Source organism: Eleutherodactylus coqui, chromosome 8, assembly GCF_035609145.1.
Source record: "Eleutherodactylus coqui strain aEleCoq1 chromosome 8, aEleCoq1.hap1, whole genome shotgun sequence".
NCBI lineage: Eukaryota > Metazoa > Chordata > Amphibia > Anura > Eleutherodactylidae > Eleutherodactylus > Eleutherodactylus coqui.
This window is the reverse complement of record NC_089844.1, coordinates 28,113,690-28,257,868: the sequence shown is the minus strand read 5'-3', so window position 1 is coordinate 28,257,868 and position 144,179 is coordinate 28,113,690. Positions and strand designations below refer to the sequence as shown.

Sequence of the window (144,179 nt, the reverse complement as noted above, 5' to 3'; positions counted from 1 at the left end):
GTACAAGAAGAGACGCATCAGAGTCTTGACCTTGTGCATACCTGACGAGCATGGGAGTTGAGAGAAATGTGTTCCACCAGCAGTTAGAGGAAGATGCAGAAACATTTGTCCCCATCGGGGGACAAAAACGGGGGCCTTAGGTATGTAATTTCATCTCCCCTCATGGATGTGATCCATAGGGGGTGATGAAACTAACTTTTTTCTACTTTACATGATCTCCATTATCCATTGGATAACAGTGATCACATGACCAGAAGCCACATACCGCAGCCGCCTGTGAAACTTCCAGGCCTTCGGCTATGTTTGGTACTCAGAACCAGGGAGATTTTAGATTTCCCCGGCAACGCTCAGCTTTTGCAAATGTGTCCACCCTTTTGCAAATGGAAGCATGTGCAGAAGTTGGGGTAAGGTCCGTGGATAAGTCCGGGGGCCTTAGGTGTGTACTTTAATTTCCCCTCATGGATACGATCTGTGAGTGGAGATAAAAACTTTTACTTTAATAACTTTTTTTACACTTAATTTTTACATTACATGATCGCCGTTATGCATCAGATAATGGAGATCACATGACCAGGGACCATAACTGTGGCCCCGATGATATCTCCCTGCTCTCGGCAATGTTTGACAACTGGGAGCAGGGAGATCTTAAATTTCCTGGGCTTCCTCTCCTTCTGCGCATACGCCCGACATTTGATGTCTGACGTGCATATGCAGAAGATGGTGTCAAGTTCTGGCATGACCAGAATATCGTGGACCTCACGGAGAATGGAGGTTAGTACTTTCAGTTCCCCTCATGGATCCGATCCTTGAGGGGAGCTGAAACTTTTACTTTATTTCCCTTTTTTATTTGCTTTTATGCCACTGACATTTTCCATTGGATAACAGCGATCACGTGACGGGGTCACACACCGCAGCCTCCCATGACAGCTTCAGGCTCTCGGCTACCTCCGGCAGCTGTTAGCAGGGAGCTGTCACATGCAGAGACCCTGGGGCTTTACTCTACAGGGCAAGTATGTTTTTATGGCCCTGAAGAATAAAGCACAACCACTGAGGATGTAAAAACCCGCATGGGGGGGTCACTAAGGGGTTAACCTATGAGAAGCCTCCAGCGAAGAACACAATCTCTCTACACATTCTGGTATTTAAATATTGTCATGCATATATTGATTTTACTAAGTCATAGTTATGCCCTCAGGTAGGATATGAATTTGGTTTTGTCACACTGCTAAAATGTGACAGCAGTAAATAACTATTAACTATTACATTTACTCTAGCCTTAATTCTCAGTAAAACACAAGTGTATGTAAAAACACTACTTTTTTTTTTTGTTAAATCACTTTTTATTGTAAAAATTTGCATTTACAAACATCTTTTACATATTCTTGGATATTCTTTTACATGTTAACATCATATCATTTATCATATCTAATTCCAGTGAGATAGCAAGATAGCCAACTTTTGCTTAACTATAAATCTTAACAGTCCAACTTATGTTGATCTCTGTCTTGGCTCTCAGGCCGTTCAGGCTCGCTAGTATTTCAATCTCAATAAACTTTCTTGGTTAATCAAGAACCGAGATGAAGATCCCTGTCTATATCTAAAGCAGAAAACAAAAAAAAGGAAGGAATATAATAGTAGTTGAGCAATATGAAATTGATAATGGGGAGAAAAAAAAAAGATATATAAGTGAGGGGAAGGGGTAGGTGGGGGCTCCCAAAAAAGAACCTAATCTTTTGTTTGATTCGAAAGTGTTTGTATGGTGTAATGACAATGAACTTTCTGTTTTAACCCTTTCCAATCCATTTATTTTTTCTCACCCATTCTCCCCAGCTCCAAATAAATGGGTGAGAAAGAATACATTTCCCTGAACCCTCCTGAACTGACAGAGTTCAGGAGGGTGCAGGTGCTCACTGCACCGTGGAGGGACCTGCTTACCTGTCAGGCGTCTTCCGCATTCTCCTTCTGCCTCCTCGGCGATCATGTGACCGCTGGGGTCAGTTGGCACATGGTGGTCACATGATCGCCGGGCCGGGAGACAGAAGGAGAACGCGCAAGACGCCGGACAGGTAAGCAGGTCCCACAGTGCAGGCTCCCGGCTCGGAGTTCATGTGACCGCTGAGGTCAGGTAACACCGGCTGTCACATGATCGCCAGCCGGCTGGAATCTCTATGCATTACATAGCGCTAATTGAGCGCTATGTAATGTGTAAAGGAGAAGGCAGAAAGGGTTTAAAACCCTTTCTGCCTTCTCCTAGGGGGTCCTTGATGGGGACCAGTGCACAAGTGTATCTGCACCCGATGTGTCTGCCGATCGGGTGCAGATGCACTCTTGCACTGCAGTGTCGGGCCTGCCCCGACATTGGAGCTGTGGAGGAAAATGAGGATGTCGGGGCAGGACCGACATTGGATTGGAAAGGGTTAAATAATGCACATTTTCATTAAATGAGGCACCTCCCTTCCATCTTGTACCTCGTGGGAAATGGAATACAAAAGTTTACTTGTTCAATATAACTCTTATTGATGGAAAAAACTATAGATCTCTTGAAATATGGGACTGATAGTTTATATGGTGACCATATTTTGAGGAATGAAGCGTGAGAGAAATTAGACCGGCTAAGAAATTCTTCAAATTGGTGAATTTGATTTAACTTATCCCTCCACATCTCTATGGACGGTGAATTTGTTTTCCCCCAACAAAGAGGGATTAATACTTTCGCTGCCACGATCATAAAAGACACTAGCTTATGTTTTAGTGGATTATATACCTCCTGTGGCCTACTTAGATTAATTGTGTCAGGGGATAGCTGTATTTTTTTCTTGAGTATCGCTCAAATTTCTCTCTCCACTTCTGCCCAAAAATGTCTAATCTTGTTACAATTCCACCAAATGTGAAGATACAATCCTGTTTGTTCTTGGGATCTCCAGCATCTATCCGACTCAGTGAGTTTATAGGCAAATAGCCACTCAGGGGTTTTGTACCATCTACATAGCAGATTATATTGATTCTTCTGGAGTCGGACACAAGGGGAGACCCCATATGTGGTTTTAAACATTGTCCTACTTTCAGCATCTGTTATTCTCATGTTCAACTCCTTTTCCCAAGCAGATATAAAAAGGTCGGTCTAATTGAAATACATTGCGCAGTAAAAGTTGTGGTCAGGCGTGATATCCTTCTAGTATCTTTATTCTAGTTCTTCATTAATTTTTCAAATTCTGTCATCGGTCTCAATGACAGATGGTGGATTTTAAAGTTTGATATTATGGCCGAGAGATGTGCTAGGTGTAAATCCTGAATCTTTGCGGAACCAAAATTTGTATTATGGTGATAGGGTCTTTGTGTGTGATCCCTTGTATGTCCTGGACTGACAGGCTTTCAAAAATGTTCCATAAATTTTCCCGTGTCACGACTTCTAGACCGATAGGTTCTAGGACTGGGGAAGCACATGTCTCTCAAAAAGTTGTCCCATGTGATATCTGTACTATTCTTCTCAATTTATGGCTTTTTATCGGGAACATTAGATCCAGCCATCTGTTTAGATTGATTGCCTTGTGGTATTCTGAGATGTCTGGTAATCCCACTCCCCCATACTGCTTTCTCCTTGTCATTAGTGAACATGTCAGCCTAGGTCGTTTGTATTTCCAAAAGAAACACGAAAATAATGAACTTTGTTTTTTAAAAAATTATTTTGGTATGTGAATCGGTAACATTTGCAGTTTATAGAGAATCTTGGGTGATAAGTATGTTTTGATAAGGTTCTTCCTCAAGAACCAAGATATAATAGGTAGATTGTATGTACATAGCAGATATGTTATTTCTGACAGTATTTGCAATAAGTTGATTTCAAACAGTTTCGAGAGGTTGTTTGTTATTTTGATACCTAAGTAGTCGATAGAATGCTCTGCCCAGGCATACAGAGTATTGTCCTTAATTTCTGCTGCTCTAAGTAAGGGTAGAAATATTTAGTATCACTGATTTATTTTTGTTAAGTTTCAAATGAGAGAAACTGACCTATAGATCCAATAACCGACTTAGACTAGCTAGGCCTTCCTGAGAGACACTACGTTTTTTGACGCAGCATTTTACTGAATGCACAGCTGCATTTATGAGCGCTTGCCTGTGTTTTTACTGCATATTTTTATGCAGTAACAACGCAGGTAGGCAAGCTCATGAAGTAACAACTTTTTTTGTCCCCTCCCAGTGTCATAGTAACCTGTGTAAAAATTGTATGATTGCGTATTTACTGCATTTTTTACACACCCCATGCATTTCAATAGGCGATGTAGTGCATGGAATATGCTCTACACTGCCGAAAAGGAAATCAGTGATATTGCACGCATTAAATACAATACACAAAAATGATAGTGTTAAAGGTTCCACTGAAATAAATTGAGGTTTAGTGCTGTGCATTTCACATGTGTAATATGCAGCAAAACTACACTTAAGTAGTAGAAAGTTCCCTTAAATACAGATGTCATGGTCATCATAATAGACTTTATGGTTACCACAGATATGCAAGATATTATATTGCAATCCAACCTCATGAGGCAGAACGGAGACTGCATTTCACTAGAGATGAGCGAACGTACTCGTCCGAGCTTGATGCTAGCTCGAGTATTAGGGTACTCGAGATGTTCGTTACTCGAGACGAACACCATGTGGTACTCAAGTCAATTCCATTTCCTTCCCTGCATGTTTTGCGACATTTTCTGGCCAATAGACATGCAGGGAAGGCATTACAACTTCTTCCTGTGATGTTCCAGCCCTATCCCACCCCCGTGTAGTGAGTGGCTGGCGAGCTCAAGTGACCGCCGAGTATTTAAATCAGTCCAGCCCGCTGCTCGCCTCAGACACACGCTGGCAGAGATTAGGGAGGGTGCTGCTGGTGCTATAGTTAGTGTGTTGGCGTGTTCAAGAACACCAACGGTCCTTCTTAGGACCACATCTTACCGTGTGCATTACTGTTGTGGCTGCTGGGAGCAGTTTTGCACCATTTTTTTTTCATCTTGCGCTCTGCAGACTATTGCGTTCCCAGTCTGCAGCCATTTATACAGAGTATAGGGGCAGTACTGGTGAGGCAGGGAAAGTGCTAGTGTAGAATCCTGTCAACAAGTACCCCCAAAAAAGCTCCAGCTTAGGGCTATCTGTGACCATGTGCATTACTGTTGTGGCTGCTGGGAGTAGTTTTGCACCATTTTTTTTTTCATCTTGTGTTCTGCAGACTATTGCGTTCTCAGTCTGCAGCCAATTATACAGAGTATAGGGGCAGTACTGGTGAGGCAGGGACAGTGCTAGTGTAGAATCCTGTCAACAAGTACCCCCAAAAAGCTCCTGCTTAGGGATACCTGTTACCGTGTGCAGTTTTCTGCGTGGCTGCTGGGGGTTGTAGTTGCACACTATTAGCCAGCTACGCCTTTCTGCAGCTACAGTGTGCGTAACATAACCACTGTCAGCCTCCAAGTGGAGGCAAATAATTGCTTAATTTTTTACACCGCTCTGTGCGTCACGTCAACTTCACGCACAGCGTACGGCCACAGCCGCTGATACAGGAAAGACATATACACGCTATCTAGGCTGTTGGCTTTTTCAAAAAGAAAAGCTGAAAAAAAATCCTCCTTAGGGCTACCTGTGACCGTGTGCAGTTTTCTGCGTGGCTGCTGGGGGTTATAGTTGCTGACTATTAACCAGCTCGGCCTTACTGCAGCCTACTATATAATTTTTTAGGGCTACAGTGTGCGTAACATAACCGCTGTCAGCCTCCAAGTGCAGGCAAATAATTGCCTGATTTTTTTACACCGCTGTCTGTGTCCCGTCAACTTCACGCACAGCGTACGGCCACAGCCGCTGATACAGGGAAAGACATATACACGCTATCTGGGCTGTTGGCTTTTTCAAAAAGAAAAGCTGAAAAAATTCCTCCTTAGGGCTACCTGTGACCGTGTGCAGTTTTCTGTGTGGCTGCTGGGTGTTGTAGTTGCTTACTATTAGCCAGCTAGGCCTTTCTGCAGCCTACCAAATAATTTTTTTTGGGCTACAGTGTGCGTAACATAACTGCTGTCAGCCTCCAAATGGAGGCAAATAATTGTCTAACTTTTTACACAGCTCTGTGCGTCCCGTCAACTTCACGCACAACGTACGGCCACAGCCGCTGATACAGGGAAAGACATATACACGCTATCTAGGCTGTTGGCTTTTTCAAATAGAAAAGCTGAAAAAATTCCCCCTTAGGGCCCACTGTGACCGTGTGCAGTTTTCTGCGTGGCTGCTAGGGGTTGTAGTTGCTTACTATTAGCCAGCTAGGCCTTTCTGCAGCCTACCGTATAATTTTGGGGGGCTACAGTGTATGTAACATAACTGCTGTCAGCCTCCAAGTGAAGGCCAATAATTCCATAATTTTTTACACCGCTCTGTGTCTGCTGTATTTGAAAAACACCATGCTTAGGGGTAGGGGTAGGCCTAGAGGACGTGGCGGTGGACGCGGGCGAGGACGCGGAGGTCCAAATGAGGGTGTGGGCACAGGCCGAATTCCTGGCCCAGGTGAATCGCAGCCGGCTGCTGCAGGATTAGGAGAGAGGCAAGTTTCTGGGGTCTCCAGCTTCATATCACAATTTTGGGGTCCACGTGGTAGACCTTTATTACAAAATAAGCAGTGTGAGCAGGTCCTGTCGTGGATAGCAGAAAATACATCCAGCGATGTATCGACCATCCAGTCTTCTACTCCGTCCACTGCTGCAACTCTGAATCCTCTCGCTGCTGCTCCACCTTCCTCTCGGCCTCCTCATTCCATGAAAATGACACATTCTGCTGACCAGGCAGACTCCCAGGAACTGTTCTCGGCCCCCTGCCTTGATTGGGAAAAAATGGTTCCTCTCCCACCTGAGGAGTTTGTTGTGACCGATGCCCAACCTTTGGAAAGCTCCCGGGGTCCGGGTGATGAGGCTGGGGACTTCCGGCAACTGTCTGAAGAGCTTTCAGTGGGTGAGGAGGTCGATGATGATGAGACACAGTTGTCTATCTGTGAGGTAGTAATAAGGGCAGTAAGTCCAAGTGAGGAGCGCACAGAGGATTCGGAGGAAGAACCACTGGACAATGAGGTGTCTGATCCTACCTGGTTCGCTAAGCCAATTGAGGAGAGGTCTTCAGAGGGGGAGGCAAGTGCAGCAGCAGGACAGGTTGGAAGAGGCAGTGGGGTGGGCAGGGGTAGAGGCAGGGCCAGAGCGAAGACTCCCCCAACTGTTTCCCAAAGCACCCCCTCGCGCCAAGCCACCCTGCAGAGGCCTAGGTCTTCAAAGGTGTGGATGTTTTTCAGTGAGAGCGTGGACGACCGACGAACAGCGGTGTGCAACCTGTGTTGCACAAAGATCAGCCGGGGAGCCACCAGTACCAGCCTCATCACCACCAGCATGCGCAGGCATATGATGGCCAAGCACGCCACAAGATGGGACGAAGGCCGTTCACCGCCTCCGGGTTGCATCACTGCCTCTTCCCCTGTGCCCCAACCTGCCACTCAGATCCAACCCCCCTCTCAGGACACAGGCACGAGCGCCTCGTTGCCTGCACCCACACCCTCACCTCCGCTGTCCTCGGCCCCATCCAGCAATGTCTCTCAGCGCAGCCTCCAGCTGTCTCTAGCGCAAGCGTTGGAGCGCAAGCGCAAATACGCTGCCACGCACCCGCACGCTCAAGCTTTAAACGTGCACATTGCCAAATTGATCAGCCTGGAGATGCTGCCGTACAGGCTCGTGGAAACGGAGGCTTTCAAAAACATGATGGCGGCGGTGGTCCCACGCTACTCGGTCCCCAGTCGCCACTATTTTTCCCGGTGTGCCGTCCCAGCCCCACACCAGCACGTCTCCCACTACATCAATCATGCCCTCACAAACGCGGTTACTGGGAAGGTCCACTTAACCACGGACACGTGGACAAGTTTTGGCGGGCAGGGCCACTATATCTCCCTGACGACACATTGGGTGAATTTGGTGGAGGCTGGGACCGAGTCAGAGCCTGGGACAGCACACATCCTACCCACACCCAGAATTGCGGGTCCTACCTCCCTCGGTTCTGGTATTTGCAGCGGTCTATGCCACCTCCTCTAGACCCTCCCCCTCCTCCTCCCCCTCCTCCTCCTCCAACGCAAGCTCTACCTTTCAATTAAGAAATGTGAGCAGCGCATCGCCAGCAGTCGGTGTGGTGCGGCGTGGCAGCACAGCGGTGGGCAAGCGTCAGCAGGCCATGCTGAAACTAATCAGGCTAGGTGACAAGAGGCACATGGCCCCCGAGCTGTTGCAGGGTCTGACAGAGCAGAATAACCTCTGGCTTTCGCCACTGAGCCTGCATGGAACCGGGCATGGTCGTGTGTGACAACGGCCGTAACCTGGTGGCGGCTCTGCAGCTTGGCAGCCTCACACACGTGCCATGCCTGGCCCACGTCTTCAATCTGGTGGTTCAGCGGTTTCTGAAAAACTACCCGCACTTGTCTGACCTGCTCGGCAAGGTGCGCCGCGTCTGCGCACATTTCCGAAAGTCCACCACGGACGCTGCCACCCTGCGGACCCTGCAACATCGGTTCAATCTGCCAGAGCACCGGCTGCTGTGCGACGTGCCGACACGGTGAAATTCTACGCTGCACATGTTGGCCAGGCTGTATGAGCAGCGTAGAGCAATAGTGGAATACCAACTCCAACATGGGCGGTGTAGTGGTAGTCAGCCTCCCCAATTCTTTACCGAGGAGTCGGCCTGGATGGCAGACATCGGCCACGTCCTCGGAAACTTTAGGGAGTCTACCCAGATGGTGAGCGGCGATGCTGCAATTATTAGCGTCACCATTCCTCTGCTGTGCCTGCTGAGAAGTTTGCTGCAAAGCATAAAGGCCAACGCTTTGCATTTGGAACAGGAGACGGGGGAAGAGAGCATGTCGCTTCATAGTCAGCGCACCCTCATGTCTATATCTCAGCGCGTTTTGGAGGAGGAGGAGGAGGAGGGGAAGGAGGAGGAGGATGAGGGGGAAGAGACAGCTGCGCCCACTGCATTGGGTACCTATGCTGCTTGCCTCCCATCTGTTCAGGGAGTACGTAGCCGATAGTACCACCGTCCTCCGTGATGCCTCTGCTCCATACAACTATTGGGTGTTAAAGCTGGACACGTGGCACAAGCTTGCGCTGTATGCCCTGGAGGTGCTGGCTTGCCCTGCCGCTAGCGTCTTGTCAGAGAGGGTGTGTAGTGCAGCTGGGGGAATCATCACGGACAAGAGTACCCGCCTGTCAACTGCCAGTGCTGACATGCTTACACTCATAAAGATGAACAAAGCCTGGATTTCCCAGGCGGAGAGCAGCGGAACCTAAAGATTCCTTTCGCTGCAACCGCAGATAAAAACACTCTTCTCTATCATTGGGAAAACGAGGCATTTAGCTTTGTCAATCTGTCTCAGACATTAGTCCTCCTCCTGCTACTCCTCCTCCAGAAACAACATGTCATTGCGCTGAACGGCCAATTTTTCTGCGGCCCAAAAGGCTCATCTACCAATGTTTTTACAATTTTTCAAAGTTTCAAAAATATTGAGACTGTAACATGAACCAATTTTTTCAACAGGGCTGCCTACAGGCTCTGTTACAAATTAAGCAACAGTGAGCTGCATTTAAAAAAAAATGTTTATGGGTTTCACCTGCCCTCTTGGTTGATAAATTTTTCAGAGGTACACTTGTACTCTTGGTACACTAATTTTTGGGGCCCACGCCTACACTCTTATCCAACTAATTTTTCCGGCTTTCGCCTACGCTCATGGTATCCCAATGTTTTCAGAGGTTGGCCTATACTATTACTACAGAAATTTTACTGGGGTCTGCCTGCCTGCCTATACTTCTGTTACAAGAAAGTTACAGGGGTCTGCCTATACTGCTGCCACTTACATGTTACTGGGGTCTGCCTATACTGCTGCCACTTGAATGTTACAGGGCTCTACCTATACTTCTGCTACGTAAATCTTACAGGGGTCTATACTGCTGCGACAAGGATGTTCCTGGGGTCTGCCTATACTGCTGCCCCGTTAATCTTACTGGGGTTTGCCTTTACTGCTGCCACAACTATGTTACTGGGGTCTGCAAATACTGCTGCCACGTAAATGTTACAGGGGTCTGCCTATACTTCTGCTACAGAAATGTCACTGGGATCTGTCTATAGTGTTACTACAGAAATGTTATAAGGGTCTGCGTATACTTCTGCTTTAAAAATGTTACTGGGGTCTGCCTGTACTGCTGCCACGTAAATTTTACAGGGGTCTGCCTATACTTCTACTACAGAAATAGTGCTGTGGTCTGCCTATACTGCTGCTACAGAACTGTTACAGGGGTCTGCCTATACTGCTGCCACATAAATGTTACACAGGTCTGCCTATACTGCTGCCACTTAAATGTTACAGGAATCTGCCTATACTTCTGCTACAAGAATCTTACTGGGGTCTGCTTATACTTCTGCCACGTAAATGTTACAGGGGGGCTGCATATACTGCTGCTACACAAATGTTACAGGGGTCTGCCAATACTGCAGCTACATAACTGTTACAAGGGTCTGCCTATACTTCTGCTAATGAAGTGTTACTGGTTTCTGTCTATACTGTTACTACAGAACTGTTAATGGGTAGAGATGAGCGAACGTACTCGGATAGGCACTACTCGTCCGAGTAATGTGCCTTATCCGAGTACCTCCCCGCTCGTGCTGAAAGGTTCGGGAGCTGCCGCTGCTGACAGGTGAGTCGCAGCGGGGAGCGGGGCAGAGCGGGCGGGAGAGAAGGAGAGAAAGATCTCCCCTCCGTTCCTCCCCGCTCTCCCCTGCAGCTCCCCGCTCCGTGCCGGCACCCGAACCTTTCAGCACGAGCGGGGAGGTACTCGGATAAGGCACATTACTCGGACGAGTAGTGCCTATCCGAGTACGTTCGCTCATCTCTATTAATGGGGTCTCCCTAGACTTCTGCAAATTAAATGTTACTGGGGTCAGCTTATACCTTTGCTACAGGAATATTACAGGGGTCTGTGTGTACTATGGGTGCACTAAGTCATCTCATCGCGGTGTTCTACCTATCTGGCCCCCTAAAAAACCTAGACTGACTAGGGCATGGGTTGTGGGCCGAGGCCAACATGTATTTCCTCTCACGTAACCTCAGCTATCCGGGGCACTGCAATGGGATTTCTTTACCGTCTGTGTGTTCCTGCTAGCCATTCATTTATTATATCAACAGATAAAGGGATGAGCTGTGGCGACACATTTCGTTCTTTCGTATGCAAAATTATATGTGGGTTGCCTGAAACATAATTTGATGCACTCCCCACATTCCTTCTCTAAAATTCTGGTATTTAACATTTATTAATGACTTATTTTTCTTTGGAGGGGTGATCCACTAAAAGTTAAGAATTTTATTAAGTGGTTGAATGCAAACCTCTTTGGTCTCTCTTTTATCCATCACTGTTCTTCTCAGCAAATTATATTTTTAGATCTGCGTTTTTATTTTGACAAGGATGGATTCCTCCAAACCAGGACACATTTTAAAAAGATGGCCATAAATAGTTATTTGCACATTAATCACTGTGGTTTTGGATTATTCCCTCTATCCAATTCAAGGTGTTACATAAATACTGCTTGAACAGTATGATTTTTTTAGCAAACAAAATGTACTACTCCAAAAGAATTTTAACCCCTTAGTGTCTCCCCAGTAGTGTTTTTACGTCCTGCCTAAGTGGGCTTTAACCCCCAGGGCTGTAAAAACACGCTTGCTCTGGGAATAAAAGCCAGGATGTGACAGGTCACAGCCACTGGAGGTAGCTGACAACCTGGAACTGTCAAGGGGGGCTGAGAAATCTGACCCCTGGTCATTCGATCGACGTTATGGATAACAGCGATCACATGGAAGTTAAAAAAAAGTCAAAAATTTCAGATCAATGAGGGGAGCTGGGAGTAGTCACCTCTGTCCTCCTATGTCCCATGGCATTCTGGCCCTTAGAGTACCTGACGCCATTTTCTGCGCATGCACGCCAGACATAAAACATCATGTGCACATGCAGAAGGCCGGGAGGAAATTTGAAATCTCGGCAGGAAATGTCACCGGCAACCGCAGTGACCGATCCCTGGGCCAGCGACCAGTCCCTGTGGGCCTGTGATCACAAAAAAGTTTTTAAAAAGTTAGAAAAAGCTAAAGTTTCAGCTCCCCTCATGAATTGGATTCTGAAAATACTCATCCAATCCTCTGTGATGTCCTGCAGCGATCTGGACCTGCCAAGGTCTTCTGCGCATGTGCCAATGTGGCACGCATGCGCAGAAGGCCAGACAGCCCAGAAAATTTCAAATCTCCCTGCACCCAGCTGTTAAAGATAGGCGAGTGCAGGAAAATGTCACCAGGGATCGCTGTATGATCCAATTGATAATGACGATCATGCGAAGTTAAGAAAAGTTTAAAAGGTTAAAGTTTCATCTACCCTTACGGATCATATCTGTGAGGGCAGATGAAATTACATACCTAAGGTCCCCGGACTTGTCTCCCGATGGGATGTTTATCCGTGGACTTTTCCCAGCTACGGCGCATGCGTCCATCAGCAAAATAGTGGACACATGCGCAAAAGTCAAGGATTGCCCTGGAAAATTTAAAATATTCCTGCTGCTGGCTACCAAAGGTAGCCAAGAGCCTGGAGATGTCAAGGGGGCTGCAGTATACGATTTCTGGTCATGTAACCGCTGTTATCCAATGGATAACGGCGAACACATTAAAGTAAATAAAAACAGTTTACGTTTCATCTCCCCTTCACAGATGCGATTGGTGAGAGGAAATTAAACTTCTTACAGGAGGCCTCTGCATTTGAATCCCAAAACGATCCTACTTTGTGGACCTTCCCCCGACCTCTGCTCATGCTTCCAACGGAAAGTGCCGGACACATGCACAGAAACCGGGGACGGCCCAGGAAATTTAAAATCTCCTTGCTCCTAGCTACCTAAGGTAGCCAAGAGCCTGGAGCAGTGACCGGGGGCCTCGTTGAGCGGTCCCTCGTCATGTGATAAAAAGTTAGCGATCTACCTTAGGCCGCTCTCACACAGCTGGATCGGAATTGCAGATTCCACAATCAAATGCATTGGATTACACAATTCCAGTCACATTATCAGGTCATAATGATGTAATTCACTTGCAGAAAACAGAATGAAGTGTATTCTATCTAAGCGCGGATATTCGCAACATAGAGGCCATTGCACTCTATGGTGGCGGATATACTCGCAGCCCATACGCAGCTACATTGTGTACAGGCTGCGGGTACCAGCATATTCGCTAAGCGACGGCGCAGGTAATATAAACTAAAAAAGCTGTACTGTGCATGACCACCTGTGTGAATACACAGTTATGCGCAATATATTATGCAGCCGTACACATGGCCATGGTCTGGCTCATAGCTGGGATCCACTGTGGGCCTCTGCGAGTGGATTCCACATACGGCCGTGTGAGCCCGGCATTATTCAAAATGCTATCTGTAATACGTAATTTACAAGAAGCCCCCGGGAACACTCGCCTTCCTGCAGTTCCAGGAGAAGCTTGTTGACCGCCTTCTGTTTTAGACCGATGCATCTCAGTAAGCTTACAAAGCCTCACGGAGCGCCACTTTTTACACCCCATCCCTGCCACTGAGGTCAAGAAATACCACCCAAAAAGTGCCACTCAGGAGGAGGGATATCCAGTTTCATTGCCTCATGTGCCCATCCCAACGAGACCTCCGTAATAACCCCTGTCTTCGGACATACCACACAGTTTACATTATTACTTTTATCTTAGATTTAGAGAATGCCAAAAAGGAGGGAGGCGGGGGATTATTTTTAGGGAGTCAATTTTTTTTGCACAAGGGAGTGATCGGGCCTGGAATTTATTCAGTTGTGCCCTGAAATCCAACGGGTGTTCCCTCAATTATAGGCCTGGTCATTGTCCTGTAAACAGATTGAGGCTCCAATGGGTATGTTTCTGAACACGGGACGAACAGGGCTATTCGTTTTGGGGTAAAGGTCTTCAACCATATGTGTGCTATACAAAAAAAGTATTTTTAAGTTGCCAAATAAAGGAACACGGAGCACAAAAAATAGGCGACAGCTGTTTTGCGTCACGTGGCACTTTATCAAGCCTTCACAAATCCTAGGGAACTGGGGATGTATTTAAATGCAATGCCCCATTTGTTGCCTAGTAACCAGTAAATAATTAAAACAGTTAAAATCATTAAAAAATGTGCAATTCATTTCAGTCATGTAAGCTCAGTCCTCCCAAAGCACTTGTTCTACTGATCCATTTTGCTTCTCGTTGCAGCAATAACTGATGCCTATCTCCTCCATTTTCTGGACAGTCCAATTGTGCAAGAGCTGCAAACCTCAAAACTTTCCCATTACTTCCATGCTCCTCTCTCACATGTTGGATCAACCTTGTAGCTCCCACTCCAGTTGCAATTGATCTTATGTGTTCAGCAATACGTTTGTATGAACATCTTATAGTTTTCCCTATATAAAGATAGACTGCAGGGACAGAAGATGACATATACTACAAAGGCCGAATGCACAGGGGCGTAGTTGCACAGCAGGATCCGGAGCAGGTGCTCACCTCCAGATCCTGCAGTAAATACTGCCCATAGACATGCCATGTAAAATCGCTTTTCCCTACCCACGAGCGGAAATTAACGGCGATTTTCTACTCGCGATGGGAAAATCGCAGCATGCTCTATTTTGGTGCAGGCCCCGCAGTCAATGGAAGCAGTCCGTCCCGCGGCCTGTCCACAGTGAGCAGTGCACACGGGCCTGTGGGATCCGCGTCATCATCTAGAAACGGCGCGTCACGCTCTGTACTGGACATGTGCGCCAGAGCGCTGTCCGGCCCATCCACAGTACAGAAGCTGCCTGCACACGGCCACAGCGACACATGTACGCAGGGGTTACCGCCGGGGCACAGGGTTGGATTCCGCTGTGAGATCTTGCAGCCGGAATCTGACTTGTTTGTGTGCAGGTGGCCAAAAGAGGACTTTCAGTTTAAGAACTGCTTCACACAGCATATCACTACACCCATTCTAATGATCTTCAACTGAGCGTTCTGTTCAAACTGCATACAGGAACCACATTGAAAGTTTCCCCTGGGGGCAATCTGTTCTATCCCAGCATTGTGATTGTTCTTTCAAATTTTTACCAATTTGTTTTTTATTGTAGTACTATGTCTAAACAAAATGATTGGTTTCCTGCCGGCAAACAGCGGATCCTGCTCTATTAAAAGCCGATTTCTGTGAATGTTGACTTTTTTTTTTGCACACTAGAGGACTGAATTTTAAAGAAAAAAATAGGGAGCCACCCTTCTTTATTCCTCTCTTCTTCACCTCAGTAATTCAGTACGGTCTTTTATGGACGTTCTACCCATAGCTTTGTCTATAACATTTTTAGGCTGTCTTCACACGAGCATTTTATCGCGACAAGAAACGTTGGCCAAAAATTGCGACCATCTGAAGCATTGGGTTCCAATACATTTGTTCAGATGGGTGATTTTTTTGTATGTAAAATCGGCTGGCCAGAAAAGATGGATATGGAGAGTATTCTGGCCAGCCACTTTTACGCCCGCCAGAAAAGAAAGGTCTTGACCAGCCGGTCCTATAGACTCCTATGGGAGCCTATGAGAGCTGCTCGAAAAGGGAGGTGGGAGGGAGTTTAGCAGCAGCTCGCATTGCTAAAGTCCCCCCCCCCCCCTCCCCTCCACTTGCCGGCAGCTCCCATAGGCTGGGGATGGAATTTAGCACACTAGCTCTTGCCCCCTCCCTTAGCTGGCAAGAGGCGGAAAGGCAGAGGGAGTTTAGCAGAGCTGAACTCTCTCCCCCTGGCCAATGGTATTCTGGGCTGTGGTGTATGTATGCCACTGCTAGACTGTCTGGGTGTGAAAATGGGAGATGCAGCTGCAACTTGGTTTTCAGTTTTTTTTTCAATTTCTCTCCATTTAGAAAATATTTTTTTTTTCTAGGGGTGTGGCTTATCTCTTGATTGGAGCAGAGGTGTGGTAGAGGGGTCTGTTCACCTGTGTACCCAACTCAGAGAGCATTCCTCTCCTCAAACCTCCTGTTATTTACCGAGGTGAGCTTTCCCCACATGTGGAATTGGGACCTCTTCACACCACTTCTGGTGGTATCACTCTGGAGTGCTGGCGCTGAAGACACGCTGCAGCACTGGGTGAACTGTTGTGTGGGATGTCTGTGCTCTTCACCATAGGTGTGAAACCCACTAAAGCTCAGCTGGTGTAATGCTGATACAGTGCTTTAGTGCCTTGGCAGCACCGTGCCCACACTTGCGATTCTTATATACGGATGGCACTGACTTCACTGCAGTAGGTTGCAACTCATTCACCCTGGTAATGCAAGGTATAAAGCAAAGGATTTTGGCCCTCCCTGATCTCCCACAGCCTGTTGGTGCCTTAGGGTGGCTTCACACAAGCGTGTTTTTGCGCGTACATAGGTGCGCACCTATGTACGCGCAAAAACACGCGTGTATGCAGCTACGTACATTGTTTTCGATGTGGCAGATGTAGCAGCTGAAGCGCTCAGCAAATCACAATCAGAGCTACTAGCAGGTGATAGCTCAGAACTACAGAGCCGGGGGCAGTGCCAGAAGTCGCTGCTGAGCCCCAGCAGCTGAAGGAAGGTGAGTATGTTTTTTTTAATTTTTTTACACTACTTTTATTGGATTTTCAGGGAAGGGCTTATGTTTAAAGCCCTTCCCTGAAATTCAATGACGGGGATGCCGGCAGCAGGATTCTCTACCGCAGCTGCGCTGTGTTCTATAGACTGTACACAGAGAACTGCAGATTCTCTATAAAACACTCATAGAATCATGTTGTATTACAGAGTACAGGAAAACTGAGCACTGGAGTTATGATTTCTGTAGCTAAATCACAGTAAAAGTGGCTTACAATTAGCTTGCATGCAGCATCTGTGTGAGACCGCTGCTCGCCTCAGACACACACTGGCAGAGATTAGGGTGGGTGCTGCTGGTGCTATCGTTAGAGTGTTGGCGTCTTCAAGAACCCCAACTGTCCGTCTTAGGGCCACATCTTACCGTGTGCATTACTGTTGTGTCTGCTAGGAGCAGTTTTGCACCATTTTTTTTTTTCATCTTGGGCTCTGCAGACTATTGCGTTCTCAGTCTGCAGCCAATTATACAGAGTATAGGGGAAGGGACAGTGGTAGTATAGAATCCTGTCAACAAGTACCCCAAAAAAGCTCCTGCTTAGGGCTATCTGTGACCGTGTGCATTACTGTTGTGGCTGCGGGGAGCAGTTTGGCACCAATTTTTTTTTCCATCTTGGGCTCTGCAGACTATTGCGTTCTCACTCTGCAGCCAATTATACAGAGTATTGGGGAAGTATTGGTGAGGAAGGGACAGTGCTAGTGTAGAATCCTGTCAACAAATACCCCAAAAAAGCTCCTGCTTAGGGCTACCTGTGCACTTGTGCATTACTGTTGTGGCGGCTGGGAGTTGTAGTAGCTCGCTATTAGCCAGCTTGGCCTTTCTGCACGCAAGCGTATAATTTTTTCGGCCTACAGTGTGCGTTACAGTAGCGCTGTCAGCCTCCAAGTGCAGGCCAATAATCGCCTAATTTTTTACACCGCTCTATGCCTCTCGTCAACTTCCCGCACAGCGTACGCCCACCGCCGCTTATAGAGGGAAAGACATATACACGCTATCTAGGCTGCTGTTTTTTTTTCAAAAACATCTGGGGAAAAAAATCCTCCTACCGCTGTCAGCCTCCAAGTGCAGGCCAATAATTGCCTAATTTTTTACAACGCTCTGTGTCTGCTGTATTCGAAATACACCATGCTGAGGGGTAGAGGTAGGCCTAGAGGATGTGGCCATGGACGCGGGCGAGGACGCGGAGGTCCAAGTGAGGGTGTGGGCACAGGCCAAATTCCTGGTCCAGGATTAGGAGAGAGGCAAGTTTCTGGGGTCTCCAGCTTCATATCACAATTTATGGGTCCACGTGGTAGACCTTTATTACAAAATAAGCAGTGTGATTAGGTCCTGTCGTGGATGGCAGAAAATGCATGCAGCAATGTATCGACCACCCAGTCTTCTACAACGTCCACTGCTGCAACTCTGAATCCTCTCGCTGCTGCTCCTCCTTCCTCCCAGCCTCCTCACTCCATGAAAATGAAACATTCTGCTGAGCAGGCAGACTCCCAGGAACTGTTCTTGGGCCCCCTGCCTTAACTGGGAAAAAATGGTTCCTCTCCCACCTGAGGAGTTTGTCATGATCAATGCCCAACCTTTGGAAAGCTCCCGGGGTCCGGGTGATGAGGCTGGGGACTTCCGGCAACTGTCTCAAGAGCTTTCAGTGGGTGAGGAGGTCGATGATGATGAGATACAGTTGTCTATCTTTGAGATAGTAGTAAGGGCAGAAAGTTCGAGGGAGGAGTGCACAGAGGATTCGGAGGAAGAGGCGCTGGACGATGAGGTGACTGACCCCACCTGGTTCGCTAAGCCAACTGAGGAGAGGTCTTCAGAGGGGGAGGCAAATGCAGCAGCAGGACAGCTTGAAAGAGGCAGTGGGGTGGCCAGGGGTAGAGGCAGGGCCAGAGCAAAGACTCCCCCAACTGTTTCCCAAAGCACCCCCTCGCGCCAAGCCACCCTGCAGAGGCCTAGGTGTTCAAAGGTGTGGATGTTTTTCAGTCAGAGCACGGACGACCGACGAACAGTGTTGTGCAACCTGTGTCGTGCAAAGATCAGCCGGGGAGCCACTAGTACCAGCCTCACCACCACCAGCATGCGCAGGCCATATGATGGCCAAGCACCCCACAAGGTGGGACGAAGGCCGTTCACCGCCTGCGGGTCGCACCACTGCCTCTCCCCCTGTGCCCCAACCTGCAACTCAGATCCAACCCCCCTCTCAGGACACAGGCATGAGTGCCTCGCGGTCTGCACCCACACCCTCACCTCCACGGTCCTCGGCCCCATCCAGCAATGTCTCTCAGCGCAGCGTCCAGCTGACGCTAGCACAAGCGTTGGAGCGCAAGCGCAAATATGCCGCCACGCACCCGCACGCTCAAGCATTAAACGTGCACATTGCCAAATTAATCAGCCTGGAGATGCTGCCGTACAGGCTTGTGGAAACGGAGGCTTTCAAAAACATGATGGCGGCGGCAGTCCTACGCTACTCAGTCCCCAGTCGCCACTATTTTTCCCTGTGTGCCGTCCCAGCCCTACACCATCAGATCTCCCGCAACATCAATTGTGCCCTCACCAACGCAGTTACTGGAAAGGTCCACTTAACCAACGGACACGTGGACAAGTACCGGCAGGCAGGGCCACTATATCTCCCTGACGGCACATTTGGTGAATTTGGGTCCTCCCTCGATTCTGGTATTTGCAGCGGTCTATGCCACCTGCTCTAAATCCTCCCCCTCTTCCTCCTATGCAACCTTTACCTCTCAATTAAGAAATGTGAGCAGCGCGTCGCCAGCAGTCAGTGTGGCGCAGCGCGGCAGCACAGTGGTGAGCAAGGGTCAGCAGGCCGTGCTGAAACTACTCAGACTAGGTGACAAGAGGCACACGGCCCCCGAGCTGTTGCAGGCTCTGACTGAGCAGACCGACCTCTGGCTTTCGCCACTGAGCCTGCAACCGGGCATGGCCGTGTGTGACAACTGCCGTAACCTGGTGGCGGCTCTGCAGCTCGGCAGCCTCACACACGTGCCATGCCTGGCCCACGTCTTCAATCTGGTGGTTCAGCGGTTTCTGAAAAACTACCCGCACTTGTCAGACCTACTCGGCAAGGTGCGCCGCGTCTGCGCACATTTCCGCAAGTCCACCATGGACGCTGTCACCCTGCGGACCCTGCAACATCGGTTTAATCTGCCAGAGCACTGGCTGCTGTGCGATGTGCCCACATGGTGGAATTCTATGCTCCACATGTTGGCCAGGCTGTATGAGCAGCGTAGAGCAATAGTGGAATACCAACTCCAACATGGGCGGTGTAGTGGGAGTCAGCCTCCCCAATTCTTTACTAAGAAGTGGGCCGGGATGACAGACATCTGCCAGGTCCTCGGAAACTTTGAGGAGTCTAACTAGATGGTGAGTGGCGATGCTGCAATCGTTAGGATCACCATTCCTCTGCTATGCCTGCTGAGAAGTTCGCTGCAAAGCATAAAGACTGGCGCTTTGCAGTCGGAACAGGAGACGGGGGAAGAGAGTATGTCGCTTGATAGTCAGAGCACCCTCAAGTCTACATCTCAGCGCGTTTTGGAGGAGGAGGAGACAGCTGGGCCCACTGCAGAGGGTACCCATGCTGCTTAATATGAAGCAAAAAAAGTAGAATATCCCACCTTGTCTTCTTGTGCTGCAGTTTTAGTCCCGTAAGCAGGTATACTCACACGTCTTCACATTGCCATCCGGCTAACTTTGGAGTTAGTTTAAACACTTATATTCAGATGCAGGAGTCCGGCTTGTCGTGAAAAACCTTGCTTTTATTTCAGTGATTTAGTGCTCTTAACAGACAGAGTACGCGTTTCGGTTACAAAACCTTGCTCACCTCTAACTAACAGACATTCACATAAACCTTTAAAAAGCTTAACATATAATTAGTGAATTAAAAACACATGTAGTTAACCCTTACAGCAATTTTTCTTAAATCAAATCACATGGTCAGTTCCTCCTGCAAGAACTGACCCATGTTCATTTGCATATAGAGTATATAGTAAATATAGTAGGACAATATGAAATTGAATAAGTTAATATGTATGGTAGAAAAAGTAATGGAATGAATGCAGACTTAGAAGAACTAAAAGGAACTAGAGCAGCTTATTTGTTAATGCATATATCTATGCTTGTGAAACATTATATTAAACAAAGGTTTGTTGTGGCAGAGAAAAAATAAATAAATAAAAAATTTTTAAAAAAAACCTTTTTCAAAAAAATGTTTTTAAAAATTTTTTTTTCAAAAAAAAAAAAAAAAGGTTTTTTTGGGGAGGAAAAAGCAATGAATTATTGTTTATTTCGTTAGAACTAGTAAATATACATAAGGTCTGTTCTATAATTCATCCCTTTTGGGTATCTGGTGTTTAAATTCAGGATCCAAAAAGCTTCCCTTTTGAACACTTTTTCTGGACTGACAGCACCTTTCTTTTTGTTCATTACCTTTTCTATCCCAAAAAACGAAAAATTATTTATATTGTTTCCATGCTTTTCACAAAAATGTTTAGCTACACCTGAGCTGCTCATATTGCCTTTCTTAATATTGCGGATATGTTCATTAATTCGTGTTTTTAATTTGCGTGTGGTGCAACCTATGTAGTTTATATTACATTCATTACAACGAATTATGTACACTACATTGGTAGTATCACAATTAAAGGGGTTGTCCCGCGCCGAAACGGGTTTTTTTTTTTTCAACCCCCCCCCCCCGTTCGGCGCGAGACAACCCCGATGCAGGGGTTAAAAAAGAACACCCGACAGCGCTTACCTTAATCCCCGCGCTCCGGTGACTTCTTACTTACCCGGTGAAGATGGCCGCCGGCATCTTCTCCCTCGGTGGACCGCAGGGCTTCTGTGCGGTCCATTGCCGATTCCAGCCTCCTGATTGGCTGGAATCGGCACGTGACGGGGCGGAGCTACATGGAGCTACACGGAGCCCCATTGAGAAAAGCAGAAGACCCGGACTGCGCAAGCGCGTCTAATTTGGCCATTAGACGGCGAAAATTAGACGGCAACCATGGAGACGAGGACGCTAGCAACGGAACAGGTAAGTGAAAAACTTTTGATAACTTCTGTATGGCTCATAATTAATGCACAATGTACATTACAAAGTGCATTAATATGGCCATACAGAAGTGTATAGACCCACTTGCTGCCGCGGGACAACCCCTTTAATATAGCTCCATATTTTATATTCTTTCGCACCTCCACTGTCAAAAAAGCTTTCCTTTCTATCAGCCACATGACAGACGGTACATCTTGAGTTACCGCAGCGGTAGAAACCTTTAAATTTTAGCCAATGCGGTTTTTCTATATTGGAGGAAAAATTACTCGGAGCTAGTAAATCTCCCAGATTTTTATTCTTTTTTGCGACAAATTTTATTCCTTCATTTAGTATCTCATCAACTACATCATCTTGTCTGAGAACTGGTAAAAATTTAAAGAAAATTTTTCTGATGTTATAAAAATCTCTACTGTATGCCGTGGAAAAAACTAGTCCTTTATTCTTTCTTTCCCTTTTGTCCTTACGTCTGTCTATAAGTAGCTCTTCTCTCTTTAATGTTTCCATTCTAGAGCATGTTCTGTCTAACAAAGCCTGTTTATAGCCCCTTTGATGCAATCTATTTTTGATATCCATTTTTACTGTATTAAATGTGGAACTGTCAGAACACGATCTTTTTGCACGGATGAATTCTCCTATACCCATGCTGCTTGCTTCCCATCTGTTCAGCGTGTATGGCCTGTGGAGGAGGAGGAACTGGAGGATCCTGAAAGTGATCTTCCTAGTGAGGACAGCGATGTGTTGCGTACTGGTACCCTGGCACACACGGCTAACTTCATGTTAGGCTGCCTTTCTCGTGACCCTCGCATTAGACACATTCTGGCCAATATGGATTACTGGGTGTACACCCTTCTCGACCCCCGCTACAAGGAGAACCTTTCCACTCTCATTCCTGAAGAGGAAAGGGGTTCGAGAGTGATGCAATACCACAGGGCCCTAAAGGACAAACTGATGATAAACTTCCCATCTGACAGCGCTAGCGAAAGGAGGCGCAGTTCCGAGGGCCAAGTAGCAGGGGAGGCGCAGAGATCAGGCAGCATGTTCAGCGCAGGTAGGGGAACACTCTCCAAGGCCTTTGACAGCTTTATGGCTCCCCAGCAAGACTGCGTCACCACTCCCCAGTCAAGGCTGAGTCGGAGGGAGCACTGTAAAAAGATGGTGAGGGAGTACGTAGCCGACCGTACCACCGTCCTCCGTGATGCCTCTGCTCCATACAACTATTGGGTGTCAAAGCTGGACACGTGGCACAAACTTGCGCTGTATGCCCTGGAGGTGCTTGCTTGCCCTGCCGCTAGCGTCTTGTCAGAGAGGGTGTTTAGTGCAGTTGGGGGAATCATCACGGACAAGCGTGCCTGCCTGTCAACTGCCAGTTCCGACATGCTTTCCCTTATAAAGATGAACAAAGCCTGGATTTTCCCAGACTTCTCTTCTCCACTGGTGGAGAGCAGCGGAACCTAAAGAACCTTTTCGCTGCAGCCGCAGATAAAAGCACTCTTCTCTATCACCGTGAAAACGGGCCATTTATCTTTGTCAATCTGTCTCTGACATCAGTCCTCCTCCTGCAACTCCTCCTCCAGAAACAGCATGTCATCGCGCTGAACGGCCCAAAAGGCTCATCTACATCTACCAATTTTTTTTACAATTTTTCAAAGTTTCAAAAATATTGAGACTGTAACATGAACCAATTTTTTCAACACGGCTGCCTCCAGGCTGTATTACAAATTAAGCAACAGTGAGCTGTATCTTTAAAAAAATGTTTATGGGTTTCACCTGCCCTCTCGGTGCATACATTTTTCAGAGGTACACTTGCACTCTTGGTACACTAATTTTTGGGGCCCACGCCTACACTCTTATCCAACTAATTTTTCCGGCCTTCGCCTACGCTCATGGTATCCCAATGTTTCAGAGGTTGACCTATACTATTACTAAAGAAATTTTATTGGGGTCTGCCTGCCTGCCTATACTTCTGCTACAAGAAAGTTACAGGGGTCTGCCCATACTGCTGCCACTTACATGTTACAGGGGTCTGCCTATACTGCTGCCACTTGAATGTTACAGGAGTCTGCCTATACTTCTGCTACAAGAATGTTACTGGGGTCTGCCTATACTTCTGCCACGTAAATGTTACAGGGGCTCTGCCTATACTGCCGCTACACAAATGTTACAGGAGTCTGCCAATACTGCAGCTACATAAATGTTACTAGGGTCTGCCTATACTGCTGCTAATGAGATGTTACTGGGGTCTGTCTATACTGTTAGTACAGAAATGTTAATACGGTCTCCCTAGACTTCTGCAACATAAATGTTAGTTGGGTCAGCTTATACCTTTGCTACAGGAATATTACAGCGGTCTGTGTATACTATGGGTGCACTGTCTTCCCATCGCGGTGTTCTACCTATCTGGCCCGAAAAACAACCCAGACTGACAAGGGCATGGCGTGTGGGCCGCAGCCAACAGGTATTTCCTCTCACGTAACCGCAGCTATCCGGGGCACTGCAATGGGATTTCTTTCTGTACCGTCTGTGTGTTCCTGCTAGCCACCCATGCTGCAGGTGCACACAGACTTGCCATAGCGGAGTTGTACCTGCCTGGCACTTTTAAAGAAACCACGAATGTCTAGGGCATGGCGTGTGAGCCGCAGCCAACATGTATTTCCTCTCACGTATCTGCAGCTATCCAGGGCACTGCAATGGGATTTATTTATGTACCGTTGGTGGGTTCCAGGGAGCCACCCATGCTGTGGGTGCACACAGACTTCCCATAGCGGAGTTGTACCTGCCTGTGACTATGAAAAAAGGCCAGACTGACTAGGGCATGCAGTGTGGGCTGAAGCCAACCTGTATTTGATCTCACGTTAGCTCAGCTATCCGGGGCACTGCAATGGGATTTATTTATGTGCTGTAGGTGGCTTCCTGGGACCCGCCCATGCTGTGGGTGCACACAGACTTCCCATAGCGGAGTTGTACCTGCCTGTGACTATGAAAAAAAGGCCCGACTGACAAGGGCATGCAGTGTGGGCCGAAGCCAACCTGTATTTGATCTCACGTTAGCTCAGCTATCCGGGGCACTGCATTGGGATTTATTTATGTACCGTCGGTGGGTTCCAGGGAGCCACCCATGCTGTGGGTGCACACAGACTTCCCATAGCGGATTTGTACCTGCCTATGACTATGAAAAAATGCCAGACTGACTAGGGCATGCAGTGTGGGCTGAAGCCAACCTGTATTTGATCTCACGTTAGCTCAGCTATCCGGGGCACTGCAATCGGATTTATTTATGTACCGTCGGTGGCTTCCTAGGACCCACCCATGCTGTGGGTGCACACAGACTTCCCATAGCGGAGTTGTAACTGCACGTGACTATGAAAAAAGGCCAGACTGACTAGGGCATGCAGTGTGGGCCGAAGCCAACCTGTATTTGATCTCACGTTAGCTCAGCTATCCGGGACACTGCAATAGGATTTATTTAGGTACCATCGGTGGGTTGCAGGGAGCCACCCATGCTGTGGGTGCACACAGACTTCCCATAGAGGAGTTGTACCTGCACGTGACTATGAAAAAAGGCCAGACTGACTAGGGAATGCAGTGTGGGCCGAAGCCAACCTGTATTTTATGTCCCGTTAGCTCAGCTATCCGGGACACTGCAATAGGATTTATTTAGGTACCGTCGGTGGGTTGCACGGAGCCACCCATGCTGTGGGTGCACACAGACTTCCCATAGCGGAGTTGTACCTGCCTGTGACTATGAAAAAAGGCCAGACTGACTAGGGCATGCAGTGTGGGCCAAAGCCAACCTATATTTGATCTCACATTACTTCAGCTATCCGGGGCACTGCAATGGGATTTATTTATGTACCGTCGGTGGGTTCCAGGGAGCCACCCATGCTGTGGATGCACACAGACCTCCCATAGCGGAGTTGTACCTGCCTGTGACTATGAAAAAAGGCCAGACTGACTAGGACAGGCAGTGTGGGCCGAAGCCAACCTGTATTTGATCTCACGTTAGCTCAGCTATCCGGGGCACTGCAATGGGATTTATTAATGTACCGTTGGTGGCTTCCTGGGACCCACCCATGCTCTGGGTGCACACAGACTTCCCATAGCGGAGTTGTACCTGCCAGGCACTTTGAAAAAAACCCAGACTGACTAGGGCATGCAGTGTGGCCCGAATCCAACCTGTACTTTATCTCATGTTAGCTCAGCTATCCGGGGCACTGCAATGGGATTTATTTATGTACCGTCGGTGGGTTCCAGGGACCCAGCCATGCTGTGGGTGCACACAGACTTCCCATAATGGAGTTGTACCTGCTTGTGACTATGAAAAAAGGCCAGACTGACTAGGGCATGGCGTGTGGGCCAAAGCCAACCTGTATCTGATCTCACGTTAGCTCAGCTATCCGGGGCACTGCAATGGGATTTATTAATGTACCGTTGGTGGCATCCTGGGACCCACCCATGCTGTGGGTGCACACAGACTTCCCATAGCGCAGTTGTACCTGCCTGGCACTATGAAAAAACCCCAGACTGACTAGGGCATGCAGTGTGGCCCGAAGCCAACCTGTACTTTATCTCATGGTAGCTCAGCTATCCGGGGCACTGCAATGGGATTTATTTATGTACCGTCGGTGGGTTCCAGGGACCCAGCCATGCTGTGGGTGCACACAGACTTCCCATAACGGAGTTGTACCTGCTTGTGACTATGAAAAAAGGCTAGACTGACTATGGCATGCAGTGTGGGCCGAAGCCAACCTGTATTTTATCTCACGTTAGCTCAGCTATCCGGGGCACTGCATTGGGACAAACAAGAGGAGCGATACAGTGCTAATGAGACGTTCACAGCTACGCTAGCATTGGAGTCCGCTCTAGGCCCGCGATTGCTGAGGGTTTGTGCAGAGGCCTATGTCCTGGGTGCAGTGAAAGTCCGCTTCCTGCCTACGACTGCTGAAGCTTTTGGCGAGGCCTATGTCCGGGGGGTACTGCAACTGCGCCAGGTTGGGGCTGTGCAACTTTTTCCTTGCTAATTCAGTCATTGGTGCGGTGACACCTAGACAGAATGAATACTGTGTGGGTACATGGATTCCCCATAGCTATGTAACCCATGCCCACATTTGCAGCTCCCAACGGAGGTGGCACAGGATTGGAATGAAGATCGAACGCCAATTTCTCATCGATTCTCTACAGCATTGTGGGCTATCGCCCCACCCCTTTTAAAGAGGGTCACTACCTGGCCCTGCCAACCCTCTGCAGTGTGTGCCTCCGATTCCTCCTCATCACAGATGCACTTATAAATAGACATGAGGGTGGTGTGGCTATGCAGGCAGCGTGTGGCATGATGGCAGATGAAGGCTGCACAGGGACACTTTTGTGTGCGCTGCGAACGCATGGTCGTGCGGGGGGGGTTGGGCAGCATGTAACCCAGGAGAAGAGGCAGCGGTGTGTCCCGCAGGCAGTGCTTGTACTTGGTTGGTGGTAGTGTGGTGCATAGCTAAGGTGTGCCTTACTAATGAGGGTTTGTCCGAAGTAAAAATTGTTAGAGGGGGGGCTCACTCTTGCCGCTATTGTGGCTTAATAGTGGGACCTGGGAGCCTGAGATGCAACCCAGCATGTTGCCCCTAGCCTGCCCTATCCGTATCTGTGTCGTTCAGGTTCCCAGGTACCACTATTAAGCCACAATAGCGGCAAGAGTGGGCCCCCGCCCCCCTAACAATTTTTACTTCGGACAAACCCTCATTAGTAAGCCACACCTTAGGTAAGCACCACACTACCTCCAACTAAGCACTGCCTGCGGGACACACCCCTGCCTCTTCTCCTGGGTTACATGCTGCCCAACTCCCCGCACGATCCAGTGTTCACAGCGCACACCAAAGTGTCCCTGCGCAGCCTTCAGCTGCCCTCATGCCACACGCTGGCCTCATAGCCACACCACCCTCATGCGTCTGCCATGAGGATGAACCGGGGGCACACACTGCAGAGGGTTGGCAGGGCCAGGCAGCGACCCTCTTTAAAAGGGGCGGGGCGATAACCCACAATGCTGTACAGAAGCAATGAGAAATCCAATCCTGTGCCACCTTTGTCAGGAGCTGCAAACGTGGGCATAGCAATGGAAAATCCATGTGCCACACAGTATTCATTCTGTCAAGGTGTTGCATAGCTCAATCCACACTGCAAGGGGAAAGCCATCTGCGCTCTGCCCCCATACGCAAGTCAGTCAGTGCCTTTGTGCCAGACAGGTCAAACACCGCAATGGGAACTAAGTTTGCACCAACAGCATAGGTGGGTCCTAGGAAACCCAAGACATGAACAAAAATTGATCTGAGCGGCCAAACATGGCAGACTTGCACCGCGCCCACGGCATAGGCCTCGGATCACAGATTCAGCAATCCTAGGCAGGAAGCTGACTTTCACTGCACCCAGGACATAGGCCTCTGCACAAACCCTCAGCAATCGCATGCCTACAGCGGACTCCAATGCTAGCGTAGCTGTGCACGTCTCATTAGCGCTGTATTGCTCCTGTATTTTGTCCCAATGTAGTGCCCCGGATCGTAGAGCTAACGTCATATTAAATACAGGTGGGCTTCGGCCCACACTGCATGCCCCAGTCAGACCGGGGTTCTTTATAAGTAGACACAGGCAGGTACAACTCCGTGTGGATCGACAGCATGGGTGGGTTCCAGGAAGCCACCGGCGTTACATAAATAAATCCCATTGCATTGCCCAGCACAGCTGAGGTAACGTCAGATTTAATGCAGGTGGGCTTCGGCCCACACTGCATGCCCCAGTCTGACCGGGGTTTTTAATACATAGACACAGGCAGGTACAAATCCCTAATGTGAAGTCCGTGTGGACCCAAAGCATGGGTGGCTCCCTGGAACCCACCGGCAGTACATAAACAAATCCCATTGCAGTGCCCTGGACAGCAGAGCTAACGTCAGATTAAATACAGGTGGGCTTCGGCCCACACTGCATGCCCCAGTCAGACTGGGGTTCTTTATAAGTAGACACAGGCAGGTATAACTCTGTGTGGACCGACAGCATGGCTGGGTCCCAGGAAGCCACTGGCGTTACATAAATAAATCCCATTGCATTGCCCAGCAGAGCTGAGGTAACGTCAGATTAAATGCAGGTGGTCTGCGGCCCACATTGTATGCCCCAGTCTGACCGGGGTTTTTAATACATAGACACAGGCAGGTACAAATCCCTAATGTGAAGTCCGTGTGGACCCAAAGCATGGGTGGCTCCCTGGAACCCACCGGCGGTACATAAACAAATCCCATTGCAGTGCCCTGCTCAGCAGAGCTAATGTCAGATACAATACAAATGGGCTTCGGCCCACACTGCATGCCCCAGTCAGACTGGTAATATGTACCTTAACAGTAACCTCGTTGGTGGGAAAGTGGTCGCGACTGCGGACCTAGTAGCGCGGTTTTATTTAGTTGGTTTTCGGAATGTGGCCAGGATTAAGTGAGCCGTGGCAGGGGAATGGTGGTGGGGCTCTCTTATTGTGTCGTTAAAGGTGAAATTCTTGGACTGCCACCAGACGGATCAATGCAAAGGCATTTGCCAAGAATGTTTTCATTGTTGGAGGAGGAGGAGGGCAATGTTTTTGAGGCAGTACGTGTCCTCTCCACGTGTCCGTGGTTATATGGACCTTAACAGTAACCGCGTTGGTGGGAAATGGCCTCGCTGCCATCATGTCTTTGGGAAGCCTCCGTTTCCACACCCCAGTGACATAGCATTAGCAGCGGTATAGGCAGAGCCCAGAATTAGTAACATTTCAGCGGTAGCAATAGGGACAGGCCCCAGTAACATTTCAGTTTCAACAGTATAGTCAGACCCCAGTAACATTTCAGTTCCAGAAGTGCAGACAGACCCCAGTCACATTTCATTGGCAGCAGTGCAGACAGACCCCAGTAACATTTCATTGGCAGCAGTGCAGACAGACCCCAGTAACATTTCATTGGCAGCAGTGCAGACAGACCACAGTAACATTTCATTGGCAGCCGTGCAGACAGACCCCAGTAACATTTCGTTGGCAGCAGTGCAGACAGACCCCAGTAACATTTCATTGGCAGCAGTGCAGACAGACCGCAGTGACATTTCATTGGCAGCAGTGCAGACTGACCCAGTAACATTTCATTGGCAGCATTAGGGACAGGCCCCAGTAATATTTCAGTAGCAACAGTATAGACAGACCCCTGTAACATTTCAGTTCCAGCAGTGCAGACAGACCCCAGTAACATTTCAGTTGCAACAGTATAGACAGACCCCAGTAAAACTTCAGTTCCAGAAGTGCAGACAGACCCCAGTGACATTTCATTGGCAGCAGTGCAGATAGACCCCAGTAACATTAACGTAGAAGCAGTATGGGCAAAAAAAGCAGCAGATTCACATTTCCCTGGCAGCAGTGTAGGGAGAGCACAGCATTTGTGACATTTCAGTAGTAGCAGTATAGACAGGCCCCAGTAACATTTACGTAGAAGCAGTATGGGCAGAGCCCACTATTTGTTACATTTCTGTTATAGCAGTATAGACCTGCCCCAGTAACATTTCCATTGAAGCATTATGGGCAGAGCCCAGTATTAGTTGAATTACAGTAGTAACAGTATACACCAACCAAGGTAAAATTTCAGGAGCAGAAGTATCGGCAGACCGAAGCAACATTTCTGTTGCAGAAGTCTAATCAGACCCCTCAAGCGTTACAGTGGCAGAAGTATAGGTAGGCAGAACAGAGTTACATTTCTGTAGCACAAGTGTAGGCCAACCCCAGACACAGTGGTGTACCATGAGTGCAGGGGAAGCCCATAAAAATTACTTGGATTACATTGTAGGCGAGGGCTCGAACAATTGGTGTACCAACAGTACAAATGTACCCCAGAAAAATTGTCCATGCCCAACCCAGAGGGCAGGTGAAACCCATTAATCGCTTAGCATACTGTGACTTAATTTTTAACTAGGCCTGGAGGCAGCCCAGTCTAAAAAACTATTGGTTCAGGTAGAAGTTTCAATGCTTTAATGAGAATTGAAACAGATAATTATTATTTAGAAAAGTTATATGAGCCTTTTGGCCCACAGAAAAATTGCCCATTTGCGGTGATTACGAGAGGTTTCAGGAGGAGGAGGACGAACATGATACACAGATTGACAAAGTTCTTTAGGTAGCTCTGCTGTCCGCTGGTGGAGAAGAGAAGTCTGGGGAAATCCAGGCTTTGTTCATCTTTATGAGTGTAAGCCTGTCGGCGCTGTCAGTTGACAGGCGGGTACGCTTGTCCGTGATGATTCCCCCAGCTGCACTAAACACCCTCTCGTTAGACGCTAGACGCAGGGCACGCCAACACCTCCAGGGCATACAGCGCGAGTTCGCGCCACGTGTCCAGCTTTGACACCCAGTAGTTGTACGGAGCAGAGGCGTCACGGAGGATGGTGAAACGATCGGCTGCGTACTCCCTCACCATCTTCTTACAGTGCTCCCTCCGACTCAGCCTTGACTGGGGAGGTGTGAGACAGTCTTGTTGGGGAGCCATAAAGCTGGAAAAGGCCTTGGAGAGTGTTCCCCTGCCTGCGCTGAACATGCTGCCTGATCTCCGCGCCTCCCCTTCTAGGTGGCCCTCGGAACTGCGCCTTCTGCCACTAGCGCTGTCAGATTGGAAGTTTACCATCAGTTTGTCTACCAGGGCCCTGTGGTATTGCATCACTTTCAAACCCCTTTCCTCTTCGGGAATGAGAGTGGAAAGGTTCTCCTTATACCGTGGGTCAAGCAGTGTGTACATCCAGTAATCCGTAGTGGCCAGAATGCGTCTAACATGAGGGTCATGAGAAAGGCAGCCTAACATAAAGTCAGCCATGTGTGCCAGGGTACCTGTACGCAACATAGGCTGTCCTCACTAGGAAGATCACTTTGAGTTTCCTCCTCCTCCTTCTCCTCCTCCTCCTCCTCCTCCTCAGGCCATACACGCTGAATGGATGAGATGCAAGCTGCATGGGCACCCTCTGCAGTGGGCCCAGCTGTCTCTTCCTCCTCAGGCTCCTCCCCCTCCTCCTCCTCCTCCTCCACGCACTGAGATATAGACATGAGGGTGCTCTGACTATCCAGCGACATACTGTCTTCCCCTGCCTCCATTTCCGCCTGCAAAGCATCAGCCTTCATGCTTTGCAGGGAACTTCTCAACAGGCATAGCAGGGGAATGGTGACACTAATGATTGCAGCATTGCCGCTCACCATCAGGGTGGACTCCTCAAAGTTTCCAAGGACCTGGAAGATATCTGCCATCCAGGCCCACTTCTCTGTAAAGAATTGAGGAGGCTGACTCCCACTTCGCCGCCCATGTTGGAGTTGGTATTCCACTATAGCTCTACGCTGCTCATACAGCCGGGACGTCTTGTGAAGCATAGAGTTCCACCGTGTGGGCACATCGCAAAGCAGTCGGTGCACTGGCAGATTAAACCGATGTTGAAGGGTGCGCAGGGTGGCAGCGTCCCTGTTGGACTTGCGGAAATGTGCGCTGACCCTGCGCACTTTGCCGAGGAGGTCTGACAAGTGTCTGTAGCCTTTCAGAAACCGTTGAACCACCAAATTAAAGACGTGGGCCAGGCATGGCACGTGCGTGAGGCTGCCGAGCTGCAGAGCCACCACCAGGTTACGGCCGTTGTCACACATGACTATGCCCAGTTGGAGGCTCAGTGGCGAAAGCTAGCGGTCGCTCTGCTCTGTCAGACCGTGCAACAGTTCGTGGGCCGTGTGCCTCTTCTCTCCTAAGCTGAGTAGTTTCAGCACGGCCTGCTGACGCTTGCCCACCGCTGTGCTGCCGCGCGACACCGACTGCTAGCGACGTGCTGCTGGTGACAAGTCTTGATTGCGAGGTAGAGGTTGCGTTGGAGGAGGAGGAGCAGGAGGAGGAAGGTTTAGTGGAGGTGGCATACTCCGCTTCAGATACCAGCACTGATCTGGGGCCCGCAATTCTGGGGGTGGGTAGTACATGAGCCGTCCCAGGCTCTGACTCGGTCCCAGTCTCCACTAAATTCACCCAATGTGCCATCAGGGAGATATAGTGGCCCTGCCCGCCTGTGCTTGTCCACGTGTCCATTGTTAAGTGGACCTTGGCAGTAACCGAGTTGGTGAGGGCGCAAACGATGTTTCGTGAGACGTGGTCGTGCAGGGCTGGGATGGCACACCGTGAAAAATAGTGGCAACTGTAGACAGAGTAGCGCGGGGCTGCCGCCGCTATAATGTTTTTGAACGCCTCAGTTTCCTCCAGCCTGTAGGGGAGCATCTGCAGGCTGATCAATTTGGCTATGTGGTCATTTAAAGCTTGACCGTGCGGGTGCGTGGTGGCGTATTTACGCTTTCGCTCCAACGATTCTCTTAGCGACAGCTGCACGCTGCGTTGAGAGACATTGCTGGATGGGGCCGAGGACAGCGAAGGTGAGGGTGTGGGTCCAGGCCAGGAGATGGTTGTGCCTGTATCCTGAGAGGGGGGTTGGATCTCAGTGGCAGGTTGGGGCACAGGGGGAGAGGCAGTGGCGCAAGCTGGAGGCGGTGAATGGCCTTTGTCTCACCCTGTGGGGTGCTTGGCCATCATATGCCTGCACATGCTGGTGGTGGTGAGGCTGGTGGTGGTGGCTGCCCAGCTGATCTTGGCGTGACAAAGGTTGCACACCACTGTTCATCGGTCGTCCGCCGTCTCAGTGAAAAACATCCACACCTTAGAGCACCTTGGCCTCTGCTTGGTGGCTTGGCGCGAGGGGGTGCTTTGGGAAACAGCTGGTGGATTATTCGCTCATGCCCTGCCTCTACCCCTGGCCACCCCACTGCCTCTTCCAACCTGTCCTGCGGCTGCAATTGCCTCCCCCTCTGAAGACCTGTCCTCAGTTGGCTTATCACACCAGGTGGGGTCAGTCACCTCATCGTCCAGCAGCCCTTCCTCTGAATCCTCTGTGCGCTCCTCCCTCGGACTTACTGCCCTCACTACTACCTCACTGATAGATAACTGTGTCTCATCGTCATTGTCCTCCTCACCCACTGAAAGCTCTTGAGACAGTTGCTGGAAGTCCCCAGCCTCATCCCCCAGACCCCGGGAACTTTCCAAAGGTTGGGCATCAGTCACGACAAACTCCTCAGGTGGAAGAGGAACCATTGCTGCCCAATCTGGGCAGGGGCCCTAGAACAGTTCCTGGGAGTCTGCCTGGTCCTCAGAATGTGTCATTTTCATGGAGTGGCAGTAGACAATAAATTAGAAAAAAAGCCCTGTGCTCCAGTAACCGGATAGGTGGAATGAGAAGGCAGAAGGAACTTACTTAGCAGGGGTGTCAGTGCAATTGACACCCCTGAACATCCAGGTCAGCTCGTAGAAATAAATCTTGTCCAAGTTATGACGATAAAAGGTTCTTTATTCACAGGGTGCAACGCGCTTCGGCTGAAACATCAGCCTTTATCAAGCATCATTCCTTGATGACACCATAGCTCCAACCGTGGATATTATTGCCTTCCAGGATCATTAGACGCACCGTGACCTTACACAGGGTCTGGTATGTCTGGGGTGAGTCCAATTGGATTTCCCTTTCCTTCTCTTTCTACTTCTCTTTACTCTGCCATTTTCTCCACCTCACATTGGAGCGCTAATCTCATTCTTTTATTTATCATTTTCATGGAGTGAGGAGGCTGGGAGGAAGGAGGAGCAGCAGCCAGAGGATTCAGAGTTGCAGCAGTGGACGGCGTAGAAGACTGGGTGGTCGATAGATTGCTGGATGCACTGTCTGCCATCCGCGATAGGACCTGCTCACACTGCTCATTTTTTAATAAAGATCTATGACGTGGACCCAAAAATTGCAATATGAAGCTGGGGACCCAAGAAACTGTCCTCTCTCCTACTCCCGCAGCAGCCGGCTGCGATTCACCTGGACCAGGAACTCGTCCTATGCCCACACCCTCACTTGGGACTCCGTGTCCTCGACCGCGACCGCGTCCACGTCCTCTGCCTCTACCCCTACCCCTCAGCATGCTGGATTAAGAATCGAGCAGAGACAGAGCGTTGTATAAATGTTTGTGAATTATTGCTGCACAGTTGGTGGCTGCCAGCGGTAATATAACGCTAAATGTAGCCAGAGATAAATTATAAGGAAGGCTGCACGCAGGCTAGGCTGTGAACTATGCAGTTTGGTTGGGCGTGAAGTCCCACAGGCCACGCAGGCAAATGCACTGGGTAAGTGTTAGCCGTAAAAAGGAATTTTTTTTTTAATCTCCTTATTTTACTCTGCAATGCAGGCTGAGGCTAGGCAGTGTGTATTGCACTTTCAATCTATGGGCGTCGGGCAGACCGTGAACTTCTGAGACAGCACATGTATAACAGAGCGTTGTAGAAAATGTGTGGTTTCTTGGCGTACACTTAGAGGCAGACTGCAGTGAGGCTACGCGAAGTGCGGACAGAAAAATGTTTAAATGAAGGCTGCACGCAGGCTAGGCTGTGCAATACAGAGGTACTACAACTCCCAGCAACTACGGAGTTAAATGCACACGGTCGCAGGTTGCCCTAAGAAGACCCGTTGGGGTACTTGTAGACAGAATTCTACACTACCACTGTCCCTGCCTGACCAATACTGCCCCGATACTCAAGTACAGACTGCAGCCTGAGAACGCTACAGCCTGCACGCCCGATATACATAAAAAAAAATTGCGCAAAACTGCTCACAGCAGCCACAACAGTAATGCACTAGGTGAGCTGTGGCCCTAAGAAGGGCCGTTGTGGTTCTTGAAGACGCTAACACTGTCCCTATAGCAGCAAAAGCATGAGCAGCACTTTCCCTGATCTCTCTTAGCGTGTGTCTGTGGCGAGCCGCGGGCGGGGCAGATTTAAATACTCGGGGGTCACTTGATCTCGTCAGCCACTCACTGCAGGGGGGTGGGATAGGGCTGGAATGTCACAGGAGGAAGTTGTAATGCCTTCCCTGTGTTTCTATTCGCCAGAAAAGGGCGCAAATTTCTCAGGGAAGGAAATGTAAGGGAGTCGAGTGCCGCGTGGTGCTCGCCTCGAGTAACGAGCATCTCGAACACCCTAATACTCGAACGAGTATCAAGCTCGGACGACTGTGCTTGCTCATGTCTAGTGCTCGGTCATCTCTAATAATAATTCATCTCCCTCCCCTTCCCCTGTCACAAGGTCTGCATGTCTCCTGTCAATCAACTGAAAGCAGGCAGTGGATAGCAAGCTAGAAGGAAGGAGACAGCCCTTCAGGGTGATTTATTTATTTTTTTTCAGCACAAAAAAATCATTTTAGATTAAAAAAAGTTAAAGCAGTTCTACTAATTATCACACTGGCTATCATGTATCAAGTACAGCTTGTTTGAAAAGTGAGTTTCCACTTAATCTTTGCAAGCAAGGACACAGTAGTGTTTCGCATGCATGGTGAGCTTGGCAGAATCAGCGTTCTCTCCAAGTATGTCTTGAAATCTGTAACAAAAAAGGATATTTTACAATATATAAAGCTTCATTTTTCAAGACTGTTAAAACCTTTATTAAACTCCCTACTGTAATACAAGTCTTCCATTAAAAAACCTCTTTCTTTACACAGTTTTTGACACTGTTTTTAAGTGGACGTTTTTCCGCAACATACGGCAATATTCTCCTCATTCTACTATACCACAAATGGGAAGATTTGCATATGGTGTTTTAGGAGATAGTTATATCTATACAGTAGGTCCCTGGTGGTCTAAAGGGATTTAGCGGTTAACCTACTATCTGTGGTAATTTAGGGTGATTAATACTGATCTCCATTATCATGGTGGTCTAGGATGGTTATAGGTTACTTGTATATCTGATGTTACAAAACCAATAAGAAAAAGGATGCATATGCCAACCCTGAAGGCTCTATAGGCTGCTATTATTGAAGCAGAAACCCATGCTGCAAGCTCAGATATCCATTTAGTAGGTCTCTATTCCAATTTCAGACAGAATTGCATAGTTAACTGTGTTGTTCTGTTCGGCCAAAATACTAAAATAGCAGCCTGTGGAACCATCCATATGTCATGCCAGCTGCCAACATTTGGTAACTGTATTTCGGAAATAAGCGCACGGAAAATGTTAACACCACAGATCCTGGAAAACAAATAGTTAATGGTAAAGAGCAAATAAAGTAAACTGGTACTATTCCCATAGGACTCTAAAATGTACCGTATATACCGGCGTATAAGGCGACGGGGCGTATAAGACGACCCCCCAACTGTCACCTTATACGCCGGTATTCAGTGGAGAAAAAAAAAAAAATTTTATTACTCACCTCCCCCGGCGTCCTGTCGCGCTCCGGCAGGATGTCGCTCGCTCCGGCGCTGTCGCTCGCTCCTCGTCCCCGCCGCAGCATAGCTTTCTGAATGTGGGGCTTGAAATCCCCGCTTCCAGAAAGCTAATACACACGCCGGCAGCCATGACATCATTGAATGGCTGTGATTGGCTAAAGCACACGTGGCTTCAGCCAATCACACTATTCAATGACATCATTGAATGGGTGTGATTGCTAACACGTGCGTCTTCAGCCAATCACAGCCATTCAATGATGTCATTGAATAGTGTGATTGGCTGAAGCCACGTGTGCTTTAGCCAATCACAGCCATTCAATGCTGTCATAGCTGCCGGCGTGTGTATTAGCTTTCTGGAAGCGGGGATTTCAAGCCCCGCATTCAGAAAGCTATGCTGCGGCGGGGACGAGGAGCGAGCGACAGCGCCGGAGCGAGCGACATCCTGCCGGAGCGCGACAGGACGCCGGGGGAGGTGAGTAATAAAATTTTTTTTTTTTACACTTTTTTTTTTTTGTATTACCGGCGCATAAGACGACCCCCGACTGCAGAGCAGATTTTTCGGGGTTCAAAAGTCGTCTTATACGCCGGTATATACGGTAAACGTCCCTACCTCAATGGTGAGTGTATCGCCCCGATTAGGACGTACTCACGCAGGAACCTGGGGTACTCTCTATGGGTGGTTTCACACGGGCAATCACGATATGGCCGCGAGAAAATCACAACTTTTTTCCCCACAATTTTGGAACGTCAACACTGCTTTTTCTCACAAAAACATTGCTGCCATTTGCGATTTTCTCCTGCAAAAATTAATAGGACTTTCTAATGATAAAAATGCATACTACCAAAATCGTGCTTTACGATGTGATAAAAAAAAAGGCTCCATAGGGAAACATGGGAGATAAAAAAAACTGCAAAAGCAGAAAGATAGGGCATGCACATCTCAATTCTGACAGCAGCATTTAAGTGCCCTGGCCAATGTACGGGGGTCCTGTACGGACCCTCCGTGATGGGATCGCGGGTTGCTGTACGGTTGTCATGCCAGCTGAAGGCCTTCTGAAAGGCTCCAGGGCTGTCATTGCAGAGTGCCTATCAAGCCATGCCTATGACATAGCTTGATAGAATACCTGTCAGACCACTGTATAATGTAATGTTATGGCATTAAATCATACAGCAGGAACAATCAAAGGATTGCAAATACTTGTCCCCTCTAGGGACAAAAAAAATTAAAAAATAAGTTTTAAAAAGTTTAATAATTGTTAAAAAAAATAAAAGTAATACAGTTTAAAAGAAAAACCTTTTGGCATATTTATAATAAAAGTATCTAAATAATAAAACAAATACACATATTTGGTATCGCTGTTCACAGACAAGACTTTTTTAAAACCTTAATGCTTTAATAATTCTTACTAAAAAACACACACACTTGGGGCTTATTGGAAAGAAGCTGTGGAGGGGTATCACACCAGAGTCTCTGGCTGCAGATCCTCCACAGTAGACAAACACAAGTGCAAATGGACAGACAAAAAACAAGAAGAAATGAGATTATTCTCACTTGCAGTGACCAGTCCTGCTTATTCCGTTCCATTGTGGAGAACTTGGAGTTTGGAGCTCTGCTCTGTTGGGCATTTCACAACCTGCAGATAAGTAGCTGCTGGTTCCTTTTCAGTTTGCTACTTTTTATTTCTGTTTTGCTTTGCATGTTGCTGCATCTTTCTGGGGATTCCTATGGGGACAATCAGGGCCCAGAAAGAAGACCGCTGCGCCGCCTTTATAGAGGCGATGTCCCCACTTTAGGCAGAGACCCATCACCTTCCCTGCTAGGTTAGGGTCAGGCTTCCTTCGCTCCCCCTGGAGTGGTGCTACCATCCTGCATATTGTGGTGTGTGGCTGCTACCGTATGTACATTCCCTGTCCCTGTGCGGAGTGTTGTATTCTGGTGTCGCATGGGCCTACTTCTGGGTTACGTACTTCGGTGCAATAGTCGACTTTCTACAGTCGTGGTTATCATCACCCTGCGTCCGTGCTGACCTTAGTGCTCATGTGCTGTACGGACGTGACAACAGCTTTAGATACAAGCTTTTTGTGAGTGCCTGTGTGTTGCTTTTTGGGGTGTGTTGGTATTTTTATTTATACCACTTACTATTTTCATAGTACTAAGGAGCCTGTACTGCCGCTAGGAGTGTGGATGTAAAATACTGAATGATGACCCCTGGAAAAGATGTTATTGGTCAATTATATACTTTGAAAGAGAGCATGTACTGTATCTGTATTTCCTATTAAAAAAAACAAAGTCTGCTATGATTGAATGAAACTTTCAGTACAGTCCAATAATGTGGGCAGTATATGCATACAGGATGGCAAATGGCAATAATTCTCTGTTTTTCGTATCTTCATAGTTTACGTTATATATTTACAATATCTAGTCTCATTATGTGTTTCTATTTAGCACATTTGTCTGAATACATGTATGTTTTTTACTCCAGGTTCATCTGGGTCCATCAGCACTATTGGTGTCACCTGTGTGATAGATCTTGCACTCCATTTCACTTTGGTTGTCTACTACCACGATGGAACAGAAACGTATTTATACTGTACCGTTTCTCTGTCTGTTGTAGAAGTTCTTCTGCTCCTTTCACATCTTTCTCTAGAAATATCTGATAGAAACAAATTGATTGGAGAAATCCCATAATTTTAGGAATGGACATCTGAAATTTGACCGGTATATCTGTGATCCTGCAACAGAAGGGTATGTGCTTTGGATATAGTTTATCTGACAAAGTACACACAATGAGATATTTTAATTAACAGATAATCACAATGTAATAACACAAATTGAAAGATGGAAAATACCTCTTCAGTGCCACCTATTGGAAGGCAGCATCCTAGCAACTCAATGTTATAATATTTAAACAAGTCTTGAAACAATGTCTGGAAATTGTAAGCCAAAGCCAGAAACCATGCACAGACAGCTGTTTCGGGGTGATTGCCCCTCATCAGTGTGCAGTAGGTTTCTGGCTTGGCTAGTGAGAGGCCTACAGACTTGGGTCATGAAGAGTATCGTTCCTCCTCAAGGAGTGTACCTAGAGGGTCAGCATGTTTGCCTTAGGTGACAAAGCATTCTCTGCAGTCGTCTTTTCATAAAGTACTTCCCGAGTGTTTCCACTTGTTCTCAGCACCCTGCGCCATCCATTAACGTCTTACCCAATGCTCACAGTACGCTTACCTCTGATCAGATTATGTGAAATTTTGGTTTTACTTATTTTAAAGGAATTTATCATAGGAAAAAAATGTACGGTTTTGGCCAGTTGAAGGGATCAAAGTATTCTAGAAAGCTTGTTTAGCATTTCTTTTATTTCAGTTACCCATTAACCCCTTGAGTGGCAGGTTTACTGTTACCATGTCGTGCCTCAGAGGGCAGGTTTTTTAAATAAGTCAACAATGCAATTTTCTCACGCAAGTATTTATTTAGGAACAGAACAATCGCTTTGCAATATTTTTTTGCAAAGAAAGAATAGATTATAACAATTTTGGAAAATAAAATAAAATACAGACTTACCGCTCTGTGCTGCCGGGGCTCAGGCGCGTGTCTCCGCTCAGATCCCGGTACTGTCATCATGATCTTTCAGCTGGCGGGGATTTAAAATCCCCGCCTGCTGAAAGAACATAATCAAACTGCCGGGATGGGACCGCGTAGCGCTCAGCCAATCACACGCAGCGCTCGGTCTATTAATAGAATTCAAGAAGGAGCATGATGACAGTACAGGGACGTGAGCGGAGACACGCGCCTGAGCCCCGGCAGCACAGAGCGGCTGCATTGAAGTCAATAGGAGTGCTATGCGGTCCCCTCCCGGCAGTTTGATTATGTTCTCCAGATGAAAGATCATGATGACAGTACCAGGATCTGAGCGGAGACACGCGCCTGAGCCCCGGCAGCACAGAGCGGTAAGTATATATTTTATTTTATTCTTTACACTTGATAGAAATGATTTTATGGGAAGGGCTTATATTTTAAGTCCTTCCCAGAAAATCACTGTGGGTCAGCCAGCTTCCTATTGCCTTCAACGGGGCTGCCGGCAGCGGCGGCTCCATTGAAATCAATAGGAGTGCTATGCGGTCCCATCCCACAGCTGTCACAACTGTGACAGCTGTGCGAGGGGATTATTTACTTCCTGCAGGGAGTCCCTTTTACTCCCCATGCAGTAAAAACCCCAGAAATTCAGCGGACATCTCAGTGCTCAGTACATTTCAGCACTGGAGCTGTCCACGGAAGCCTTCCGGGGTTTAACTGCATGGTCCGTGCAGCAAGCCACGGAGATTTTCCGGGCGTGCCACTCAAGGGGTTAAAAGGCATCATAAGTGCAAGATTAGTGCTTTCTTTAGTATTTACATCTGTTTTTTGTTACAAAAAATGTAATATCTTGATAGTTTTGTTTATTAATCTGCATATAGTAAAGCATTGAAATATTTCAGCTTTTGCACTATACAACATTCCGATTTTGCATGCTGCTGTGATTGTTGTATGTACAATTGCACAAAAAACTAAGTGAACCTTTTGAAATTACCTGGATTTCTGCCTTGATTATTAACCCCTTAAGGATGTTTTTTCCTTCCCCCTCCCCCTTTTAAAATATCATAACTCTTTTATTTATCCATCAATGTAAATGTCTAAGGGCCTGTTTATTGTGGAACAAGTTATATTTTTCAATGGTACTATCTAACCCCGTTAGGCTGCCTGTCCATGAGTAGGTTTTCATTGTGTTCCCCGCTTCCGAATATCCATACCATGAGCTGATTTCAGAGGGGACAACGCTGGATCGCGGGAGCAGGGGAGTATAAAAAATAAAATTGTCACTTGTTCTGTATACTTTTTTTAAATGCTCTCTGTTAATTTTAAAATAAATAAAATTTGTTAAAAAATATATGCATCACCTGATACCCTGTCATATCTTCTAACAGCACCGTAACTTAGTTTAGGGTGCTGTGGGGGACATGACAGGTTTCCTTTAGGGCAACTAAGTTCTATGCCAAATATATTTATGTGAGACATAAATTCACAATCTAAAATTTTAAAAATAACATTTCTAGGATCGTTTTTCTTAATTTTATGTGACTGTTGGGTGGGTGGGGGGGGGGGGGGGAGGGAAATAAGGAAAAAAAACTTACAATTGCTTGTCTTTTAGTGGAATAGCCTCATATATACTTTTGTACTGACAAAAAAAGTCCTCCATGTATTTTTCAGCATATGTGTACAAAATTTCACATACCTATGAAAAATAGAAAATCATTAATGAAAGAAATAAGTATCTTTTTCAGTAAGCCAAGCCTCTATTATAACAGGAAACAAAAGCAGACCAAAGACAGTAGAAGACAACCCCATTTGGAGATGACTTAGCAGTTAATTTTCAAGTTACTTATTAGACCTTACTATCATTACCTCTGACATTACTACAGTCAGGTCATGTGACAAATCCTTGTATTCAATCTCAAAGACCGGATAAACACCATGTAGAGCCAAGCATCCTTTTTTCTTTAGCACTCGAGCTGCTTCACTAGCAAATTCATCTACTCTGAACCAATGAGCCGCAAGACCGACATTCACCAGGTCCACAGAATCATTCTCTATTGGTAACTTCTCAGCTGGCGCCACCCTGTAGACAGAATAGAGATGATTGCCAGAGGAACTAATGCTATCTAATCCTCAGTAGCATCAGCAGGACTGGTAGATCCAGTGTAATACTCACATGTAGGACACGTTGTTCAGCAAATTATATTGATTAGCCAAATTTATTTGGGATTCACTGATGTCTATTCCCAGGACCTTCCTGAAGTGAGGAGCTAGAGGTATAGTGTATCGTCCAGTGCCGCATCCAACATCGACCGCCATCTCAAGAGGCTGTCCATTTCTCTATTAAGAAGTGCAGAATGCAATTAGTAAAGCTGAAATTATTTCCACATATAATATGGTATATTACTATAGAATTGTCTGTTTACACATGAGCAGCATTTAGCGCTTAAGAAGGTGGCCCTTTTTTCTCCATTTTCATTTTTCGCAGTGTTGCTTCGCTCTTCGCTGCACTGAATATGTGAAGGGATCCTTGGTGTGGAGAGGTTGCAGCTGTTTTTCTGTTTCTCAGAAGAGATCTTGAGCTAGTGCCAGAGCCAACGATCTAATATGGTGCCTCCCTGCCCACATGCATACCTAGAACTTATGTCAGTTTACCTCTCCAGCAAAATGCTAACAGACAACAGTGGAAATAGTACATAAAAATGCAATATGTTCTCCTAATCCTTTTGGACCTTTAACCCCTTGAGTGGCGGGTTTCCTACCATCCTGTCGTGCCCACCAGGGCAGGTTTTTTAAAATGGTCTAATCATTGAATTTCAACTAATTTTGCAATTGCGTCTCAAGAGCCATAACTTTTTCATTTTTCCATTGACATGTCCATATAAGGGCTTGTTTTTTGCGGGACAAGTTGTGATTTTTTAAACAGGGGGGACGAAAAAAAAAAGAAATGGGGAAAAAAGAAAAAAAAGGGGCCATGTCATGAAGGGGTTAAATAATGTATTAACTTCCTTCTCTGGGTCATTACAACGTATGGATACCACATGTGTGATTGTATTTTTGATTTTTTACAAAGTAAAGGGAGACAAGTGTTTTTATAATTTTTTTAACATTTTTTTATTTTTTTTAATTTTTTTTCCCCCCCTTTAGGGGACTTCCACAGGGACCCATCAGGACCCTCTGATCACATTCCGGGGGTCCGATGGTGACAGCCCTTTACATGCTGCAGTGACAGCCCTTTACATGCTGCAGTCACATAGACTGCAGCATGTAAAGGGTTAACACAGCAGAGATCAGAGGTTTTCTCTGATCTCTGCTGTAAGAGCAGGTACCTAGCTGTCCTCTCACAGCCAAGCACCAAGCTCTCCCTGCCACAGAGACCATTGGCTTGCTTCCGACAAGCCGATGGTCTCTATGGCAACCTGTAAACAAAGCAGGAGCTTGCCGGCATATCTGCAATATCTTCTGCTGGTTTTTCAAAGCCCTTGCTTTGTTCTCTGTGGCACTGTGCAGGCAGAGCACACTGTCAGAGCTTGTGGCATTGTGCTCTGCAGCTTCCATAGTGATACATAGCCCGGAAATCTTCCGGGCTATGTCTATGAGCAGTGGAGCTCGTCCCGGAAAATTTCCGGCCGTGCCACTCAAGGGGTTAAAGGGGTTGTCCAGGGTTAGAAAAATATGGCTATCTACCAAAAACAGCGCCACCCTTGTCCATACGGTTGTGTGTGGCATTACAGCTCGGCTTCATTGAAGTGAGTAGAAGCTGAACTGCAATACCAAACACAACCCACAGACAAAGGTGGTGCTGTATTTGGAAGAAAGCAGCCATGTTTTTCTAACCCCGGAGCAACCCTTTAACCTCTAAATATACAATATGATGTGGTGCAGAGCAAGGTATTAAGGCCATATTTATATTCTGAGAGGAAAATGCACCAGAGATCCTCGGGTGCAACTCGCATTGCACAGCCCATCACATGTCCAATTCTTATGTGGGACTCGCACAAAAATAGGCCATGCAGTGCGGGTTCTGTCCATCTCAGACATGGACAGAGCTGGCATGAGAATATGGGTCGTGTGAATACAGCCTTATTGTGTTTGCTGTGAAAAGACACATGACGCACCGCAAGCCCAGTAAATTCCACACTAAAATCTGCAGGCTACTTGCTGATTTTAATACAAAATTAAAAATGGCTTAAGTCCTATTGCAACTCCCTGAGGTCGACTTCATGCAGGTAAGATTCTCGTGCAAAATTTGTGCATTGTGAGGCGCAGAAATCTCACACGAATATGAACCCCATTCTTTTGAATGGAGTCTTATACATGAGCTTTTTTATTTTTCCCCACATCGCGACACGTCCTATTTTTGGGTGTGCCCTTGCATCGCATCAATGGAGTAGGCGGTAGCATCACACCGTGTTCTTGGTATACGAGAGTGCGATGTAAGGTTCATCCACTGAAAGCATTACTACTTTCCCGAAGTGAAGTGAGGAGGTTCTGATATAGAAACGCCTTGATTCCGCGTGAAAATGACATGCTTTTACAGGAATGTAAGTGTATTTACGCACGCGTTTGCACTACATTTTTGTGAAATGGGTGTGGCATATTCATGTGCTTTACTGTACTTCTAGGGCACGCAAAAAAAACCTGCAGCCATGCTCCTGTCCACTGAAATGGGCGCAAATACACAGGAAAATAGAATGTGTTGCATATTTTTTTTGTGCAAATGAAATGTGCATGCAAAATATGCTTATGTGAACGAACCCACTGAAATCAATGGTTTCTATTCACTGCATTTTATGCGCTCAACTTTTTCTTGCATTATACACTGCGCAAATACGTTTGTGTGAAGGTGGCCCTAGGGCTTATTCATATGAGCGTAAATCAGCCGCCATTTTCACGGCTGGCCGATATACACTACCATCTGATGCATTGGATTCCAATGCATCAGATCACATAGACTTTCCTGTGTGATCACACAACACTCTTATGCCGGGTAGGAAAGATATTCCTGGAACTATCTTCCTGGCCAGACTACATCGGCCGCTTCATAGACTCCTATGGGAGCCAATGACTGCTAAACTTCCTCCCCCTTCTCTCCTCCCCTCCTCTCCAGGCTGTTTGCAATGGGAGGGGGTGGAGTAAGCTCCACCCTGCCCCTCCCATTGCTAGCTGCGGACAAGGGGCAGGAAGGGGGCAGGAGCTTAGCTTCACCCCGCACCTTCCATTGAAAACAACTGGAGGGGAGGAGAGAGGAGGTAAGCCAGCAAGGGGGAGGGAAGGGGGAGACAGTTTAGCAGAGCTAAGCTGTCTCCCCCCTTCCTTCCTGACCTCATATATGCCAAGCCCATGCATGGTAGCATCACATGGTATATTGGCTGGCCGTGAAAAGCGTGTGAATAAGCTCTTAAATTAGAAAAGCAACAGTTTGATATCTATTGACCAATCAGTGCTGACAATATCAGATTTCACATGGACATTCTCTTCAGATAAGGGAGTGATTGCTCATGCTTGTCGATTCATTCATTCATTTCCAGGTGGGGAATTACATAATGCAGAGATCCAATAAAAGATGTCCCAGAGTTATTGTTTTAGAGAGAATGCAAGTATTTACTCAGATATAGTAGGAGAACCAACAGGTTATCTTTCATCATTACATACAAATGGGATTGGAATAATTTACCTAATAACACATCTTTTTAGTATACTTACTTTTACTTGCACAAAGGATAAAACCATATTGATAATTTCTTCAGAAACGGGAATCATATACTTGTGATAAACTGATGAAAAGGTCTGGTTCTTGAACACTTGGCTTGTCTTGAAGAGACATCCTTTGTCTGTTGCTAGCTCTAATTTACTCATCTGTCAAATGAATAGAAAACATTTTTTCAGTGTAGGAATTGTTCCCTTTATCACATCAGTTCTTATTTACATTTTGTGTTTCACAATGAGAGCAGATAATCACTAAGGCCTCATGTCCACGGGCACGCACGGTGGAATCCTACAGCGGTTTCCACCTGTGCCCACGGCCATGAGACCAAAAAAATGTCATTATACTCACCTGTCCAGATGCTGCGCCGTCGCGGATGGATCTTCTTTCTTCTGCCTGATGGATGTGCTCGGCACACTGGCAGCGTGCCGCGCGCATGCGCCGTGCACACTTTAAAAAAAAAAAAATCTCCTGCTCTCCCATGGATCCACGGCACAGTACAATGACAGCCACGGGAGCCGTCCTTGCAGGAGATTTGCAGGAAAATGGAGTATGCTGTGATTTTTTTCCCGCGCGAGTGATCTGCATGCCGGGGAAAAAAAAAAAATCACATCCGCATGCATTTATTTTCCCTGCAGATGCTAATGCATCCCTGTGGGCTTCTGGAGCTGGGGATCTCCCACGTGGGAGACACACACAGATTTTATAATTACAATTCACACATGGAGATTAGGCCTAAGTATGACATAAAAAGAGAGAATGTCAATTTGAGAAGATTTAAAATTTCCCGGGCTCCCCGGCTTCTGCGCATGTGTCTGCCATTTATTTCCGGCAGGGGCATGCGCAGGAGTCGAGGAAGGTCCGTGAAGGATGATTGGATTGCGGTTTCAAATGCAAAGGCCTCCGGTAAGAAGTTTCATCTCTCACTGATCACATCGGTGAGAGGAGATGAAACTTCAACTTTAAAAAAAAAAAAACTTTTATGTTATCGCCATCATCCATTGGATAACAGCGATCTTGTGACCAAGAATCGCATACCGCGGGCCCCGTGACATCTCCATGCTCTTGGCTAGGAGCAGGGAGATTTTAAATTTCCCGGGCAATCCTTGACTTTTGCGCATGCGTCTGCCCTTATACTGACAGGCGCATGCGCTGAATCTAGGGTGTGATTCGTGGATAAAGATCCCATCAAAGCACAAATCCGGGGACCTTGGGTATGTAATTTCAACTCCCCTCACGGATACAATCAGTGAGGAGAGATGAAACTGTTAACTTTTTAAAAACTTTTTTTACACTTCTTAACTTTCCATGATCACTGCTATCCAGTGGATAACAGTGATCATGTGAACAGGAACCGCATACATCTATCTTTTGACAGTCGTGTGCAGAGGCATTTCAAATTTGCCGGGCTCTCCGGCCTTCTGCGCATCGCGCCACATGGGTGCCTGCGCAGAAGCCCACGGCAGATACCGATAGCTGGGGGAAATCACGGAGGACTAGGGTTGCCACCCGACCGGTTGTTCACTGGCCTGGCCAGTATTTTTACCGCCAGGCCAGTGCCGGTATTTTTTTTTTTTTACCGGCCCTATTTGAAGCCGGTATTTTTGAATGTTTTTTGAAGAGTATGGTCGGTGGAGGCCAGGTACACGGCCGGACAGCAGAGCTGACAGACGGCTTTGATCTCCTGCTATAGCATATGGGCTACTAGGAGGAAGAGTCACCTGACTGGACTGGAAGGGGCGGGGTTTATCATTAACGCAGCTCTATGGAAAGAAGAGGAAGCTGCTGTGGTGAAAGGTAATGAGGAGGAGGAGAGAAGAGGAAGCAGAGTGTAAGGAAGGTAATGAGGAGATAGATAAGAGTGAGCAGAGTGTGAGGAAGGTAATGAGGAGATGTAGGAAGAGAGGGAGCAGAGTGTAAGGAAGATAATGAGGAGATGGAGGAGAGGGTGTAGAATAATAAGGCCCCCGATTCATGAGAGGACATGAAACTTTAATTTTTTAAAAACTTTTCTGTCATGGCCATTATCCAGTGGATAACGGTGATCACTGGCCCGGGGACCGCTCAGCGCGGTCCCGGTGACATCTCCTGCCTCCTGGCTACCATCAGGAGCCATAGCCAGGAGATTTCAAATTTGCTGGTGTTCCCGGCCTTCTTCGCATGCGGCTGACGTAATGGCTCCTGGCACGCATGCACAGAAGGCCGGTGTCAGGTCCTGGAGGTCCAGATCACCACGGGACAGCACAGTAGACCAGGGAGAGTAATCTCAGCTGCCTCCATGGATCCGATCTATGAAGGCAGCTGAATCTTTCCCTTTTTAAAAACTTTTCTGCACTTTAATGCGATCGGCGCTATCGATTGCATAACGCCGATCGCATTGCCGGGGTAAGCTCCCCGCAGCCCCCCATGATAGCTTCATATTGGCAGCTACCTCTGGGTACTGACAGCATGGAGCTGTCACGTCCATAGCCCACGTGGCTGTAATCCCCGCAGGATGCATGTTTTTACGTCCTCAGGGGATTAAAGCCCTCTTAGCTAGGATGTAAAAACACTATGGGCTGGTCACTAAGGGATTAAATCTAAGTGCATTTTATAAATTTATACCCATACTTCCTTTAAGAAATCTAAGTTTCCTTTTTAAATTTATGCACCTCTTCATGAAATAATATGATGTGAATGAAAACAGTTCCTGTGCTTCGCTCTGATGAAGCATGCTGTCTCCCTTTCTAGGGTGCTAACCTTCATGTTTTACTCATAATCCCCTGGCTGAACTTGCAAATGCAGGTGCAGCTCGGCAATTAGATCTAAATTGCAAGAGCTAGTGATACTCGTGCAATAGCTCCATTATTCCATTTTGCTTTTGGGGTTGCCAGAAGGCAGGCCCTTATATTTAGAACTGGTGTTCCCGATTATACTGTTTGTACCTTCTGATCTACAGTATAATAATCTTGGGGATGCCTTTTAAATACTCTTAACCAAATTCACAAGAACAATAGTAGAAAGATCAAAATGATTTTGAGTAATATTTTGCATGAAATTTGTGAAAATGGACAATTCTTGAAACATGTAAAAGTCAGCAGACTTTTCAACAAAGTTTTCCTTTAGGGCTTATTTACACAGTCATAAGCGGTTTATGTGAGCCCGACGGCACCATACAAAATGCCTGAACGGCAAAGGGCCTGGGGCATATATGCCGAAACCGGAATGCCATGGGGCCTGGAAAGACATTCCCCCTTGCTGGCTCAGCTTCTCTCTCCTCCCCTCCAGCCGTTTGCAAGGGGAGAAAGTGACACAGGGGCAAAGCTAAGCTTCCTCCTCTTACTGCCCCATATCTGCAGCCAGCAATGGGAGGGAGCGGAACAGGTGGAGCTTAGCTCCGCCCCTCACCCTCCCATTGCAAGCAGTGTCAAGGGGCAAAGAAGAAAACAGAAGGGGGAAGGAGTTTAGCAGTCACGATGCTAAACTCTCTCCCACCTCCCTTCTTTGTCAGCTAACATAGGCTCCCATAGGAATCTATGTAGCTGCCACTGCCATCGTGTATGCCAATGCATCAGAGGGGCAGCCTATATGCCCGTGTGAATAAGCCCTTAAGTTTATGGACAACTTTATGCAATTTTAACTGCCCATTATTGGGCTACATTTACCACAATGCTACAGTACTGTGCAAAAGTTTTAAACAGGTATGTTGCAAAGTATAAATGCTTTCAAAAATAGAAGTGCCAATAGTTTATTTTTGTCAATTAACAAATGCAAAGTAAATGAAAAAAAGAGAAGTCTAAGGCCGCCTGCACACGACCAGGTTTGAATTGCAGAATCCGCAATGGTCTCCCGTATGGATGATTAGCGGCATTCCGCACTAATTCAAACCAATAGAGCATCCGCATGTCTGCTGACTCGAGTGGACAGCGACCGTGATTTTACACTCCCGTAAAAAAAAACCAATTTCAGCATGCTCCATTTTTCTGAAGTCAATGGAAGCCGTCTGCCCCACAGCCCTTCTGGGATTGACATTGAAGAAAGGTCATGGTCAGGTTTTAAGTCTTATGCACATTTGAATAGTACAGTCTTTATTCCAAAAGGTTTGCAGTTAGGAAGTACCAGCTGTATTATTTTCTGCGGAGTAAATGTACCACCACACGTCTCCCCTGCTTTCTCCCTTTTCCTACCTGTGTTGGTTCAGCTGCTGCCTGTACAGTTTTCCAGGCATTCACTGAGTTGAGTAAATTTTTCAAAAGTTGGGACCTCTGACACAAATCCATCATAGTCTCCACTGCTAGGCCCTGCTCTTTCATGTCACATGACACCATTGGAAGTCCTAAACTATTATTAACCTCTCAAATGGTCCTGCATACAGCACTCCCCACCCAGCTGGCTCACCTTCTCTTCTACCACATTCCAAGGCAAACTAGAACAATATGGGAAGGGAAGTGAAATGAAATGTCAGGTAAAAATATATAGCAAATTTATACAATTGAGAACCTTGGTATTAGAAATGGATAGAAAGAACAAAGACAAAAATTCTGAAGATAATTAATTAGAGGAGCAAGAGACATCGATCACAAACTAAAATGTTTTACATTTTAGTTGCATTGGACAAATATTGTCACCTTGGGGATGCCAGAGCCACATCTATTATGCTGGATGTTCCTGCAGGACCATGTGATCTCAGCAGTGCTCAGTCTAATTGGAGTGCAGGCTGCTTGCCACAACCATAGGCTGCATTATCAGCCAGAACTACAGCAGAATTAGGTCATCGACACATTTCGCAGTAGCTTTGCAAACCTTGTTTTTGCTTTCCTTTGTCTGGAGCTTTCATTACCTGTATTATATTATGTATATTACCTACTTTACTGTAAAATGCTCCAGTAATGCGTGTGTAATGTGCTTTTACATACATGTATTAGCACACACAACAAAGCATCCTATAAACACACAGACACCCTTTTAGGGTACTTCTAGGCCCAGTATATACATTGTGTATTTCCCAATAAGGATTTCCTATATAGAAAATATGCAGCATATTGCAGAGTAAGCAATGTGCATGAGATTTCAGGAAACTCATCCATGCGCTGCTGGAAAAGTCTTCCACATAAATTGACCTACGGTCCAGATTTTATATCCACAATTTTATATTCACAGAGCCAGCAGATTCTTCACTGGCTTGTATGTGGATAATCTGTGGAGGATACTCAAACAAGACTTCCCATGTAGACATAGAGTGATAGGTGTTGTCTGAGTTGTAATATTTCTCTAAACCCTGTTCCCTATGCACTAACATAATAATCAAGCATATACACACCTTTCCCCACTTCTGCTATGTCCTGCAATGCCTCTCAGTCTTCTGCTGCTTTATTTGTATACAAGCTTCGGTCCTGCCCTGATTGCGGGACATCATAGGCGCTGCAGCCAATAACAGCTCAGGGCATACGACACATATTATTTACATATGTACACATATTTACAGGATGGAAGAGGTAATCACCTTCAGTGGAGAAGAAGAGTGGCTAGGAAACAGCAGCCAGGGATTAAATTGAGAGACCATTCACTGAAGAATAAAGGGGCTCCTACCACTGGGATGGTTTTGTCTACTTCCAAAGGTTAGGTGTAGACTAACCCTGCCAGTGCCCATCTGCACTGCAGTCCTACTAACAAGTGGACTGAAGCAATGGGAAGTCAGGTGACATGGAGCCCCAGAGCATCTAAGCTGTGAGCAATCTGGGCAGACATGGAGCCCCCCACTACCATTACGATCAACAGATGCCAGCCACTGGCAAAACCTTTCCTGCATTGCTCAGCCCTGGAAGGATGGCTGTCTGGCTCCTGTAACATCAGAAAACACAATATGTAAAATTATTGTCTCTACAGGATTACGGCAGTAGATCGGGTCCTTTCATCTTGCTTGTTGTTTAGTTTGTGCTGTTGATTGGATTAGAAATGATATGATTAAGATAACTGTAGGCATTTCAGAAGTGTGGTGGCATTCAGATGCAGTCCCAGCAAAACATTTTTAAAATAAATAAAAAACAAGAAAAACAATGAGCAGTAAAGCCAGACCTGCTATAACCATAATGCTAATGTGTGCCTCCTTCCCGTAAAATGGAAAAGCAGTGCTATTTATTTTTCCAGAAGTCCATCTCAATATGCTTGTGTCTAAAAAGGAAAGAATGTTGAATTGTTAAACTTTGCTCTGGAGATATTGTAGGTAGATGTGGAAATCCCTCCCGGACCCAGTTGAACATTTAGAACTCTCTAAAGGGGTGATTTGCCCAACCCCAGTTGTTCCTGAAACCAACATGTATGGTAGAAACTGTTTTTGTGTCTATCTCTGATTCTCTCTGGAAGCATCTTGATAAAGCTTCCCCATGTTATGAAAAGGGACTGTACCATTCTCTCTTTAAAGAGTGATTTTTCGGCCCAGTCCATTTGGAATAGAAAGGACGATTTATCTAGAAATAGTTTGAAAGTAGGTGCTGTTGGCTGTAATAACGTTTGCAAGATAGCCTTCAGACTCGCTGTCGCTACAAAGTATAGCAGGTTTGCATGCTCCCAATGAGCAACGATATTTATTGAGATCTAAATGACCAAAAAAATCACCCATAAAAATTAGTCAGGTGTCTTGTGGTATATTTATGGATCGGTGGCCAGAAGGCCTGTATAATGGTTCATTTGGATGTGATGAAAGTTGAGAAGACGATGCCTGACACTCGTCCGTACACATACTGGCTCTTATGCTGCTACATGGGAGCTAGTATCACTGGCTGACAGCGGGGGAGATGGAGAAGATTTTTTTCCTCCTGCTCCCCCGCCCCTCTCCATTTACTTAACATAGCGGCCGTTCAATACTGATCACGTTGAAGTAAATAAAAAAACGTTTGTTTCATCTCCCCTTCACAGACGCGATTGGTGAGAGGAAATTAAACTTTTTACAGGAGGCCTCCGCATTTGAATCCCAAAGCGATCCCACTTTGCGGACCTTCCCCCGGCCTCTGCTCATGCTCCCACCAGAAAGGTGCCGGACACATGCACAGAAACCGGGGAGGTCCCGGAAAATTTAAAATCTCCTTGCTCCCAGCTACCTAAGGTAGCCAAGAGCCTGGAGCAGTGACCGGTGGCTTCATTGAGCGGTCCCTGGTCAAGCGATAAAAAGTTAGCGATCTACTTTAGGCCGCTCTCACATGACTGGATGGGAATTGCAGATTCCATGATCAAATGCATTGGATTACACAATTCCAGTCACATTATCGGGTCGTAATTATGTAATCCACTCGCAGAAAACCGAATGCAGTATGTTCTATCTAACCGCGGATATTCGCAACATAGAGCCCAATGCACTCTATGGTTGCGGATATACTCGCAGTTCATACGCAGCTACATTATGTACAGGCTGTGGGTACCAGCATATTCGCTAAGCGACGGCGCAGGTAATATAAACAAAAAAAGCTGTACTGCGCATGACCGCCTGTGTGAGTACACAGTTATGCGCAGTACATTACGTAGCTGTACACATGGCCATGGGGGGGGGGATTAGTTTTAGGGAGTCAATTTTTTTTTGCACAAGTGAGCGATTGGGCCTGGAATTTATTCAGTTGTGCCCTGAAATCCAACGGGTGTTCCCTCCATTATAGGCCTAGCCATGTGTCCTGTAAGCAGATTGAGGCTACAATGGGTATGTTATGCGCAGTACATTACGCGGCCGTACACATGACCATGGTCTGGCTCACAGCTGGGATCCACTGTGGGCCTCTGCGAGTGGATTCCACATATGGCCGTGTGAGCCCGGCATTATTCAGAGGGCTATCTGTAATACGTAATTTACAAAAAGCCCAGGGAACAATCGCCTTCCTGCAGTTCCAGGAGCAGCTTATGGACGGCCTTCTGTTTTAGACCAATGCATCTCAGTAATCTTACGAAGCCTCACGGAGCGCTGCTTTTTACACCCCATCCCTGCCACTGAGGTCAAGAAATACCCCCCAAAAAGTGCAACTCAGGAGGAGGGATATCCAGTTTTATTGCCCCATGTGCCCATCCCAACCAGGCCTCCGTAATTACCCCTGTCTTCAAACATACCACACAGTTTACATTATTACTTTTATCTAAGATTTAGGGAATGCCAAAAAGGGAGAGGCGGGGGATTATTTTTAGGGAGTCAATTTTTTTTGCACAAGTGATCGATTGGGCCTGGAATTTATTCAGTTGTGTCCCGAAATCCAACGGGTGTTCCCTCCATTATAGGCCTAGCCATGTGTCCTGTAAGCAGATTGAGGCTCCAATGGGTATGTTTATGAACACGGGACAAACAGGGCTATCCGTTTTGGGGTAAAGGTCTTCAACCATATGTGTGCTGTACAAAAAAACTGTTTTTAATTTGGCACAATTGCCAAAAAAATGAACACGGAGCACAAAAAATAGGCGATAGCTGTTTTGCGTCACATGGCACTTTATCAAGCCTTCACAAATCCTAGGGAACTGGGGATGTATTTAAATGCAATGCCCCATTTGTTGCCTAGTAACCAGTAAATAATTAAAACAGTTAAAATCATAAAAAATGTGCAATTCATTTCTGTCATGTAAGCTCAGTCCTCCCAAGCACTTGTTCTACTGATCCATTTTGCTTCTCGTTGCAGCAATAACTGATGCCTCTTTCCTCCATTTTCTGGACAGTCCAATTGTGCAAGAGCTGCAAACCTCAAAACTTTACCATTACTTCCATGCTCCTCTCTCACATGTTAGATCAACCTTGTAGCTCCCACTCCAGTTGCAATTGATCTTATGTGTTCAGCAATACGTTTGTATAAACATCTTATAGTTTTCCCTATATAAAAATAGACTGCAGGGACAGAAGATGACATATACTACAAAGGCCGAATGCACAGGGGTGTAGTTGCACAGCACAGCAGGATCTGGAGCAGGTCCTCGCTGCCCATAGACATGCCATGTAAAATCGCTTTTCCCTACCCACGAGCGGATTGGTGCGGGCCTCGCAGTCAATGGAAGCAGTCTGTCCCACGGCCTCTCCACAGTGAGCAGTGCACACAGGCCTGTGGGATCCGCGTCATCACCTAGCAACGGCGCGTCACGCTCTGTACTAGACATGTGCGCTGGAGCGCTGTCTGGCACATCTACAGTACAGAAGCTGCCTGCACACGGACACAGCGACACATGCCGCCAGGGCACATGGATGGATTCCGCTGTGAGATCTCGCAGCCGGAATCTGACCTGTTCGTGCGCAGGTGGCCCAAAGAGGACTTACAGTTTAAGAACTGCTTCACACAGCATATCACTACACCCATTCTAATGACCTTCAACTGAGCGTTCTGTTCACACTGCACACAGGAATCACATCTAAAGTTTCCCCTGGGGGCAATCTGTTCTATCCCAGCATTGTGATTTTTCTTTATGTTTAATTATTACCAATTTGTTTTTTAATGTACCGCGTTTCCCCGAAAATAAGACAGTGTCTTATATTAATTTTTGCTCAAAAAGGTTTAACTTTTTTACATGTATAGCTGCCTGGACACTATTTAAATTGATTTTTTTAATTAACTGTTAGCAGGGTTTAATTTTGGAGTAGGGCTTATATTTCAAGCATCCTCAAAAGGCCTGAAAATCATTTTGCGTCCTCAAAAATTCTGGAAAATCATGCTATGTCTTATTTTCAGGGTATGTCTTATTTTCAGGGAAACGGGGTAGTACTACGTCTAAACGAAATGACTGGTTTCCTGCCTGCAAACAGCGGATCCTGCTCTATTAAATGCCGATTCCTGTGAATGCTGACTTTTATTTTGCACACGAGAGGACTGAATTTGAAAAAATAGGGAGCTACCCTTCTTTATACCTCTCTTCTTCACCTCAGTAATTCAGTACGGTCTTTTATTGACGTTCTACCCATAGCTTTGTCTATAACATTTTTAGGCTGTTTTCACACGAGAGTTTAATCACGGCAAGAAGCGTTGTCCAAAAATTGCTACAATTTGAAGTATTGGATTCAAATGCATTTGTTCAGATGGGTGATTTTTTTGTGCGTAAAATCGGCTGGCCAGAAAAGATAGTGCCTATGGAGAGTATTCTGGCGAGCCACTTTTATGCCGGCCAGAAAAGATAGGTCTTGACCAATCTTTTGCCGGATTACGCCAACCCGTCCCATAGACTCCTATGGGAGCCTATGAGAGCTGCTCGAAAAGGGAGGTGGGAGGGAGTTTAGCAGCGGCTCGCATTGCTAAAGTCCCCCCCTCCCCTCCACTTGCCAGCAGCTCCCATAGGCTGGGGATGGAGTTTAGCACACTAGCTCCCGCGCCTCCCCCTTAGCTGGCAAGAGGCGGAAAGGGGGAGGGAGTTTAGCAGAGCTGAACTCTCTCCCCCTGGCCAATGGTATTCTGGGTGGTGTTTGTATGCCACTGCCAGGCTGTCTGAATGGGTGTGAAAATGTGAGATGCAGCTGCGACTTGGTTTTCAGTTTTTTTTCAATTTCTCCCCATTTAGAAATTAATTTTTTCTGGGGCTATGGCTATCTCTTGATTGGAGCAGACGTGTGGTAGAGGAGCTCTGATGCAGCTCCGAATCCAAGAGAGAACTGTTCACCTGTGCACCCAACTCAGAGAGCATTCCTGTCCTCAAACCTCCTGTTATTTACCAAGGTGAGCTTTCCGTACATGTGGAATTGGGACCTCTTCACACCACTTCTGCTGGGATCACTCTGGAGTGCTGGCGCTGAAGACATGCTGCAGCACTGGGTGAGCTGTTGTGTGGGACGTCTGTGCTCCACACAATAGACGTGAAACCCACTAAAGCTCAGCTAGTGTAATGCTGAAACAGTGCTTTAGTGCCTTGCTAGCGCCGTACCCACGCTTGGGAATCTTATATATGGATGGCACTGACCTTTACTTCAGTAGGTTGCAACTCATTCACCCTGGTGATGCAGGGCATAAAGCAAAGGATTTTGGCCCTCCCTGATCTTCCACAGCCTGTTGGTGCTTTAGGGTGGCTTTACACGAGGTTTTTTTGCGCGTACATAGGTGCGCACCTACGTACGAGCAAAAACACGTGTGTATGCAGCTGCGTGCATTGTTTTAAATGAGGCAGATGTAGCAGCTGAAGCGCTCAGCCAATCACAATCAGAGCTACCAGCAGGTGGGGATTTTACACTGTTTTAAACAGCTCAGACAGAGGTATTTATTCTACAAACTGACCAACTTGACCTCCTGGTCATACCTGCTTCGTTTTCACTCTTTGTTCTGGACACCACAGGCACGAAGAATGCCCAAAACAAAGAGAGAGGTCCTAGCCCTCTTAAACTAACGTCTTACTTTGGAGTTTCAGCCACCCCACAATGAGGAGCAGATAATATTGATTCTGTTGAGTCATCATCTGCGCCTAAAAGTGACATCAACAGATGAACCGTGCATTGGGAGTTTTATAAAATGCATTTTCATGGTTAAATGGGATGTCCAGGGTTAGAAAAACATGGCTGCTTTCTTCCAAACACAGGACCACCCTTGTCCATAGGCTTGTGTGTAGTATTACAGCTCAGTTTCACTGAAGTAAGGGGTAGCACTATGTTTGGAAGAAATCTGCCCTGTTTTTCTAACCCTGGACAACCCCTTTAAGCAAACAAAGCTAAGGCTGGTTTCACATTACTTTTTGAGAATCTACTGATGATTCCTGGTTTCGGTCCTCTATGCAGAAATATTCTTAGATACAGAAATATTCATAGATACAGAAACCAGGATGGAGCCTGAATGGCACCATAGGGGTGAATATGTGAGATGGAGACCTCTTTTCTATCTAGTGTTAAACGTGACAGCATTCCCTCTCACATATTCTCCCCTATGGTGCCATTGAGGTTCTGCATTGGTTTTCGTCTCAAGCTCAGAAGTTACACACTATCCACAGGAAAGAACTGTCTGATTGTGGGGGTGCGTCTGCTGGAACCCCTATACTCATCACAAAGGGTTCAACAAGGTAACTAAATGAATGGAGAGGTGATTGAGCATGTGCATTATCACTCCATTCATTGACGTTAGACCAACATCGAGCAGATAGTTATGAGACAGTTATTTATAATCTTGGCACAAACCCTTTCATCCTATATTGTGTAAAGTACCTGATAACCTTACATGCCAGCTATTACATAATTATACTGCTCTCCATTAGAAACATTGCTGGCTCATTTGTTGCTTTGGACGCAAGCTGTTTATTATGTCTGCCAGTTCTACCTACAGATTGCTTATTTGCTTTACTGTTATCTAGTGAATGTTGGGCACGAGTTCGCCCCTGATGGAAGAACCTGCCTCTACCCATCCTAAAATCATGAATCAATTGAGGTTATTGCACTAACAAAGTGTAAGTGAAGTCATCTGAACATTCATGGATGCTCAGGTGTTTGGTTTATAAAATAATAAGATTGACAGTGCCTGGTACAGTATGAAATTTTTTTTAACATTTTGCAGCATTTGTTAAACACTTCTTTCAGCTGATACAATAGATGAGCCCCAGCAAATCCTTTATGTTAGTTGAATGGGTCCACAGAAGTGGAGCTCAGCACTCAATGGGTTGCCTGACACACACTGCCAGTATTTATTGTCAGGGCCCAGGCTGGTTTATTAGTATCTGCACATGCAAAAAAACGTAACTTTTTGTGCATTATGTTGATGAATTGTGTTTTTTTTGCTGGGTTTATAAATACATTGTAAACATCTGAAGAATAGACATGTTTGTGTACAAGTGGCATAGTACTATTTCTAGCCATTATATGACTTGTACCCTGTATTTTTCTGCAGACAGAACTCTGGTACTGCAGTGAAATGGTTAACGTCTATGGGTGTGACAGGAAGCTACATAAAAGTATGTTCCTGTCACACTGAGAGGAGGAAGTGATGGCTCAAAAGAGCTAGGAAGACTACTAGCCCGAGGTCTCGTTTGGACCAGTGAGATCCCCAGTGGATCTGTTCGAGAGCCATCACGCATCTGACAGAGAAGGATGCTCTTCAAACGCCCGGGGGGGGGGGGGGGGGTAGTGTCGGTGACCCAGTGGCTTGTGAACTCAGGACATTCCTGGCTGCTACGCTGTGTTCTATAGACTGTACACAGAGAACTGCAGATTCTCTATAAAACGCACATAGAATCATGTTGTATTACAGAGTACAGGAAGACTGAGCACTGGAGTTGATTTCTGTAGCTAAATCACAGTAAAAGTGGCTTACAATTAGCTTGCAGGCAGCATCTATGTGAGTCTCTCCTTCCTCTCCCATCTGCTTTGCTCTCTATATATTTCAATAATATTTCATCTCCCTCCCCCACCCCTGTTCCAAGGTCTGCATGCCTCCTGTCAATCAACTGAAAGCAGGCAGTGGATAGCAAGCTAGAAGGAAGGAGACAGCCCTTCAGGGTGATTTATTTTTTTTCAGCACAAAAATATCATTTTAGGTTAAAAAAAAGTAAAAGCAGTTCTACTAATTATCACACTGGCTATCATGTATCCAAGTACAAGTTGTTTGAAAAGTGAGCTTCCACTTAATCTTTGCAAGCAAGGACACAGTAGTGTTTCACATGCATGGTGAGCTGGGCAGAATCAGCGTTCTCTCCAAGTAGGTCTTGAAATCTGTAACAAATAAGGATATTTTACAACAAATAATGTTAAAACATTTATTAAACTCCCTAGTGTTATACAAGTCTTCCATTAAAAAATACTCTTTCTCTACACAGTTTTTGACACAAAGTATTGTACAATCAGATGTTTTTTACTGCCCGTTTTCCCGCAACATATGGCAATATTCTTGTCATTCTACTATACCCAAAATGGGAAGATTTGCATATGGTGGTTTAGGAGTTAGTGATATCTGTACAGTAGATCCCTGGTGGTCTAAAGGGATTTAGCGGTTAACCTAGTATCTGTGGTAATTTAGGGTGATTAATAGGATTAATACTGATATCCATTATCATGGTGGTCTAGGATGGTTATAGGTTACTAGTATATCTGATGTTACAAAACCAATAAGAAAAAAGATGCATATGCCAAAATATTGAAAAATTCTAAATAAAATCATAAGAAATATTACAAACAATGATGAATACTGGAAAACTACATCCAGACGGAACCCTGAAGGGCTCTATAGGCTGCTATTATTGAAGCAGAGACCCAGGCTGCAAGCTCAGGTATCCATTTAGTAGGTCTCTATTCCAATTTCAGACAGAATTGCATAGTTAACTGTGTTGTTCTGTTCGGCCAAAATACTAAAATAGCAGCCTGTGGAACCATCCATATGTCATGCCAGCTGCCAACATGTGGTAACTGTATTTCTGAAATAAGCGCACGGAAACTGTTAACACCACAGATCCTGGAAAACAAACAGTTAATGGTAAAGAGAAAATAAAGTAAACTGGTACTATTCCCATGTGAATGTCCCTACCTCAATGGTGAGTGTATCGCCCCGATTAGGACGTACTCACGCAGGAACCTGGGGTACTCTCTAAGGGTGGATTCACACGGGCAATCGCGATATGGCCACGAGAAAATCGTAACTTTTTTTTCCCGCAATTTTGGAACGTCAACACAGCTTTTTCTCACAAAAACATTGCTGCCATTTGCGATTTTCTCGTGCAAAAGTTAATAGGACATTTTAATGTTAAAAAGGCATACTATGAAAATCGTGCTTTACAATGCGATAAAAAGAAGGCTCCATAGGGAAACATGGAAGATAAAAAAAACTGCAAAAGCAGAAAGATAGGGCATGCACATCTCAATTCTGACAGCAGCATTTAAGTGCCCTGGCCAATGTACAGGGGTCCTGTACGGACCCTCCGTGATGAGATTGCGGGTTGCTGTACGGTTGTCATGCCAGCTGAGGGCCTTCTGAAAGGCTCCAGGGCTGTCATTGCAGAGTGCCTATCAAGCCATGCCTATGACATAGCTTAATAGAATACCTGTCAGACCACTATATAATGTAATGTTATGGCATTACATCATACAGCAGGAGCAATCAAAGGATTGCAAATACTTGTCCCCTCTGGGGACTAAAAAAAATGGAAAAATAAGTTTTAAAAAGTTAAATAATTGTTAAAAAAATAAAAAATAACACAACTTTAAAAGAAAAACCTTTTGGCATAAAAAAACCACACATGTAGGGCTTATTGGAAAGAAGCTGTGGAGGGGTATCACACCAGAGTCTCTGGATGCAGATCCTCCACAGTAGACAAACACAAGTGCAAATGGACAGACAAAAAACAAGAAGAGAGATTACTCTCACTTGCAGTGACCAGTCCTGCTTATTCCGTTCGATTGTGGAGAACTTGGAGTTTGGAGCTCTGCTCTGCTGGGCATTTCACAACCTGCAGATAAGTAGCTGCTGGTTCCTTTTCAGTTTGTTACTCTTCATTTCTGTTTTGCTTTGCATGTCGGTGCATCTCCCCAGGGATTCCTATAGGGACAATCAGGGCCCAGAAAGAAGACCGCTGCGCCGCCTTTATAGAGGCGATGTCCCCGCTTTAGGCAGATACCCATCACCCTACCGGCTAGGTTAGGGTCAGGCTTCCTTCACTCCCCCTGGAGTGGTGCTACCATCCCGCATATCGTGGTGTGTGGCTGCTACCGTATGTACATTCCCTGTCCCCGTGCGGAGTGTTGTATTCTGGTGTCGCATGGGCCTACTTCTGGGTTTCGTACTTCGTTGTGGTGCGCACTAGGCTTCAGTGCAATAGTCGACTTTCTACAGTCGTGGTTATCATCACCCTGCGTCCGTGCTGACCTTAGTGCTCATGTGCTGTACGGACGTGACAACAGCTTTAGATACAAGCTTTTTGTGAGTGCCTGTGTGTTGCTTTTTCGGGTGTGTTGGTATTTTTATTTATACCACTTACTATTTTCATAGTACTAAGGAGCCTGTAATGCCGCTAGGAGTGTGGATGTAAAATACTGAATGATGAACCCTGGGAATAGATGTTATTGGTCAATTATATACTTTGAAAGAGAGCATGTACTGTATCTGTATTTCCCTTTAAAAAAGCAAAGTCTGCTATGATTGAATGAAACTTTCAGTACAGTCCAATAATGTGGGCAGTATATGCATACAGGATGGCAAATGGCAATAATTCTCTGTTTTTTGTATCTTTATAGTTTACGTTATATATTTACAATTTCTAGTCTCATTATGTGTTTCTATTTAGCACATTTGTCTGAATACATGTATGTTTTTTACTCCAGGTTCATCTGGGTCCATCAGCACTATTGGTGTCAGCTGTGTGATAGATCTTGCACTCCATTTCAGTTTGGTTGTCTACTACCACGATGGAACAGAAACGTATTTATACCGTACCTTTTCTCTGTCTGTTGTAGAAGTTCTTCTGCTCCTTTCACATCTTTCTCTAGAAATATCAGATAGAAACAAATTGATTGGATAAGTCCCATAATTTTAGGAATGCACATCTGAAATTTGACTGGTATATCTGTGATCCTGCAAGAGAAGGGTATGTGCTTAGGATATAGTTTATCTGACAAAGTTCTCACAATGAGATATTTTAATTAACAGATAATCACAATGTAATAACACAAATTAAAAGATGGAAAAATACCTCTTCAGTGCCACCTATTGGAAGGCAGCATCCCAGCAACTCAATGTTATAATATTTAAACAAGTCTTGAAACAATGTCTGGAGATTGTAAGCCAAAGCCAGAAAACATGCACAGACAGCTGTTTCGGGGTGATTGCCCCTCATCAGTGTGCAGTAGGTTTCCAGCTTGGCTAGTGAGAGGCCTATAGACTTGGGTCATGAAGAGTATCGTTCCTCCTCAAGGAGTGTACCTAGAAGGTCAGCAAGTTTGCCTTAGGTGACAAAGCATTCTCTGCAGTCGTCTTTTCATAAGGTACTTCTCGAGTGTTTCCACTTGTTCTCAGCACTCTGCGCCATCCATTAACGTCTTACCCAATGCTCACAGTACGCTTACCTCTGATCAGATTATGTGAAATTTTGGTTTTACTTATTTTAAAGGAATTTATCATAGGAAAAAAAAATTGTACGATGTTGGCCAGTTGAAGGGATCAAAGTATTCTAGAAAGCTTATATAGCATTTCTTTTATTTCAGTTACCCATTAAAAGGCATCATAACTGCATGATCAGTGCTTTCTTTAGTATTTACATCTGGTTTTTGTTACAAAAAAATGTAATATCTTTATATTTTTGTTTATTATTCTGCATATAGTAAAGCATTGAAATATTTCAGCGTTTGCACTATACAACATTCTGATTTTGCATGCTGCTGTGATTGTTGTATGTACAATTGCACAAAAAAACTAAGTGAAGCTTGTGAAATTACCTGGATTTCTGCCTTGGTTATTAACCCCTTAAGGATGTTTTTTTCTTCACCCCCCCCCCCCCCCCTTTAAATATAACTCTTTTATTTATCCATCAATGTAAATGTCTAAGGGCCTGTTTATTGTGGAACAAGTTATATTTTTCAATGGTACTATCTAACCCCGTTAGGCTGCCTGTCCATGGGCGTGTTTTCATTGCGTTCCCTGCGTCCGAATATCCATACCATGAGCTGATTTCAGAGGGGACCACGCTGGATCGTGGAAGCAGGGGAGTATAAAAAATAAAATTGTCACTTGTTCTGTATACTTTTTTTAAATGTTCTCTGTTAATTTTAAAATAAATAAAATTTGTTAAAAAATATATGCATCACCTGACCCCCTTCATATCTTCTAACAGCACCATAACTTAGTTTACGGTGCTGTGGGGGACATGACAGGTTTCCTTTAGGGCAACTAAGTTCTATGCCAAATACATTTATGTGAGACATAAATTCACAATCTAAAATTTTAAAAATAACATTTTTAGGAGCGTTTTTCTTAATTTAATGTGACTGTTGGGTGGATGGGGGGGGGGGGTATAATGAAAAAACTTACAATTGCTTGTCTTTTAGAGGAATAGCCTCATAAATACTTTTGTACTGACAAAAAAAAGTCCTCCATGTTTTTTTCAGCATATGTGTACAAAATTTCACATACCTATGAAAAATAGAAAATCATTAATGAAAGAAATAAGTACCTTTTTCAGTAAGCCAAGCCTCTATTATAACAGGAAACAAAAGCAGACCAAAGACAGTAGAAGATAACCCCATTTGGAGATGACTCTGCAGTTCATTTTCAAGTACCTTATTAGACCTTACTATCATTACCTCTGACATTACTACAGTCAGGTCATCTGACAAATCCTCGTATTCAATCTCAAAGACCGGATAAAGACCATGTAGAGCCAAGCATCCTTTTTTCTTTAGCACTCGAGCTGCTTCACTAGCAAATTCATCTACTCTGAAAAAATGAGCAGCAATACCGGCAGTCACCAGGTCCACAGAATCATTCCCTATTGGTAACTTCTCAGCTGGCGCCACCCTGTAGACAGAGCAGAGATGATTGCCAGAGGAACTAATGCCATCTAATCCTCAGTAGCATCAGCAGGATTGGTAGATCCAGTGTAATACTCACATGTAGGACACGTTGTCCAGCAAATTATATTGATTAGCCAAATTTATTTGGGATTCACTGATGTCTATTCCCAGGACCTTCCTGAAGTGAGGAGCTAGAGGTATAGTGTATCGTCCAGTCCCACATCCAACATCGACCGCCAATTCAAGAGGCTGCCCATTTCTCTATTAAGAAGTGCAGAGTGCAATTAGTAAAGCTGAAATAATTTCCACATACATTATGTTGATTGTAAAAGCATACAATATGGTATATTACTATAGAATTGTCTGTTTACACATGAGCAGCATTTAGCGCTTAAGAAGGTGGCCCTTTTTTCTCCATTTTCATTTTTTGCAGCGTTGCTTCTCTCTTCGCTGCACTGAATATGTGAAGGGATCCTTGGTGTGGAGAGGTTGCAGCTGTTTTTCTGTTTCTCAGATGAGATCTTGAGCTATTGCCAGAGCCAACGTTCTAATATGGTGCTTCCCTGCCCACATGCATACCTAGAACTGATGTCAGTTTACCTCTCCCGCAAAATGCTAACAGACAACAGTGGAAAAAGTACATAAAAAAGCAATATGTTCTCCTAATCCTTTTGGACCTTTAAAGGGATTGTCCAGGGTTAGAAAAATATGGCTAACTACCAAACCCAGCGCCACCTTTGTCCATACGGTTGTGTGTGGTATTACAGCTCAGCTTCAATGAAGTGAAGAAGAGCTGAACTGCAATACCAAACACAACCCACAGACAAAGGTGGTGCTGTATTTGGAAGAAAACAGCCATGTTTTTCTAACCCTGGACCAGCCCTTTAACCTCTAAATATACAATATGATGTGGTGCAGAGCAAGGTATTAGGGCCATATTCACATGACGAGAGGAAAATGCACCAGAAATCCTCGGGTGCAACTTACATTGCACAGCCCATTACATGTCCCATTCTTGTGTGGGACTCGCAGAAAAATAGGGCATGCAGTAATTTTTTTTAACTATCAAAGTGAAAAATTGCTCAAGTGAATATGAACTCATTGAAAAGAATGGGTACATTTTCAGTGTGGGTTCTGTCCATCTCAGACATGGACAGAGCTGGCATGAGAATATGGGCCGTGTGAATACAGCCTTATTGTGTTTGCTGTGAAAAGACACATGATGCGACGCAAGCCCAGTAAATTCCACACTAAAATCTGCAGGCTGCTTGCTGATTTTAATACAGAATTGAAAAAGGCTTAAAACCTGCCTGCGATTCTGCATCAAAATTTGCAGTTTGACCTGTGGATTTGGGTGTGAAATTCCTGTGAATTTAGTTGTATCCTGCAACTTAAAGGGGTTGTCCCGTGATAGCAAGTGGTGTTAAAGGGGTTGTCCCGCGAAAGCAAGTGGGGTTATACACTTCTGTATGGCCATATTAATGCACTTTGTAATGTACATCGTGCATTAATTATGAGCCATACAGAAGTTATTCACTTACCTGTTCCGTTGCTAGCGTCCTCGTCTCCATGGAGCCGTCTAATTTCAGCGTCTAATCGCCCGATTAGACGCGCTTGCGCAGTCCGGTCTTCTCCCTTCTGAATGGGGCCGCTCGTGCCAGAGAGCTGCTCCTCGTAGTTCTGCCCCGTCACGTGTGCCGATTCCAGCCAATCAGGAGGCTGGAATCGGCAATGGAACGCTCACAGCCCACGGTGCACCATGGGAGAAGACCTGCGGTCCACCGTGGGTGAAGATCCCGGGGGCCATCTTCGCAAGGTAAGTAAGAAGTCACCGGAGCGCGGGGATTCGGGTAAGTACTATCTGTTTTTTTTTTTTTAAACCCCTGCATCGGGTTTGTCTCGCGCCGAATGGGGGGGCTATTGAAAAAAAAAAAAAAACGTTTCGGCGCGGGACAACCCCTTTAAGCACTTCTGTATGGCCATATTAATGCACTTTGTAATATACATCGTGCATTTAATATTGGCCATACAGAAGTTATACACTTACCCCTCCGGTACTGGCGTCCCCGTCTCCATGGAGCCGACCGAAGCCTTCTTCTGCCGGGATTAGATGCGCTTGCGCTGTCTGCCCTCTTCTGTCCAGCTCCGGCGTGCTCGTGCTGCAGAGGTCTTCTGCGCATCCCAGAAGACCTCTGCAGCGCGAGCACGCCGGAGCCGGACAGAAGAGGGCAGACAGCGCAAGCGCGTCTAATCCAGGTAGAAGGCAGCTTTAATCGGCGCCATAGAGACGGGGACGCCAGCACCGGAGGGGTAAGTGTATAATAGAGATGAGCGAATGTACTCGTCCGAGCTTGCTACTCGTTCGAGTATTAGCGTGTTCGAGATGCTCGTTACTCGTGACGAGTACCACGCGATGTTTGAGTTACTGTCACTTTCATCTCTGAGACGTTAGCGCGCTTTTCTGGCCAATAGAAAGACAGGGAAGGCATTACAACTTCCCCCTGCGACGTTCAAGCCCTATACCACCCCCCTGCAGTGAGTGGCTGGCGAGATCAGGTGTCACCCGAGTATAAAAATCGGCCCCTCCCGCGGCTCGCCACAGATGCGTTCTGACATAGTTTAGGGAAAGTGCTGTCTTGGTGGAGTTGCTATAGGGAGAGCGTTAGGAGTATTTTAGGCTTCAAGAACCCCAACGGTCCTTCTTAGGGCCACATCTAACCGTGTGCAGTACTGTGGAGGCTGCTTTTTGCAGTGTTGCACATTTTTTTTTTTTGTATATCGGCCGTGCAGAACATTGCGCCCTGCAGTAATACTCCAGGGCCAGAAGTGGTGGTTAGGCAGGGACAGAAGACATATATTGTGAGGCAGGGACAGAACACATATATTGTGAGGCAGAGACAGAAGACATATTTATTGAATATAGGCAGTGGGCCTTTGCAAAAACATTTGGGGAAAAAAATCTATTTGGGCTGCCTGTGACTGTCCTCAGTGTTCTGGGTCTGTGCTGGGTGTAGTTGTCCTCCTAATTCATACGCAGCCAGCTTAGTGTTACAGCAGGCTTGCGCAAAATTATTTGCTGGCTCTGTGTTGGCTGTTAAACCACCGCTGTATTCCAGTCCACAGTGCAACACTCTGCAGTTATTTGACATACTCCAGGGCCAGTAGCGGTGACGCAGAGAGAGAAGAGATATATTTATTAAATATAGGCAGTGGGCCTTTGCAAAAACATTTGGGGAAAAAAATCTATTTGGGCTGCCTGTGACTGTCCTCAGTGTTCTGGGTCTGTGCTGGGTGTAGTTGTCCTCCTAATTCATACACAGCCAGCTAAATCTTACAGCAGGCTTGCGCAAAATTATTTCCTGGCGTTCCGTAAGCGAAGTCAGCCTCCAACCACAGGCCAATAAGCGGCACATTTAATTACAGCGTTCTGTTTCTGCACTACTGGTAATACACTATGCTGAGGGGTAGGGGTAGGCCTATAGGACGTGGACGCGGGCGAGGACGCGGAGGCCCAAGTCAGGGTGTGGGCACAGGCCGAGCCAGTGCGGTGGCCAGGGGTAGAGGCAGGGCCAGACCGAATAATCCACCAACTGTTTCCCAAAGCGCCCCCTCGCGCCATGCCACCCTGCAGAGGTCAAGGTGCTCTACGGTGTGGCAGTTTTTCACAGAGACGCCTGACGACCGACGAACAGTGGTGTGCAACCTTTGTCGCGCCAAGATCAGCTGGGGAGCCACCACCACCAGCATGCGCAGGCATATGATGGCCAAGCACCCCACAAGGTGGGACGAATGCCGTTCACCACCTCCAGTTTGCACCACTGCCTCTCCCCCTGTGCCCCAACCTGCCACTGAGATCCAAACCCCCTCTGAGGACACAGGCACTACCGTCTCCTGGCCTGCACCCACACCCTCACCTCCGCTGTCCTCGGCCCCATCCAGCAATGTCTCTCAGCGCAGCGTCCAGACGTCGCTAGCGCCACTGTTTGAGCGCAAGCGCAAGTACGCCGCCACACACCCGCACGCTCAAGCGTTAAACGTGCACATTGCCAAATTGATCAGCCTGGAGATGCTGCCGTATAGGCTTGTGGAAACTGAGGCTTTCAAAAGCATGATGGCAGCGGCGGCCCCGCGCTACTCGGTTCCCAGTTGCCACTACTTTTCCACGTGGACACGTGGACAAGTACAGGTGGGCAGAGCCACTATATCTCCCTGACGGCACATTGGGTGAATTTAGTGGAGGCTGGGACAGAGTCAGAACCTGGGACCGCTCACGTCCTACCCACCCCCCGAATTGTGTGCCCCAGCTCGGTAGTGGTATCTGCGGCGGTGTATGCTTCCTCCACTAAACCACTGTCCTCCTCCTCCTTCTTCTACACAACCTCTGTCTCGCAATCAAGATGTGTCAGCAGCAGCACGTTGCCAACAGTCGGTGTCGCGCGGCACGGCAGCACAGCGGTGGGCAAGCGTCAGCAGGTCGTGCTAAAACTACTCAGCTTAGGAGAGAAGAGGCACACGGCCCACGAACTGCTGCAGAGTCTGACAGAGCAGACCGACCGCTGGCTTGCGCCGCTGAGCCTCCAACCGGGCATGGTCGTATGTGACAACGGCCGTAATCTGGTGGAGACTCTGCAGCTCGGCAGCCTCACGCACGTGCCATGCCTGGCCCATGTCTTTAATTTGGGGTTCAGCGCTTTCTGAAAAGCTACCCACACTTGTCCTACCTGCTCGGAAAGGTGCGCCGGCTCCCTGGAACCCACCGGCTGTACATAAATGTATCCCATTGCAGTGCCCTGGACAGCAGAGCTAACGTCAGATTAAATGCAGGTGGGCTTCGGCCCACACTGCATGCCCCAGTCAGACTGGGGTTTTTTATAAGTAGACACAGGCAGGTACAACTTCCTATTGTGAAGTCCGTGTGGACGAACAGCATGGGTGGCTCCCTGGAACCCACCGGCGGTACATAAATAAATCCCATTGCAGTGCCCTGGACAGCAAAGCTAATGTCAGGTTTAATGCAGGTGGGCTTCAGCCCACACTGCATGCCCCAGTCAGACTGGGGTTCTTTAGAAGTGGACACATGCAGTTACAACTCCGTGTGGACCGACAGCATGGGTGGCTCCCTGGAACCCACCGGCGGTTCACAAATATATCCCATTGCAGTGCCCAGCACAGCTGAGGTAATGTCATGTTTAATGCAGGTGGGCTTCGGCCCACACTGCATGCCCCAGTCAGACTGGGGTTCTTTAGAAGTGGACACATGCAGTTACAACTCCGTGTGGACCGACAGCATGGGTGGGTGCTAGGAAGCCACCGGTGGTACATAAATATATCCCATTGCAGTGCCCAGCACAGCTGATGTAACATAAGCTTTAATGCAGGTGGGTAAAAAATTAATTGGATTACACTGTAGGCGAGGGCCTACAAAAATTGGTGTACCAACAGTACTAATGTACCTCAGAAAAAGTGCCCATGCCCAACCAAGAGGGCAGGTGAAACCCATTAATCGCTTTGGTTAATGTGGCTTAATTTGTAACTAGGCCTGGAGGCAGCCCAGTTAAAATAAAAATTGGTTCAGGTGCAAGTTTCAACGCTTTAATGAGCATTGAAACGTATAAACATTGTTTACAAAAATTATATGACTGAGCCTTGTGGGCCTAAGAAAAATTGCCCGTTCGGCGTGATTACGTCAGGTTTCAGGAGGAGGAGCAGGAGGAGGAGGATGAATAGAATACACAGATTGATGAAGCAAAAAGGTCCCCGTTTTTGATGGTGATAGAGAACGATGTTTTCATCCGCGGGTGCAGCCTACGTATTGCTTAGGTATCGCTGCTGTCCGCTGGTGGAGAAGAGAAGCCTGGGGAAATCCAGGCTTTGTTCATCTTGATGAGTGTAAGCCTGTCGGCACTATCGGTTGACAGGCGGGTACGCTTATCCGTGATGATTCCCCCAGCCGCACTAAACACCCTCTCTGACAAGACGCTAGCCGCAGGACAAGCAAGCACCTCCAGGGCATACAGCGCGAGTTCAGGCCACGTGTCCAGCTTCGACACCCAGTAGTTGTAGGGGGCAGAGGCGTCACGGAGGACAGTCGTGCGATTGGCTATGTACTCCCTCACCATCCTTTTACAGTGCTCCCGCTGACTCAGCTTTGACTGGGGAGCGGTGACACAGTCTTGCTGGGGAGCCATAAAGCTGGCAAAGGCCTTGGAGAGTGTTCCCCTGCCTGCGCTGTACATGCTGCCTGATCTCTGCGCCTCCCCTGCTACCTGGCCCTCGGAACTGCGACTTCTGCCACTAGCGCTGTCGGATGGGAATGTTACCATCAGTTTGTCCGCCAGGGTCCTGTGGTATAGCATCAGTCTCGAACCCCTTTACTCTTTGGTTATGAGAGTGGAAAGGTTTTCCTTATACCGTGGGTCGAGCAGTGTGTACACCCAGTAATCCGTAGTGGCCAGAATGCGTGTAACGCGAGGGTCACGAGAAAGGCATCCTAACATGAAGTCAGCCATGTGTGCCAGGGTACCTGTATGCAACACATGGCTGTCCTCACTAGGAAGATCACTTTCAGGATCCTCCTCCTCCGGCCATACACGCTGAAAGGATGAGAGGCAAGCAGCATGGGTACCCTCAGCAGTGGGCCAAGCTGTCTCTTCCCCCTCCTCCTCATCCTCCTCATGCTCCTCCTCCTCCTCCTCAACGCGCTGAGATATAGACATGAGGGTGCTCTGACTATCCAGCGACATATTGTCTTCCCCCGCCTCCGTTTCCGAGCGCAAAGCGTCTGCCTTTATGCTTTGCAGGGAACTTCTCAAGAGGCATAGCAGAGGAATGGTGACGCTAATGATTGCAGCATGCCCGCTCACCATCTGGGTAGACTCCTCAAATTTTCCAAGGACCTGGCAGATGGCTGCCAACCAGGCCCACTCTTCTGTAAAGAATTGAGGAGTCTGACTCCCACTGCGCCGCCCATGTTGGAGTTGGTATTCCACTATAGCTCTACGCTGCTCATAGAGTCTGGCCAACATGTGAAGCGTAGAGTTCCACCGTGTGGGCACGTCACACAGCAGTCGGTGCACTGGCAGATTAAACCGATGTTGCAGGGTCCGCAGGGTGGCAGCGTCCGTCTTGGACTTGCGGAAATGTGCGCTGACCCGGCGCACCTTTCCGAGCAGGTCTGGCAAGTGTGGGTAGCTTTTCAGAAAGCGCTGAACCACCAAATTAAAGACATGGGCCAGGCATGGCACGTGCGTGAGGCTGCCGAGCTGCAGAGCCGCCACCAGGTTATGGCCGTTGTCACACACGACCATGCCCGGTTGGAGGCTCAGCGGCGCAAGCCAGCAGTCGGTCTGCTCTGTCAGACCCTGCAGCAGTTCGTGGGCCGTGTGCCTCTTCTCTCCTAAGCTGAGTAGTTTCAGCACGGCCTGCTGACGCTTGCCCATCACTGTGCTGCCACGCCACGCGACACCAACTGCTGGCGACGTGCTGCTGCTGACACATCTAGATTGCGAGACAGAGGTTGCGTAGGAGGAGGAGGGTGGTTTAGTGGAGGAAGCATACACCGCCGCAGATACCACCACCGAGCTGGGGCCCGCAATTCTGGGGGTGGGTAGGACGTGAGCGGTCCCAGGCTCTGACTCGGTCCCAGCCTCCACTAAATTCACCCAATGTGCCGTCAGGGAGATATAGTGGCCCTGCCCGCCTGTGCTTGTCCACGTGTCCGTTGTTAAGTGGACCTTGGCAGTAACCGCGTTGGTGAGGGCGCGTACAATGTTGCGGGAGACGTGGTCGTGCGAGCTGGGACGGCACATCGGGAAAAGTAGTGGCGACTGGGAACTGAGTAGAGTGGGGCCGCCGCCGCCATCATACCTTTGAAAGCCTCCGTTTCCACAACCCTATACGGCAGCATCTCCAGGCTGATAAATTTGGCTATGTGCACGTTTAACGCTTGAGCGTGCTTGTGCGTGGCGGCGTACTTGCGCTTGCGCTCCAACACTTGCGCTAGCGACGGCTGGACGGTGCACTGAGAGACAGTGGTGGATGGGGCCGAGCACAGCGGAGGTGAGGGTGTGGGTGCAGGCCAGGAGACGATAGTGCCTGTGTCCTGAGAGTGGGGTTGGATCTCAGTGGCAGGTTGGGGCACAGGGGGAGAGGCAGCGGTGCAAACCGGAGGCGGCGAACGGCCTTCGTCCTACCTTGTGGGGTGCTTGGCCATCATATGTCTGCGCATGCTGGTGATGGTGAGGCTGGTGGTGGTGGCTCCCCGGCTGATCTTGGCACGACAAAGGTTGCACACCACTGTTCGTCGGTTGTCTGCACTCTCAGTGAAAAACTGCCAGACCTTTGAGCACCTCGGCCTCTGCAGGGTGGCATGGCGCGAGGGGGCGCTTTGGGAAACAGTTGGTGGGTTATTCGGTCTGGCCCTGCTTCTACCCCTGGCCACCGCACTGCCTCTTCCAACCTGCCCTGCTGCTGCACTTGCCTCCCCCTCTGAAGACCTGTCGTCAGTAGGCGTAGCAAACCAGGTGGGGTCAGTCACCTCATCGTCCTGCTGCTCTTCCTCCGAATCCTCTGTTGCTCCTCCCTCGGACTTACTCCAATTACTACTACCTGAGTGATAGACAACTGTGTCTCATCGTCATCGTCCTCCTCACCCACTGAAAGCTCTTGAGACAGTTGCCGGAAGTCCCCAGCCTCATCCCCCAGACCCCGGGAACTTTCCAAAGGTTGGGCATCGGTCACGACAAACTCCTCCGGTGGGAGAGGAACCATTGCTGGCCATTCTGGGGGGCCCGGGAACAGTTCCTGGGAGTCTGCCTGCTCCTCAGAATGTGTCATTGTAATGGAGTGAGGAGGCTGGGAAGAAGGAGGAGCAGCAGCCAGAGGATTCAGAGTTGCAGCAGTGGACGGCGCAGAACTCTGGGTGGTCGATAGATTGCTGGATGCACTTTCTGCCATCCACGACAGGACCTGCTCACACTGCTCATTTTCTAATAAAGGTCTACCGCGTGGACCCATTAATTGTGAGATGAATGTGGGGACACCAGAAACGTGCCTCTCTCCTAATCCCGCAGCAGTCGGCTGCGATACACCTGGATCAGGAGCTCGGCCTGTGCCCACACCCTGACTTGGGCCTCCGCGTCCTCGCGCGCGTCCACGTCCTCTAGGCCTACCGCTACCCCTCAGCATGCTGTATTACCAGTAGTGCAGAAACAGAACGCTGTAATTAAATGTGCCGCTTATTGGCCTGTGGTTGGAGGCTGACTTCCCTTACAGAACGCACAGCAGAGCCAGGAAACAATTTTGCGCACGTCTGTAGTGAGACGTAGGTGCGTATGACTGAGCTAGTGGAATTCACAGCGCAGAAGCAGTCAAGTGGCCAAAGGCCAGTAGTAGGCCTTAAGTATTTTGCTTCTATTTTTTTAAAATGCTGAGCTGATAGAGCAAACAGATACTGTAGGCAGCAGATCCAGGAAACAATTTTGCGCAAGCCTGCTGTAACGCTTAGCTGCGTATTAATTAGGACTACAACCCCCAGCAGATAGATACTGTAGGCAGCGTATAATATTATGTATACTGTTTCCCTTTGGCGGGATGACAGCGCTGATGTAACAGAGACAGCAGATCCAGGAAACAATTTTGCGCAAGCCTGCTGTAACGCTTAGCTGCGTATTAATTAGGACTACAACCCCCAGCAGATAGATACTGTAGGCAGCGTATAATATTATGTATACTGTTTCCCTCTGGCGGGATGACGGCGATCATGTAACAGAGACAGCAGATCCAGGAAACAATTTTGCGCAAGCCTGCTGTAACGCTTAGCTGCGTATTAATTAGGACTACAACCCCCAGCAGATAGATACTGTAGGCAGCGTATAATATTATGTATACTGTTTCCCTCTGGCGGGATGACGGCGATCATGTAACAGAGACAGCAGATCCAGGAAACAATTTTGCGCAAGCCTGCTGTAACGCTTAGCTGCGTATTAATTAGGACTACAACCCCCAGCAGATAGATACCGTAGGCAGCGTATAATATTATGTATACTGTTTCCCTCTGGCGGGATGACAGCGCTGATGTAACAGAGACAGCAGATCCAGGAAACAATTTTGCGCAAGCCTGCTGTAACGCTTAGCTGCGTATTAATTAGGACTACAACCCCCAGCAGATAGATACTGTAGGCAGCGTATAATATTATGTATACTGTTTCCCTCTGGCGGGATGACGGCGATCATGTAACAGAGATAGCAGATCCAGGAAACAATTTTGCGCAAGCCTGCTGTAACGCTTAGCTGCGTATTAATTAGGACTACAACCCCCAGCAGATAGATACTGTAGGCAGCGTATAATATTATGTATACTGTTTCCCTCTGGCGGGATGACGGCGATCATGTAACAGAGACAGCAGATCCAGGAAACAATTTTGCGCAAGCCTGCTGTAACGCTTAGCTGCGTATTAATTAGGACTACAACCCCCAGCAGATAGATACCGTAGGCAGCGTATAATATTATGTATACTGTTTCCCTCTGGCGGGATGACAGCGCTGATGTAACAGAGACAGCAGATCCAGAAAACAATTTTGCGCAAGCCTGCTGTAATGCTTAGCTGCGTATTAATTAGGACTACAACCCCCAGCAGATAGATTCTGTAGGCAGCGTATAATATTATGTATACTGTTTCCCTCTGGCGGGATGACGGTGATCAATTTTTTTGAAAAAGCCCACTGCGTATATAGCCTGAATATCTCTTTCCCTGCCTCACCAGTACTGCCCCTATACTCTGTACAATGACTGCAGACTGCGGACGCAATGCTCTGCATGGCCGATATACAAAAAAAAATATTGTGCAACACTGCTAAAAGCAGCCTCAACAGTACTGCACACGGTCAGATGTGGCCCTAAGAAGGACCGTTGGGGTTCTTGAAGCCTAAAATAACTCCTAACGCTCTCCCTATAGCAGCAGCACTTTCCCTGAGCTATGTCAGAATGCATCTGTGGCGAGCCGCGGGAGGGGCCGAGTTTTATACTCGGGTGACACCTGATCTCGCCAGCCACTCACTGCAGGGGGGTGGTATAGGGCTTGAACGTCGCAGGGGGAAGTTGTAATGCCTTCCCTGTCTTTCTATTGGCCAGAAAAGCGCGCTAACGTCTCAGAGATGAAAGTGAAAGTAACTCAAACATCGCGTGGTACTCGCCTCTAGTAACGAGCATCTCGAACACACTAATACTCGAACAAGTATCAAGCTCGGACGAGTACGTTCGCTCATCTCTAATGGTTTCTATTCACTGCATTTTATGCGCACAAATTTTTCTTGCATAACACACTGCGCAAATACGTTTGTTTGAATATGGTCCTTCGGCTTATTTACATGAGTGTATATCAGCCGCCGTTTTCACGGCTGGCCGTTATACACTACCATCTGATGCATTGGATTCCAATGCATCAGATCAGACAGGCTTTCCTGTGTGATCTCACAACACTTTTATGCCGGGTAGGAGGATAGTCCTGGAACTATCTTCCTGGCCGGACTACATCGGCTGCTTCATAGACTCCTGTGGGAGCCCATGACAGCGACCTATGACTGCTAAACTCCCTCCCCCTTCTTTCCTCCTCAAGGCTGTTTGCAATGGGAGGGGTCGGAGCTAAGCTCCACCCTGCCCCTCCCATTGCTAGTGTGGTGGAAGCCCAGAATATATCTATATGGATCGGTGGGCCTTGGCAGTAGACAGTTGTCAATTTAACATTCTGTATACATATTTGCTTTCTGTCTTGCTACAAATATAATGTTCTTGCAGTTATGCAATAGGTACTTCCGCTCATATGAAAATATCTGTTTTATAACTCTGCTGACATGGGGAAGCCAACATGAAACCAATCTATATATCTATTTTTCCAGCTGTTCGTGCCGTTAGGAGAAGTATAACTCAGACATAGATAACTGCAGTCTGAAACAGCTACCGCAATAATTACCCAAGCAATTTTACTGGAAACGTATGCAAATAACATGGGAGGTTTGTGCAATTTATAGTTCATGATGTAACATCCAATCATATCGAAGGAACCACACGTGGCTCCAAGACAACCCACTCATTTCATCCACCACCTGATGGCCAATCACAGATGACCGGAGGATGGAAGAATTGCAAGATGCTTATCCAATAATTAAACAATACGTTGTATCTATGTAATCTTTGACCTGCCCAGATGGGCGGATATGTTAAACTCTTTAAAAGAGGCTACACGCCCAACATTAAAGGAGAATTGAGGAAGCTATACATGCTGAACCTCGTGTCAGTGTGAAAACTTCTTATGCGCATTATCAATTCAGAATTAATATGGAAGGGTGTAAACATTCCAAATTGAGTAAGCCGTGGTTCCACAAAGGAATTCTACGACAGTGGTGGCCCGTACGGGGAGTGATCGATAGGTTCCAAACATCTCGGACAGAAAACACGGACATAGGCAACCTTGGACTTAGTGGGCCCAACAGAATCATCAGAACACGGTAAGATAAATTAATTATCTATACCTGTGTGGCTAAGTTCAGGCTTGCCTGTGGACCGTGCAAGGCCGATCGGTTTGGACCCGCTCGACAGGTATTTCTATAAGTCTCGATCACTCGATAAGAACCTGTCATAAGATATAAAAGGAATGTTTACATGCCTGTTGTCTTGAGAGTAATGGTCGGTTGGCAAGGTCAGTGAATTGCTTTAAGGGGGAGGTTGACCCTGCGCAGGTGTCCTGATTACTCGGGTCAGGTTTGGTTACAAAACCTAAGAGTAAGGGACCTGTGAGGGTAGTTTGGCTGAGGTGTTCCTGCTCTGGTCCGGTTTGGTTACAAAGCCTAAGGGTCAGGAAGCCGTCAAACGTCTGGGCAGGTATCGCTACTTCGGTAAAGTCTGGTAAAAGGCTTCCGAAGAAAGGGAACTGACAGACCGGATCCCGAGGGGCAGTTTAGACTAAACCAGCCGTACTGGTGCTCCGTCTATTTGTCTGTCTAATTGTGTGGGTATACCACCCATGTCTTGCCCAAATTGCCAAAAAGGATTGTTATTGACGATAAGTACCCTCGGATGGGAGATCTGTAGTCAGAATAATCCCTACCCCGCCCACCGCTGTGGTTACGGTCCACTGTTTGAGGATGATGGTCCGCAAATATTTGTTTATCGTTTAAACGTGCACGAGTAGATCCCTCCGTCTGAGGGTAGATCAATAAACTGTGTAGTGACAGAAATGCTAGAGACTCTAGGGCGGGACATACTGTGTCCGGCGTCTGAGGAGACTTCTATAATCATGAATCTGACAGCCATGATTGAAATTGAAAGACAACAAACAATGTACCAAGGTCAATTCTTACACCCTCCAGAAAAGTGTGGAAGGGGTGGAGAGTCAAGTTATCATTGATTAATCAAGCAATCTTTCTGTGTGCTCAAAACGTCCTACCTGTCAGTTTTATAAAGTTAGTGTGCTTGTCTGTTGTGTAGAGCTAATCCTGCTGAGTTGTTATATAGGAATAGTTTGTTTGTCTATCATATAGAATTAGTATCAGTCCTGCTCAACTGTGCCCGTAATTGTTTAGAAAAAAAAAAAAAGGCTGCTAACTTCATTTAAAAAGAGGAAGTGCCATAACTCTTAATAGAAGTGAAGCAATTCCTGTGCTGTAATAAATAAATAAACTATACATCCGTCACACAAATGTAAAAAGTTATATGCCACTCACATCCTGAGGGGGCTCTTAAGAATACAAACTGTAACAGACTGCGTAGCCCATCATGCCCACAAGAAAATACATCTATGTTTGCCAAGTCCACAATTCAATTGTAACCACATACAATGTTAGGTGGTCACCGCTGTGACAGTAAAGTTACAACATAATATATGTAATTTATGCATTAGACGTTAGAATTTCCCTGAGTGTCAGAAAGAGGAAGAGAAGGTGGGCTGAAATGGCGTCTGTATCAGCACACGCCAAAGACACCAGCGTTCAATATAACAGTTTAGTAATAGAGAGAATTGCAGTACATTACCAATCAGATGGAGATACCCGGCATCTAAGACTGCATCTGCCCGGTCGCCGGAAGTCTGGGACAAAAACTGTTGTAAAAGTAAAAATTAGCCACGTTCTCCCTTGTAATCCTGTCGCTGGGCTGTCACAGGAGCGAGAGGTTTTAAAAAGAGGAAGTTACTGATGCTGCAGTAATAGGGAAGTTAAATTTAGATAGTTTAAACTGGTTTGAATAGTTAACTTTAATAAACGTTAAAATAAATTACAGGGGTTAAGGTGTGAAGGAAGTAAGTTGCTGCAGAGAAGCCGAAGAATGGGTAACAAGCAGGTAACGATAAGGCCAGGTATCCACAGGAGAGACGGGGCAGATTGACCCATAATTTGTAAAATGTAAATTGTGTGATGCATAAGACTTTATCTTTATTGGGTTGTGATGTGTGTCTGAGGACTGCTAACGTTGAATGAGGAAATAAGGAAGTAAGTGATTAGCCACACTCAGAGGGGTGGAGCTAGATGATGCAAGAACACGTCTCTTATCCAGGGAGGGTGGTAAGAATCATAGCTAGCCAGGAAGAAAAAGTTTTGTTTTTTTCCCCTCCGGTCTCAAACTCAGCTTTCCACGGTTCCTGACAAATTATGGGACACCCACAAGACAGGCATAGGAAAATTGAATGTATCCACCATGATAATATATACGAGACCTAGATACACACCCCTGGGTCAAACAGTATCCCCCTAGTTTAAAAAAAAAAAAAAAAAAAAAAAAAAGGGGTGAAGGGTCAGCCACGCATCTTAGGTGCTGTGTGCTGATGCTTTGGAAAAAACTGCCAACCGGCCACAATTTCACTGTTAATTTCTCTTGCAGAAGGCTGTAAGGCCTGGAGGCCTCCAAAGACTAACCAAGTTCTCCAGGCCATACCTGTACATACACCCGTTGCCAAATTCCGCACCTTTCTGGGCCTTGTTTCATACTGCCACCCATACGACAGTATTGACACAAAAGCACGGAGGACAACCACAGCCATGAGGTTAGATCCAGTGACTCGAGGAGCTCCCTCATCTGCTTGTGCGGTGGCAGCAGTACAGGCAATGGTTGACAAATCTTCTAAGTTGGTATTGGACTACCCCCTGGTGGTCCACACCCCAAATGACACCCAGAACATACTCATGCAAGTGCAACCCAAGCACTTATCTCTGGCCTATTAGATCCGGCTACAATGTGCCCTTTCCGTGCCTCCCCCAATATTTCTTCCCAATGTTGTAATACCTTGAACCCGGCTACTCTTCTTTTAATCAGGTATTCCGGTTCAAAAGGGGGAGGGGAGGCATAGGTGATCTGAGTATGGCAGATCAGCTATTTTTTAAAATTGTTTAAAAATTCTGTGCAACAAGATTCTGACATTATTGTAGTGATGTACACACTGTTAATGATGCATATTTTGAGTTTTCTTTTGTAGATGGTATCAGGGTGAGGATTGATGATTCCGAACCAGATATGCAGAGGTAACACAACAAGATGTCCTAAACGCAGAAGCTCTGCCTCCGCATGTCTCAGGGCAAGAAGCGAAACCGGAGGCCCTCACTGAGGCGTGTGGAGTGGTAGAAGGTAAGACGGCAACTCTTTACACTGACTCCTGGAATGCATTTGGCATAGCTCATGATTACGGCCCAATATGGAAGGCCAGACAGCTTGTTATCTCAGTAGGACAGCCAATTAAGAATGGTGCAGCGGTGCAGAGTCTCATGGAAACCCTACTACTACTACCTGGCAATGGAGAATTCACTCCGATTTCTACAATGGAGAAGCGAGAGATGACACCCTCGCCGACAACACAGCAAAGGCAGCGGCACTCAAGCCGTGGAAGAAAGAAGAATAGATACTGACAGCATGAGTCAGTGATAAAAACTTTGGACTTTGATAAAAACTTTGGACTTTGATAAAAACTTTGGACTTTGATAAAAACTTTGGACTTTGATATGTCAAGGACTTTACAGTTACAAGTCAACGAGGAAAGAAAGCAGATGGGCTAAAAGACGGGAGCGACAGAACAGGACGGCGTATGGCGAACAATCAACAGAACTTGCCTACAGAGGTCCCTGTCCCCCATGATGGCCCAACTGGTACACAGAATCAAAAGCAGCGATGACGTTGACACTGAACAAGAATGGGTGACACCTAGGTTCTCTGTAGCTGCTGCATCATTTGTCCAGTTAGCATGATCTTTGCCATATGCGAGTCCGGACAGAAGTAAGGTGGCCATATAACACTTGCCTTGACCACTCTACCCATTTCAAAGATTGCCAATTTGACCACACTCAGCTCACACCTGTTGGGGAGTATGAATATGTGCTTGTTGTTGCTCGAGTCTTTTTCAGGTTTGAGGCCCACCCTTATACTAAGGTAAATGAGCAGATAACCACACAGAAGCTCATGAATGAGGTAATCTGCAGACACAGGGTACCGCAAGTGAATGAGGTAAACGAAGGTACACACTTCACAGGTAAAATAATGTGACATCATGTCTAGAAAGTGATTGGACAGGGGAGTGTGCCTTAGTAAAGCCCTTATGCTCCCCCACATCCTGTCAGACAGCATTGAAGATAATGAGGTTACCCCCCATAGTTACTCTATCTTGATCCAACTCTGATGTGTTCTGTAGTTATCCTGTCATGTTGGTCTACCCTTGTTTTCTGCATAGGTACAACGGCTCTTTCCAGTCTTGTCACTAGGTAGTGTAGGGTCAGGGTAGGTGGCCTGGATGTGTCCACCATCAGGACTATCTCCAGGAGGGACATTGGTGTGGGTGAAGATCAGGGAGTTCCAATCCGTGCGTACCTGTGCACACTACTAGTATTGTAACAGCACATTAGAGTGAGAAGAGAGGCTCCTGGTGATAGTTTTGACCCACACATGTACGTTGACGTCATCAGACAGCCAAGGGGGGTACCTGACGAGTTTTTAAAAAATTTCCTGATTATTATGGTAAATAAAATGTTGACTGGATTAATTATGTTTATTACAATTAAAAGTGATTTATAAGTTATACTAGAAATGCCATATAGGGACTAGTCGACCAATAGGACCTACCTCGACTATGACTTTTCAAAATAGAATGGCACTAGGTACGATTTTAGCCAAAAAAGGGAGTGTCTGTTAGATGATAGGGTTGACTTGTACCTACATTCCAGACAACACGTGACCCGCGGGTAAAGACGCAGTTGCCATTAAGAAGCTGACCGCACTAACTAAAAAGAGCTAACCTTAGTCTGTTTTCCTCAGTTAGGTACCTAACAGCAAAATATATAAAATAAGTTTTGAAACATTGTGTATTTAGAACACTGTGATAGGTTTTCGCTAAGATTTTGCTTTATTTTATCTGCAGTGCACTCTGCTTATGTCCACGCAACATACCGGTGTTACAACGCCCCTGGTCCTGTTACCTTGCCGCCTCTGGAAAAGGGAAGTGGGAATAATCAGCTTGTAGCTCTTTCCTTCCAGACTAATATATATGATAATGCACGTACTAATAAGACAAAGATTCAGTCATGTTGATCAGTCATTAGATGGTCCTGACTTTGCACTCGTTGATGAATCGAGGTAACGTCAAGAAGGCGAGGTTCTATACAAGTTAGGCAGTGTTTACCTGAAATAGTAAAAGTCGCACCTCTCCTAACCTAATGCCTCGAGATCCCAGGTGGTAGCCTAGACCTCCACATGTACCAAAGACCCGATTGCCATGAACCCACAACCTTTGAATTAGAACCCCCACCTAGGTATCAGAGGGGCATTTGCAGCCTAGGCGACAGTTGTGAAAGACCGCCACTCTACTGAGCTTTCAAAACGTTCTACACAAGAGTTTATCCTGATAAGGAAGTTATTAATTATATTTGTCACCTTTATAGTCATCCTAATTTCTGTTTGTTGTTGCATACAGTGTATTCCGACCCTGATGACTACCTGGTCCACCTGTCTCACTACGATGTCCAACAAAAAGCCCACTGTCAGCGCAAACGTCGTCATCATGGATCCAGAATACGATGATGTCGAACCATCCTATAACCCCATGACAGCAATAGCTCCAGTGTACAACACAATGCGAGTCTAGGGTCAGCGGTGGGGGTGGGACGGAGCAGGGCGAGTTTAGTGAAACAGATAGTTTCAAGGGGGGTCTGTGGTGGAAGCCCAGAATATATCTATATGGATCGGTGGGCCTTGGCAGTAGACAGTTGTCAATTTAACATATTTGCTTTCTGTCTTGCTACAAATATAATGTTCTTGCAGTTATGCAATAGGTACTTCCGCTCATATGAAAATATCTGTTTTATAACTCTGCTGACATGGGGAAGCCAACATGAAACCAATCTATATATATATCTATTTTTCCAGCTGTTCGTGCCGTTAGGAGAAGTATAACTCAGACATAGATAACCGCAGTCTGAAACAGCTACCGCAATAATTACCCAAGCAATTTTACTGGAAACGTATGCAAATAACATGGGAGGTTTGTGCAATTTATAGTTCATGATGTAACATCCAATAATATCGAAGGAACCACACGTGGCTCCAAGACAACCCACTCATTTCATCCACCACCTGATGGCCAATCACAGATGACCGGAGGATGGAAGAATTGCAAGATGCTTATCCAATAATTAAACAATACGTTGTATCTATGTAATCTTTGACCTGCCCAGATGGGCGGATATGTTAAACTCTTTAAAAGAGGCTACACGCCCAACATTAAAGGAGAATTGAGGAAGCTATACATGCTGAACCTCGTGTCAGTGTGAAAACTTCTTATGCGGATTATCAATTCAGAATTAATATTGAAGGGTGTAAACATTCCAAATTGAGTAAGCCGTGGTTCCACAAAGGAAATCTACGACACTAGCTGCGGACAAGGGGCAGGGATTAAGCTCTACTCCGCGGCTCCCATTGCAAATAACTGGAGGGGAGGAAAGAGGAGGTAAGCCAGCGAGGGGGAGGGAAGGGGGAAACAGTTTAGCAGAGCTAAGCTGTCTCCCCCCTTCCTTCCTGACCTCATATAAGCCGAGCCCATGCATGGTAGCATCACATGGTATATCAGCTGGCCGTGAAAAGCGTGTGAATAAGCTTAAATTGGAAAAGGAACGGTTTGATATCTATTGACCAATCAGTGCTGACAATGTCAGATTTCACATGGACATTCTCTTCAGATAAGTGGAGTGATTGCTCATGCTTGTCGATTTATTCATTCATTTCCAGGCAGGAAATTACATAATGCAGAGATCCAATAAAACATGTTCCAGAATTATTGTTTTAGAGAGAATGCAAGTATTTACTCAGATAGAGCAGGAGAACCAACAGATCATCTTTCATCATTACATACAAACGGGATTGGAATTATTTACCTAATAACACGTCTTTTTAGTATACTTACTTTTACTTGCACAAAGGATAAAACCATATTGATAATTTCTTCAGAAACGGGAATCATATACTTGTGATAAACTGATGAAAAGGTCTGGTTCTTGAACACTTGGCCTGTCTTGTAAATACATCCTTTGTCTGTTGCTAGCTCTAATTTACTCATCTGTCAAATGAATAAAAAACATTTTTTCAGTATAGGAATTGTTCCCTTTATCACATAAGTTCTTATTTACATTTTGTGTTTCACAATGAGAGCAGATAATCACTAAGGCCTCATGTCCACGGGCATGCACGGTGGAATCCCACAGCACTTTCCACCTGTGCCCACGGCCATGAGACCGAAAAATGTCATTTTACTCACCTGTCCAGACACTGCGCCGTAACGGCTGGATCTTCTTTCTTCTGCCTAATGGATGTGCTCGGCACACTGGCAGCGTGCCGCGCGCATGCGCCGTGCACACTTTTTTAAAAAAATCTTCTGCTCTCCCACGGATCCACGGCACAGTACAATGACAGCCCTGGGAACCGTCCATGCGGGAGATTTGCAGGAAAATGGAGTATGCTGTGATTTCTTCCCGCGCCTGTGATCCGCACACCGGAAAAAAAAAATCACATCTGCATGCATTTATTTGCCCTGCGGATGCTAATGCATCCCTGTGTCCTTCTGGAGCTGGGGATCTCCCACGTGGGAGACACGCACGGATTTTATAATTACAATTCACACATGGACATTATGCCTAAGTATTACATAAAAAGAGAGAATGTCAACTTGAGAAAAACAACATGGCAACATGGTGAGGTGACCATCTGGAAAAGTACTGTATAAACCATAATAAGCAAGAGTAAACTCTTTAAACAAGATCCATGGAGTCCAGAGCTGACAGAAGTTTGTTCTCCCCAGGTCCTCAGCCATTAATTTTTCCATTTCATAAAGGTCAGAGAAGGTATCCAACTATTTCTTGAGCTTGGCTGGATTTGCAATATCTCGGAATGGTAAATTGCGCGCCTTGAAGAAAAAAATCTCAAGAGAGATCTCCTATAGTGGAGGAAATGGACCCAGGAAACATGGAGAGGAGAGCCATCTCCTGGGTTCAAGTTAAATTGGTAGAAAATACTTTATTATATAAGGGGTAATGATTTCACATCCTCACTATATGAGTATGTGTAGGGGAATGCCCATTTCTTTCCCACATCTCCAACAGATATTAGAACATTGAGGGTAAAATGTTTGTAATAGTGACAAAGTTCGATACCATTTTGAAACAGTTTGACAAAAACGCCAAAAGGGTTGAAACTAGAGATGAGCGAGCACCAAAATGCTCGGGTGCTCATTACTCGAGACGAACTTTTCGCGATGCTCGAGGGTTCGTTTCGAGTAACGAACCCCATTAAAGTCAATGGGCGACCCGAGCATTTTTGTATATCGCCGATGCTCGCTAAGGTTTTCATTTGTGAAAATCGGGGCAATTCAAGAAAGTGATGGGAACGACACAGCAACGGATAGGGGAGGCGAGGGGCTACATGTTGGGCTGCATCTCAAGTTCACAGGTCCCACTATTAAGCCACAATAGCGGCAAGAGTTGCCCCCCCCAACAACTTTTACTTCTGAAAAGCCCTCATTAGCAATGGATACCTTAGCTAAGCACCACACTACCTCCAACAAAACACAATCACTGCCTGCATGACACTCCGCTGCCACTTCTCCTGGGTTACATGCTGCCCAAACCCCCCCCCCCACGACCCAGTGTCCACAGCGCACACCAAATTGTCCCTGCCCAGCCTTCAGCTGCCCTCATGCCACGCCACCCTCATGTCTATTTATAAGTGCGTCTGCCATGAGGAGGAACCGCAGGCACAGGCTGCAAAGGGTTGGCACGGCTCGGCAGCGACCCTCTTTAAAAGGGGCGGGGCGATAGCCCACAATGCTGTACAGAAGCAATGAGAAATCCAATCCTGTGCCACCTCCATCTGGAGCTGCACACGTGGGCATAGCAATGGGGAACCTATGTGCCACACACTATTCATTCTGTCAAGGTGTCTGCATGCCCCAGTCAGACCGCGTTTTTTTATAAATAGTCACAGGCAGGTACAACTCCGCAATGGGAATTCCGTGTGCACCCACAGCATGGGTGGCTCCCTGGAACCCACCCGCTGTACATAAATGTATCCCATTGCAGTGCCCTGGACAGCAGAGCTAACGTCAGATGAAATGCAGGTGGGCTTCGGCCCACACTGCATGCCCCAGTCAGACTGGGGTTCCTTAGAAGTGGACACAGATGCATTTACAACTCCCTGTGGACCCACAGCATGGGTGGGTGCCAGGAAGCCACCGGCGGTACATAAAAATATCCCATTGCATTGCCCATCACAGCTGAGGTAGTAATGTCATGTTTAATGCAGGTGGGCTTCGACCCACACTGCATGCCCCAGTCAGACTGGGGTTCCTTAGAAGTGGAAACAGATGCATTTACCACTCCCTGTGGACCCACAGCATGGGTGGCTCCCTGGAACCCACCGGCGGTACATAAAAATATCCCATTGCATTGCCCATCACAGCTGAGGTAGTAATGTCATGTTTAATGCAGGAGGGCTTCGGCCCACACTGCATGCCCAGTCAGACTGGGGTTCTTTAGAAGTGGACACAGATGCATTTACAACTCCCTGTGGACCCACAGCATGGGTGGGTGCCAGGAAGCCACCGGCGGTACATAAAAATATCCCATTGCATTGCCCATCACAGCTGAGGTAGTAATGTCATGTTTAATGCAGTTGGGCTTCGGCCCACACTGCATGCCCCAGTCAGACTGGGGTTCTTTAGAAGTGGAAACAGATGCATTTACAACTCCCTGTGGACCCACAGCATGGGTGGTTCCCTGGAACCCTACGGCGGTACATAAAAATATCCCATTGCATTGCCCATCACAGCTGAGGTAGTAATGTCATGTTTAATGCAGGAGGGCTTCGGCCCACACTGCATGCCCAGTCAGACTGGGGTTCTTTAGAAGTGGACACAGATGCATTTACAACTCCCTGTGGACCCACAGCATGGGTGGGTGCCAGGAAGCCACCGGCGATACATAAAAATATCCCACTGCAGTGCCCAACACAGCTGATGTAACGTCAGCTGTAATGCAGGTGGGCTAAAAATTAATTTGATTACACTGTAGGCGAGGGCCCACAAAAATTGCTGTATCAACAGTACTAATGTACATCAGAAAAATTGCCCATGGCCAACCAAGAGGGCAGGTGAAACCCATTAATCGCTTTGGTTAATGTGGCTTAATTGTTAACTAGGCCAGGAGGCAGCCCAGTTAAAATAAAAATTGGTTGAGGTGAAAGTTTCAACGCTTTAATGAGCATTGAAACGTATAAAAATTGTTTAGAAAAATTATATGACTGAGCCTTGTGGACCTAAGAAAAATTGCCTGTTCGGCGTGATTATGTGAGGTTTCAGGAGGAGGAGCAGGAGGAGGAGGAGGAATATTATACACAGATTGATGAAGCGAAAATGTCCCTGTTTTTGATGGGGATACAGAACGATGCTTCCATCCGCGGGTGCAGCCTACGTATTGCTTAGGTATCGCTGCTGTCCGCTGGTGGAGAAGAGAAGTCTGGGGAAATCCAGGCTTTGTTCATCTTGATGAGTGTTAGCCTGTCGGCACTGTCGGTTGACAGGCGGGTACGCTTATCTGTGATGATTCCCCCAGCCGCACTAAACACCCTCTCTGACAAGACGCTAGCCGCAGGACAAGCAAGCACCTCCAGGGCATACAGCGCAAGTTCAGGCCACGTGTCCAGCTTCGACACCCAGTAGTTGTAGGGGGCAGAGGCGTCACGGAGGACGGTCGTGCGATCGGCTACGTACTCCCTCACCATCCTTTTACAGTGCTCCCGCCGACTCAGCCGTGACTGGGGAGCGGTGACACAGTCTTGCTGGGGAGCCAAAAAGCAGTCAAGGGCCTTAAAGAGTGTTGCCCTGCCTGTGCTGTACATGCTGCCTGATCTCCGCGCCTCCCCTGCTACCTGGCCCTCGGAACTGCGCCTTCGGCCACTAGCGCTGTCATATGGGAATTTTACCATCAGTTTGTCCGCCAGGGTCCTGTGGTATAGCAACACTCTCGAATCCCTTTCCTCTTCGGGTATGAGAGTGGAAAGGTTCTCCTTATACCGTGGGTCGAGCAGTGTGTACACCCAGTAATCCGTAGTGGCCAGAATGCGTGTAACACGAGGGTCACGAGAAAGGCATCCTAACATGAAGTCAGCCATGTGTGCCAGGGTACCTGTACGCAACACATGGCTGTCCTCACTAGGAAGATCACTTTCAGGATCCTCCTCCTCCTCCTCCTCCTCCTCAGGCCATACACGCTGAAAGAATGACAGGCCAGCAGCATGTGTACCCTCACCAGTGGCCCAAGCTGTCTCTTCCCCCTCCTCCTCATCTTCCTCCTCCTCCTCCTCCTCCTCCTCCTCACCGCGCTGAGATATAGACAGGAGGGTGCTCTGACTATCCAGCGACATACTGTCTTCCCCCGGCTCTGTTTCCGAGTGCAAAGCGTCTGCCTTCGTGCTTTGCAGGGAACTTCTCAAGAGGCATAGCAGAGGAATGGTGACGCTAATGATTGCAGCATCGCCGCTCACCACCTGGGTAGACTCCTCAAACTTTCCAAGGACCTGGCAGATGTCTGCCAACCAGGCCCACTCTTCTGAAAATAATTGAGGAGGCTGACTCCCACTGCGCCGCCCATGTTGGAGTTGGTGTTCCACTATAGCTCTACGCTGCTCATAGAGCCTGGCCAACATGTGGAGCGTAGAGTTCCACCGTGTGGGCACGTCGCACAGCAGTCGGTGCACTGGCAGATTAAACCGATGTTGCAGGGTGCGCAGGGTGGCAGCGTCCGTGTGGGACTTGCGGAAATGTGCACTGACCCGGCGCACCTTTCCGAGCAGGTCTGACAAGCGTGGGTAGCTTTTCAGAAAGCGCTGAACCAACAAATTAAAGACATGGGCCAGGCATGGCACGTGCGTGAGGCTGCCGAGCTGCAGAGCCGCCACCAGGTTACGGCCGTTGTCACACACGACCATGCCCGGTTGGAGGCTCAGCGGCGCAAGCCAGCGGTCGGTCTGCTCTGTCAGACCCTCCAGCAGTTTGTGGGCCGTGTGCCTCTTCTCTCCTAAGCTGAGTAGTTTCAGCACGGTCTGCTGACGCTTGCCCACCGCTGTGCTGCCACGCTGCGCGACACCGACTGCTGGCGACGTGCTGCTGCTGCTGACACATCTTGATTGTGAGACAGAGGTTGCGTTGGAGGAGGAGGAGGAGGAGGAGGAGGGTGGTTTAGTGGAGGAAGCATACACCGCCGCAGATACCACCACTGAGCTGTGGCCCGCAATTCTGGGGGTGGGTAGGACGTGAGCGGTCCCAGGCTCTGACTCTGTCCCAGCCTCCACTAAGTTCACCCAATGTGCCGTCAGGGAGATATAGTGGCCCTGCCCGCCTGTGCTTGTCCACGTGTCCGTTGTTAAGTGGACCTTGCCAGTAACCGCGTTGGTGAGGGCGCGTACAATGTTGCGGGAGACGTGGTCGTGCAGGGCTGGGACGGCACATCGGGAAAAGTAGTGGCGACTGGGAACTGAGTAGCGCGGGGCCGCCGCCGCCATCAAACTTTTGAAGGACTCCGTTTCCACAACCCTATACGGCAGCATCTCCAGGCTGATAAATTTGGCTACGTGTACGTTTAACGCTTGAGCGTGCGGGTGCGTGGCGGCGTACTTGCGCTTGCGCTCAAACACTTGCGCTAGCGACGGCTGGACGGTGTGCTGAGAGACATTGGTGGATGGGGCTGAGGACAGCGGAGGTGAGGGTGTGGGTGCAGGCCAGTTGATGGTAGTGCCTGTGTCCTCAGAGCGGGGCTGGATCTCAGTGGCAGGTTGGGGCACAGGGGGAGAGGCAGCGGTGCAAACCGGAGGCGGCGAACGGCCTTCGTCCCACCTTGTGGGGTGCTTGGCCATCATATGTCTGCGCATGCTGGTGGTGAGGCTGGTGGTGGTGGCTCCCCGGCTGATCTTGGCGCGACAAAGGTTGCACACCACTGTTCGTCGGTCGTCTGCAGTCTCAGTGAAAAACTGCCAGACCTTTGAGCACCTCGGCCTCTGCAGGGTGGCATGGCGCGAGGGGGCGCTTTGGGAAACAGTTGGTGGATTATTCGGTCTGGCCCTGCCTCTACCCCTGGCCACCGCACTGCCTCTTGCAACCTGCCCTGCTGCTGCCCTTGCGTCCCCCTCTGAAGACCTGTCCTCAGTAGGCGTAGCAAACCAGGTGGGGTCAGTCACCTCATTGTCCTGCTGCTCTTCCTCAGAATCCTCGGTGCGCTCCTCCCTCGGACTTAATGCCCTTACTACTACCTCACTGATAGACAACTGTGTTTCATCGTCATCGGCCTCCTCACCCACTGAAAGGTCTTGAGACAGTTGCCGGAAGTCCCCAGCCTCATCCCCCGGACCCCGGGAACTTTGCAATGGTTGGGCATCAGTCACGATAAACTCCTCTGGTGGGAGAGGAACCACTGCTGCCCAATCTGAGCAGGGGCCCGAGAACAGTTCCTGGGAGTCTGCCCGCTCCTCAGAATGTCTCATTTTCATGGAGTGAGGAGGCTGGGAGGAAGGAGGAGCAGCAGCCAGAGGTTTCTGAGTTTCAGCAGTGGACGGCGCAGAACTGTGGGTGGACGATAGGTTGCTGGAAGCACTTTCTGCCATCCACGACAGGACCTGCTCACACTGCTCATTTTCTAATAAAGGTCTACCGCGTGGACCCATTAAATGTGCTATGAATGTGGGGACGCCAGAAACGTGCCTCTCTCCTAATCCCGCAGCAGTCGGCTGCGATCCACCTGGATCAGGAGCTCGGCCTGTGCCCACACCCGGACTAGGGCCTCCGCGTCCTCGGCCGCGCCCACGTCCTCTAGGCCTACCCCTCAGCATGCTGTATTACCAGGAATGCAGAAACAGAACGTTGTAATTAAATGTGCCGCTTATTGGCCTGTGGTTGGAGGCTGAGTTCGCTTACGGAACGCCAGGAAATAATTTGGCGCAAACCTGCTGTAACACTTAGCTGGCTGCGTATTTATTTGGAGAACTAATACCCCCAGCAGACACGGACCCAGAACACTGAGCACAGTGACAGGCAGGCCAAATAGATTTTTTTTGCCAATATTTTTTGGAAAAGGACCACTGCGTATATTCAATCTATAATATATGTCTTCTGGCCCTGCCTACACAATTCTGTCCCTGATGTGTGTGTCACGGAACTGCAGTGTTGCACTGTTATTAACTGCAACAGACCGGTGATTTCAGAGCCAGGAAATAATTTGGCGCAAACCTGCTGTAACACTTAGCTGGCTGCGTATTTATTTGGAGAACTAATACCCCTAGCAGACACGGACCCAGAACACTGAGCACAGTGACAGGCAGGCCAAATAAATTTTTTGCCAATATTTTTTGGAAAAGGACCACTGCGTATATTCAATCAATAATATATGTCTTCTGGCCCTGCCTACACAATTCTGTCCCTGCAGTGTGTCACGGAACTGCAGTGTTGCACTGTTATTAACTGCAACAGACCGGTGATTTCAGAGCCAGGAAATAATTTGGCGCAAGCCTGCTGTAACACTTAGCTGGCTGCGTATTTATTTGGAGAACTAAAATTGTATATTGCACTACATCAAAGTCTGCTGCTGTCACTTTCTACAGTCATTGTGAAGAGGGGGATGATTATGTACATAGTCATTCAAAAGATGTAAGATCTCTATGCAAGAGCTGTCTTGAGGTCAAAGTATGTATAAAATTAGGTAATCTGAGCATAAAGGAAACCACTCTTTACCACTCTCCACCTAGGAAAGAGAATATCAGGCACACCAAACCTGACTGGACAACAAAATGCCTTACAAAGGAAGTCTCTGAATTAGGAAGCCTTAAGATATATTGACGTCCACCCCCTTCTGGATTATCAAAAATAGGAAAAAGAGGGCTAGGCATGGAAGAGAAGCCAAAAACCTTCCTTTTCTTATCCCAAAACACGAGGATCGTAAAAGTTAGCGGAAGAGATGAGAACCCCAAATGCCTACACACCTTCATGTATTCACTGAGGGGTGTTATGAGTATTTTGACCCCACAGTTTTTTTTCAGGAGTTAATGCAATTCAGAGGAGAAAAAATAAAATTTCATATTTTTGCAAATATGTCCAATGGATAACAGCGATCATGTGACCAAAAACCGCATACCACGGGCCCCGTGACATCTCCATGCTCTTGGCTAACTTTGGTGGCTAGGAGCAGGGAGATTTTAAATTTCCCGGGCAATCCTTGACTTTTGCGCATGCGTCTGACATTATATTGACAGGCACATGCGCTGAATCCTGGTTGTGATTCGTGGATAAAGATCCCATCGGGGACAAATCTGGGGACCTTGGGTATGTAATTTCAACTCCTATCATGGATACGATCCTTAAGGGGGGAGATGAGACTGTTAGCTTTTGTTAACCTTTTTTTAAACATTTTAAATTTCCATGATCACTGCTATCCAGTGGATAACAGTGATCATGTGACCGGGAACCGCATACATTTATCTTTTGACAGTCGTGTGCAGGGGCATTTTAAATTTGCCAGGCTCTCCGGCCTTCTACGCCTGCGCGCCACATTGGTGCATGCACAGAAGCCCACGGCAGATACCAGTAGCTGGGGGAAATCACGGAGGACTAGGGTTGCCACCTGACCGGTAATTCACTAATTCACTGGCTTGTCCGGTATTTTTACCGCCAGGTCGGTGCCGGAATTTTTTTTTTTTACCAGCCTTTGAATGTTTTCTGAAGGAAATGGTTGGTGGAGGCCGGGTACATGGCCGGATTGCGGAGCTGACAGACGGCTTTGATCTCCTGCTGTAGTGTATGGGCTACTAGGAGGAAGGGTCACCTGACCGGACTGGAAGGGGCGGGGTTTATTATTAACGCAGCTCCATGGAAAGAAGAGGAAGCTGCTGCTGTGGTGAAAGTAAGGAGGAGGAGGAGAGAAGAGGAAGCAGAGTGTAAGGAAGGTAATGAGGAGATAGATGAGAGTGAGCTGAGTGTGAGGAAGGTAATGAGGAGATGGAGGAGGAGAGGGATCAGAGGGCGAGGATTGGCTGGAATCGGCACATGTGACGGGGGCGGAGCTACGCGATGACGCGTACAGGGGCAGAGCCAGAACACCGCTGCTGCCGAACCGAGCCGAAGGGAAAAGACCCATCTGCGCAAGCGCGTCTAATCGGGCGATTAGACGCTGAAGTTAGACGGCACCATGGCGACGGGGACGCTAGCAACGAAGCAGGTAAGTGAATAACTTCTGTATGGCTCATATTTAATGCACGATGTATATTACAAAGTGCATTAATATGGCCATACAGAAGTGCATAACCCCACTTGCTGCCACGGGACAACCCCTTTAAGGATATAAAAAATCACTTTATTCAACTATCTATATATAGGAGGATCTGTCGCCTCGTGGTTTTGACAGAGTGGTGCCCTGCAAAGGTTGACTGGGCTAGTGGGCCTCTGTGTCAGGAGGTAGGCGACTAGAGGCCAGGTGGTGAATGTGAATGCAATGAATGGCTAAGAGCTGCCTGTGGTTGGCTCAGCCAATCCGACCAGCGCTTTCTGGGGGTGGGGATTTTTCAATCCCATCCTCCAGAAGACAGAAGATGACTGTCAGGGCCAGAGAGAAGACCCGAACAGCTCTTGTAGGTGAGTAAAAAAATTTTTTTACTTTTTTTTACAGCTAGGGATGATTTTTCAGGGAAAGGCTTATATTTCAAGCCCTTCCCCGAAAATCATCACTATAGGAGTTTCCTGCAACCCATTGCTTTCAATGGGACCGCAGTAGTGCCGGCCCCGTTGAAAGTAATGGGATAGCATTGCGGACTTTTGCCTCACCGCGGGGATGAAGGAATCCCCTGCCGTAGCTGTCACAGCTGTGGCAAAAGTCCGTGATGTACTCCCTATGTTTTCAATGGCGCTGGTGCAGCTGTCGCTGGCCCTATTGAAAACAATGAACAATATTGCAAATTTTTCTTAGTGCTGCAAGGCTTGAGTGAAAAATCACAAATGAGTATGAAACCATTGAAAATCATTGGCTTCATAATCATGCATTTTCACTCGCTCTCGCATCACAAGAAAACATGTCGCTAGTGGGTAGGCGCCCTTAGGTGTTTTGGCTGTGGTTTCTGCAACCATTCACTTTCTGCATTTACATGTGCAGACTCTGTGACACGTTCATGGATTATAGATATTTTATGCACAAAACATAATATTACGTTATCCTAATCAACTAAGCTTTTTTATCATTTAGTCCATCAGACTTTATAAGTCTATGGCGCGTGCAGGTGACCGTAAAAACGCATGCAGTCGCGTGAAAGAGGCCTCAGGTTAGTTTCACACAGTGTAAATCCATTTAGGTGGATTTCACAGAGATTTGTGTGTTGCGAGATGCACAAATCTTGCACAAATATGAACCCCATTTTTTTGAATGTGATCATATACATCATGGCATGTCCTATCTTAGGCTGGATTCAGACGAAGGTATATCGGACATCTGAATCCACCCTTAGGGTGTGCCCTCACATTGCATTGCCAGCCCAGCATTGCACCACATGCAGGGGGGAATGCGATAGCGATGCAAGGTTTTCCATTGAAAACAGTGAGAAACATTCCACTCTCCTCCTCCACGGCTGTCAATTGCTACTTCCTCAAAATCCGCAGAAAAATCGAATATTGCCAAATAATGCAGCCTGATATCGCACTCGCCCGTGTGAAATTAGAATTACATGCACATTTGTGCTGCATATTTGTGCGATGGGCATCGCATTTTTTGTGTGTGCTTTTTTGTGCACACAAAAAAATCACAGAAGCATCGATTGCAATGGGCAATTAGTGTAATTAGTTCAATATGTGCTATTTTTTCTGTGAAAATACACAGGTAAATAGAACATGCTGCATATTTTTTGTATGAAGAAAATGCGTGTTCAAAATATGCGCATGTGAATGAGCCCATTAAAATGAATATGCTCTATTAATTGCGAATTGCACGTGGAAATTGTGCGTGTGCAAAACGCTGCACAAATACGCCCATGTGACACAGGCCTTACTTACTGCAAATTATTCTGCTGTTCCAATTTCCTCACATTAGGTGATGGGGCCCTATTAATTCTAGCTTGGATCTGACTCGTGGCATACAGTTATAGTGCTCAATAAAATATGTATTATGGAATATGCCTTCCTGCTGAATATTCAGCCCCAAGATCTGCACTAACGTGCGGATTGGAAAATGGCAGAATCCTGCTGGCAATGCCGTATCACAATCTGCAGTTAGCATTGTGGATTTTGGTGCGGAATTCAGAGCGGAATATTCTGCAATGCTGTTACAGAATATTCAGCCCCATGTGAAAGGCCCCTTGCAGATGCAAAAGAGCAGATATTTGTGCAACTGATTGTTTTCTAGTCAGGAGTTCAAAGTCGTTGAACATGAAGGACCAGAATATGTTAAGGAAGCTTCATGATATATTGCTGTTTATCAAGATGAGCTCAAAAAACAGTAAAATGCGTCTTCTTATTTTTGTGACTCATCGTGGAATGTACAGTATGAACTTACCAAGTGTACAGAACTGAATGTAAAGTTCATATTGCCAAACATTTTCCATTTAGCTGGCAGGTGTGGAGAAGACAAAGCCACCTGCCGAGCGTGTTATACAGCTATCTATGGCTGAATTCACAAGGGTGATTTTTTTGCCATGCAAGTTGTATGTGATTTTGAGATGGATAGAAGTTGCACGAGAAAAGAACACATTCATTTAATTGGATTAATTCACGCAAGCGATTTTTCTCTTGAACCTACAGTCCGAGTTTGTAAAATCGCTGTATGCCCTATTTATGTGTGATTCTTCTTTAAGAATCGTCTATTTTCTATGTGTGTGTTAAAAAACAATTTGCAGTTGCATGCCATGTTGATTTTCATGATATTTTCATGTGAATGTAATGCACTTTAAATGCACATTAAAGCGAATTTAGAGGAGTGTAGATGTAAGTGAAGAAGGGGAATTTCTTCCCCTTCGCCAGCTTTTCAAACTCTATGCTAAAGCACAGAAGTTGGAACAAACGGGTTGCAAGTGTGGTAAACAGATCAATGTTCAATTGCACGAAGTGTGACCAGGAGAGGTCTAAAGTTCTTCTGGAGATGTTGCATTGTAGAGAGAAGAGTCTTGGTGGTGAGACCATTCTAATGGCAAAAGTTTTTTTTTAACTTTTATTACCTTTTTAATAATTAGCTATTTTTAAAACTTTTTAAAGTTATTTTTACTTTTTTATTTAGCCCTCAGAGGGGACAAGAACTTGTGATGCTTTAATTGCTTCTGCAGTATGATCTAATGCCATAGCATTACATTATATCGTGATCTGACTGGCATTCTATCAAGACATGCCACGGGCATAGTCCCCAGCTGCCATGACAACTGCAAGGCTCCCGCATTGTATGGAGCAAGATCGACCCACGATCCTCCTTTATACATCCCCAAAGCTGCAGGATGTATCTGTACATCCTTTACCGTTAAAGGGTTAAAAAGCTTGTGCATAAATCCACCTCATTATGCTCGCTAGCCTGTATATACATACCTCTTTAAAGTTTCTGGGTTGCCTGCAATGGTCCAAAAGTCTTTAATACAGTCCTTGTCTCCTTTCCACCAAAAAAAGGAAAGACCCCATGAAGATATTTAACTTTGTCCCCTAGGTGTTACTTCACCCATTTTTCTTCTACTATCTTCCATGACCTTCACTTACACTTAGTCAATGCAATTTGCCCCATTGATTCATGATTTTAGGACAGGTAGTGGTAGATTCTTCTAGATTCTTTCTAGATGAGTTCTTGAGCCCATGCCCAATACTCCCCAGATAGCAGTGACACAAAAAAACAACTGGCAGGAATAATCAACAGGGTGAGTCCAAGGTATCAAATGAGCAACACATTTTTTTTTGCTGGAGAACAGATTAATTATACAATAACTGGCATGTAATTCAACCAGGTACTGCAAAAAATATGGTTAAGTGGTATGTGGCAAGATTAGAAATATCTGTCTAATAACTATGTGGTAAAAGATGGTCCAAGTACAAGCACGCAGCTATCTCCAATGTAGTGTTCCAGACCTATAGGCTACTTCAGAATATCTTTTATGTTTGTCTTGTGTCTTTGTATTGTCAGCAACTTCTGTGTGCATGAAGTATGTATTGTACAGATCTGCAGCACTGAAAGAGTTAATGTCTGCATGAGCTGTCTCTGTCTGGAAATTTATCTTTTTGTGTTGCGAGTCTGTGGGCACCTGATTATGTTTTATATTAATGTTTGCACAGTTTGAGGCAGTGGCAGAAGTCAGTCAGTGTTGGTCAGAGTGAGTGAGCCCATTAGAAAGAATACAGGTTGAAGTCTGCTTCTTGTGAAAAAAGAACATGCTTGGTCACCAAAGACCCATACTGGTTTGAAACGCGTCCTTTGTTCTGATGTTTTTTGGCACTAAGCATTAATAAAAGTATGTTCTCTTTTTCACAGGAAGCCGACTTTAACCTGTGTTTTTTCCTGGTCGTAATGCCTCTGGGAGTGAGCAGTGAAGCCACAGCTCTGTGAATACATGCCTTTACTATACTGACACCACCTGGATGCAGGGAAGGTGAGCAACCCATATTTTTCTTTGCCTTGTATTCATGAGTGAGCCAGTTAGTCTAGCCACTCCGTCTGCAAGTAGTCTGGCCTAAGCTTTTAGGAATATCAGTTGGTATGCCTTTGAAACTTGTGGAGGTAAGAATGGAGGAGGCTGAAAGGTATCACCCATCTCCCTTGGACTTATCTGATCTTAGGAGATTGCAGGATAACTACCAGCCCCTGTAAGCAAGAGGAGTTTGCCATGCAGCATTGCGAGGCGTCTGACAAGTGAGTGTTGACAGGTTGAAAGTCCGGAGAGGAAAGAGTGTGTAATTTTCCAGGAGTGGAGCTGCACAGATAACTAGGACTGTGGGCTCAATATTCATTCTCTGTTCTGCCTCCCTGTCTCACTACCAATTCCACCTATACCCATGTTTTATTGAACTTATATACTGTTGAACTGTTTTGTTACTGAAATTCAAATAAATCAACATTGCTGACTGTTCCCGGCTTTGTTTTCAACTACTCTGTGTGGACAATTCTTCCATCATACAGGAGGAACGGTAGCATCACCCGTGACAATCCAACAGCAAACATCTGGTAACCGAGTCCCCGGTTACCTACATTTTAATAGCCTGTCTGCAGCCCTGTTGGACAGGCACCTGACTACCCTCCAGGTGGGAAACAGTAGAGCCACCATGACAAGGCCTACAACTAATACCCACTGTCTTCTACGTTAGGGCCTGCTCCCCTGAGGCTGTACCAGCAGTCTCATTGAAATGAATGGAGCGACAATGTTCATCCCCCACTCCATTCATTCAGGCTACCTTCATGACTCTTGTTCCTATGATCAGTGGGGGTCCCAGATGATGGACCCCCAAAATCATATAGTTATCTCCTGTGGATAAAGAGTACCATCTAAAATTGGGGATGAAAATCAGTACACAATCCCAATGCCATCATAGGGGTGAATATGTGAGATTAGGGATGAGCGAGCAACCTCGTCCGAGCTTGATGCTCGTTTGAGTATTAGGGTACTCGAGATGCTCGTTACTCGAGACGAACACCACGTGGTACTCGAGTCAATTGCATTTCCATTCCCCGCATGTTTAGTGCCATTTTCTAGCCAATAAACATGCTGGTAAGACATTACCACTTCCTGCTGTGACATGCCAGCCCTCTGCCTGCAAACAGCAGTGAGTGGCTGGTGGGATCAGGTGACCGCCGAGTACTTAAACTGGGGCCGCCCGCGGCTCGCCTCAGACGCATGCTGGTGGAGGTTAGGGAAAGCGCTGCTGCTGATATAGGGAAAGTGTTAGAGTAGGATCCTGTTTTCAAGAATCCCAACAGTCCTTCTTAGGGATACTCCTCATCATGTGCATTACAGTTGAGGCTGGCAGGGAGCAGTAGTGCACCAATTTTTTTTTAGAGCATTATAGCTATAGCATTCTCAGTCTGGAGTGCAATAGGCAGAGTTTAGGGACAGAGCTGCTGAGATAAGGGTACGTTTTACAGTCGTGATACTCTCTAGAAGAACCCCAATGGTCCTTCTTAGGGCTACTCCTCATTATGTGCATTACAGTTGAGGCTGGCTGGAAGCAGTAGTGCACCTTTCTTTTTTTAACGCATCTAGCACTGTGCAGAGCCTTTCAGTTATACCGTTCTATGTCTGCAGTGCATTAGACAGAGGTCTCACCGCTAAACAGTACTGTGATATTTCCTGGGCCACTGCAAACTATTTCAGATATACCGTTCTATGTCCGCAGTGCATTAGACAGAGGTCTCACCGCTAAACAGTACTGTAATATGTCCTGGGCCATTGCAAACTATTTCAGTAATACTGTTCTATGTCTGCAGTGCATTAGAAAATGGTCTCACCACGAAACAGTACTGTTGTATTTTCTAGGCCACTGCAAAGCCTTTCAGTTATACTGTTCTATGTCCGCAGTGCATTAGTCAGAGGTCTCACCGCGAACGAGTACTATAATATTTCCTAGGCCACTGCAAACTATTTCAGTTATACAGTTCTATGTCTGCAGTGCATTAGACAGAGGTCTCACCGCGAACCAGTACTCTAATATTTCCTAGGCCACTGCAAACCATTTCAGTTATACAGTTCTATGTCTCCAGTGCATTAGAAAAAGGTCTCACTGTGAAAAAGTACGTTATATTTTCTAGGCCACTGCAAGGCCTTTCAGTTATACTGTTCTATGTCTGCAGTGCATTACACAGGGGTCTCACTGCTAAACAGTACTGTAATATTTTCTGGGCCACTGCAAACTATTTCAGTTATACTGTTCTATGTCCGCAGTGCATTAGACAGAGGTCTCACCGCAAACCAGTACTCTAATATTTCCTGGGCCACTGCAAACCATTTCAGTTATACAGTTCTATGTCTGCAGTGCATTAGAAAAAGGTCTCACTGTGAAAAAGTACTGTTATATTTCCTAGGCCACTGCAAGGCTTTTCAGTTATACCGTTATATGTCTGCAGTGCATTAGACAGAAGTCTCACCGTGAACCAGTACTCTAATATTTACTGGGCCACTGCAAACTATTTCAGATATACTGTTATATGTCTGCAGTGCATTACACACGGGTCTCACCACTAAACAGCACTGTTATATTTCCTGGACCACTGCAAAAAATTTCAGTTATACCGTTCTATGTCTGCAGTGCATTAGAAAGAGGTCTCACCACTAAACAACACTGCTATATTTCCTAGGCCACTGCAAAGCCTTTCAGTTATACCGTTCTATGGCTGCAGTTAATTAGACAGAGGTCTCACCACTAAACAGTACTCTAATATTTCCTGGGCCACTGCAAACCATTTCAGTTATACCATTCTATGTCTGCAGTGCATTAGAAAAAGGTCTCACTGTGAAAAAGTACGTTATATTTTCTAGGCCACTGCAAGGCCTTTCAGTTATACTGTTCTATGTCTGCAGTGCATTACACAGGGGTCTCAATGCTAAACAGTACTGTAATATTTCCTGGGCCACTGCAAACTTTCAGTTATACCATTCTATGTCTGCAGTGCATGACACAGAGGCCTCACCGCTAAACAGTACTGTAATAATTCCTGGACCATTGCAAACTGTTTAAGTTATACCATTCTATGTCGGCAGTGTATTAGACAGAGGTCTCACTGCAAAACAGTACTCTAATATTTCCTAGGCCACTGCAAACCACTTCAGTTATACCGTTCTTTGTCTGCAGTGCATTAGAAAGAGGTCTCACCACGAAACAATAATGTTTTATTTCCTAGGCGACTGCAAAACCTTTCAGTTATGCCGTTCTATGCCTGCAGTTAATTACACAGAGGTCTCACAGCTAAACAGTACTCTAATATTTCCTGGGCCACTGCAAACTCTTTCAGTTATACCGTTCTATGTCTGCAGTGCATGACACAGAGGCCTCACCACTAAACAGTACTGTAATAATTCCTGGACCATTGCAAACTATTTCAGTTATACCATTCTATGTCTGCAGTGCATTAGAAAGAGGTCTCACCACGAAACAGTACTGTAGTATTTCCTGGGCCACTTAAAACTATTTCAGTTATATCGTTCTATGTGAGCAGTGCATTAGACAGTACTCTAATATTTTCTAGGCCACTGCAAAGTATTTCAGCTCTGCCACTGTGCAGAGCATCTCACAATACCCATTACCTTGGGAGGCTTGAGATAGCTGCAGTTACAAGCACTATTCACTGGCTTTAGAATATTCTCTGAGCCTCTTTCATGTACAAGTTTCTGTGAGCGGTAAATTACCCCTAGGAATCAGCGCAAGACAGTGGGTTAATTTTTTTCAAGTCACAGCATAGAGCCTCCGCTATCTACAAGTCTCTGTGTGCGGTGAATTAGCCACCGTTGTCAGCGCTGTACAGTGGGGTAATTTATATAGGCCCTGCTCTATCCTTAATCCGCCATGATGAGGAGTAGGGGTAAGGGTCGAGGACACGGGCGTCCATGTGAGGGTGTGGGCACAGGCCGAATTCCTGGACGGGATGAATCACAGCCGGCTGCTGAGGGATTGGGAGAGAGGCAAGTTTCTGGGCTCTCCACGTTCATATCACAATTTGCGTGTTCGCATCGTAGACCTTTATTACAAACAGAGCAGTACGAGCAGGTCCTGTCGTGGATGGCAAAAAAAGCGTCCAGCAATGTATCGACCACCCAGTCTTCTACATCGTCCACTCCTCCCGGCCTAGAGACTGCAACTCTGAATCCTCTGGCTGCTCCTCCTCCCTCCCAGCCTCCTCACTCCATAAAAATGACATATTCTGAGCAGGCAGACTCCCAGGAACTGTTCTCGGGTCTCTGCCCTGAGGGGGAAAATACGGTCCCTCTCACTTGAGGAGTTTGTCATAACTGATGCCCAACCTTTGGAAAGTTCCCGGAGTCTGGGAGTTGAGGCTGGGTACTTCCGGCAACTGTCTCAAGAGCTTTTTGTGGATGAGGATGATGAGACACAGTTGTCTGTCGGTGAGAGCAGTAAGTTTGGAGGAAGAGCTGCTGGAGGATGAGGTGAGTGACCCCACCTGGCTTGCTAAGCTTACTGAAGACAGGGCTTCAGGGGGAGACGCAAGTGCAGCAGCAGGACTGGTTGGAAGAGGCAGTGGAGTGGCCAGGGGTAGAGGCAGGGCCAGAGCGAAGAATCCCCCAACTGTTTCCCAAAGCACCACCTTGCGGCAAGCCTCCGTGCAGAGGGCGAGGTGTTCAAAGGTGTGGATGTTTCTTAGTGAGAGTGTGGACGAACTGTGGTGTGCAACTTGTGTCACACCAGGATCATCCGGGGCGCCAACACTACCAGCCTGACCACCACCAGCATGCGCAGGCATATGATGGCCAAGCACCCCACAAGGTGGGACGAAGGACATTCACCACCTCTGGGTCACACCACTGCCTCTTCCCCTGTGCCACAACCTGCCACACAGATCCAATCCCCCTCCCAGGACGCAGGCACAAGCTCCTCCCGGCCTGCACCCACACCCTCACCTCCACGGTCCTGCACTCCATCCAACAATGTCTCTCAGCGCAGCGTTCAGCTGTCGCTAACACAAGTGTTGGAGCGAAAGCGGAAATACGCCGCCACCCATCCGCATGCACAAGCTTTAAACGTGCACATTGCCAAATTAATCAGCCTGGAGATGCTGCCGCACTGGCTTGTGGAAACGGAGGCTTTCAAAAACTTGAGGGCAGCGGCGGTCACGAAACACTATTTTTCCCGGTGTGCCGCCCCCGCCCTACACCAGCACGTCTCCCATAATATAAATCGTGCCCTCACCAATGCGGTTACTGGGATGGTCTATTTGATCTCGAACATGTGGGCAAGTACTGGCAAGCAGGGACAATATATCTCCCTGATGGCACATTGGGTGAACTTGGTTGAGGCTGGGACCGAGTCAGAGCCTGGGACTGCTCACGTCCTACCCACATGCAGAATAGCGGGTCCTACCTCAGTGCTGGTATCTGCGGCGTTTTATGCCACCTCCTCCGCCACCTCTCAATTAAGAAGTGTGAGCACGTCCCCAGCAGTTGGTAGCGAGTGGCGAGGCAGTACAGCGGTAGACAAGCGTCAGGAAGCCGTGCTGAAACGAATCAGCTTAGGTGAAAAGAGGCACATGGCCCCAGAGCTGTTACAGGGTCTGACAGAGCAGACCGACCTCTGGCTTTCGCCGCTGAGCCTCCAACCGGGCATGGCTATGTGTGACAATGGCTGTAACCTGGTGGCGACTCTGCAGCTCGGCAGTCTCACACACGTGCCATGTCTGGCCCACATCTTCAATCTGGTGATTCAGCGGTTTCTAAAAAACTACCCCCACTTGTCTAACCTGCTCGACAAGGTGCGCCGCGTCTGCGCACATTTCTGCAATCCACCACAGACACTGCCACCCTGAGGACTCTGCAATGTCGGTTTCAGCTGCCAGAGCACTGATTGCTGTGCGACGTGCCCACACGGTGGAATTCTATGCTGCACATGCTGGCCAGGCTGTATGAGCAGCGTAGAGCAATAGTGGAATACCAGCTGCAATATGGGCGGCAGAGTGATAGTCAGCCTCCTCAATTCTTTACTGAGGAGTGAGCATGGATGGCAGACATCTGCCAGGTTCTCGAACACTTTGAGGAGTCGACCCAAATGGTGAGCAGCGATGCGGCCATCAATAGCGTTATCATCCCGCTGCTTTGCCTGCTGAGAAGTTTGCTGCTAAGCATAAAGGCTGATGCTTTGCGGTTGGAACAGGAGACGAGGGATGACAGCATGTCGCTTAATAGCCAGACCACCCTCATGTCTATACCTCAGCGCATTTTGGAGGAGAAGGAGGGGAAAGAGACTGCTGTCCACACTGCAGAGTGTACCCATGCTGCTTGACTCTCATCTGTTCAGCGTGTATGGGCTGAAGAGGAGGGGGAGGAGGATCCTGTTGTGAGGGTATATATATATATTGCCATATGTTCTTTATACTTTTATACCTATATGCAAGTTTTATTCAATTCCAAATGAGAAAAAACTTAAATGTCACCTTACATCAGATATCCCAAGGCTGAGAGAGATGTTCTAAGAAATTCAGAGAAGATACGTAACCAGACACAAGGCCGCATGTACTTGGCCGATTTCCCAGAAGCGCTGGAACAAGATATCAAGATGTTCAAATGTACATGACTGTTATATGATTTTCACTGTCTCAGTCCGCAAATCCGGACTGCCCATATATGGTTATAAGCCCATCACCCCCTAGTGGTGAGAGGGCAGAGGGTATAAGATCTCATGTAATCTGTAATAAAGTGCGCAGTTTTTTCTCCCGTGTGAGGAGCTAGACCAGACTCCTGTGTGTGGTGTCTCTTCTTACGGCCGGCAACGGGGCAAGTGGGGTGGGCCGATTGGTGTTGCACTTAGAATTTTAACCCTCATAAATGGCGCAACCAACTGGGGCGGTAAAATCGGAGCTTACAGCGCAATTCACCCGGATCCACGCTACAGAGAAACCGTCCTACTGCAAACCGAGCCTGATCAACTCACTTAGAACTCCAGGTAAGACAAACATATATTTATGTTGTGTTTTACGCTGAGAGTCTTGCAGCAGGACTGACTATCTGTGGTTTGTGACCGGACGGGTTGGGTTAAGAGTTCTACACGGTAACTCGTGTGGGCTCCGGGTTTGCCGTCATGGACCACTGACCGTGATATGCGCACCAATGGCTCACCCAGAAATTAGTCTGTAGTCTATTTGTACTTTGAAGTCCGTAGCGTTTTAGCGATAGTGGAGATTGTTTGATTGTGTGTTGTATCTGCAGAATTTTTTTTCTCTTACTTTTCATTTGATCTCACAAGAGAAGGGACCCTCAGGTTAGTTTAGTTAGTTGTTAATGGTTTAGCAGAGAGGGATGCATTTTGTGAGATGTCTCATAGAAAAAAGGGACTCTCGGTCGGTTTGCCTTATATATGGGGCTAGCGATTTGATTTCAGAGAGATGGATTTTATGCGGCTGGTTCCATAAGGAGAAGGGACCCTCGGTTGTCTGCCGGTATATAAGGGGCGGACAATTTGAGAATTAAGAGGGATGCATTCTATGGAGCGTGTTATTATTATTATTATTATTGTTGATGTTCTAATATGCGTAAGATCTTATTAAAGAAGACAGAGCCCCTCAAGGGCTGCCGCCGTGTGGATGAATTTGTAAAATGTAAGAAAACTCTAATGAAAATGTGTGACACCGACCCTACGGCAGATTACAAAATGGTGTCTGGGAGGAGGTCTTAAGGACCCAGAGGTGCCTTGGAAGATCAAGGTTTGCTAGAAGCAGAGAGAGATAGATAGTCAGAGTAAGTTAGGTATATACACATTATTTGTTTAAGAAAGTATCCGTAAGTGAAATGTTGAAAAGTACAGTAAGTGATCAAGAGGACGTCAGGAGAGTGTCTATTAAAGGTTATATTGGCAGTTAGGTAGGGGAGAGAAGTATGAGTAACAAGCAAGTCGATAAGTAAGTTACAATGCATGTGATTTGTTGGCAAAGAAAGAGAGATGGAAATGTGTATAATACAAGATAGATAATAGATAATATGTATAATCCATACTAGGTGGGTATATGTGTGTATATATATATATATATATACTGTAGTGCAAATAGTTAACTGAGCTGGCTTGTAGGGGAGAAGAGTCTGTTGACATGTAGCTGCTAACTTGTGTTTAGTCTCCAAGGTCAGGAAGATAACAGCGAGAGAGAAAATACAATAACATCCTTGGTTAATATCGTTGCTTGCTTGCAATGAATTGAAATGAATTTAATTAGTTATACTGTCTTAGTAGGCAGATAAATATAGTAATTTCTAATGTATATTCTTACTTATACAGGGGTTGAAAATGAATGTTGCAAGGTCCCAGCATATGTGTTAATTATGATTTCAAAATGTTTTTTCAATAGTTTAAGCTAAAACTTATTTCAGTATGTGTTTCATAGTCGCGGAGAGATAAGAGATTTATTTTAAAAAAGTGGGGGCTTTCAGACTCACTCCAAATTCAGGGTCACAGATTCTAAAATACTTCAGCGCTTAATACAGCATATAATAGCTTCAGTAGATAAGAAATATAGAATATTTCAGTCACTCAGCAAACTTTTTCACATAATTTGTCATAAATAGCGCTCATTCACAATCTCATCTCAATAGAATTATGTACTTTATAAAAATAATAGCACTCACCTCGGTGTTTTTCAGCTGATGTATGTATGTTTGTCAAACTTTTTTTGTCCGTGCATCTGTGTGTACTGGTACACCTTCAAGGGGGGTGACGGAGCAAACTTGAGCGCATGGATGGATGAGAGTTAGTGACCCGTGTTTGGGCTGTGGTGGAATGTGTGATGCAGATAATTGACTGGGGGTAAAAGTCCTACCCCATGCATGGGACTTTGCTTGGTTGTGATGTGGACGTGTGGACGGTTAAGCTGAAATGGAGTTGAGAAGACGGACGCAATGTGCCAATATCGAAGGGGTGGAGCTAGATGATGTAATAGTATGTAATAATGTTTCATCCCTCCTCTTGCACGAGGGAGGGGGGGAGAATTTTGAGCAGCTAGTTTTTTTTTTCCTGTTTTGTTTTTTTTCTCCTGTCTGAGATTTGATAAGAAATTGCAGGCAGGAACAGACTAATAATGAATTCACTTAAAGGGATATCACATTTCAAATATTAATAGATGTTTTGTAGATTATTCTGCCCCGGTGTAACTCATGTTTCTGTTATAGGTGCTAACATCTTACAGGCCTTATCTGCTTCCATCAAATCTTTTTACAATGTTATAATAACTTAAACCCGGCTACTATTCTTCCAATTGCGTACCCTGGTTTAAAGGGGGGGAGGAGAAGGCATAGGTGATCTAGGTATTGCAAGTCAGCCATTTTAGGTATTGCAAATCAGCCATTTTTAAATTTTTTTGCAAGTCATTTTTAAATTTTTAAATTTTTTGCAACAAGGTTCTGATCTTTTTGAAATATAATACCAGCCTGATTGTCTAGCAGTGATGCAACAAGAAAATTTAAGTTTTAAAAAGTTACTGAAAGCCCTTGTTAATAATGCATATTTTGAGTTGTTTTTTATAGATGGTACCCAGGGTGATTGACGACTCCACACTGGATATACGGTGGTTACACAACAAGATGTCCTAAAAAGCAGAATGTCTCCGCATGTCGCAGTACAAGAAGCGGAATTAAAAGCACTGACGGAGGCGTGTGGAGTGGCCACAGGTAAGACGGCAAACATTTACACTGACTCCCGGTATGCATTTGGCATAGCTCATGATTACGGCCCAACATGGAAGGCCAGACAGTTTTTTACCTCAGCAGGACAGCCAATTAAAAATGATGCAGTGGTGCAGTCTCATGGAGGCCCTACTTCTACCTGACAAGGGGGAAAGCGCACACCAATTCCTACACCAGAGAAGCAAGAGGCAACGCCATCACAGGCCACACAGCAAAAGCAGCGGCGGCCGTGGAAGAAAGAAGAAAAGAAGAATTTGATAAAAATCTTGGACTTTGATAAAAATCTTGGACTTTGATAATAATTTTGGACTTTGATTTGAACTTGGACTTTGATAAAAACATTGGACTTTGATATGCTAAAGACTTTACAGTTAAGAAAAAGACAAATGGACTAAAAAGGGACGGCGTATGGTGAACAGTCAACAGAACTTGCTTACCATAGTCCCTGTGCCCCATGATGGCCCAGCTGACGCACGGAAAGACACACCTCTCGAAGCAGTAATGTTGTCGACGCTTGAACAAGGACGGGTGGCTCCTTGGTTTTCTGTAGCTGCTGCATCATTTGTCCAATTTTGCATGATCTTTGCCGTAAGCAACAGGGCAGAAGTAAATTTGCCACATCACACTTGCCGGGGCCACTCTACCCATTTCAGGGATTGCAAATTGGCTACACTCAGCTCCTACTTGTTGGGAAGCATGAATATGTGCTTGTTGTTGATTTCTTTTCAGGTTGGAGACCTACTCTGTTACCAAAGTAAATAAGCAGGTAATCGCACAGAAGCTCATGAATGAGGTAATCCGCAGATATGGGGTACCGGAAGTGATTGAGTCAAGCAAAGGTACACACTTCACAGGTGAAATAATGCAACACATCATGTCTGTTTTGGGTATATTCCAGGCTTTTCACACACCCTACCGTCCGCGGAGTAGGGGAAAGTAGATACAAAAGGCAATGTAGGAAATGGGTAAATTTTGAATTGAGTGTCTTCCATTAGTTTTTTTTCCTTAGGAGGATACATGCCACAGTAGCAGAGTTTGGTAATGATTTTCTTGTTAATGTTGTCATGAGCCTCTCCAAGGAATTGTCAATAATGTATTCTGTAGTCTCTGCTTTTATCCCAGGTCCTACAGATGAGTGTCACAATCTAAAACCAGGTGACAGGGTCTATGTGGAAAAGTTTGAGAGACAAACCCTGTTTAAAGGTCCTTACCAGATGTTGTTCACCACCCAACTGCAGTCAAGCTCGAAGGAAAGCCCACTTGGATCCACACTTCGCACTGAAAAAACTGATGATCTTGCATATCCTTTACATGCTATAATGTGGTACAATTCCTCTAACACACACCTTTGACTACTGTACACTAGCCCCCTGTTTCAGAACAAATTAATATAATCAAATGTGCAATATGAAGCCTACACTGAGGGTGAGAATCCAACACCGCATCGTGCTAAGAGAGACGTTGACACTCAAGGTGGTAACTTTGATCCACATGTATATATAGATACAATAGGAGTGCCAAGGGGGGTGCGAGATTAATTTAATTCTAGAGATCAGGTTAAAGCAGGTTTTGAGTCCTTATTTGCTATTGTCACTGTTAATAATAATGTAGATTAGATGAATTATATCTATTACAATCAGCAGAGGTTTGTAAACTACACCAGAGATGCTTTGCAAGGGTTAGCTGACCAATTAGGTCCCACTGCATCCATGGCGTTCCAAAATAGAGTAGCCGTGGATATGATTTTAGCAGAAAGAGGTGGGGTATGTAATTTTCTGTTTGTGTATTATCCCTTTGATCAAAAAGAGTATGAGTAAGGGACTGGATAATGTGACCAAAATTTCCCTTGTTTGAAAAAGATGAAGAGCCAGTTCCGATAATGCCAATCACGTACGTTACCAGAAGAATGGAGAGATGGACTAGTACTGTGTCTGCCTCAGTCTCATGAGATGGACTGTCAGTGGACTTCCCATTTGCCTAGGGAAAGTGCAGAAGACCTTAGGTTCCGGCGAGGGCACACCCTGTGGGGTGTTAACTTGTACAGATAGAGGGTATGGATGCCCGGAAATAAGCCCAGGGAATCCATGGCCTCCTTCTGAGGTGAGGTAGGGATCCCTCCCTTTTAGGAGTAGGGACTTACGGGCAGTGGAGAAACCCTGACGCAAGGGAGAGACGACCGAGGAAGAGTGCAAGGTCTGATGCTTGATCTCCATATTAAGTTTTTTAGGGGGGTTTGTGAGGGTATATATATATATTGCCATATGTTCTTTATACTTTTATACCTATATGCAAGTTTTATTCAATTCCAAATGAGAAAAAACTTAAATGTCACCTTACATCAGATATCCCAAGGCTGAGAGAGATGCTCTAAGAAATTCAGAGAAGATACGTAACCAGACACAAGGCCGCATGTACTTGGCCGATTTCCCAGAAGCGCTGGAACAAGATATCAAGATGTTCAAATGTACATGACTGTTATATGATTTTCACTGTCTCAGTCCGCAAATCCGGACTGCCCATATATGGTTATAAGCCCATCACCCCCTAGTGGTGAGAGGGCAGAGGGTATAAGATCTCATGTAATCTGTAATAAAGTGCGCAGTTTTTTCTCCCGTGTGAGGAGCTAGACCAGACTCCTGTGTGTGGTGTCTCTTCTTACGGCCGGCAACGGGGCAAGTGGGGTGGGCCGATTGGTGTTGCACTTAGAATTTTAACCCTCATACTGTAAGTCATCCTCCTAGTGAGGACAGCGATGTGAGGGAAGACATTATGTAGCTTGATAGCCAGACCACCCTCATGTCTACATCTCAGCGCATTTTGGTGGAGGGGGAGGGGGAAGAGACTGCTGGCCACACTGCAGAGGGTATCCATGCTGCTTGACTCTCATCTGTTCAGCGTGTGTGGGCTGTGAATGTGCTGGTTCGCCTATACTCTTGCTACAGAAATGTTTCAGGGGTCCGCCTATACTCTTGCTACAGAAAAGTTTGAGGGGTTCGCCTATACACTTACCACAGATATGTTTGAGGGGTTTGCCTATACTTACTGCAGGAATGTTTCAGGGGTGGGCCTATACACTTGCTACTGAAAGGTTTGAGGGGTTCGCCTATTCTCTTGCTTCAGAAATGCTTCAGGGGTCTACCTATGCTCTTGCTACAGAAATGTTTCAGGGGTCCGCCTATACACTTGCTACTGAAAGGTTTGAGGGGCTCGCCTATACTGTGGGTGCACAAAGGTTTCCCATAGCGGTGTTCGGCTGTCTGGCATAAATACACTGAATGACTTGGGCAGAAGTGTGGGCCGAGGCCGAGGTCCTGGGCGGGGTGACACTCTGCAATGTTTGTGTACACTTTTTTTCTTCATGTATAGTACTGTTTTGGGGTTTCATGGGCTCACCTATGCTGTGGGTGCACAAAGGTTTCCCAGCGCGGTGTTTAGCTATCTGGCACAAATACAGTGAATGACTTGGGTTGGGAGCAGATGGCTTTCCCATTCTGGTGTTCAACTGTCTGGCATAAATACACTAAATGACTTGGGCAGAAGTGTGGGCCGAGGCCGAGGTCCTGGGCAGGGTGAAACTCTGCCATGTTTGGGCAGTCTCATTTCTTCAAGTGTAATGCTGTCTTTGGGTTTCATGGGCTCGCCTAAACTGTGGGTGCACAAAGGTTTCCCAGCGCGGTGTTCAGCTATCTGACACATGCACCAAATGAATTGTGTGGGGACACATGGATTTCCCATAGCTATGTAACTCACGACACATTGGGTCAACCAGGTGGAAGCTGGGACCAAGCCTGACCCTGGCCCGCTCACGTGCTTCCCACACAGAGTATTGCGAATCCTACCTCGGTCATGGTTTCTCGAGCTTATTATGCCACCTCCTCCTCCTGCTTGGGATCTGGGGATCAGCGTTGGTCGGCATGTATTATCTCGCGTGCTACAAATTACCACAGTTATCTGAGATACTGGATTGGAGCATTCATAGGAAGGGATACGAATTTCATGAGACTTTCGCAGGGTCATTGTATACCTGTGGTAGCTACTTTTGCGACACCTCCTGCTTCAAACCAATCTTTGGTGTTAGTATGCATTGCTGTATTGTGGAGATGTGTAGAAGTGCTGGCACCTGAGTCCCCTTTATGCGCACATTTGCGGCTCCTGACAATTTTGTGATGGAGGTGGCACTGAATTGGAATTATGATCAGACGTCAATTTATTATCAATTCTCATCAGCATTGTGGGCTATCACCCACACTTTCAAAGAGGGTCGCTGCCTGGCCCTGCCAACCCTCTGCAGTGTGTGTCTCCGGTTTCTCCTCATTGCAGACACACTTATAAATAGACATGAGAGTGGTGTGGCTATCAAGCAAGCGTGTGGCATGAGGCAGCTGAACGCTGCGCAGGAAAAATTTTGTGTGCGCTGTGGACGCAGGCTCGTGCGGGTGGTTGGACTGCAATGCCAGCATGTAACCCAGGAGAAGAGGCAGCGGTGTCACCCGCCGGTGGTGATTGGCCTTGGTTGCAGCTAGTGTGGTGCTTAGCTAAGATGTGCCATTGCGTGTGCCTTGCTGCTTATGGTCTGTTCCAGGTAAATTGTTAGGGGGGTGACCGCCAGGCTCTTGCCCAAAATTTGGCTTAAATTGGGACCTGGGAGCCTCAGATGCACCCATGCATGCTGCCCCTGATTTTCCCTATCCGTTTCTGTGGTGTTTCCATGACTTTCTCATGTTTTCAGGTGTTTCCCACAACCTCCCCCATGTGGAGCATCGGTCAGCTTAAAAAATGCTCGAGTCCCCTATTGGCTTAAATGGGTTTTGTTACTCGAAACGAGCTCTCGAGCATTCGAAAGGTTCGACTTGAGTAACGAGCACCCCAGCATTTTGGTACTCGCTCATCTCTACGTCTCATCTCTTTTAAGACCCGAATCAATAACCCGCTGGTCATCTAAAATTTATATCCTGTAATATCCTTCCGCTCTAGAAAGACCTCTAGCCCCTTCTTAAACTCCTTTATGAGTTTTGTCCTATTCACAGGAAAGACTTATGCTAAAATAATAATCTTTATTAGAATAATTTAAAAAGAGACAGTAGACTCAGGGCACAACACAAAACAAAGAGTTGGGAAGGATGTTGCAGCCACTCAGGGGTGGTCAAGCCACCAGGTAGCAGCGCCTCCGACCAACCTAGGACATGACGTCGTCAGCTACAAAAATACTCTTGTTAGAGAGATATACTTATTGGGACTAGAACTATGGATCGTGTCACTGTATGGGAATGATAAATCCTCAACCAGAGGATAAGATGATCATACACTCTTTGTTCAGATAGTTCAGTCAGACCGAAACTGATGATAGTGTCACGATCACGTTTCCATATGTAGCTAATGCAACAAAATACTTAGTAACGACTTGCGCGTCTTTGTGCAAGAACTACAGAATTTTCTCATTAGGTACACTGTTCTTAGGTTTATTGCATCACACTTTTGGTCTCGGATTATTGCATCGTACTATAATCTCGACGCCTTTCACCACTTCGTAAATGTGGATCATCAGGAGTGATAGTACTAAATAAGGCCGAGCTCCTGATCCAGGTGTATTGCAGCCGACTGCTGCGGGATTAGGAGAGAGGCACGTTTCTGGCGTCCCAAGATTAATCTCACAATTAATTGGTCCACGCGGTAGACCTTTATTAGAAAATGAGCAGTGTGAGCAGGTCCTGTCGTGGATGGCAGAAATCTAGCAATCTATCGACCACCCAGAGTTCTGTGCCGTCCACTGCTGCAACATTGAATCCTCTGGCTGCTGCTCCTCCTTCCAACCAGCCTCCTCACTCCATTACAATGACACATTCTGAGGAGCAGGCAGACTCCCAGAAACTGTTCTCGGGCCCCTGCCCAGAATGGGCAGCAATGGTTCCTATCCCACCGGAGGAGTTTGTCGTGACCGATGCCCAACCTTTGGAAAGTTCCCAGGGTCCGGGGGATGAGGCTGGGGACTTCCGGCAACTGTCTCAAGAGCTTTCAGTGGGTGAGAAGGACGACGACGATGAGACACAGTTGTCTATCACTCAGGTAGTAGTAATTGGAGTAAGTCCGAGGGAGGAGCACGCAGAGGATTCGGAGGAAGAGCAGCAGGACGATGAGGTGACTGACCCCACCTGGTTTGCTACGCCTCAGGTCTTCAGAGGGGGAGCCAAGGGTAGAAGCAGGGCAGGTTGGAAGAGGCAGTGCGGTGGCCAGGGGTAGAGGCAGGGCCAGACCGAATAATCCACCAACTGTTTCCTAAAGCGCCCCCTCGCACCATGCCACCCTGCAGAGGCCGAGGTGCTCAAAGGTGTGGCAGTTTTTTACTGAGAGTGCAGACGACCGACGAACAGTGGTGTGCAACCTTTGTCGCGCCAAGATCAGCCGGGGAGCCACCACCACCAGCCTCACCACCACCAGCATGCGCAGACATATGATGGCCAAGCACCCCACAAGGTGGGACGAAGGCCGTTCACCGCCTCCGGTTTGCACCGCTGCCTCTCCCCTGTGCCCCAACCTGCCACTGAGATCCAACCCTCCTCTCAGGACACAGGCACTACCGTCTCCTGGCCTGCACCCACACCCTCACCTCCGCTGTTCTCGGCCCCATCTACCAATGTCTCTCAGCGCACCGTCCAGCCGTCGCTAGCGCAAGTGTTTGAGCGCAAGCGGAAGTACGCCGCCACGCACCCGCACGCTCAAGCGTTAAACGTGCACATAGCCAAATTGATCAGCCTGGAGATGCTGCCGTATAGGCTTGTGGAAACGGAGGCTTTCAAAAGCATGATGGCGGCGGCGGCCCCGCACCACTCGGTTCCCAGTCGCCACTACTTTTCCCGATGTGCTGTCCCAGCCCTGCACGATCACGTCTCCCGCAACATTGTACGCGCCCTCACCAACGCGGTTACTGCCAAGGTCCACTTAACAACGGACACGTGGACAAGCACAGGCGGGCAGGGCCACTATATCTCCCTGACGGCACATTGGGTGAATTTAGTGGAGGCTGGGACCGAGTCAGAGCCTGGGACCGCTCACGTCCTACCAACCCCCAGAATTGCGGGCCCCAGCTCGGTGGTGGTATCTGCGGCAGTGTATGCTTCCTCCACTAAACCACCCTCCTCCTCCTCCTACGCAACCTCTGTCTCGCAATCAAGATGTGTCAGCAGCAGCACGTCGCCAGCACTCGGTGTCGCGCGGCGTGGCAGCACAGAGGTGGGCAAGCGTCAGCAGGCCGTGCTGAAACTACTCAGCTTAGGAGAGAAGAGGCACATGGCCCACGTACTGCTGCAGGGTCTGACAGAGCAGACCGACCGCTGGCTTTCACGCTGAGCCTCCAACCGGGCATGGTCGTGTGTGACAACGGCCGTAACCTGGTGGCAGCTTTGCAGCTCGGCAGCCTCACGCACGTGCCATGCCTGGCCCACGTCTTTAATTTGGTGTTTCAGCGCTTTCTGAAAAGCTACTCATGCTTGTCAGACCTGCTCGGAAAGGTGCGCCGGCTCAGTGCACATTTCCGCAAGTCCCACACGGACGCTGCCACCCTGCGCACCCTGCAACATCGGTTTAATCTGCCAGTGCACCGACTGCTGTGCGACGTGTCCACATGGTGGAACTCTACGCTCCACATGTTGGCCAGGCTCTATGAGCAGCGTAGAGCTATAGTGGAATACCAACTCCAACATGGGCGGCGTAGTGGGAGTCAGCCTCCTCAATTCTTTACAGAAGAGTGGGCCTGGTTGGCAGACATCTGCCAGGTCCTTGGAAACTTTGAGGAGTCTACCCAGATGGTGAGCGGCGATGCTGCAATCATTAGCGTCACCATTCCTCTGCTATGCCTCTTGAGAAGTTCCCTGCAAAGCATAAAGGCAGACGCTTTGCGCTCGGAAACGGAGGCGGGGGAAGACAGTATGTCGCTGGATAGTCAGAGCACCCTCCTGTCTATATCTCAGCGCGTTGAGGAGGAGGAGGAGCATGAGGAGGAGGGGGAAGAGACAGCTTGGCCCACTGCTGAGGGTACCCGTGCTGCTTGCCTCTCATCCTTTCAGCGTGTATGGCCTGAGGAGGAGGAGGAGGAGGAGGATCCTGAAAAGTGATCTTCCTAGTGAGGACAGCCATGTGTTGCGTACAGGTACCCTGGCACAAATGGCTGACTTCATGTTAGGATGCCTTTCTCGTGACCCTCGCGTTACACGCATTCTGGCCACTACGGATTACTGGGTGTACACACTGCTCGACCCACAGTATAAGGAGAACCTTTCCACTCTCATACCCGAAGAGGAAAGGGGTTCGAGAGTGATGCTATACCACAGGACCCTGGCGGACAAGTTGATGGTAAAATTCCCATCCGACAGCGCTAGTGGCAGAAGGCGCAGTTCCGAGGGCCAGGTAGCAGGGGAGGTGCGGAGATCAGGCAGCATGTACAGCACAGGCAGGGGAACACTCTCTAAGACCTTTGACAGCTTTCTGGCTCCCCAGCAAGACTGTGTCACCGCTCCCCAGTCAAGGCTGAGTCGGTGGGAGCAGTGTAAAAGGATGGTGAGGGTGTACGTAGCCGATCGCACGACCGTCCTCCGTGACGCCTCTGCCCCCTACAACTACTGGGTGTCAAAGCTGGACACATGGCCTGAACTCGCGCTGTATGCCCTGGAGGTGCTTGCTTGTCCTGCGGCTAGCGTCTTGTCAGAGAGTGTGTTTAGTTCGGCTGGGGGAATCATCACGGATAAGCGTACCCACCTGTCAACCGACAGTGCCGACAGGCTTACACTCATCAAGATGAACAAAGCCTGGATTTCCCCAGACTTCTCTTCTTCACCAGCGGACAGCAGCGATACCTAAGCAATACGTAGGCTGCATCTGCGGATGGAAGAATCGTTCTCTATCACCATAAAAAACGGGGACCTTTTAGCTTCATCAATCTGTGTATTATATTAATCCTCCTCCTCCTGCTCCTCCTCCTGAAACCTCACGTAATCACGCCGAACAGGCAATTTTTCTTAGGCCCACAAGGCTTAGTCATATAATTTTTGTAAACAATTTTATACGTTTCAATGCTCATTAAAGCATTGAAACTTGCACCTGAACCAATTTTTATTTTAACTGGGCAGCCTCCGGGCCTAGTTACAAATTAAGCCACATTAACCAAAGCGATTAATGGGTTTCACCTGCCCTCTTGGTTGGGCATGGGCAATTTTTCTGAGGTACATTAGTACTGTTGGTACACTAATTTTTTGGGCCCTCGCCTACAGTGTAATCCATTTAATTTTTTGCCCACCTGCATTAAACCTGATGTTAGCTTTGCTGTCCAGGGCACTGCAATGGGATATATTTATGTACCGCCGGTGGCTTCCTGGCACCCACCCATGCTGTCGGTCCACACAGAGTTGTAACTGCATGTGTCCACTTCTAAAGACCCCCAGTCTGACTGGGGCATACAGTGTGGGCCAAAGCCCACCTGCATTAAACATGACATTACCTCAGCTGTGCTGGGCACTGCAATGGGATATATTTATGTACCGCCGGTGGGTTCCAGGGAGCCACCCATGCTGTCGGTCCCCACGGAGTTGTAACTGCATGTGTCCACTTCTAAAGAACCCCAGTCTGACTGGGGCATGCAGTGTGGGCCGAAGCCCACCTGCACTAAACATGACATTACCTCAGCTGTGATGGGCACTGCAATGGGATATATTTATGTACCTCCGGTGGGTTCCAGGGAGCCACCCATGCTGTGGGTCCACACGGACTTCACAATAGGGAGTTGTACCGGCCTGTGTCTATGAATTAAAAACTCCGGTCAGGTTGGGGCATGCAGTGTGGGCCGAAGCCCACCTGCATTTACTCTGACGTTAGCTCTGCTGTCCAGGGCACTGCAATGGGATACATTTATGTACAGCCGGTGGGTTCCAGGGAGCCACCCATGCTGTGGGTGCACACGGAATTCCCATTGCGGAGTTGTACCTGCTTGTGACTGTTTATAAAAAAAACGCGGTCTGACTGGGGCATGCAGACACCTCGACAGAATGAATAGTGTGTGGCACATAGGTTCCCCATTGCTATGCCCACGTGTGCAGCTCCTGATGGCGGTGGCACAGGATTATATTTCTCATTGCTTCTGTACAGCATTGTGGGCTATTGCCCCACCCCTTTTAAAGAGGGTCGCTGCCTCGCCTTGCCAACCCTCTGCAGTGTGTGCCTGCGGTTCCTCCTCGTGGCAGACGCACTTATAAATAAACATGAGGGTGGTGTGGCATGAGGGCAGCTGAAGGCTGCGCAGGGACAATTTGGTGTGCGCTGTGGACACTGGGTCGTGCGGGGGAGGGGGGTTGGGCAGCATGTAACCCAGGAGAAGTGGCAGCGGAGTGTCATGCAGGCAGTGATTGTGCTTTGTTGGAGGTAGTGTGGTGCTTAGCTAAGTTATGCATTGCTAATGAGGGCTTTTCAGAAGTAAAAATTGTTGGGAGGGGGGGGGCACTCTTGCCGCTATTGTGGCTTAATAGTGGGACCTGGGAACCTGAGATGCAGCCCAACATGTAGCCCCTCGCCTGCCCTATCTGTTGCTGTGTCATTCCCATCACTTTCTTGAATTGCCCAGATTTTCACAAATGGAAACCTTAGCCAGCATCGGCAAAATACAAAAATGCTCGAGTCGCCCATTGACTTCAATGGGGTTCGTTACTCGAAACGAACCCTCGAGCATCGCGAGATTTTCGTCCCGAGTAACGAGCACCCGAGCATTTTGGTGCTCGCTCATCTCTATTAAGAACCCTCTTCAGTGTTGGTGATGAAACCTGATATAGAGGATGCCTACTTGTTACCAACGCAGTCCTTGGTATAAACAGATCATGGGAGAGACCCTAATGTATTTATACATAGTTATTTGATGACCCCTTAGACGTCTTTTTTCCAGGGTAAATAATCCCAACTTTGATAGCCTCTCTGGGTATTCCAGTCCCTTAATTCAATGTATTAATTTAGTTGCCCTTCTTTGAACCCCCTCAAGCACTGCAACATCTTTCCTGAGCATTGGTGACCAGAACTGTACACAGTATTCATGTGGGGCATGACAAGTGCCTTATATAGTGGAAGAATAATGTTCTCATCCTTAGCCCCTATTAATGCATCCCAAGACTTTATTCGCTTTTGCAGCAGCTGACTGGCATTGGTTATTCCAGTTAAATCTGCAGCACACAAGTACCCCCAAATATTTTTCCATATCACTTTTCCCTAGCAGTACTACATTTAGTTTATATTAGTGACATCCGTTTCTCCTGCTCATGTCCATAACCTTACATTTATCCACATTGAACTTCATTTGCCATTTTTCTGCCCAAGCCCCACCTCATCTAGGTCCTTTTGTAGCCAAACATTGTCCTCCGTTATAGTAATTATCTTGTATATTTTTGTGTCATCTGCAAATATTGATGTGCAGCCACTCTATCAGATCATTGATAAATATATTGAACAGAATGGGGCCTAATATTGAACCCTGTGGCACCCCGCTAGCGAAGGTATGAACCATTTATTACCAGCCTCTGCTTTCTATCTCTGAGCCAATTCTTTCCCCAGATACACACGTTTTCACCCAATCCAAGCTGCCTCATTTTGTATATCAACCTAATTCACAGCACTGTGTCAAATGCTTTAGAGAAGTCCAGATATACCAGATCAATAGACTCTCCCTGGTCCAGCCTAGAGCTTACTTCATCGTAGAAGCTGATGAGATTGGTCTGACATGATCGACCCCTCATGAACCCATGCTGGTATGGAGTTATTCCGTTGTTCTCCTTGAGGTATTCTACGATGGTGTCTCTCAGAAACCTCTCAAATCTTTTTCCAGTTACTGAAGTGAGACTTACTGGTCTGTAGTTACCAGGCTCTCTTTGGACCACTTTTTGTATATTGAAACCACATTGGCAATGCACCAATCCAGTGGTACCACCCCGGTCTTGATAGTATCCGTAAATATTAGAAATAGCGGCCTAGCTATCACATCACTTAGTTCCCTCAGAACCCTTGGGTGTATTTCATCTGGGCCTTGCAATTTTAATCCTCTTTAACCGGTTCCGCACTTCTTCCTGTGTTAGGTATGTAATATTTTGCCAGGGGTTCACTTTATTCCCCTACATCTCATGTGACATTTCCTTTTCGGTCGTGAATACACTTGAAAAGAAACTAATAGGTTTGCCTTCCCTCCATCATCTTCAATGATTTTGCCTGCATTGTTTGTTAAAGGGCCAGTGCTCTCAGTGCAAGTCCCTTTACTGTTAATATAATTGAAGAATAGATTAGGGTTGTTTTTACTCTGTTTGACGATCAGTATTTCTGCCCTCTCCTTAGCAATTTTGATCTTTTCTTGGTATGTTTTGTTTTTTTTCCTGTATGATTTTAGCGCTTCTTTGCTGCTTTCTTGTTTTAGTAGTTTAAGTGCTTTCTTTTTTTCATTTATTGCCCCCCTTACCGTCTTATCGAGCCACAATGGTTTCCTTTTACTCAAAGTTCTTTTATTTTTAAGGGGAATGAACTGCTCGCACTAGGTGATTAGGATCTTTTTAAACTTATCCCATCTGTTGTTTGTACTTTTATTTTTGAGGGCGTTGTCCCAATTAATGTTACCGATAGTAGTTCTGAGCTGATCAAATTTTGCTTTACTAAAGTTTAGTTTATTTGTCACTCCCTGATATGGCTTTTTCTTGAATGACAGCTGAAAGTTAATTATTTTGTGGTCATTGTTCCCCAAGTGCCCCTCAACCTGCACCACCATTATTCGGTCCCGTTTGTTAGTACTAGGTCCAGAGTGGCCCTCCCTCTAGTAGGCTCCTGTAGCAGTTGGGTAAGGTAGTTATCTGTAATTGTTCCCAAGAACTTATCACCCCTGTGAGATTTGCTGGTCCCGTTATCCCATATTATATCTGGATAATTAAAGTCCCCCATGATAATTACTTCGCTGCAGTTTGACACCTCTTCTATCTGCCTTTTAGGCCGCCTGCAGACGGCCGGGTCGGATCCCGCTGTGAGGATTCTCACAACAGGACCTGACCCGAGCCCCTGCAGGAACCAGCGCGGCACTCACGTCTCCTGTGGCTCCGGCTCTTTGATGTGCCGGCTGCCAGCCAGCCAGCGCATGCGCAGAGTGGAGTCAGTGGCCGGGGAGTGACATTTCTGTGCGGATTGCGCTGCCTAGGATTGCGCTTTCTAACGCAATCCTATGGAAGCTTCCACGGGCGAAGATTCTGCGGGAATTCCCGGCGTGGAATTTCCACCCATGTGCAGGGGGCCCTAATAGTAAGGTTTCAGTTTCTTCTGCTGCTTTTGGTTGCCTATAGAAAAACCCTATCAGGATTTTTTTTTTTCTCCCTGTATTTCAACACACAGAGATTCCAGGTGTTCATCTCCTGCCCCTATATCTTCCCGTAGCCTCGGCATTAAGTACAATTTAACGTACAGACATACCCCTCCCCCTTTCTGTTCCCCACGGTTGCTTCTAAAGAAGTTGGAACCTTGTAAATTCACCGCCCAATCGCACTTATCATCAAACCAAGTTTCTGTTATTCCAACTATTTTGTAGTTTTCATCAGTCATTCTCGCTTCGAGCTCACCCACTTTGCTGATCAGACTTCTTGCATTCGTAAGATTGTGGCTGATTAAGGACCGTATTGCACAAGAAGTACACTGGATGATATTGTCAGACATGGAGCTTATCCTAATTGGGATCTACAATTTACTTGAGGAAGTAGTGAAGTGAAGATAGACTTGCTCACACTCCAAATGCCCCTCCGCCCGTGCGCAGCCACTCACACTTTGCCGTGCACGTGCGTAACTGCTCACACTTTGCTGCAAGTGCGCTAACGCTCACACTTTTTTTTGTATTAAATAACGCTCACACTCTCTCTTTTAAACACCCAATTTTGCTTCACTTACACCTCACACACAGACACTTACACACTCATACTCATGTTTGGAAAGATTACACCAAGGCGCCACATCATGTATGGAAATTCGTTTTGCAGATGTATGCAGCACCATTAAGGTAGGTGTACAGCGGATGGGGGGGCAAGCTGAACTTTTGCACTTGGGCCCCTGAGCAGGGGCATAGGAAGGTGGGTGTGGCAGGTGCTGCTATCAGTGATGGAGGTGATAGCAGAAGCTGAAAGTAGCAGCTGATAATGAGAGCATTCAGCAGGGAAGAAGCTTACTATGCACAGTGGTCATGTGAGGAACCGGGGCGAGGCTTACATGGAAAAGAGGGGCTGACTGAGTGCACTGTGGTTTAGGAGGGACGTGAACTCATGACTTGCTCATAGTGTCGGGGGGAGGAGGTGGTATCACCCACAAGACAAGCATGCTACGTTTTACTTTCTTTATGTAACAGTCTACCTTGTCTGTCTATGCATCTCTCTCTCATATCTAACTCTCTCTCATATCTATCTATCTATGCAGCTATCTCTTTTATATCCATCTATCTGTGCATTTAAATATCTATCTATGCATCTATTTTATCTATATATCTATCTGTCTATCTATCTATGCGTCTATTTAGCTGTGCATCCATCTATGCATCTATCTAGCTATGCATCCAACTATCTTTCTCTCTATGTCTATTTATCTATGTATCTATGTCTATCTATCCATGTATCTTTCTATCTATGCATCTGTCTATCTATGAAACTAACTTATCTATCTATACATCTGTCTATGTATCTATCTATCTATGCATTTATGTATCTATCTATGCATCTATGTATCTATCTGTCTATCTCATATCTAGCTATGTATCTATCTGTCAATCTATGTCTATCTTATCTATCTATGCATCTTTCTATCTATGAATGTTTTTATCTATCTGTGCATGCATCTGTCTATCTATCTATGCATCTGTCTTATCTATGAATCTATCTGTCTTTCTATGCATCTATCTACCTATGTCTGTTTATCTATCTGTGCATCTATCTATGTAGCTATCTATGCATGCACTTGTCTATCTATGCATACATCTGTCTATCTATATATGCATGCATCTATCTATGTATCTGTGTATCTATCTATCTATGCATCTATCTGTCTTTGTATGCATCTATCTACCTAAATCTGTTTATCTATCTATCTGTGCATTTATTTATGTATCTATCTATACATGCATCTATGTCTATCTATCTGTATATCAATGCATGCATCTATCTATGTCTATCTATCTGAATATCTATGCATGCATCGATCTATGTCTATCTATCTGAATATCTATGCATGCATCGATCTATGTCTGTCTATCTATTTATCGATCTATGCATGCATATGTCTATCTATCTATGCATGCATCTATCTATATCTATACATGCATCTATCTATGTCTATCTATGCATGCACCTGTCTATCTATGATACATCTGTCTATATATGCATGCATCTAATCTATATCTGTGCATGGATCTATCTATGTCTATCTATCATCCACTTTGAGTCAAGCTCTGCTCTCTGGCTTAGCTCTCTTGTCATTTGCAAATAAAGTAGCAAAAGGAATTAATTTTGCTGATGCAATTTTCAAATTTGCAAAGAACAAAGTCAGGAGAAAGATTAGACGAAGTGCTAAGTGAACAAACCAGAAAATTACACTTGCAGCTGTAAGTATCTTGTTTTTCCTTCCTTTAATAAATTCAAATTTGGGCAGGGGGTACCACCTGACCCTGCTAAGCCACTGCTCCTGAGCCTTTAATTACGCCCCTGGACCTACCGATTTGATATTGATGATCTAACTTAATGATAGTCTGAATAGGCTGGCATTAGCTCTTAAGGTGACCAGACATCCCGCTTTGGGACTCTGTATCTACTGTCCCTAGGGTACCTAAGCAGAATAGCCTTTTGTTACAATAAAGGTGATTACCAGCCCAATGCTGTGGTTCCCCAGCTGGCAAACACTCATTCAGTGGCACTGATCCAGGGTGCACACGCTGGTGACAGGGTATGCACACAGGATGCTCCTCCCCTGACCTCTCCTCCTTGGTTCCACAGGAGGACAGGAGAAGGGAGGAGGTGTCTGGGCACATTAACTTCTGGTCAGGTGAGACTACTACAGGCCCCTGGAAAACAGAAGCCGTGCAGAAATGACAGTGGGAAGTCTACGGCGGAGGTGAGGAGGAGCATCACATAGTTTGAAATCAGCTGCAGATAAGCCACTGATTTCCAGTCAAAATAAGTACCAGTGGTGCAGATCTTGACTGTCTTTTGGATATAGAAATGCTGCATAATTTACTGCAGAAATTCCGCTGTGGAAATTCTGCCATTTGCAGAATGACCTCAGTGGTAATAGTGTCCCCTATATTGGCCGTAGTAGTAGTGTCACCAGTGTCCTCACTTCAGTACGATATTAACTTGGCTTTGTTGTGCTGTTTTAATGCAATAGAAAAACTTCAAAACAAATAATACGTTAGAAGATAAAACTTAAAAGGGATATTCCAGTTCTATAAAGTTAGTGTCAAAGGAATAATAATTATGTTATTAACATTTGCAATGTGGTTCTGCTTTGAATTTTGTGTTTGTAGCTCTACAAACCATAAACTTCTCCTGACACTTCAGAATTGTTTATTCACAGTTTGCCCCTGAGGTACAGGTCAGGCTTGCTCAGCAGGAACAACCAGGGACAGCTTTATTTCTCTTCAGCTGCTGACAAATAGCTGGGTAGATGCATACAGAAAGAAAGAACAGAGTGGGAAATTGTGTGAAATGTAGTTTTAAGCTGCTTATTGGTAGTGATGCGGCGGCCATCTTGGAAAAAGTGATACAGGTAAATGTAGTAGCCAAAAGTCTATGTTGCTGGCCCTTCCATAAGTATCATACATGTAATGTCTTTTGTAGATGCTTTGTGCAAAAGTGTCTTGTCATTCTGTTATTTGCATTGGACAGCTGCAGCAAATGAGAAGTTAAGCATTTGCAAGAGACTGGGAGATGCTTGCAATGTATCAATTTGTCTTGTCCCATGGTATGAGTGAGATTATAAATATGAGTGTTGGAGTGACTTCTGGAGCTTTTGCCATTCTGCCATTGAGGTCAATGGAAGCCGTTTAATCCGCGGCACACCCGTAACTGTCTCTGCAGATTTTTAAAAAAAATCTCCAGTGTGCATGTGCAGGGGGTGTACTGGCCGGTGTGCCCGCCCACATCCATGGAGGAGAAGACAGACGATCCGCACGCCAAACAGAGGTTCCGGACTGGTATGTAATGTCCCCCTGCAGCAGGCAGGGTGGGATCCCACGGCAGGGCTCCCCACAGAGCCTTATCCACCCATGAACATGAGGCCAAACCAATAAACAAATAGGGTTAGTGTGATAATCAAATTCCACCCACTGTATAATGTATTGAAAAACCATTCAAATCAAAACTATGTGAGCGAAAACAATACAGATTTTTTCAATGTTTCTCACAAGGCCACTTAAACACAATTATTAGGCCTCCCACACAGACACTTTATCCATGATTAGCACAGTGTTTTCAGCACTGCGCTAATCACAATATAACACTCAAGCAGAGTTGTAGTGGCCCAGAGTTTGGGGTCACCTCTAGCACCTCAGAATGTGTTTTATGTTTGTCTTGTGCATTGTCTTGTATTAAGAATGCATCAGATTTATGTATATTGAGTGTCTGCAGATATGAAAGGGTTAATGTCTAGTCATGTCTGGAAAATGTACTGTTTTGTCCTTTGTAGTATAAAAGAGTTGTGATGTGATAGAGAGGGAATCAAGGATTAGAGTAATTCAGAGTGGGTGTCAGACAATTTATTGTGAGAAGAGAGTCAGAGAGCTAGGGAGACATGGAGGAGGCCAAAAGATGATCTGCTGTTCCCGCTTGTGCTATCTTACCTGAGACACTCACTATACCAACTAGCTACCAAAGTGTGTATGAGCCCAGACCTGTGAAGAACTGCGTGTGTCAAAAGAAATAGAGAAACCGCCCGAGAGCGAGAAAGACAGTGAGTAACTGACAGGGGAGAGAGAGTTACTGCAAGAGTGAGTTCCTGCAGATAACTAAGACTGTAGATGTACCAATACCCCGTGAAACCTCCCTGCCTCAGAATATATCCAAAAGAAGGTGACAGAAGCTCTGAAGGTGGTGTGCCCAGACAGAGAGGAGGACTCTGAATTCCTGAGTGTCCCTGATTGGACACAAGAACGTTCGTGGTGCAGCTGACAGCTGATTAAGGCCTCATGTCCACGGGGAAAATCAGATCCGCTGCAGATTCTCCATGGAGAATCTGCAGCGGGTCCCTCCTGCCCCGCGGACATGAGCGCTGAAAATAGGAATTTATAAGAATTTACCTGTCCGTAGCGGGCGGCGAAGCTCTGCTCTTCCTCACGGCCGGATCTTCTTTTTCGGCCGGCGGATGAATTCCTCACGCCGGCGGCACGTCGTCGACGTGCCGCGCGCATGCGCCTGGCACATCCGCCGAGCCGAAGCAAGGGAGATGCGGCCGTGAGGAAGAGAAGACCTTCCCGGTCCGCTCCGGATGGGTAAATACTTTTAAATTCCTATTTTAGGTCTCTCGCGGATCTGGACGGCTTCCATAGGCTTCAATAGAAGCCCGCGGGAGACCCGCACGAAAATGGAGCATGGTCCAGATTTTTTCATGCTCCATTTTTTTTTAAATGCCTTTTATTGACCATCCGCGGGTATTTATCTACCCGCGGGTGGTCAATGCATCCCTATGGGATGCGGATCGGCATGCGGGAGATCCGCTGCGGATCTTAAATCATATTTTGCCCGTGGACATGAGGCCTAAGCGGTAGGAGGAACAATTTACTATCCAATGTGATGTTTGCACTCTCCTTGTTTTAAACTATTTAAGCGGGGTGGAGATTTTGTATAACATGCTTGACAAAGGCTGTTTGTAACGGCCGAAACGTTGCATTATTACTGAGGATGGAATAAAGGAATAATACCTATTTTACTGCACCTGGATGCTCCTGCTGCTTTCTTTTGGATATATTCTGAGACTTTGGATGATCTGGATCCGTCTCCTAATTAACGGCTGTGCAGGGAGAGCCTCCCCTTGGATAAGGGTTTGTTGTAGTGCTGCGGGTATCTATATATTGTTGAAACCTCCCTGCCTCACTACTGATAGAACTGTTTTGTTGTTAGCGGTTATCAGCGTTTAAGTAAACGGACAGAACCAAATGTTTCCAGTTCTCGTTCAGAAAAGACACTCTGTGTGTCTGGATTACTTTATTCATCTGAAAGACTCCCCACAGAGGATGGAACGTTGGTGTCACGAGTGACAAACAGGACTACAGGTAACCACTGTTACAGTTTGTGATTTCCCCCTGTCATTAATAAGGTTAGGTCCTGAGCTACCTTAAGCCTGGGTTCCCACACAGCGGAATCCCGGCAGAAATCTTGCGGTTTGGCCGCAGCGAAAAACTGCGAGATTTCTGCCAGGAGAAGGGCTGCTTCAAAACCCGCGGCACTTAGCCGTAGGTTTTAAAGCGGTCCGGCTGCTCGCTCTCCCATAGAGAAGAGCGCGGACGCAGCAGAGGAAGAAAAAGAATGAGCATGCCGCGGCCGGCTAATCTCGTCCACATGGCTGGCTAAACCCGGGATTAGCGGCCGCAGGCGGATTTGCCACGGAGAAATTCTGGACGGAATTTCTGCGGCAAATCCACCCCGTGTGAAACAAGTCTTAGGGGAGTAAACGCTAGAGCCCCGTGACAAGGCTATCTCTCTACCCTGCTGTCTCCTCAGATGAGGGCCTGCTCCTTGGACGCTGCAGAGTTCATTCTATTTTATGGCGTTTAGCGCACCTAATCAAAGATGAGGTATGCTAAATCCAGTTGTCAGCCGCAGGGAGCTGTGGCTGAAAACAAAAGTAAGGTTGTGGTATTTTGCCGAATGCCTGAGTGAGGGATGCCTAAGGGTTCCTGCACACTTGCGGGTTTTTTTTGCGCATTTTTTTCACGCGATATCGCTGCGTTTTTTTTCACGCATTTGTCAATGGGACTTTCTAATGTTAAAAACTAGAGATGAGCGAACGTGCTCGGCCACGCCCCTTTTTCGCCCGAGTACCGCGATTTTCGAGTACTTCCGTACTCGGGCGAAAAAATTCGGGTGGCGCCGTGGGTGAGTGGGGGGTTGCAGCGGGGAGTGGGGGGGAGAGGGAGAGAGAGAGGGCTCCCCCCTGTTCCCTGCTACTACCCCCCACTCACCCACGGCGCCCCCCGCCCCCCGGCCACCCCGAGTACTTTTCGCCCGAGTACGGAAGTACTCGAAAATGGCGGTACTCGGGCGAAAAAGGGGCGTGGCCGAGCACGTTCGCTCATCTCTATTAAAAACGCATCGAACAGAAATTGCGAAGAACCAACTTGTGATGCGTTTTAACATTAGAAAGTCCCATTGACAATTGTGTTAAAAAAAACACAGCGATATCGCAGCGTTAAAAAAACGCAAGTGGGTGTGAGTTAGTCAGATGAAACATACAGCTCCAGTAAAACACAGGATCATTTCTCTCTAATATGCAGAGAGATTAATGTCATTTATTAACCCTTAATGCAAATAGTTATAATTGAGATACCAGTTACTGTGAAAGATAGAAATGCTATGATGGCTTTTTGTTTAGCATTAACCCTAAGTGAGCAAGTGAGCACACTGCTGCAGCAACCTCACTGGATATGAGCTTCTTTTAGCTCATGGCACTACTTGAAGTAGTGTATTCATATTTTCAGTGGTGTCTACTCTTGGCTAGCTGCTAAAATAAACTTTTTTTTTTATAAACATTAGATTTTTATTGAAAGTTTTTTTTTTTATCAAAAACATTTGTAAAATAACATTATTAGAGAAGAGCAAGCACCAAAATGCTCGGGTGCTCGGTACTCGAGTGGAACTTTTCGTAATGCTCGAGAGCTCGTTTCGAGTAATGAACCCCATTGAAGTCAATGGGCGACTCGAGCATTTTTATGTGGGACCGATGATCTGCATAGGGGATGATTTGTGAAACACCAGAAAACATCAGAAAGTCATGGAAACGCCACAGAAACAGATAAGGAGCAGCAGGGGCAGCATGCATGGTTGCATCTGAGGCTCCCAGGTCCCACTATTAAGCCAAAATAGGGGGAAGAGCCTGGCGGTCACCCTCCTAGCTTTTTACCTGGGACAGACCCTGCGTCCACAGTGCACACAAAATTCTTCCTGCGCAACGTTCAGCTGGCTTCATGCCACACGCTCGGTTTGTAGCCAAACCACCCTCATGTCGATTTAAAAGTGCGTCTGCGATGAGGAGAAGCCAGAGACACACACTGCAGAGGGTTGGCAGGGCCAGGCAGCGACCCTCATTGAAAATGTGGGCGATAGCCCACAATGCTGATGACAATTGATGACAAATTAACATATGATCATCATTCCAATTCAGTGCCACCTCCATCACAAAATTGTCAGGAGCCGCAAACATGGGCATAAAGGGGACTCAGGTGCCAGCACTTCTACACATCTCCACAATGTAGCAGCACATACTAACACCAAAGATTGGTTTAAAGCAGGAGGTGTCGCAAAAGTAGCCACCACAAGTATACAATGACCCTGTCAAAGTCTCATGAAATCACTAACGCTTCCTGTGAATGCTTCAATCCAGTATCTTGGATAACTGTGGTTACGCTGATCCCCAGACCCCATGCAGGAGGTGGCATAATAAGCCCGAGAAACCATGACCTAGGTAGGACCCGCAATACTCTTTGTGGGAAGCACGTGAGTGGGCCCAGGGTCAGGTTCGGTCACAGCCTCCACCTTGTGTGACCCAAGGTGCCGCGAGTTACATAGCAATGGGAAATCCAATAATGTGTAAAGATGGCAGCATTCAGGTTGTCGGTGTAAAAACGTCTTTTTATTTCCCCATGACATATAGTAGACAGCAATCCATGTTTTCCCACGCAATTCATTATGTGTAGGTGTCAGATAGCTGAACACCACAATGGGAAAGCCTTCTGCGCTGTACCCAAGTCAGTCAGTGTATTTGTGCCAGATAGCTAAAACACCGCAATGGGAAATCTTTGTGCACTCACAGCATAGGCGAGCCCCTGGAACTCAAAGACAGTATTACACATGAAGAAATCAGAGTGCCCAAACATGGCAGAGTTTAACGCCGCCAAAGACCTCCGCCTCGGCCTACATTTCTGCCCAATTCATTCTTTGTATATGTCAGATAGCTGAACAACGCAATGGGGAAGCCTTTGTGCACTCATAGTATAGGCGAGCCCCTAGAACCCATGGACAGTATTAAATAGGAAGAAAAGAGAGTGCCCAAACATGGCAGAGTTTGACCCCACCAAGGACCTCGGCCTTGGCCCACATTTCTGCCCAATTCATTCTTTGTATGTGTCAGATAGCTGAACAATGCAATGGAAAAGCCTTTGTGCACACACAGCATAGGTGAGCCCATGAAACTCAAAAACAGTATTAAACATGAAGAAAAGAGAGTGCCCAAGCATGGCAGAGTTTTACCCCGCCCAGGACCTCGGCCCACACTTCTGCCCTAGTCATTCAGTGTATTTGTGCCAGATAGGTAAAACACCGCAATGGGAAAGCAGTCTGCACCCTAGTCAAGTCAGTCAGTGTATTTGTGCCAGACAGGTAAAACAATGAAATGGGAAATTTTTGTGCACCCACAGCATAGGCGAGCCATAAAACTCAAAGATGGTATTAGACATAAAGAAATCAGAGCACCCAAACCAGGCAGTTTCACCCCGCCAAGGACCTCGGCCTCGGCTCACACCCTCAGTAATCGTGGGCATAAGGTGGACTCGGATGCTAGTACAGCTGTGAACGTCTCATTAAATCAGTTATGGTTGCTTTCATCGCTCCAAAGAATGGATGAACCACAAATAAGATCCACAGGGCAAACCTGGCGCAGTTGCATCCCCTCCCCCTGGACTTCGGCCTCTGCCCCCACCCTCAGTAATCGTGAGCATAAAGCAGACTCGGATGCTAATACACCTGTGAACGTCTCATTAAATCAGTTATGGTTGCTTTCATTGCTCCCAAGACTGAATGAACCACAAAGAAGTTCCACAGGCCAAACCTGGCGCAGTTGCATCAACCCCCCCCCCCCTGTACTTCAGCCTCTGCCCACACCCTCAGTAATCATGGGCATAAAGCGGAATTGGATGTTAGTACAGCTGTGAACGTCTCAATAAATCAGTTACGGTTGCTTTCATCGCTCCAAAGACTGGATGAACCACAAAAAAGTTCCACAGGCCAAACCTGGCGCAGTTGACTCTTCCCCCCCAGGACTTTGGCCTTTGCCCACAACCTCCGTAATCGTGGGCCTCAAGCAGACTCAGATGCTAGTACAGCAGTGAATGTCTCATTAATGCAGTAACGCTCCTTTTGTTTGGCCTATACCACTGTCTCAGATAACTATGGTAACACGAGAGCAAATACATGTTGCCCAGCGCTAATCCCCAGACCCCAAGCAGGAGGAGGAGGTGGCATAATAAGGCCAAGAAACCATATCCGAGGTAGGACGCGCAATACTCTGGGTGGGAAGCATGTGAACGGGCCCAGGGTCAAGCTCGGTCCCAGCCTCCACCTAGTGTGACCCAAGGTTCTGGGAGTTACATAGCTATGGTAAAACCATGTGTCCCCACACACTTCACTTTGTGTATGTATCAGGCAGCTGAACATCGCTATGGGAAACCTTTGTGCACCCACAGTATAGGCGGACCACTGAAACTTTTCTGTTGCAAGAGTATAGGCCAGGGGTGGCGAACCTATGGCACGTGTGCCAGAGGCAGCACGCAGAGCCCTCCCTGCTGGCACACGCCGCTGTTGGCCGCACACCACGTTAGTGAATACCGACAGGTGCCGTGGCTCCCCTGCCGGCATTCACTCACTGTGCTGCTAGCAGTGCTGATCCCGGCGCATACAGTGATCCTCATCCCCCTTCCCCTGACGTCTTCTCTTAGGTTCTGCGAGAGCAGGGGAAGTGGTGTCAGGCAGCACACTTGAGAAGGTACAGGTCCATAAAATGGAAGAATCTGTCTCAAAATGGCCGCTAGATACAAAATGGAGCATTACAAGATGTAAATAAGCTTGTGCATAGTGAAACAATAATTCAAGCAGAAATAACTTTACAGCAGGGTATTCGGTGCAATGTCTAATGATTTGTTTTTATTCTTCCGAGAGCCAAGCCTGAAAAAAATCGTTATCAGAAGAAACCCTCCCACGCCCTGAGCTCTGGGAAAAGAATGAATCGTGCTAATAAGATGCTGCGACCATCCAAACTCACAAGGGAGGAATAATCATTTGAAGGACATTTCATATATTTATTCTCACTGCGCTGATTGTTGAACAAAGCACAATTCTTGATGTTTTTCTAACCCAATGAGATTAAAGCCGTGACTAATGACGTATTCCTTTCCTGTATTGAGAAACGCTATGAAAAGTTAATAAAGATTCAGTGTACGCGCCTTAAGCAGAGTGGGCTGTATACTTGCCGCGGCTCATCTCTACGTATCTGTGGGAACTAATTACTATAAATCATATAGTTTTTGGCCCCCGTGATGCATCCAGGTACGAACTAATTTGGAACCCCAGGCTTGAAAGGTTAATGTGACCGGTCATGTGTAACGGTCCTTAACACACTGACATCACATGGGGCACCTAAGATCAGCGGCAGCAGCACTGCCGAGCAGAGGAGCAGCGGCCCTTCAATAAGGAGGAGGAAGTGGTAAGTATATGGGTCTGAGGGGGGCACTATTACTACTGGGGGCCGCTGTGGGATGTCATTATACGTGGCGGAAATGCTGCAGAATATCCTCAGCAGAAATTTCCGTGGTGAATTCTGCAGCATTTCTGCATCCAAAAAGCAGTCAAAATCTGTACACTGTCCTTTTTAGAACGACGGAGATAAAATCACACGTCATGATAAGCCCCACCCACTGACATGTTTGCACTTTGCGATAAATAAGTGGATTTTGTGTTGCAGTTTGGGCATTCGCTCTCTAAAAGGTTCACCATCACTGGTATAGGCGAACCCCTCAAACCTTTCAGTAGCAAGTGTATAGGTGGACCCCAGTAACATATATGTAGCAAGAGTATATGCAGACCCCTGTAACATTTCTGTAGCAAGAGTATAGGTGGACCCCAGTAACATTTCTGTAGCAAGAGTATAGAAAGACCCTTGTAACATTTCTGTAGCAAGAGTATAGGCGGACCCCTCAAAGTTTTCAGTAGCAAGTGTATAGGCGGCCCCCAGTAACATTTCTGTAGCAAGACTATAGGCGGACCCCTCAAACCTTTCACTAGCAAGTGTAAAGGGGGACCCCAATAACATTTCTGTAGCAAGAGTATAGCCGGACCCCTGTAACATTTCTATAGCAAGAGTATGGGTGGACCGCAGTAATATTTCTGTAGCAAAAGTATAGATGAACCCCTCCAACCTTTCATTAGCAAGTATATAGGTGGACCCCTGTAACATTTCTGTAGCAACAGTATAGGCGGACCCCTGTAACATTTCTGTAGCAAGACTATAAGTGGACCGCAGTAACATTTCTGTAGCAAAAGTATAGGCAAACCCCAGTAACATTTCTGTAGCAAGAGTATAGGTGGACCCCAGTAACATTTATATAGCAAGAGTATAGGTGGACCCCTCAAACCTTTCAGTAGCAAGTGTATAGGCGGACCCTAGTAACAGTTCTGTAGCAAGAGTATAGGCGGACCCCTATAACCTTTACTGTAGCAAGATTATAGGCGGACCCCTGTAACATTTCTGTAGCAAGAGTATAGGCGAACCCGTCAAACCTTTCAGTAGCAAGTGTAAAGGGGGACCCCAATAACATTTCTGTAGCAAGAGTATAGGTGAACACCTCAAACCTTTCAGTAGCAAGTATAGAGGCGGACCCCAGTAACACTTCTGTAGCAAGAGTATAGGCTGACCCCTGTAACATTTCTGTAGCAAGTGTATAGGCGAATCTCTGTAACATTTCTGTAGCAAGAGTATAGGCGAACCACTGAAACATTGGTGTTTCAAGAGTATAAGCAAACACCTGAAAAAATTTGGTTATCAAGAGTGTAGGTGAAGGCCGGAAAAATTAGTTAGATAACAGTATAGGCAGGGGCTAGAAAAATTGGTGTACCAAGAGTACAAGTGTACCCCTGAAAAATTGCTCAACCGCGAGCTGTATTTAATGATACAGCTCGGTGTTGCTTAATTTGTAACAGAGCCTGGTTTCAGTTAAAGTATAAAAAGTTTTGAAAATTTTAAAAATTGTAAAAAACCTTTAAATAGAGCCTTTTGGGCCGCAGAAAAATTGGCAGTTCAGCGTGATGACATGCTGTTTTAGGAGGAGAAGTAGGAGGAGTAATAATATCCGACAAGGATTGAGGAAGCTAATTCACCCTTTTTTTGTGGTGATAGAGCATGCATTTTTCTCCTATGGCAGCAAAAAGAATCATTAGGTTCCACTGCTTTCTGCCGGTGGAGAAGAGAAGTCTGGGGAAATCCAGCCTTTGTTCATCTTTATGAGTGTAAGCATGTCGGCGCTGGCAGCTGACAGGCGGGTACGCTTATCCGTGATGATCCCCCCAGCTGCACTAAACACCCTCTCTGGCAAGATGCTAGTGGAAGGGCAGGCCAGCACCTCCAGGGTGCCATGTGTCCAGCTTAGACACCCAATAGTTGTAAGGAGCTGAGGCTTCACGGAGGACGGTGGTACAATCGGCTACGTACTCCCTCACCATCTTCTAACAGTGCTCCCTCCGACTCAGCCTTGACTGGGGAGTGGTGACGCAGTCTTGCTGGGGAGCCATAAAGCTGGCAAAGGCCTTGGAGAGTGTTCCCCTGCCGGCGCTGAACATGCTGCCTGATCTCCGTGCCTCCCCTGCTACTTGGCCCTCGGAACTGCGCCTTCTGCCGCTAGCTCTGTCATATGGAAAGCTTACCATCAGTTTGTCCACCAGGGCCCTGTGGTATTGCATCACTCTCGAACCCCTTTCCTCTTCGGGAATGAGAGTGTTGAAAGGTTCTCCTTATACCGGGGGTCGAGAAGGGTTTACACCCAGTAATCCATAGTGGCCAGAATGCGTCTAACGTGAGGGTCACGAGAAAGCAGCCTAACACGAAGTCAGCCATGTGTGCTAGGGTGCCAGTACGCAAGACATGGCTGTCCTCACTAGGAAGATCACTTTCAGGATCCTCCTCCTCCTCTCCCACAGGCCATACACGCTGAACAGATGGGAGGCAAGCAGCATGGGTACGCTTTGCAGTGGGCCCAGCTGTCTCTTTCCCCTCCTCCTCCTGCTCCTCCCCCTCCTCCTCCTCCTCCAAAACGCGCTGAGATATAGACATGAGGGTGCTCTGACTATCCAGTGACTTTCTCTCTTCCCCCGTCTCCTGTTTCGACCGCAAAGTGTCAGCCTTCATGCTTTGCAGCGAACTTCTCAGCAGGCATAGCAGAGGAATGGTGACACTAAGGATTGCAGCGTCGCTGCTCACCATCTGGGTAGACTCCTCAAAGTTTCCGAGGACCTGGCAGATGTCTGCCATCCAGGCCCACTCCCCAGTAAAGAATGGAAGAGGCTGACTCCCACTACGCCGCCCATACTGGAGTTGGTATTCCACTATAGCTCTATGCTGCTCATAGAGCCTGGCCAACATGTGGAGCGTAGAATTCCACCATGTGGGCACGTCGCACAGCAGCCAGTGCTCTGGCAGATTAAACCGATGTTGCAGGGTCCGCAGGGTGGCACGTCCGTGGTGGACTTGCGGAAATGTGCGCAGATGCGGCGCACCTTGCCGAGCAGGTCTGACAAGTGCGGGTAATTTTTCAGAAACCACTGAACCACCAGATTGAAGACGTGGGCCAGGCATGGCACGTGTGTGAGGCTGCCAAGCTGCAGAGCCGCCACCAGGTGTCGGCCATTGTCACACACGACCATGCCCGGTTGGAAGCTCAGCGGCGAAAGCCAGATGTCGGTCTGCTCAGTCAGACCCTGGAACAGTTCGGAGGCCGTGTGCCTCTTGTCACCTAGGCTGAATAGTTTCAGCACGGCCTGCTGACGCTTGTGCACAGCTGTGCTACCGCGCCACACCGACTGCTGGCGACGTGCTGCTCACATTTCTTAATTGAGAGGTAGAGGTTGCTCGTGCCTGTGTCCTGAGAGGGGGGTTGGATCTGAGTGGCAGGTTGGGGCACAGGGGGAGAGGCAGTGGTGCGACCCGCAGGCGGTGAATGGCCTTCGTCCCACCTCATGGGGTGCTTGGCCATCATATGCCTGTGAATGCTGGTGGTGGTGAGGCTGGTACAGGTGGCTCCCCAGCTGATCTTGGCGTGACACAGGTTGCACACCACTGTTCATTGGTCATCCGCGCTCCCACTGAAAAACATCCACAGCTTTGAAGACCTAGGCCTCTGCAGGGTGGCTTGGCGGAAGGGAACTTTCTAAAGGTTGGGCATCAGTCACAACAAACTCCTCAGGTGGGAGAGGAACCATTTTTTCCCAATCAAGGCTAGGGCCCAAGAACAGTTCCTGGGAGTCTGTCTGCTCATCAAAATGTGTCATTTTCATGGAGTGAGGAGGCTGGGAGGAAGGAGGAGCAGCACCGAGAGGATTCAGAGTTGCAGCAGTGGGAAGCGTAGAAGACTGGGTGGTCGATACATTGCTGGATGCATTTTCTGCCATCCATGACAGGACCTGCTCACACTGCTCATTTTGTAATAAAGGTCTACCACGTGGACCCATAAATTGTGATATGAAGCTGGGGACTCCAGAAACTTCCTCTCTCCCAATCCCGCATCAGCCCGCTGCAATTCACCTGGACCAGGAACTTGGCCTGTGCCCACACCCTCACTTGGACCTCCGCGTCCTCACCCGCGTCCACTGCCACATCCTCTAGGCCTACCCCTACCCTTCTGCATGGTGTATTACCAATAGAGCAGACACAGAGCAGTCTGAATAATTATGCAATTAGTGGCGTGCAGTTGGAGGCTGACAGCGGTTATGTTACGCACACTGTAGTCCGTAAAAAATTATACGCTAGGCTGCAAAAAGGCCTAGCTGGGTAGTAGTGAGCCACTACAATTCCCAGCAGCCACACAGTAAAATGCGCACGGTCACAGGAAGCCCTAAGAAGGAGCTTTTTTTCAAATTTTTTTGAAAAGGCAAACCGCCTAGATAGCGTGTATATGTCTTTCCCTCTATTAGCGGCTGTGGGCGTACGCTGTGCGTGAAGTTGACGGGACGCACAGAGCAGTGTAAAAAATTAGGCAATTATTGGCCTGCACTTGGAGGGTCACAGTGGTTATGTAACGCACACTGTAGGCCAAAAAAATATACGCTGGGCTGCAGAAAGGCCTAGCTGGCTAATAGTGAGCCACTACAACTCCCAGCGGCCACAACAGTAATGCACACGCTCACAGGTAGCCCTAATAAGGAGCTTTTTTGGGGTACTTGTTGACAGGATTCTACACTACCACTGTCCCTGCCTGACCAGTACTGCCCCTATACTCTGTATAATTGTCTGCAGACTGAGAACGCAATAGTCTGCATAGCCCAAGATGAAAAAAAAAATTGTGCAAAACTGCTCCCAGCAGCCACAACAGTAATACACCTGTTTCAGTAGAATAAATGCAGGGAGGATTCAGTCTTCATTATAGACTGCCAACAAAAAGGATGTTAGCTCTAGCACAATTAAATTCTTTTCAGGGGACATATATAGCAGGGGGGAGATCAGAGCAGATCCTAATGGTAAATACTGATACTGTGTTTCCACAAAAGTAAGCCCTACCCAAAAATAAACCCTAGCTACACTATGTGAAGAGAAAAAAAATCTGTATTTACCTAGCAGGCATCATTCGGGTCCTTCCCGCAAGTCTCCACTCTTCCGGGGAGGTTTGTTTGCAGTTTTCAATGCCGACACAACATTGCTTGCTGGTAACAGGATTTTTATACCCCGCCTCCAGCAAGAGATTGCACTGAGTAGTTCTTGAATGCTGCAGCTCAGCCAATCAGAGCCAGCACTTGATAAACCAATCACAGCCATTCTATGATTGGTTCATCGAGCGCTGCAGTGATTGGTTCTTGAGCACCGCGGCTCAGCCAATCAGAGCAATCTCTTGCTGGAAGCAGGGTTTACAAACCCCGTTACCAGGAAGTGTTGTTCTATTGGCCCTGACAACTTAATATAAGACATGGTCTTATTTTTAGGAAACCATGGTAACTCTGTGTCACATCTCTGCGGTGTGATCATGGTATGTCCATGTAGAGATGAATGTGACACCTTTGCAATACCCCACTATGCACTAAGATATAGTGTAAACATAAAGTAATGACAGGCCAATCTGAAAGGGCTGTAATCTACAGATATTGATAGGTAGCTAGTAATAGGCAGCTGTATTTAAAAAAAAAATATATATATTTTTCCCCCTTTCTTATGTTTACAAAGATTACATCCAACTCGGGGTAAAGCTGCATGAGTGGGGGGAAAAAAACCTACGCAGTGGTGATGTTTGCCATAAAACATCAAGTCAAAAAAAGAAAACACAAAGCTGCATTCAGTAGTAGTATGGACAAATGTAGTTCAATAGAGTATGCTAAGCAGTGAAACTAAAGAGGCCAAGTGTGAACAGGAGCATAGCTCACTAGTTAGAAAAACGTAGAAAAGGAGAGAATCTCATTGAGCCCATCGGAATGACAGCTATTTATCTGATATATCCACTCTCTCTCCTTACACATGAGTTTGTTATCCTGACCTCCCTTTCTTCCCCCTTTTTTAGTAGCTCAATTCCTTGAAATTAAGGTTCATTGATATTGTTCATGAAAAAAGCAAATATGTAGAGTTAGGGGGTATCTTCTTTTTTCAAAATGTTGCCAACATGGGCCAATACTTGTCTACGGAGCTTCTGTACTGTCTTGCCTATGCAGTTTTTCGGGAATGTACATGTTGCTGTATAGACTACAAACTGAGATTTTCAGTTGATCACGTCCCTATAATAAAAAACTTGTTCATCCACTTGTAAAGCTGTTACTCTTATTCCTCTTTTTCAGATGTTTGCATGCTTTACAAACTGAACACTGATACATCCCTGGTTTAGGTGTTAAGCCCCAGAGGGTTTGTGTATGAGTTGCAGGGTTCAGATGACTCTCGACCAGGGGGTATTTTAGATTTTGACCTCTCCTGTATGTAATTGCTAAGGTTTTTGTTAGATTATTTGCCAGATCTGTCAGTGAGTAGAATATGCCAATAATGATTGATGATATTGCGTACCTTCCTCGCCTATTGGTCATATGTGCCAACAACGTGTTGTCCTCGCCTTGGAGTTGTCGACTTTCTCCATTTGTTGTCTAAATAGTCGCTCTGTTTTGTATACGTGTATGTTCGCAAGATGTGGGTTTTCAAAACACAGTACTGCTTCTTTTGTAATTTTTAAGTCCAAAAATGTTAGTGAGTCCTGTTGGATCTCAGAGGTGAAACAAAGTCCCAGTTCACTGTCATTGAGACAGTTCAAAAAATTTGTGAAGTATCTGTCCACAAGATCAATATATCATAAATATATCTGATCCATGATGAAATGTGGCTTGTCAATGTTTCATTAGCCTAACTGAAAACACAACGCTCCTCTCACTAGTCCAGGTATAGATTAGCATATGTTGGTGCGCAGGGGCTCACCATCACGGTACCCCTGACCTAGTGTAAGAGCTTTCCGTTAAAAAGGAAAATGCTGCATTACAGAATAAAATGAAGGATCTTCATGAAGAACTAATTGTGCAATCTATACTGCAATCCCCTCGGGGCTTACAGTTTACAGCTCCATAGCCGCCCAAATGTAGTATGGAACTATATAGCACCTCCAAGTCTAAACTGGCCAGGTATGTATTCTCCATGACCAGTAACCAGAGATGAGCGAACGTACTCGGTTCGGATGTTTTTGAACTCGAGCACAGCTTTTTCCGAGTAACTAACTACTCGGACGAAAAGATTTGGGGGGCGCCGGGGGGCAGCGTGGTGGAGCGGGGGGTAGCCCCCACTCCTCCCTGCAACCCCCCACGCACCCCCGGCGCTCCCCGAATCTTTTCGTCCGAGTAATCAGTTACTCGGAAAAAGCGGTGCTCGAGTCCAAAAACACCCGAACCGAGTACGTTCGCTCATCTCTACTAGTAACCCATCTATTCTTTGAATTACATTGAATGTCTCCTTGACATATAATAATAATGTCTCAACGAAAGGTCATAAAAACTAGTGAAAATAGATACTGATGCCTGTTATTAGATTAACTTGACACAATGCGACGGCCTTTGATGTTTTCCAGGCCTTCACACACCTTCGGCAGGCAATAGAATGTAGCTAGCTGTGGTTTATTTGTTGCCATGAAGCCCACGGTTTCATTATTATCCTTCAGCTAACAACTGAACAACATTGCTATGTAGATTTCGACCTACTCAGGCAAAAAACGACTAAAACTCCTGATGAAATACTGCATGTATGAAGTATAGAAATGTGTTGAGTCTTCAAACTGTATCCTAACACTGACATTGAGATTACCTAGTCAGTGTTTATTCTGTCTTTTAACATCATTAGGAGATAGCCTAGTGCTCCGAGTAGTGCTGTGTAGAGCAAAACAGAGCCGTGGGGTTATGATTTCTGTAGTTAAATTACAATAAAAAGTGATAATTAATAACTTATCTCTCTCCCCCATCCTATTTCACATTTTCTGTCAATCAAATAAGAGTAAGCAATGGACAGCAAACTAGAAGAAAGAGAGACAACAGTTTTGGGTGATTTTCAGCACAAAGACATCATTTTGGGTAAATTAAACAAAAGGTATTTTTGAGAGTTATCACACTGGCTATCACATAAGAAAAAGATATTTGAAAAGTCCGGTTCCACTTAATCTTTGCGAGCTAGAACGCAGTAGTGTTTCACATTCACGTTCAACCGGACAGAATCAGCGTTCTCTCCAAGTATGTCTTGAAATCTGTAAGAAGGTAAATTTAGCAACGTCAAAAATAAAGCTTTATAAAAGACTTATGTGCTTAGTTAACAATAAGGGTCTTCCAGTAAGAAAGCCTCTTTCTCTATATGTTTTTGTGGCACATTGTAATGTAAAATAGATGTTTTTTTCTGGATATTTTTCCATGAAAAATGGCAATATTCTCCTTTTTCCAATTTTACACCAAAAGAGAAGGAGAATTTATATATGTTGGTTTAGTAGTTAGTAACTGAAATACAGTATTCCTTTAATATCCCTGATGGTCTAAAATGATTTAACAGTTAGCCTTGTACCTCTGGTAATCTAGGTTGATTAATGGGTTAATACTGTATACATCATTGTGGTGTTCTAGGATGGTTATAGGTTACTAATATACCTTGTGTTATTAAGCCAAAATGAAAAAATGCATACGCCAGAATATTGGAAAACATGAAAATGTGTATGTTTAGAACATTCACAAAAATCGTAAGAATCATTAAAAGCAAAGATGAATGCTGGAAAATGGCATCCAGACATAATCCTGGATGGCTCTTTAGGCTGTTATTATTTAAGCAAAACCAAAGTTACAAGCTTTGCTCTCCATTTTACTAAATTTACATTCTGATTCCGGGTAGAAGAGCATAGTTGACTGTGTAATTGTTTCTGGCCAAAATTAAATAGAAACTTGCTAAAATGTAGACCAAAACTTGCAGCTTTTGTCTTCATTTTAATAATAGCAGCTATGCAACCATCTATGGTTCCATTTGGATGCCATCACAGCCTTGTTCTGGCACTGCTTGTTTCTTTCATTTGTCTGGATCGGGTCCAAGGTGAAGACAATATATCAGCTCCAGATCCAACCAGCTGATCAATAACCTTATTAGAATTGTTTAGCGAATGGATTGGCTGGGTTGATTGACAGCCCAGTCAACCAGTCTGCACCTTTCTTATAATACATAAACGGACTCCTTCTTGCTTAGAGTACCAGTAATACTTTTAGTTTTCTAACCCCATCAGGAGTCTCATTAACTGTCTGTTTTGTACTCTCAGCATATCTGTCTGTTGACAGTGTAAGTTGTCAGCATTCAGTGATCTGTGTTTTGTCCTTCCATAGTTCCTGGTCAAGTTCTCTGCTTCCTCTTTGATTTCAGATCTTGCCACATGCAAGCTGTGGGGTTACCCTTTTTGGGGCAAGTGTTCCACTTTGTGGTGGGCCCTATTAGGGAGGTTCAGGGTGTTCCATTCAAATTGGCTGCCCTGTGTTCTGTTCAGATCTGTGTTTAGCTACCATTATTCTCCCATAAACTGGCATATTGCTCACCCTAGTTTCATTAGCAGTCTTGGGCAGACTTACGCAACACATGATGTTACTGGGATTATTTTATATGTGACCCATTTATTTTTTTACATTTTGGAATTTAGTCTGCTTATCCTGCAACATTTATGTTTATTTTTAATGTTTGTATGATCTTATTGTGAGTTGAACACAGAGGTTAGTTTTGGTATTGCTTTGCTTGTCGCCACCTGTAATTTGGTATTGACATAATCGTACTGACCTGCATAATAAAACATAAGTAAACGCCATTACAAATAAAAAAGATGCCAGAGTTACAGATTTTTTATCCCTGCCTTCAGGGAAAAAAATGAAAAAAAAGGCAATCAAAATGTTCCCAAAAATTAGTTAAATAAAGACTACAGTTCATCTGACAAAAAAACAAGAGCTCTGTTGATGGGGAAAATGAAAATGCTCTAGCTCTTGGTGTACAGCCACGAGAAAAGGGTTTTAGCAGATAAAAATAGCAAAATATAAAAAACAAAAACGTAGCATCTAGCCACCGCTTGTTCTCCCTGCAGTGCTCTGAAGTTTTTCAGCAGGCTGGGATTTAAAATCCCCACCTGCTGAAAGGGCTGCATCTGATTGGCTGAGCACTCAGCCAATCACAGGCAGCACTCAGCCATTCATTGACTGTGATTGGTCACAGCGCTCAACCAAATACACGCAGTGCTCTGCCATTCATTGAATTCAATGAATGGCAGAGCGCTGACTGTGATTGGCTGAGTGCTATGACCAATGCATGCCACCATTACATACTAAATGGTAAACCACTGGCGAACACTGACATGAAAAAAGGACATGGGGAGTTTAGTTAACTGTAAACTTAATGGGAGCGAACTGTGACAGGTAGCTGCTGCCAAAACAAATAGGATCATAGGATGCATCAAAAGAGCTTATGGGGCACATGACGAGAACGTTGTTCTTCCACTCTACATAACATTGGTTAAACTACACATTAAATAGTGTTCATTTTTCTTCACCTGTACTTAAGGACATATCAGACCTTGATCGGGTACAAAGGCAGGCAGCTAAAGAAATTAACGGAATGGTTGAACTACAATACCCAGAGGTTATCAAAATTGGGATTATTTTATTTAGAAAAAAAATGACTGTCCCATTGAAAAATCCTGTCAGTCCCCGCCGGGATTAACAGAACCCACGGGGAGTTCCCATATGCCCGTGGGTACTAACAGGAGTTAACAGCGGGACATTTAAAAGTTGCTTACGGCCAGCACCTTTTAAATGACCTGCTGTAAGTAGCGGAGAAGCTATAGGCAGCGCAGGAGTTTCCATTATCTTCTGCTCCTATAGGAGTCAATGGAAACTCCTGCCAGTGCGCACCACAGATAATGCATGTTCTATCTTTTTAAGGTGCGCGCCGTTTTGCACTGCTAAATTCTTACATATGAACGCTTCTATAATAACCAATTGGTTCTTTTAGAAGCGTTCATTTTCAACGCACATAAAACAGGCTCGTCTGACTATGCCCTTATAATATATTGTAACATAGTAGTATAGTATGTATAACTAGAGATTAGTGAACGTACTCGTTTCGAGTAATTACTCGATCGAGTACCGCCATTTTCGAGTACTTCAGTACTCGAGCGAAAAGTACTCGGGGTCGCCGGGGGGCGCCGTGGGTGAGTGGGGGGTAGCAGCGGGGAACAGGGGGGAGCCCTCTCTCTGTCCCTCTCCACCCCACTCCCCGCTGCAACCCCCCACTCACCCACGGTGCCCTCCGAAATTTTTCGCCCGAGTACGGAAGTACTCGAAAATCGCGGTATTCGGGCAAAAAAGGGGCGTGGCCGAGCACGTTCGCTCATCTCTATGTATAACCCAAAATGATATTAAAAAATACTTGTATCACAGAAAGGAAAATATAAAATCAAACAATCACAGAGAACAGCCACATACTTACTGCTACAAGAGGGCAGATAGCTGCACTCCCTCAACATGCAGGCTGCTAAACTGCCAAATGAGGGAGCAGTTTAGCAGCCTGCATGTTGAGGGGATGCAGCTATCTATTTAAAAAATACAGTTTATCCTACAAACAAGCCCTCATATGGTTTAGTCAATTAAAAAATTAAAACGTTATGGCTCTAGGAATATAAGGGAGATGGAATAAATCCTCCACAGTGCCACTTATTGAAAGGCAGCATTCCTTCAAGCCAAAGTCAGACATTTTATACAAGCCTTGTTACAATGACTGGAAATTAAAAGCAAAGCCAGACTCCATGTACACACAGCTGTTTCAGGGTTTTTGCCCTTTATCAGTGTACAGTAGGAGAGGAGCTTGCATGGCCATTTGAGTCTCCTAAC

General features: G+C 46.6%; 2 protein-coding genes and 1 pseudogene across 13 annotated transcripts in view; all 3 read right to left on the bottom strand.

Annotated features, from left to right (window-relative positions):
* Positions 1 to 35,962: 35,962 nt before the first annotated feature.
* LOC136576241 (putative methyltransferase DDB_G0268948) lies at positions 35,963 to 51,682 on the bottom strand. Of its 4 annotated transcripts, XM_066575359.1 has the most exons (8): positions 51,627 to 51,656; positions 50,705 to 50,732; positions 46,327 to 46,479; positions 42,797 to 42,960; positions 42,490 to 42,703; positions 42,219 to 42,319; positions 39,651 to 39,788; positions 35,964 to 36,213 (listed from the first exon to the last, which is right to left on the bottom strand). In XM_066575359.1, the coding sequence occupies exons 3-8, from the start codon at positions 46,477 to 46,479 to the stop codon at positions 36,126 to 36,128; spliced, it is 858 nt and encodes a 285-aa protein (XP_066431456.1). In that variant the 5' UTR covers positions 50,705 to 50,732; positions 51,627 to 51,656; the 3' UTR covers positions 35,964 to 36,125. The 4 variants fall into 4 exon arrangements, 3 of the variants coding, with proteins under 3 accessions (XP_066431454.1, XP_066431456.1, XP_066431455.1); XM_066575357.1 differs by lacking the exons at positions 50,705 to 50,732; positions 51,627 to 51,656 and adding an exon at positions 50,494 to 50,645 and having other exon boundaries at positions 35,963 to 36,213; XM_066575358.1 differs by lacking the exon at positions 50,705 to 50,732 and having other exon boundaries at positions 51,627 to 51,682.
* An 8,003-nt stretch (positions 51,683 to 59,685) lies between these two features.
* LOC136577450 (putative methyltransferase DDB_G0268948) lies at positions 59,686 to 84,283 on the bottom strand (annotated as a pseudogene).
* Positions 84,284 to 139,737: 55,454 nt separating this feature from the next.
* Positions 139,738 to 144,179, bottom strand: part of LOC136577449 (putative methyltransferase DDB_G0268948) — a 172,419-nt gene continuing 167,977 nt past the window's right edge. For 8 of the 9 annotated variants that reach the window (XM_066577351.1, XM_066577343.1, XM_066577350.1 and 5 more), the window contains one exon: positions 139,741 to 140,530. In XM_066577351.1, the coding sequence (XP_066433448.1) occupies positions 140,443 to 140,530 (88 nt within the window). In that variant the 3' untranslated portion in view covers positions 139,741 to 140,442. Of the gene's footprint in view, positions 140,531 to 144,179 lie in introns of all 9 variants that reach the window. The other variant, XM_066577352.1, reaches the window with a different exon arrangement.

What these genes read in the sequence shown, in the direction of transcription:
- LOC136576241 (XM_066575357.1), bottom strand. Translation starts at nt 50,634, where the DNA reads ATGGTGTCATGTGACATGAAAGAGCAGGGCCTAGCAGTGGAGACTATG. An exon ending in CTGAACAACGTGTCCTACAT is followed by an intron (nt 42,704 to 42,796) that starts GTGAGTATTACA and finishes TTCTGTCTACAG; the next exon opens with GGTGGCGCCAGCTGAGAAGT. An exon ending in TGACTGTAGTAATGTCAGAG is followed by an intron (nt 42,320 to 42,489) that starts GTAATGATAGTA and finishes TATTTTTCATAG; the next exon opens with GTATGTGAAATTTTGTACAC.